Genomic DNA, 111,629 nt, shown 5'->3' on the forward strand with positions numbered 1-111,629 from the left:
TCCCCCCACCCCCTCCCCTCTAGAACCCTCAGTTTGTTTCTCAGAGTCCATAGTCTCTCATGGTTTGTCTCCCCCTCCGATTTCCCCCCCTTCAAATTACTTTTTTAAAGTCATTGCTAAAAGTCGGAAAGGAAGCAAAGGAAGCTGCCCATTAAACCCACCTCAAAGAGGTTAGTTATAACTCCCTCTTTTAATAGAATACCAGATTATAGGAAATAATCTTATTCTACCTCTAAAAATTAGGAAACCAGATTGGCTCAGTCACACGGAAAAAAAATTTTCATGTCTCCATGAGACAAGTAAGAGGTGAAAACCAACATGACAATCTATTAATATTGTGTATCAGTGTTTTGAGCAGAGATTAAGAGGTCAGTAGAAACCATTTTTTAAGTATTTTGATGTCCAGAAATTGTTGCAGTGCATATTTTAAAATAATGTAAATGGATTTAGTCTGAAGAACTAGAGTCCCCTAACATGGCACATGCAATAATGGGTCAGTTCCAGGTAACAATATTCTTTTATCTCCAGACAAATTGAACCATGGTTGTTTTTTTTTGTTTGTTTGTTTGTTTAAAGATTTTATTTATTTGACAGAGAGAGAGAGACAACGACAGAGGAAACACAAGCAGGGGGAGTGGGAGAAGCAGGCTTCCCTCGGAGCAGGGAGCCCGATGCAGGGCTCGATCCCAGGACCCTAGGATCATGACCTGAGCCAAAGGCAGACGCTTAACGACTGAACCACCCAGGCGCCCAAGAACCATGGATGTTTTTCTAAGCCAATGTAATATATGTATAAATAATGTCGTACAAAAGATCATCTTCAGTAAGACAACCTGGATAGAAGGAGAGAGCAGTCCTTTTGCTCTGAGGATAAAATGTTCTGTTCAAGTTTAGGGTCTAAAATGGATTCCAAAACTGTGATCTGAGGCTTAGTCTAGAGAGGGAAAGTGATTAGACATAAACTATTTATTATATATAAAATGCATATGTATGTGTAAATGGATTGAAAGATGTATAGACTTTACACAAAGAGACCAATGGAAAATTGATTAAACCCATTTTATTTCTTTGTGTTTTTTCAATCATTTATATACAATTAAAATCAAGCCAAAACACCAGCTATATTTTATCTTAAAGCATCACAGGATTTATGCCAAAGCTCTCATATTTTTTTAAAAGTAATTCAAGTTTACTAGAAGTTGTCATTTTTTAAAAACCATATATCTAAGTCATATAATCACATTTAAGTTAATTAGAGAAAATATATTTCAACTTCAGGGTACTGTAATAGTTTATTCTAGCCTTGATAGACCTTTATAAATTATAACATCCAGGAGAAAAATGCTGAGAATGTAATATTTGTTTAGACTTCACAGAGTAAAAATTGTTCTTCAGTCACATACAAAATCTTTGCATTTTCTCAATCAGTCCACAAACTAACTGAAACATAGGCATTATTATTCAACTATATACAGAAGCTAAGATTCCAAAGATATTAAATAACTTGTCCAAGGGTACTCATGAGAGAACATGGAAGTTACATGGATCACAATTGATCACAATTCTGACTCCAAAATGTTTGCTCTTTCCACTTCATCATATATGTATTTCTGACAAAAAGTATGAGGATCATAAAATATAACTTTAAAAATGCCCATGGCAATATTTTAAGTGGTCTGGATAATCTTTATTTTTAAACTCCATTAAGTTTTTCAGTAAAGGTGTCACTCAATTGTTCAAATGCTAAGACCACGTTGTCATCTTCATTTTCACATAGTTCACGCAAGGAAACACTGTTAATGGAAATAAACACACACAGAGCACACATTTTAGTGAGAGTCAGCATTATAAGAAGGACTTTCCCCAGGCAGGAAGAATTAAGTAAATCCCACTAAATGATGAAATGATGAAATGTTAGCAAAATATGAAGTATACTGATAAGAAATATATTTATCTTAAAAAAAGTGTATAAAAAAACAAAACAAAATAAAGATAACAAAAAAATTCCCATGCAGCTCCTCTTCATGTCAATTACCAAGAGGATTTTAAAGGCCACCAAATTCCATGTAACTTTATCCCTTCTCCCTTCAACAGCAGCAACACAAAGTCCCTTCCTTCTTGCCACACATCTCTTTGGAGGCTATTTTGTGGGTTTTTTTTTTTTTTTTTGGCTATTGTGTCCAGTATATACTGAAATCCACAAGCAAGTACCTCTATGAAGAGCAAAATATTACTTCCTTTACCTAGATATGTGAGAAATTTTTAAAAAAACAGGGTGTAATAAACAGAATAGTGGCCTTTGTGTTCTAATCCCCAGAAATCTAGGACTATGTTAGTTTATATAGCAAAGAGAATTAAGGTTGCAGATGGAATTGAAGTTGCTGATTAGCTGACTTTGTGATAGAAAAATTATCCTGGAATATCTGGGTGGACCCAATATAGTCTCAAAGACTTTTATGAGAGAGGAGGCAGGAGAGAGTTCATCACAGAGTAATGCAGTGTAAGACTCCCCCACCATTGCTGGCCTTAAAGATGAAAGGGAACCATAATCAAAATAATGCCAGCAACATCTAGAAGCTGGACAAGAGAATAAAGCAGATTGTCCTAAAGTCTCCAGAAAGAAATGAACTTTGCCAACATCTTGATTTTAACCCAGTTAGACCCGTTTTGGACTTCAGGCTTCCAGAACTGTAAGATAATAAATTTGTGTTGGTTTAAACCAGTAAGTTTGTGGTAATTTGTTACAGCAGCAACAAGAAATGAATATGCAAGTGAAAAGAAAGGACAGAGGAAATTCAAGAATGAACAGTGCAGCTGGGTTGATAAAGTACTGACCATGATCAGGATCTGACATTTTATCAGCCTTTTGTAATTCCTTATCTACTTTGGTTGCCCTAGAGTTCCAGAATTTTTCCTAGTGTCTTCATTGACCTACCACAAAGAATGACCAGATCCGTACCTATAACACTGAATATACTCCTAGTCATAGACCTATAATTATGACACTGACCCTTTCCTCTTGAATTATTTCCCACAGATATTATGTGACATGTATAAATTCTAACTCACTATTTTTGGTTCTTAGTCCTCCTCAAACTTCATCCTCCCTTCTAATGTATCATTAACTAAAACAGAAACCTCATTATCATCACCAACCACATGAACTTTATTGACAATTTCTCTGAATTCTATCCCGTAACTATTTCTTTAACCGCTCTTTTCCATCATTACTTCTATTTCAGACTCACACTCACTCTCACCTGCATGGCTCTTATAGCCTTTGAGTCTCTGTCACATATATAAACCATGCACATGTCTGTCACACATGTAAACCACAGACCCATATCATACTCATGCCTATACACTGTCTACATGTTATTCAGAATACTAAGCCCAACCTCCATAATATGAGAATTAAGGCTCCTTCCAATACATATCCAAATTGCTGTAAAGCTGCTTTAAGCAACTCAGTACCTTCCCCCATCCCTATCACAACTCCCATATTTCCAATGCCACTAGAGTGAGATTGAAGTCTACCCCTGACATATCAGACCCTTTCTCATTTCTCTACTTGGAAAACACTATTTCCTCTGCCCCAACCCTTAAGATCCTTTAAGATTTAGTGAAAAAATTACTTCATTTGAAAATCCTTCCCTAGTGCTCACTTCGGCAGCACATATACTGAAAATCCTTCTCTGAATCCAAGGTTGCCCCATTATCTGTCATCCTAGCACTTATTGCCTTTGTAATAGCTACAAGTCAGTTTCCTCACACTACACTGTAAGATTATGTTTAAAGCAATGATAGATTTACTGATTCTCTATATCTCAAATGCTTAGAAGTATGTCTCAAGCCAATAATATTTCAATACTTTTCAGATCAATGAATAATATTTCTAGGACCAGATTTTGAGACAGCTCCAAAGTCTCTGGGGTTTTCTGGTATACTCTTGAATAACTATGAGCCACTCAAGAAATACACTATCTAAAGATACTCAAGAAACTATCTAGAGCAGTTCCCTCTGTCCTAGCATCCCCATAGTTTCATTCTCTATATAAAACATCCAAACAGGTATGATTAATCTCAAATCAAAAAATTAAAAATCAATGACCTGATTAGCAAGAAATTCATGAAGAGATTCATGGCAATTGTATGCATGTATGTGAAGATATATAATTTTTAAAGTAAGTGTTAGAAAAGGGAAAACCCATAAAGTATTGAAGGGCATATGCAGACTGGAATTTAACCAGGCAACACTAGATGTGCCTAAGGATGGACCATGTAATAAAGCCTTAAGATGGGTTTATCTATATAAAGTTTAGAGTTGTTTGGGTCCCCACTGAACTCTGCTAAAGATGAAAACAGGAAGCCAGTATGAGAGACCAGAGTCAGATAAACCCTGGAAAAAAACATTATATAAAGCAAGAGAGTCCAGAATATGTAAGCTGATATAAACCTGATGGAGCCCTAAGGGGCCTTCTGAAGTATCACGTATCTGACAAACACTGGTTGTGAAAACTGAGAATACGAGGATTTAGGAATTCTTGAGGCTTTGGAATATTATCCTGTTATTATGCAGTGCCTGAGGCTGAGGCCCTGGTCTGAATAAAACCTTATGTCAAATGGGCTTTGGGATTAATTCTATTATAGAACCAGTGCAACAGGGTGTTGGAGAGAAGCTCTGCAAAGTGTTTGAGGAGTTGAAATATGTGACACCTAAGAAGCTCAATGGCATTTTTAAGTATCAGGTCAACATTTTTCAAATTACCATTAAATTTTTGGAAAATCTGAAATCAATGTTTAAAATATATAACATACCTGAGAGATTTAATGGTGAGTGCAAAATCTTTCAACAAGTCATAAGCAGCTCCTTCATTCATCCTAAACAAAATATCATTTTGAAAATTAATAGTATAAAAATAGTAAATTACTTCATACTGAAATGCTGGACTTGCCAATAATAAATTACTTTTGTCTGTCAAGACATATTTACTAAAACCTTTCACCACAAATCCTAGATGATGATTCAATCAAGAGGAATAATTATGAATTCAAAAGTCAGTTATCACAACCACACATAATCAACACACACAGGAGACTGACCATCTCAGGAGAAAAACAAAATAGGAAAGTTAAGCTCAGGAGAGTGAATGGGAGCTGGAGAATCAAAAGGGAAGAATCAAATGGATTATTTACTAATGTCACAACTTAATTCACAATAATGAGTCATATTTTAAAAAATGATCAGGAATACATCCAAGAGGGAAAATGATGGTGGAGTAGAAAGACCCTAGGCTTGCTTCATCCCATGAACACAACTGGATAACTATCAAAACATCCTAAATACCCCAAAAATCAACCTGAAGACTGACAGAACAAACTCCACAATTGAAGGTAGAAAAGAAATTACATTGAAGAAGGTAGGAAGTGCAGAGATGTGGTTTGGGAGAGAACTGGATCGTGCCCATCGCAGTGGGGTGGCAGCCATGGAGGTGGAGCAGGGCAAGAGACAGACTAGCACACAGTGGAGCATAAAGGGAAGATGATTCTCCATAGCAACTGGCTTGGAAAATCAGAGGGGCTGAATATCATGAGTTCTTGCAACCAATGAGGCTTAAAGCCTAGAATTTTAAAGGTCAGTGGGCTTGGCTCAGATATAGCCCAGGGGTATTGGGGCTGCTTTTGGAGAAAAGGCAGGGCAAACAACCCCCGGATGTATAGTGTGGAAACAGCAATTGAAGAGTGCCTGTGGCATACAGTGGGCGGGTTATTTGCTCTTCTCAGAGCATGTCCCAGAGAGGCAGTGTTCACAAGAGACCCCTCTGCGAAAAAAGAAACTGACCAGCACCACTTCCCTCCTCCACCCCTTGGAATAAGCACAGGGCTACCTGTAGGAACCAGTAGCATGCCAACACTCGCTACCTAACTTGCTTATGCCAAGCTCTGTACCTGCCATGCTCTGGTGGATCCACCCTTCCAAGTCATGCTTGCCTCAGTGCCAGCACTGTGTGCTCCTTTCCCCAGAAGACCAGCCCAAACCCCTGCCTACACTGCATCTTCCAACACAGAAGTTCTACATAAGGCCATTACCCTCAAAAACAGGAGAAGTAGCTGACTTTCCTAACACATGGTAGCTGACACAGAGACAGACGAAATGAGAAGACAGAGGAATTTGTCCCAAATGAAATAACAGGATAGGGCCATGGCCAGAGATCTAAGTGGAAACAGAGAATTTAAAGTAATGATCATAAAGATAGTCACTGGACTTAAGAATGGAAGACATAAGTGAAAACCTTAACACAGAAATAAGGAATAACATACCAGAACTAAGGGCTCAATAAATGAAATGACAAACACGCTTGATGGAATGAACAGCAGGATGGAAAAGCAGAGGAACAAATTAATGACCTAGAAAAACACAGTAACAGAAAGTAGTCAAGCTGAACAAAAGAGAAAAAGGAATTATGCAAAATAAGAAGAGATTTAGGGAACTCAGCAACTCTATCAAATGTAATAACATTTACATTATAGAAGCACCTCAGTGGGTCAGTCGGTTAAGTGTCTGCCTTCAGCTCAGGTCATGATCTCAGGGTCCTGGGATGGAGCCCCACATCAGGCTCCCTGCTCAGTGGGGAGTCTGCTTCTCCCTCTCCACCTAACCCTCCACTTGTGCACATTCTCTCTCTATCTCTCAAATAAATAAAATCTTTTTTAAAAATTTCACATTATAAAAGTCCCAGAAGAAGAGAAATAAAAGGGGACAGAAAGTTTATTTGAAGAATAATAGCTGAAAACTTCCCTAACAGGGGAAGGAAAAAGATATCCAGATCCAGGAGGCACAGAGAATTCCCAAAAAATCAACAAAAGCAGATCCACACCAAGACATAATTAAAATGGCAAAATATAGTAATAAAGAAAAAAATTAAAAGCAGCAAGACAAAATAAGGCAGTTACATACAAGGGAAACTCCATAAGACTAACATGGCCTTTTTCAGCAGAAACTCTCCAAGCAAGAGAAAGTGGCATGACATATTCAAAGTGCTGGATTGGAAAAATCTGCAGCCAAGAATACTCTATCCAGCAAGTTTATCATTCAGAATAGAAGAAGAGATAAAGAGTTTCCCAGACAAACAAAAATTAAAGCAGTTCATGACCAACACACCAGCCCTCCAAGAAATATTAAAGGGGACTCTTTCAGTGGAAATGAAAGACCAAAAGTGATAGTATGAAGGTGGGAAACACAAAAGCAGTAAAAATGAATCTTTCTGTAAAATACCAGCCAAGGAACTCACAAAATAAAAGTATGTAAAATAAGACACCATATATCTAAAACATAGGGAGGAGAGGAGTAAAGAATGGGTTCAGACCTAAATGACCATCAACTTAATATAGACTGCTCTATGTAGAAGATGTAACCTAATGGCAACCACAAATCAAAAACCACTAATAAATATGCAAAGAATAAAGAGAAAGAAATCCAAATATATCACTAAAGAAAACCAGCAAACTATGAAAGAAAGACAAGAAAGGATCAGAGAAAATCTTCAGAAACAACTACAAAATAAGTAATAAAATAGCAATAAATGCATATCCATCAATAATTACATTGTATGTAAATGGACTAAACACTTGAATCAAAGCACATGGGGTGAAAGAATGGATTAAAAAAAAAAGACTCATCTATATGCTGCTTATAAGAGCATTTTAGCCCTGAAGACACCTACAGATTGAAAGTGAGGGGATGGAGAAACATTTATCATGCAAATGGTTGTCAAAAGAAAGCCAAACTAGCAATACTTATAACGGACAAACTAAACTTTAAAGCAAAGACTGTCACAAGAGACAGAGAAGGGCACTATGTAATCATAAAGAGGATAATCCAACAAGAAGATATAACAGTTGTAAATATTTATATACCCAACATGGGAGCACCTAAATACATAAAACAGTTAATAACAAACATAAAGGAACTAACTGATAATAACACAATAATAGTAGGGGACTTTAACATCCCACTTACATCAATGGACAGATCATCTAAACAGAAAATCAACAAGGAAACAGTGGCTTTGAATGACACACTGGACCAAATGAACTTAACAGATATATTCAGAACATTCCAACTTAAAACAGCAGAATACACATTCTTTTCAAGCGCAGATGGAACACTCTCCAGAATAGATCACATGTTAGGCCACAAAACAAGCCTCAAAAATTCAAAAAGATCAAAATCATACCATACATCTTTTCTAACCACAACCCTAAGAAACTAGAAGTCAATCACAAGAAAAAATCTGGAAGAACCACAAATACATGAAAGTTAAATAACATGGTACAACACAATGAATGGGTCAACCAGGAAATCAAAGAATAAATAAAAAAGATACATGGAAACAAATGAAAATGAAAACACAATGGTCCAAAACCTTTGGGATGCAGCAAAAGTGGTTCTAAAAGGGACGTTTATAGCAATACAGTCCCACCTCAATAAGTAAGACAACTGTCAAATAAAAAACCTAACCTTACACCCAAAAAAGTTAGAAAAAGAACAAACAAAACCTAAAACCAGCAGAAGGAAGGAAACAATGAAGATTAGAGCAGAAATAAATGATACAGAAACTAAAACAAACAAACAAACAACAGAATAGATTAATGTAACAAGAAGGTGGCTCTTTGAAAAAATCAATAAAACTGATAAACCTCTAATCATAAATGAGAGGGAGAAATAACTATCAGCACCAACAGAAATACAAACAATTATAAGAGAATATTAGGAAAAACTATATGCCAACAAATTAAACCTGAAAGAAATGATTAAATTCCTAGAAACATAAAACCTACCAAAACTAAAACAGGAAGAAATAGAAAATTTGAACAGACTGAATACCAGTAAAGAAATTGAATTAGTAATCAAAAAACTCCCAACAAACAAAAGTCCAAGACCAGATGGCTTCACAGGTAAATTGTACCAAACATTTACAAAAGAGTTAATTCCTATTCTTCTCAAACTATTCCAAAACATAGAAGAGGAAGGAAAAGTTCCAAATTCATTCTGAGGCAAGCATTACCCTGATACCAAAACCAGATAAAGACACCACAAAAAAAGAGAACTACAGGCCAATATCTCTGATGAACATAGATGCAAGTATCTTCAACAAAATATTAGCAAACCACATTCAACAATACATTAAAAAAAAATCATTTACCATAATCAAGTGGGATTTATTCCTGAGTTGCAAGGGTGATTCAATATTCACAAAGCAACCAGCACGATACATCACATAAATAAAAGAAAGGGTAAGAACCATATGATCATTTTAATAAATGCAGAAAAAGGCATTTGATAAAGTACAACACCCATTCATGATAAAAACCCTCAACAAAGCAGGTTTAAAGGGAACAAACTTCAACATAATAAAGGCCATACATAAAAAACCCACAACTAACATCATCCTCAGTGGTGACAGAGAGCTTTCCCCTAAGGTCAGGAAAAGATAAGGATGTCCATTCTCACCACTCTTTTTCAACATAGTACTGGAAGTCCTAGCCTTAGCAATCAGACAACAAAAACAAATAAAAGGCATCTAAATTGGTAAGGAAGAAGTAAAACTCACTATTTACAGATGATATGATACTATATATAGAAAACCAGAAAGACTCCACTAAAAATCTGCTAGAACTAATAAATGAATTCAGTATAGTCACAGGATACAAAATCAATGTACAGAAATCTGTTGCATTTCTATACACCAATAATGAAGCAGCAGAAAGAGAAATTAAGGAATCAATCCCATTTACAATTGCACCAAAAACAAAAGATACCTAGGAATAAACCTAACCAAAGAGGTGAAAGACCTGTAACCTGAAAACTATAAAATGCTGATGAAAGAAATGAAAGATGACACAAAGAAACAGAAAGACATTCCATGCTCATGGATTAGTAGAACAAATATTGTTAAAATGTTTATACTACACAAAGCAATCTACAGATTCAGTGCAATCCCTATCAAAATACCACCAGCATTTTTCACAGAACTACAGCAATCCGAAAATTTGTATGGAACCCCAAGAGACCCTGAATAGCGAAAGCAACCTTGAAAAAGAAAAGCAAAGCTGGAGGCATCGCAATTCCAGACTTCAAGTTATATTACAAAGCTATAATGATCAAGACAGTATGGTACTGACATAAAATAAATACATAGATCAATAGAACAGAACAGAAAACCCAGCAATAAACCCACAATTATATGATCAATTAATCTTTGACAAAACAGGAAAGAATATCCAATAGAAAAAAGACAGTCTCTTCAACAAATGATGTTGGCAAAACTGGACAGCAACATGCAGAAGAATGAAACTGGAAAGGGCACCTGGGTGACTGGGTCAGGTAAGTGTCTGCCTCTGCCTTTGGCTCCGGCCATGATCCCAGAGTCCTGAGATTGAGCCCCACATCAGGTTCCCTGCTAAGTGGGGAGTCTGCTTCTCCTTCTTCCTTTGCCCTTCCCCCTCTTCTCTCTCTCTCTCTCACGCTCCCTCTCTCAAAATAAATAAATAAAATCTTAAAAAAAAAGAGTGAAACTGGAAAACTTTCTTACACCATATATAAAAGTAAATTAAAAATGGATTAAAGACCTAAATGTGAGACCTGAAACCATAAAAATGCTAGAAGAGAACACAGCAATGATTTCTTTGACATTGAATATAGCAACTTTTTTGTAGATAGGTCCCCTGAGGCAAGGGAAACAAAAGCAAACATAAACTATTAGGACTAGAAATAAGTAGCTTCAGGGGCACTTGGCTGGCTCAGTTGGTAGAATGTAGGACTCTTAATCTCAGGGTTGTGAGTTCAAGCCTCATGTTGGGCATGGAGCCTACTTAAAAAAAAAAAAAAAAAGTAGGGGCGCCTGGGTGGCTCCATCGTTAAGCATCTGCCTTCGGCTCAGGTCATGATCCCAGGGTCCTGGGATACAGCCCTGCAACAGGATCCCTGCTCAGCGGGAAGCCTGCTTCTCCCTCTCCAACACCCCCTGCTTTTGTTCCCTCTCTCACTGTGTCTCTCTCTGTCAAATAAATAAATAAAATCTTTAAAAAAAAAAGGTAGCTTCTGCAGTGAAGGAAACAATCAACAAAACTAAAAGACAACCTAGGGAATAGAAGAAGGTATTTGCAAATGACATACCTGATAAAGGATTATATCCACAATATATAAAGAATTTATAAAACTCAACATCCAAATACAGATAATCCAATTAAAAAATGGCAGAAGACCCAAATGGACATTTCTTCGAGGAGGACATACAGATGGCCCACAGACACATGAGGAGGTGCTCATCATTATTTGCCATCGGGGAAATGCAAATCAAAACTACAATAAGATATGACCCTCACACCTGTCAGAATGGCTAAAAAAAAAAACAACCACAAGAACCAATAGGTGTTGGGGAGGACATGGATAAAGGGTAACCCTCTTGCAGTGCTGGTGGAGTGCAGACTGGACCGGCCACTATGAAAAACTGTACGGAGTTTCCTCAAAAAGTTAAAATTAAAACTGCCCTACTATCCATCAATCACATTACTGGGTATTTATCCAAAGAATACAAAAACACTAATTCAAAGGGATACATGCACCCTTATGTTATAGCAGCATTATTTACAAAAGCCAAGATATGGAAGCAGCCCATTATCAAGTGTCCATCAATTGACAGATGGAATATTATTCAGCCATTAAAAAGAATGAAATCTTGCCATTTGCAATGAAATGGATGGAGCAGGACAGTATAATGCTAAGTGAAATAAGTCAGCCAGAGAAAGACAAATACTAAAGGATTTCACTCATCTGTGTAATTTAAGAACAAAACAAATAAGCAAAGAGAAAGAGAGAGAGAGGTGAACCAAGAAATGGACTCTTACCTATAGAGAACAAGCAGATGGTGACCAGAGGGGAGGTGGGTGGGGGATGGGTGAAATAGGTGATGGGGATGAAGGAGCACACTTGTCATAATGAACACAAGGTGATTAAAATTAAAACTTTTTAAAAAGAATAAAATACATTTGCATGAGTGAGCTATGAAATACAAAAAAAAAAAAATCAACATTTCTCTAGTGTCCCAAGTTTTAAATCCTTTAATTCAATAAAAATTGTTCAAAATTTTATGTAAATTGTCTACTGAATTACTGATTAGTGTGACAGAACGCCCCTCCCACATCTATGTGCTCAGTGCCTGGGCCAATTTCTCTATTCTCAGGTAAATCCAAGAGGGTTTACCCTTCCTTACTGTTTTTGAAAATGATTTCCCTGCCAAAGATCTAAAACAATTGTCTTATGCTCAGTCCTCAGATGTGTGAGTTATATACCTTTTTATATACTTCTCTCAGATAATGGTGGGTATGGCATTGTTATTGTTTTTCAGTTTTAAAATATCTTATAATGAATAGCTAGTATGGTAATAAAAACATATCTGTGAGTGTACATAAATATATCTGTAGGGTACACCTTTAGGTCAAGTGAGTCAGCCTAAGTCCCAAGATTTTGCCAGTAAACCACAAACAAAAATAACACAAAGTTTGTTATTCTCTCTCACCATTAATCTGCAGGAAAAAATTCCAGTATATTTAGCATGATTCACCTACACTTAAAATTGTAAAAAGCTGTGGGGCACCTGGGTGGTTCAGTCGTTGGGCGTCTGCCTTCAGCTTAGGTCATGATCCCAGGATGCTGGGATCGAGTCCCGCATCGGGCTCCCTGCTCATGGGGGACCTGCTTCTCCCTCTCCCACTCCCCCTGCTTGTGTTCCTGCTCTCACTATCTCTCTGTCAAATAAATAAATAAAATCTTTAAAAAATTGTAAAAAGCTTTGCCTTAGAATTCATTAGGTTCATCCCTTAGATATAGATGTAGGTAGATACAGAAATAGGACTAGAGGTAGAGGTAGAAATGAAAGAGAAAGATGGAGACACAGACATGAATGCAGACATGGACACAGAAAGGTAGAAGTAGGAAGATTAGAGGGGGCCAGATAGGTGAAGATGGATAAAACATACCTGTTGTCCTGGACTAGTCCTGTCAAGGAACCATGTTTATAGAAATCAAGTGCATAAGCATTAAGCGGCATTCTTCTTCCTTGGTTATCAAATATCTGTGACCACAGCACAGGAGCCTGAGTGTGATTGATACCAACTGTGTGTAGAAGGACCTGAAGAAATACAACTCTTTTTGTTATTTATGTGTAAAGAAAGTTTATGGTTTCTTACATTGTGCTTTGTAGTTCCTTTATTCAACTTTTTTGAAGCACACTCTTCGTGATGAAGGAAGAGGGTGTCTTTCATACACACTGGGTTGGTGCTGTCCTAAGCAAGTCTGGAAAATGACTTGGTACCACCTATGAACATTTTTGCCTCTTAGCATACTCTTGGCAATTTCAACAGTCCAGCCATGAGAATAATAACAAGAGTCACTAGGAAAGAAAAGCTAATTTTAATTATTTTTCATTATCCTAATTGGTACAGGAGATACCTTGTAAACAGAGTATCAGAGAGCTTAGGCCTTGTATATCTCAAGAGAAGAGTTCAACTGAGCAACTCTAACAATTGCAAGAACCCAATCACCAGAATAAAAAGGGAAGGGAGAGAGATATAGGGGGAAAGAGAAGGAAAGTAAGAATACGAAGTTAACAAGTCAATAGGTTTTGATGTCTGCTCATTTTATGAAAACTATATGGGATCAATAGGAACTACTCTAATACACTAATTGGTACAACTACCTTCTCAAATGATTTGATAGTAGTGTGGAAAGCTCTTTTATTACTATAAGTTCTTGGAATATTCTTATTCCATTATGATCCGGAAAACTGTTTTGACCTCAAAAATCCAGAAGGTTTACATTCAAGGAAAACTGTTGCACATGTGCACTAGACATTTGTAGCAGCCCTGTTTGTAACAGTAAAGACTAAAAACAAACACAAACAGTTTAAGAGGAAACTAGATCAATGGCTTGTTTTATATCCACATTCTGAAATATTATGAAGTAGTAAAAATAAAATAGAGCTTCATGTGACAACATGAATGAATCTTGGGAGCAGAGTGTTGAGTGCAAAAAACAAAACAAAACAAAAGCAAAAAACAACATCCAGGAGACTACAGTAAGTATTCTTTTACTTTTTATAAAAATCAAAAGCAGCAAATATAAGAAGTGACTTTGGAATATGATGTTTTTTAAAGGTGAATTAAAAACACAAAATTCAGGGTAATTGATATCCTGGGGAAAGAGGAGAGACAAGGGAATAAAATAGAGGAGGGTCCTGAGTCCATGGGTGTTCATTTCAGCTTTATGCTTTATAGCTTATCTGTATGTTATTTAAAGATAATATGAATGCTTATTTAGCATTACATTAAAATGTAACAATAAAAGCAAAATAAGTTTTGAGAGGTTATAACTTACACTAGTAAAGTAAAATTGTATAAAGTGATTTGGGTAAGACAACGGGCATATTGCCATCAAGGCATACTTTAGAAATATTCGTCAGTGCAGGATGCTTCAAAATAAATGAAATAGAACCAGCCTCTTCTCTCTAGCACACCAGCAGGAACAATGAAAAGCCTGTATTAGGTCATGCCCTGTACCTAAAGATTTCTTCTAATTGATGGTGACTGTAGGGCAATAAGACGCAGACATTATATCCTATTATATCAGTGTCCCTCAAAAACCCCATGGAAAACTTTGCATGTGGAAAGGAAACAAAAGTTAATGGTACCTACTAACCATAAGTTGAATTAATTGTAAAATAGAGAAAAAGGGAAATTATAATAATTAATATGTCTTGTCTTCAATGTGATTACCTACAAACTTCTTACATAAGTAATTAACTGCAATTATAGAAATAAAATACAGGAAAAAAGCTTCATAAAATTATTGATCTTATAAGCTAAAGTTCAGTCCTCTATTATTTCTATGCCAGAATTCCACATTCTTCCACATTCTGTAAGACACCACTCACATGAGGGTAAGGAACTAGACTTAGAGAGCTTTGCGTAAGACCTGGAGCAGTGGTCTATAAGTAATTTTTAAGCCATGTACATTATCAGTAAAAAAAAAAATTCCTTTCTCATCTCTTCTTTCATGAATGCTTTTGTCTCATTTTATAAAACAAAAAGCTTCCTCAAACTTGGGGTTTGAAAATGTACAGAGTAGCAACAAAGAGCTATTGCTTTCCTATTAAGAAAGTGGATGACTTTAAAGACTACGTAAAAAATAATTTTTTTTCCTTTTAAATTAGGTTGTTTCCAATTACTTGAATTCAACAAAATTAAAGTGCATCTAATTAAGTTGCTAATTAAGAGAACATTAAAAATATATTTGTGGTAATAGTCTGGTAGGTGATTTGGGGCAAACAGCTCAGAAGGAATTAGAAGAATTGTGTATCACTGTTAGAAAAGTTGTTCAATTCTGAGCTACTTATCTATTTGAATAAAGTTTCTCAACATTCAAATTAAAATTTGAAGCTGGAACTCTGTCTCATTCTAAAAATAAGTAAATATTCATTCTTAGTTATATGGACTAATTTAAAAATCAATAGCTTCATCCATCCCATTAATGTATATATTTCTAATATAATATTAATTTTATTTTAGTCATTACTTCTCAAAATTTGTATTATATTTAAGGTTTTGTAATTAACAGGAAATAACCTGTTGCATACTATTGAAATTGCATACTATTTAAATTGAAATTGCATACTATCTAATAAGCTAAGAAATGTGATAAATAGGGTGGCTTCATGTTTAAAAATATATTACATTGAGGTCAAATTATGTGGGGGAGTGTATAATCTAAATGCAAGAGAAAAGAACAGTGCCAAATTTTAAAATCATTGGAAATTTTATTCTTGACTGTTTTAACTTCATAATTATGGGTATTCAAATGCTTCAGTATTCATATCCCATTTTATACATTAAAAATGATATGATGGCTTTAACATATCAACATTTATCTGAAGCTGGAAATTATATCATCAGAAATTATTTGAATTTGTGATAAAAATGTATGTGCCCATTTAAAATGCATAAGGGTCTAATATTTAGTTTTTTAAAACTCTTTTAGGTGATACTGGACTATTTTGTGTAATAGAGGACTGTCTGATTTTGGACTAGAATAGAGTTGAAACTCTAGCGTCAAACCATAATATCAAATATAACAAAACTTATTTTCTTTCTCAAACTTTGTGTTAAAATCTAAATTAAATTTCTATAAGTTTATTACAACATTCAGTGAATTATCCAGCATATTCCCAATGTGTCTAGGTCTTTGTACTCCATTTTGGACATCAGTGATCCAGAACATATATGGGATTTACAGCATTTATAGCAATACCGGGAAAGCCTGAAGATATGTGCTCTTTCCATAGCAAACTTGCATCAACCTACAAAGATGGAAGAAAAGTGGTGGTACTTGGGAATTCTTTGGAGCAGAATGGAGCAGGGTCCCTCAGGGCAACACTGAAAAACTGAAACCATACTGGCCTCAAGAGTACCATTTCCTGGATATTTCTGTTCATACACCTGGAATTTTTTTTTCAATTTGAGAAATTTGAAATCCTTTCTAAACAGCCTAGAAGCATAAATCCAATTCTTTCTTAAAGATCTTTTATTTATAAACCCCATTTCCACTTACATTGTTCGGAGTATTTGGTAGAAGCAAATCACCATCAGAGTTTCCAGAGAGACAAACAAATGGAGAAATAGCTGCTCTTCCTTCTTTGCAGTTCATCAAATGAGAAACCAGTTCAGAGCCCTCACATTCTTTTCCTGTGAAATCTGTCCATAATAGGTTGGGATAGATTATTTAAAAATCAGCCAAATTGTTCTGCTTTATGCACAGACTCTAGACCATGCTACAAATGGAGTCTTTCAAATTTCCAGGACCTATATCAGACCAGATGAGATACATCAGATAAAGTGCATAGCATGGGACACCTTGGTGGCTCGGTGGGTTAAGCATCTGCCTTCAGCTCAGGTCATGATCTCAGGGTCCTGGGATCGAGTCCTGCATCGGGCTCCCTGTTCAGTGGGAAGCCTGCTTCTCCCTCTGCCTGTAGCTCCCCCTGCTTGCACTCTCTCTCTCTCTGACAAATAAATAAATAAAATCTTAAAAAAAAAAAAGTGAGTAACACATCTTGGCACAGAATACATTCAATAAATGTTAGCTATTAATATTATCCATATTATAAAATTTTGTATTATGTTTTAGTTCCTTGATCAACAGGTAATAAAAGACTACATCTAAATTGCATGCTCTTTTAACAGAATTATTGTTATTACCTTGGTGCTTTTTCCCACTGACTTCAGATCTGGCCTCACAATCCTTCCAGACAGGGTATTCCAAGAGGCCACTATCAGTAGTTTTGGAAATGGCATACAAGAAGAAATATTTTTTTCCATTCCTACTTTTTTTTAAAGATTTTATTTATTTGAGAGAGAAAGAGAGAGAGCACAAGCAGGGGGAGGGGCAGAGGGAGAAGCAGGCTTCCCGCGGAGCAGGGAGCCCAAACTGGGGCGCCATCCCTGGACTCCGGGATCATGACCTGAGCCAAAGGCAGACACTTAACCGACTGAGCCACCCAGGTGCCCCCTCCATTCCTACTCTTAAAAAGCACCAGATTGTGCATTCAAAGGTGGCTCTAATTTGTAATGAAGGCACTCTTATTTTGCCTCCTCTGGGATGTTCACAATGCTCCACTGTTACTGTTTGCTTTTGTTCATGCTGCTTCCCACTTTAATAGGGCCCAGGAAGTAAGAGGCTCTGCTTCCTTAACGTTTTCCAGTTGAGGATGTTGGGGTAAAATGAAATTAGGAAATTACTACCCATGGCTCAATCCTTTCCTTCTACCCCCGTCAGCTTTTCCTGTTTACTTTTCCCTAGAAGATTTCTTTCCAATACCTTATGAAAAATAAGAGCAAAGTTAATGTTTACTATGTGCTAGGTACTGTTTTAAGATATTCACATATATTAACTGAATTATTTAAAGCTCACCCAAACTAGGTTTGTAATGCTATTCTCTTTTTTATACCTCTTTTGAGAAAATTGAGGCATGAATAAGGAATATTGCCCAAGATCTCACTTCTAAGAATAGCAGAACCAGAGTTTGGGCCCAGGTAATCTTCCAAGAGTCTATACATATTTCCTCTCAAGGAAATGAGTGATAGAATGGTTTCTCATTTATCTTCACTTCATAAATGTCCTTCCTGCCCTTGCCAGGCTTGCCCCAAAAGCAACCTTTAATCAAGATGGTTTATAAATGACTCTATTTAGTTTTATTCTCCATTGTCCTTTTGACTTCTAAAAACCAAGAGTTTCTTCTTTGAAAGCAGAAGGAATTCCCCTTTTTTAAGGCAGACTGATCTTTCCCAGGCTCTACTCTTCCTCTGGGAAAAATATTCTTAGAAAGATTATTTTTTCTTTAAATCGTTCCACAGTGGAGTTAAGATATACTTACTTATTTTTGACAATGGGAGTTGATATTCCTGTTTCATATCAGCCAATTTGGCAACATTTAGTAGGAAGGAGGCAAAGTCCTTTGTAACATCCATGTTATACTCATGTAAAGCATCATTAAAATCCTCAGGGAGATCGTCAAGGAACACCTAAATCATCAGAGAGATCACTAAGAACTCCGGAAAGCCAAATATTTTTTTTAGAGACATCTATATGCCTTCTTTGAAAACTGAAACTTTGGAAGAATGGCAAAGAACACTGCACTATAATTCTGTAGTCACCTATTTATTCAATAATGTAATTGTTTCATTCTTTCATCCGTGAAATTGAAGTAAAGTTCATTTTTTGTTTCTATGTGCATTTATAAAAACTAGTATCTTCACTCCTAAAAATTTGCTTTCACATTACTTAACCAACACCATCTTTTTTCTTTTTTTAATGTTTTTATTTAAATTCCAGTATAGTTAACATCCTGTGTAATATTAGTGTCAAGTGTACAGTATAGTGATTCAACAGTTCCATACAACACCGAGTGCTCATCATAAGTGCACTTTTTCCTTTTTTGTGGGAAAGTTTTTAAAATAACTGACCACAATTCTTTAATAGATACCAGACACAGGACTTTTTATATCTTCCTTGGTTAGTTTGGAAGGTTGCATTTTCTAAGAATTTTCCCATTTTGTCAAAATAACCAAGTGTATTGGCATAAATCATTCATAATATCCTCTTTTGTTCTTTTCAATGTCCAAAGTAAGATCTGTAGTAATGTCCCATTTTATTTCCTGATATTTGTAAAATGTACCTTAAGTTAGATTTTCTTTTTTTTTTTTAAGATTTTTATTTATTTCTTTGACAGAGAGAGAGACAGTGAGAGAGGGAACACAAGCAGGGGGAGTGGGAGAGGGAGAAGCAAGCTTCCCACAGAGCAGGGAGCCTGATGCAGGGCTCGATCCCAGGACCCTGGCATCATGACCTGAGCCGAAGGTAGACAATTAACGACTGAGCCACCCAGGTGCCCCTTATGTTAGATTTTTTATTTGTTTTGTTTTCCTAGCTTCTTAAGCTGAAAAGTTAAATCATTGATTTTTTTTCAGCCTTTATTCTCTTCTAAGATATGATTATAAGGCTATAAATTTTGCTCTAATCATTGTATGAATTACATCTTGTATTTGTATATTTATTATTGTTTAATTAAAATATTTTATAATTCCATTTTATTTTCATCCTATATGTATTTTTCCTAATTTTTCAATTTTCTTTTTTAAGAATTCTATTTATATTCAAAAGGTATTTTATCACAGTAAGCACTACAAGTACAAAAAATTTTTTTTTTAAATCAGTGTTACAAGGCGTACAATGACTAATCAGGGCTCTGTCTTACCACCGATGCCCTTAGTCCCAGAACCATGTTAAACTCTTTTGCTATTTCTTCTGGTGACCTATATGTACTTAGAAATGAATCTATCTAATTTTCAGGCAAGTATTTCTGGTAAGTATTTACCTGGCATATCTCTTTTTCTATCATTTTACTTTCAACCTTTCTGGGACCTTATGGCTAAGATGTGATTTGTACAAACAGCATATAATTGTGGGTTTTTTTTAATATCTAAAAATGTTAGTATTTTACCTGAAGTATTTAGTACATATATATTCAATGCAGTTACTTATACAGTTGAGTTTATTTATACTATTTTAGTATTCAGTTTCTAACCGGACCATATATTATATATTATTTTCTATGTTCTTGTCTTTTATCAGTTTTTCTTCTATTAACACTTATTTGTGCACTATTTTGCTAGTCTTTAGCCCAGAGATTACAAAATACATCTTTAATTTTTACAGTGTAAAAATTTTTAATAGTGTAAGAACCTTAAAATATTCAAATATATTTACCCTTCCCAACATTGCATTATGACTGTCATGCATTTTAGTTATGTATATATACTATAGATTTCATAATACACTCTAATTATTTTTAGATACAGTAGATATTTATTTATATCTACCCACACATTATCCTTTCTAGTATACTTCATGCCCTGTTACATTTTCAAGTCTCCCAAGTTTAGATATTTTTGTCTGCCTACAGTATATGATATTTCCTTTAGCACATACACAAGAAACTGTCAGAACAATATCAGCAAAGTTGGAGGATACAAAATCAACATAAAAAAATAGTTGTGTTTCTATACATCAAATAAATATCTGAAAAGAAAATTAAGACAATCTCATTTGTAAAAGCATCAAAAAGAATAAAATATTTAGGTGTAAACTTAACCAAGGAGGGGAAAGATCTCTATATTAAAAAGTATAAAACACTCATGAATGAAATTATAGCAGACACAAATAATGCAAAGGCATGCCATGTTCATAGATTGAAAGAATAATTACTATTAAGATGTCAAAACTATCCAAATGGATCTACACGTTCATTGCAATTCCTATCAAAATCTCATGGCATTTTTTACAGAAACATAAAAATCAATCCCAAAATTCATAGGGAATCACAAAAGACCCTGAATAGTCAAAATAATCTTGAGGGGGGAAAAAGAAACAAATCCAGAGGCATTACATTTCTTAATTTTAAAATATATTACAAAGTTACACTAATTAAAACAGTATTGGACCAGTATCATGAAAGACATATAGACTAATGGAACAAGATAGAGTCCAGAAATAAATCCAAGTATATATGGTCAAAAGATCTTTGACAAGGGTGCCAAGAACACACAGTAGGGAAAGGATAATCTCTTCAACAAATGGTGTTGGCAAAATTTGATATACACATGTAAAAAAATGAAATTGACCCTTACCACACACTCTACATAAAAATAAACTCAAATGCATTAAAGACTTATGTGTAAGACCTGAAACTGTAAAATTCATAAAAGAAAATATAAAGACATAGATCTTGGAAATGATTTTTTTATATGACACCAGAAGCACAGGCAACAAAAATGAAAATAAACAAGTAGGACTAAATCAAACTAAAAAGCTTCTGCATAGCAAAGGAAATAATAAAGTGAAAAGGCATTTCTAGAATGGGAGAAAATATTTCTAAGCCAACTATCTGGTAAGGGGATAATATCCAAATATATATAAGAATCTTCTATAACTCAATAGCAAAAAATCAAAAAAATAGGCAAAGGACTTGATTAGACATTTCTCCAAAGAAGTCATGCAAATGGCCACCATGTGTATTAAAAGTTGCTCAACTGCACTAATCATTAGGGAAATGCAGATGAAGGCCACATGAGATATTGTCCCCTACCTGTTAGTATGGGTATTATCAAAAAATCAAAAAGGTAAGTGTTGAGGAGAATATAGAAAAATTAGAATCCCTATGCACTTTTGGTGGAAACGTACACTGGTGTAGCCACTATGGAAAACATTTGGAGTTTTTTCAAAAAATTAAAAATAGAACTACTATATGATCCAGCAATCCCATTCTTATGCATATATCCAAAAGAACTGAAATAAGGATCTTGAAGAGATATCTGTACCCCCATGTTCACTGCAAAATTGTTCACAATAAGCAAGATATGGAAACAAACCAAATGTCCATCAACAGATGAATGGATAAGGTAATGTGGTATATACATACAACAGAATATTATTCCATTTTTAAAAGGAAGAAAATCTTTCCATTTGCAACAACATGGATGAACCTAGAGGATATTATGCTAACTAAGTAAAATAAGCCAGTCACAGAAGGACAAGTAATTCATGATTTCATGTAATGGAATTTATATATTATAAATTCTACTTATATTCCACTCATATTTTAAATAGTCAAACTCATAGAAGCAGAGAATAGAATGATGACTGCCAGGGCCTGGGTGGAGGAAGAAATGGGGAATTGTTTTTCATTGGATATAAAGTTTCTGTTATGCAAGATAAATAAATTCTAGAGACCTACTGTACAACAAAGTACCTATAGTTAACAATACAATATTGTAAACTTTAAAATACATAAAGAGGATAAATCTCATGTTAAGTGTTCCTACCAAAAAAAAAAAAAAAAAAGGAAAAAGCCACCTCACACACAAGGAATATGGGATGTGATGAATATGTTTAGTACCTTGGTTGTAGTGATGATATCATGGGTATATGCATACGTCCAAACTCATTAAGACATATACATTAAATGTGTGCAATTCCTTGTATATCAATTACACCTCAATAACAATAAAGCTAAAAAAGTAAGGTAGATATATGCATACCCTCCTGATATGTTATTAAATCAATCACAATATATTTATCCTATTTTAAATTATGTTTAAAACATACACAAAATGTATGTATTTATGTATGTATGAAATTAGAGTAGGATGTATGTATTTATGTATGAAAATAGAGTAGGATGAAATTATTGCCCATTTTTTTCTAGCTTCAGTTATTTTGGTTAAAAAGTCAGCTATCAATATTATTGCTTTTTTTTCAAGGAAATGCCTGTTTCAGCTCTAGCTGGTTTATGATTTTCTCTTTGTTTTTGACTTTCAGTAGTTTTAGTTTAATGTTCATATTTATCCATTTATTTATGTTATATTTGGGGTTTTTTTCACCATAAATTGTTTACAAAAGGACCTTGATGAGCTTCAAATGATGTTATCTTCCACCAGAGTGAGTTCTCCCATTTTTGTGTTTGGTTACATGATTGAAGATGTGATCACTTCAGTCCAAGTAGAGATTAAAGTGGTATTGTTGGTATCGCTGGTATTGTTTTCCAGTTTTATTAAGTTTCAGTCTATACTTGATATAACTCTATTCCTGGGTCATGACCCTCTTGGGACTTTGAGTATGAGGCTGCTGGGTCTCGTTTTCTCAGTCCTAAAAGACTTCCAAAGACCTACCTTTTTCCTACAGAGCTTCCTAACCTTCTACATCTTCCAGCTCTAAAGCTTTCAAAAATGTCTTGAGGGGCATACAAGCCTATGAATAAATGCAGAACCTTCCTTCTAGTGGCTTTTTACTTAATAATTGCCACAAGACTGCAAAAAATTTGGTGTAGTATTCCAACATTTCATGCAGATCTGGTACTCAGTAAACATCCTCAGTAAACTCATTGAAACACTATGTCTCCCAAGTTTCTGTCACTTCAGTCCCATGTGGTCACTAAAAGCTTTAATAATTTTTTTAATCTCATAGAAGATGCTCTCTGTATATGCTAAGTACAGCTTTCAAACCATGTCCAGAATCAACAAATTCTTTATGAGGAAACCATGATTAAAGATTCCCATTACACCATTAGTAAGTTCTTGCCATTTTACGATTTTAGCCAGGCAAATCCCCATTGTTTCCACAGCTTTCTGTTGCAATACGAATGATAACCACTTACTATATCCATCTGGAAGCACACAAATTTCCAATAACCTTTAAAAAAGAGAGAGAGAGAGAGAGAGACTGACAGAGAGTGAGAAAGACAGGAGGTCCCCACACAAAACCTTCCTTTACTGTATATTTTTATGATGTCTTTCTTTGTGAGAATTTAGATATTGACTTTTCTAAGTTAAATATAAATTATTTAAACAAAACAAATAATACTTCAAGAATTTATATGTGATGAAAAAATGTGAAGATGATAGGTCAATGACTAAAGTTGTGTTCGCTGGTCAAGAGAACATTCTGTGAGGGCTAAGATTTGTAATTTGACATTGTGGAGTTAGACAATATAGATTAACTCATCTCTTTTTGTTCCTTGTCACATTTTACTAAGGTTATTTAGTATAACTTGCCTATCCCACTTTCTCAGATTCTAGTGCGGTATATTAGTAACAGTATTTGATGTTGATTTAATAATAGCAAATCCTGATCAAAGAATATGTTGCAAATAAAATTGGAAAAGAGTTTTCCTGCTTTTATTCTATGTGGGTCAGGAATTATTTCTTCAATGACTATTCTAATATTTTTTAAGTGAGGACATTATAGTTCACAACATATACTTCTTGCCTGTAGCCCTACCTTGAGGTAAAAAGACCCTAAGGGAACTACAGATTCAATGATAGGAACTATTAGTTAATTTATTGTATAAATATCTACATGTTTTTCTCTAGCCACTGAATACTATAATTTGATAGAGTCATACAATCAAATGGAAAACATGAGCAAAATTCTTTATCTTATTTTTCCTCAAGAAATCTATTTATTTTTTTTAAAGATTTTTTATTTATTTATTTGACAGAGAGAGACACAGCGAGAGAGGGAACACAAGCAGGGGGAGTGGGAGAGGGAGAAGCAGGCTTCCCGCTGAGCAGGGAGCCCGATGCGGGACTCGATCCCAGGACCGTGGGATCATGACCTGAGCTGAAGGCAGACGCTTAATGACTGAGCCACCCAGGCACCCTTTTCCTCAAGAAATTTAATCTTTTGATATATTTATATGGAGAGGCTTATGAATTAGAGGTTAAATATAACAGTGATTACAGAAAGAACAAACTATTATTCTATAAAACAAATGAACCCTATATTGATAAAATCCTACTGCCACTGAATCATTTATGGTAGGATCTACTTAATTACATTGATTATTTAATGTTATTAGAAACATAAATTTTACCTTTGATTGGTAAAACTTGACAGTAGTCTCCTGGAACTTTGCTGGAAGAGGTCTTCTTCCAAACAGATTTGCCAAGACTAACACTAGCTTTTCCATAACATCTTGAGAAAAATGTCTTGAGCCTATACAAAAAAGAAGTGCCTTGTTTATGCGTAAAAAAGTGTATCAATCCCATTTTCAACATTTAAATTGAATGTTATACTGCATTTCATTTCATGGAAACCGAAAATATGTCACAAATACAGTAACCAAGGAATGACTATATCTGCTGATAGTTTACATCTGTGCCTTCTTTTTCGTTCTTGCTACTCCCACGCTAGTTCGGACAAAAATCATTCCAACCACAAATTGCCTCATCTCCTTACTGGATTCTACCCACCCCACGCCCCTCCAACTTCAGGCTATGATCAGTTTTCCTAAAGCATTTTATGATCATATCTTTCACCCATTCAAAAATCTCTTACTGCGTCTCAATGCCTCATAAACAAAATCCAATCTCCCCAGCCTAGCATTTAAGGCTTTCCAAAAGTCAGCCCACAAATAACCTCCCAGCCTTATCTCCCTGTCTTACCTTCTTGCCACTAATATTAAGATACCATCAGTTGATTTACTTTCTGTCCTTCACAACATATGAGCATTACACTGCAGTGATTAAAAAGGTCACACCTTTTATAACTTGGGCTCTAGAGTCAGACTACTTGTATTTGAATCTTGGCTCTGACACTTATTAAAATTGTGTGACCATGGCAATTTACTTAACTTCTCTGTGTCTGAGTTTCCTTACTTACAAAAGAGTGATAGTCCATATTATGTGCCTCATAAAGTTGTCAAATTTTCTATATCCATGATTATAATAGCATACACCCTCCCACCCCACCCACACCCATACAGCAATGAACACAACTGTACTTCCTGTTGCAGGAAATTATTTCTCCTCTTACAGAGTTTTTAGGTGGACAGAACTTCCTGAGTATTCTTGTTTTACAGAACGCATGTTCAGAGCATAGTGACTAGACCTATTGCACAAAGTAAAGTGTTGCTGCTATCAGTTCATGACAGAAGATAAAGAAATGTGGTAAAAGGCACTGTATTTGCCAGGCATTAGGAAATATAACAAATTTAAGCACCAAAAGGAAAACATTTCTTATAGGGACACTGTTTAAGGGTCTATGGTTTAATTATAAAAATCAAAGGTTTTTAATTTTAAAAAATGTATTAAATGGAATATTAGGCGGGCAGTAAAATGTAATTCACAAAAAGTTTACATGATATTGGCAAAACTGTATTTCAGGGAAAACAAGATTCTACATTATGCAATTAATATATCAGTTATTTAAATATATTATAGAGTTATAGTCTAAGAAAATATGATTGGAAGAAAATATTCACAAACACTAATGGTGAACATTATATTTAAAATAATGCCTTCCTATATCCCTTTTCTATGATGAGCACATATTACATTTAATTAGGAAAAAAATATTTATTAAAAAATCATATATTTTTTAATATGTTCTGAGTCCTGGAGTCCATAAATCACTAAAGTTCATAAGAAACTGACATTTTAAAATAGGTGTCACAAAATATGGCTGTCTCCCATATGATCTATATTAATAGGTATACAAAACTTTATTTTATCCAGTTTCATATCTCTAAATTATCTAAATATTAACTTGTGTTTTCTTTGTAGAAAAAATTTTCCTAAGTGCTAGCTTCACTATAGTCTCTGTTACTATTTTAAGATTATACACACAAACATCAAGCTTACCTTTCCCAGTTGGCTGACAGAGATTATGGAAAAGGCCTTTTACAAGAAAACTGACAAAAACAAGATTAGAAGGCTCATGATAATGCAAATGTGATACAAGTCCAGCAAACCCCATTGGTTTACCTTCTTGATCTAAATAGCCCTAAAGAACAAAAATAATTTATTAGTTTGACTCAATACATCCATTAATTAATAACTAACTTATTAAGTACTAGTTTAAAACAGTATTTAATGCCAGTATAAGAGAGATTGGTAATCGTTACCTGGCCCAATAGTGGTAATTATATCAAGTAAAGAAATATTCATCATTGAATATAACCTTCTAAAGACCACAATTAATTCAGCACGATAAAAAATAAAGATAGTACCATTCCCATTTCACAAAAAGACAAAGGACAATCATACCTGTTTCATAAGGAATTGCAAAGAAAACAAGAAATAAAGTTTTAACATCTTAATGACTCTGGGTTTTTTGAAGGACAGCAATGAATGCTTTAGCATTGACAGCACCTTTAAAGAAGAATAATTCACACCATGTTAGTTTTATGAAATATATTTGTAAATAATAATACAAGTATATTATAATTTTAAATTTTTTCTTATAATGTTTTGACATCTAAAAAAACCTTTCTGAAAAAAACAAACAAACAAACAAACCCTTTTCTGGTTGGGAAGAGACTCTCCCTTCCCGGGCTAGCTAACTCCTAAAGATAACAACTTGCCTAAAAGCATGCCTATCATATACAAACCAACCAATCCCAAGTTTATACCCCCAACTACTTCCTTCCCTAATTCTCACACATCTAGCCAATACTTCTTGTGTCCTAAATCATCCCAGAGCCAGTTCCCAGGCAACAAGAGGCCACCTGCACAGCCCAAAACCCAGCAGAATTTTTCAAACTAGCCCGTCCGGGGTGCCTGGGTGGCTCAGTCGTTAAGTGTCTGCCTTCAGCTCAGGTCATGATCTCAGGGTCCTGGGATGGAGCCCCGCATCGGACTCCCTGCTCCGCGGGAAGCCTCCTTCTCCTCTCCCACTCCCCCTGCTTGTGTTCCCTCTCTCGCTGTGTCTCTCTCTGTCAAATAAATAAATAAATAATCTTTTAAAAAAATATTCCTTGGTTTTTGGGGTAAAACAGCACTGAGATAGCAGTTCAGATAACCTTTGAGCTGCCCACTAAAACATCTATGAGGTTCCAATAAAAGGAAAATTTCCTGACATCACCAAATTTAAGCCTGGCTACCATTAGGCCTGAGAGTTTACAGAACCTGGGAAGAGTCTGTACTCATTGTAAGGCCAGTGGACAATGTAAAAAGAAGGTGAGAGGATACAGATGAGAAAAAGAAGGGAGATGGGAAGGGGGATATGGCGCACCTCACCTTTACTTTAGGATGATTCTTTTTGAGAGTGCCAAAAATGCCCTTTCCTACTACCTCTCTCTCTCTCTCTCTCTGTTGCTCTACATTTAGTCACAGATGGCAACAGCAAGAAAACAGCTGAGTAGTAAGAGGGTGAGCCACTCATGGTGGTTCACTGTATTTTTAGAGATGTAGACACATAACTAAAGTCATATTAAGACAGTAAGGACCCTGATAGCGATGCATACCATAGTTTTTAGTGATGAATGACGTCCACATGATCAATGTGGCAGTGAGACTGGCAAAAGTGGATCAATAAACTTTCAGTCCAGAAAATCTACATAAGTTTAAAATCTACTAAACACTAACATTTGGGCCAAAAGCTATTCATCTAGCCTCACATTTAATAGGGTATTTGAATAGCACTTAGGTAGCCAGAGAGAAGCCAGAGTGAAATCATACATCCTTTCCTTTGGCAATCCATCAGACTTAGGAAAATGTAGCTATATTCAAAAGTGAGAAAATAGAAAAACCCACAATAGATCAACTCTTTATAAGAAAATTGATCACCTTCCTAAAATACTAAAATATGCTAAAAATATTTATTAAATGTCTATGCCAGGAACTAAAACAAGCATCTTTGGCCACAGAGTGCTTATATTCCAGTGGAAAATATAGAGAAAATAAATAAAAACATTGATAGATGGATAGATAGATAGATGATAGATATTTGATGTTATGTAAGGAGTGATACATGCTATATATAAATGAATATGATCATAGTGCAGCAGACAGGAGATACATTTACAATTTAGAAAGTGCAGTGGACAGTAGGCTTCACTGAGAGTAATGTTAGAGCAAAGACTGAAATGAGATAAAGGAGTGAGGTTATGCAATGTGCCTGAAATATCCATGGAGCAGGTATTGGGCTCATGTGGGAGAGCAGGAACAGGTTAGTTCAACAAGATAATCAGGGATCAGGTTCTGCAGAACCATCATAAGACCATTGGCTTTTACTCTTAAACAAAAAAAGGGGGGTGGGGCACCTGGGTGGCTCAGTCGGTTAAGCGTCTGCCTTCGGCTCAGGTCATGATCCCAGGGTCCTGGGATCGAGCCCCACATCGGGCTCCCTGCTTGGCGGGAAGCCTGCTTCTCCCTCTCCCGCTCCCCCTGCTTGTGTTCCCTCTCTCACTGTCTCTCTCTCTGTCAAATAAATAAATAAAATCTTTAAAAAAAAAGGGGGGGAGCTGACCTATAAAAATTGTTTTCTTTATGCAGCAAAAAGTTTTTTGAAAAATTATTTGGCATCTTCAATGGATACCATAAGATATAACCTCTACAAGACGAGGTAAAACAGCATAAGGTAAATGGACAATTATAAATTGACATTAAAAATACTTTATTAATATGTAAAAGAGTGATATAAGAAAAAGTGAAGAATTTCAGGAAAATTAAAATTCCACATGTGTATTACTAAAGAGCAGAACTGAAACTCTGGAGAGCAGCATCGGCAATGTGAAAGATAAACTTCACATGTTCTCTCATAATGAATGAAGAAAAATATAGCAATGGAGTACAGAAAAATAATTTTTGATTTAAAAATTATAACACTTCCTGAAAAGAAATTGAACAAATTAAAACAGAAGCAAATATCAAAGATTTAATTTAAGATATCTCTTCTTAGTTCCAAAACTGCTTGAGCATTGTTCAATGCAAATGTATTTAACATTATTGAATCGTACACTTAAAAATGGTTAAGATGGTAAATTTCATGTTATTTTTATTTTACCACAATTTTAAAAACTGAGCATGAAGCTTCCTATGAGCATGCTTCATGTAAGCATGAAAATTCAAAGTTCTTAGCATATAACTAAAACATCAATTTAAAAAATGACCCACAAAACAGGAAATCCTGGGGAAAAGAATTTTAAATATAAGGATTTTTTTAAAAGATTCATATAAATACATAGGCAGGAAAAAAATCAAATTAATTACAAGAAAGCAGGAATTACATGGTTCCATAGGGGAGACTAAAAGAGTCTACTCCACTGTAACAGTACATGCCGGAGGAAATGAAACTGTCTTAGTTTGATGTGATGAGTAAAGAGAATATTCTAAGAATTTTAAGTCCATATTTGAGCCTTTTATGTGTGAAGATTGCAAACAGATCTTCTCAAACATGCCATCAAACATGCCAAGGCAAAGAAAATGAACCACTCCAATAAACTTTCTTTAAAAATCTTTAAAAGCTTGCTAAAAGATGTATTCTTCTCTCCAACACAGAAGTAAAACTTAAGTATGCAGAAATGGGGAAGTTTTGATCTAAAATGATATGTGCCTGCTCTGTAGGACCATCAGTAACACAAGAGCCAACTCATCACGAAAGTCCTGAAAGAGTCTTCACATCAACAAACAGTATCTGATTTAATTGGGCATACTAATCAGTATACAAAAACAATGCATCTTCATAAGGATGAAAACCAAATTGTTTCATTATGAATTTTTAATCTTTCATTGTGAGATTAGACACAAAATATTTATCTCAGGAAAAACTTCAGGAAAAGTTTACAGTCATACCAATCAATGTCTAATCAAATATATCAGTGTTTGAAAACCAAATGTACACCTATGCCAAAATACCAAAATGATAATATGACTGTCTTTGGATGATGAAACCTGGTATGGTTTTTGCTTTCTTTCAACCTTTTGCACTATGGTGAATTTGGGTTACTTTGTTTTTTACAAAAAATAAACTCTTTTTTTACAAAATGATCACAACAAATCGTGTTCCTTTTGAAAATGGAATCTGACCCAGATCTTTTAAAATCTATAGCCAGGGGTGCCTAGGTGGCTCAGTGGGTTGAACATCTGACTCTTGATTTCACCTCAGGTCATGATCTCAGGGTCATGAGATCGAGCCCCGCATCAGGCTCTGTGCTCATCAGGAAGTCTGCTTAAGACTTCCTTTCCCTCTCCCTCTGCCCCTTCTCCCACTCATGCTCTCTGTCTCTCTCTCTCTGAGTAAATAAATAAAATCTTTAAAATATAAAATAAAATACAATCGATAGCCAGCACCCTTAACTACTATAGGACAATACCAATCACACATGAAAAAAGTAATCTTTAATTCCAAATGCCCATCCAGCACAAATTCTATGACTGATAGAGGAGACAAACAGAACTAATTATTACTCTCCCACTCTGCCCCAACCCTATACTATGCAAGACATTGCAAAGCATAAAAAACTGATGAAACTGAGAAGTTATCACTACAGACTTCTAAAGAAGAGCAAACCTAACCACAGCCACACCAGTAGTGAAGACTCTACCTCGGAAAATGTCAAGCACAGTACCTTTGCTTTAGCATCCTCTGGGTCATCTCCCTTGGAAGCCAGCAGCATGAGTCGCAGGACCAGGGTAATGCCGAGAGGGAACTGTCCTCTCAGTTCAGGAACATTGGATTTAATGAGTTTTTCTATTTTGGGCAATGGAATATTAAAGAAATATACATCTCCCAGCAGGTCTTGACCTCGTCTTCCAGCACGTCCAGACATCTGGAAACAGAAGAGAATCACAAAGTAAAACTTCCCTAAATACTTTCTCCTTCACAGTAATAAGAATTGAGCTTTTTACATGAGGTTGTAGCAAGTAAATTGTGCATATGTCCAACCATTATATAAACTGAAACTAAAATCCAATGGTGTAGCACTTAGGAAATTTACCATGGCTAAGACAGAGCTGAGAATGAGACACTTATCATTATTATATACTTATTTCATGCCAAATATTTATATCATGATATATAGATGAAACAGAGCACAAGAAGACTAGACCCTAATTTCAAATTCACTTATCGCTGAACTAATTACACCAATTCTCTCCTTTCCCACTTCTTCTCCCTTGTTCCTTTCTCACACACCAGTGTGTTGCATTACAAATCACCATAAAAACTGTGCACAAATTGAGGAATACATGAGTACGATAAAATTCTGAAATTCTACTTGTAGCAAACAAACTCTTTATAGAAGTTGTATCAGTTCTCATATATTAAGTGCTTAGAAGGTGTTAAATCCTTTGAACTGTTTTTATACAGACCTCACAACAACAACCATATAAGGTAAATACAATCATTATCTCCATTTTATAATGTAGAAATAGGGTCATGAGGGATAGAAGAAATTTGTTTGTTGTAGTCAAACACCAGAAAGTGGAAGATCCAACTCACACTCTGGCATTTTGACTCCCAAGTTTATCATCTGAAACATCAGAACACATAGGGTTCTGGAGAACCCTACTATGTGATTCCCAAAGATGATATGGGAGAGGAGAGCTCATGCAGAATACAGCCCCAGGAGGAGAGAGCAGAAGGACAGGGGTTGGTAAAATGGTGGGAAATAAGAGGGGTGTTATATTGCATAAGAACAAGGCCTACAAGAATAAGAAGTAAGTGTTTAGAGAGAAAGAGAGGGGGGCATTTCGATAAAAACTTGAATATTGGCTGATACTTAAAAATGATGCTGCTAGCAGAAATATTCATCAAATATTCCTGAGCAGGGAAGCCATATGAAGACAAACTATACTGTGTACAGGACATAGCAAAGTAAGGAGAATTGAAAATCAAGAGAACCGTTTTAATAATACAAGGCCAAGAATGTATGATGAGAGATAGTGAAGACAGAAATTGCAAGGCAAAAATCAAATACATGTAAGAGAATAATGAAGTGGGCTTCAATAATAGATTGTGTATTGGGAGCAAAGAAGAGAGAAGTATTAACTCCAGAGTGCAAAATCATGTGCACAGGAAATGAATGAGTAAATGTCCATCTAGCACCTTTGATATGTATCTTTCTTACAGATAACTTCATTTAATTCTTGCAAATGTTGTGGGATAGTAATTGTCACCCCTATTCTGGAGATAGGAAAAAAAGGATCAGGCAGTTCAGATGTGTCACCCAAAGTCACATATCTGGTTAGTGATGGCCACATAATTCTGCGCTCATATGCCTACCACTATACTACAGCTAATCAAGAGAGTCAGGCACGAATGAATGCCAAGGTGTGCTAGCACATGAATTGCAATATACTCGTAAACTAACAGCTCACATTTTTTTTACCATTTTATGGCCATACTTTCATGATGCAATAGTGAGTGTATGCATATTGCAATACCTGTCTGTAATTTAAAGCATCCAGATAGATTGAGTTTTGAGCAAAAACCACAGATTTACAAGGCATGTTGATTCCTAAAGCAAGTGTCCCAGTAGCTGTCACCACCTAGAAAGAGAATAAATCAATTCTTCATGAAAGAGCATTTCAATAGAATGCCATATAGTTACTGAAACTCTCTGCACTTCAATTGAACCCCAGTGGGAAAGCCAAAGATGCCCTATTTGATATTGGACCTCCACACTGACATGAGTACCTGGCACATGACAGGTGTTCAGTAACTATTTCTTAATGAATGACTAAAAAAGGGAATTTCTTCATGGCAGGGTAACGATACTTTTACAAACCACCTTCTGGGATATTGCCTAGTTAATCCGCTACAATTTATTTGTGAAGGTTATTTCTATGGGGATAACATATCTTGTAATAAGGGCAAAACAAAGTTTCATTTCTCCCCCCTGAATTGCCTTGACAACTGACCAAAAGGGGAGTAGGGCAAACTTTAAGTTTCTTAAATGATCCAACTTTTGCTCATTTTCTCATATAATGTTGGGTATTTCTAATGGCCCTCTCTTTCTCTTTACATTGATTGTCATATATGCCATGGCTTAACGTTAATGTTTAAGTATATGGAATAATTCTCTCTAATTATTCTGTAACTGAGACCTATACATCTGTGAAAATGAAACACACCATTTATTCACTATTTTTCTAAAGTTCTTTAATAAAAACAAAAATGGGAAAAGAACATTAAATTTATACTATAAGTAAAATAAATACCTTTTTTAAAAAAGTGCTCTCTATAACAAAGCTATCACTATTTCCATATTGCCTTCTCTAGAGTGATCTAATTATTCATTCATTAAATCAATAGTAATTAAGCCACTACTATTTAACATATACTATTTTAGACACAAGATATACCGATCAAAATAGGTGTGCCTTTTTTCCTCAATTTATAAGCATGCAGAAAATTTTGTCTCTAGTTATTGACCTTTTTTTAGAAGATTGTATTTATTCATTTGAGAGATAGCGAGCTTGAGCGGGAACAGGGGCAGAAGGCGAGGGAGAAGCAGACTCCCTGCCAAGCAGGGAGCACGACTCAGGGCTCAATTCCAGGACCCCGGCATCAGGACCTGAGCTGAAGGCAAAATATTGAGGTAAATTAAAAGGTAATTTTTTAATCTGGATAAAAACCAAAATACATTATTAACAACTTTGCTTAACTAATAACAAGTTTTTTATTTACTTTAGAAGTCAATAATCACAGGGGCGCCTGGGTGGCTCAGTCGTTAAGCGTCTGTCTTCGGCTCAAGTCATGATCCCAGGGTCCTGGGATCCAGCCCCACATCGGGCTCCCTGCTCAGTGGGGAGTCTTCTTCCCCCACTCCCTCTCCCTCTGTGCTCTCTTTCTCTCAAATAAATAAAATCTTTAAAAAATACTACCTAGAGTATTATCATCTCACCCTCTCCTCTCTCCATCCCCCTGCTTTTGAGCTCTCTCTCACTCTCTCTCTCTCTCACATACACAAATATACATCATACAAAAAATTTGATATGGATAATTTAAAAAATGCAGAGACTATTCTTAAATATTACTCAAGATCTAAACTAAGAAATTATGTTAATCCTCCATGTAGATTTACCCAGACTATCCCCATGCATCCTCATGTAACATACTAAATAAAACATAATAAGGGTTGGTTTTCAAGCTATTTAAGGCAATCTTCCTCTTGTCCACTATCAGTGATGGGGGAGAGAGCATCTAGGAATGACTCATCTAAAAACTGCCAAAATACACAGTGGGCCCTGAGGAAGTGATACATTCTTGCTCTTACTTCAGCTATTATATTGAGAAAAGATTTGACCAAAACCTATTATAAGTGTCCTCTAAGCCCTTGAAAGAATGTTTGTAGCCAAAATTATATGAACAGCTGACAAAATTCCCTAGATATTATAAATGAAAAAGCAAGGGATTGTTATTCCAAGATCGTAATAGGTATACTTCATTACAGAAATATCTGTATCTGTTTAGGGAATATTTTAATTCTTGAAAAAGACATAAACTATATGATAAACTTCAAACCCCCTCCCTCAATTAATGAGATGGAAGGATATGCAGTGATATCATGAGTTGTAAAAAAAAATACATAAAAGATAAAATGATAAAATAATGAATAAAAATATAATTATATGAGAAAAAAAGTTACTATTTTCTCCTTTCATGGACATTCACTTTCATACAGACACAGCTTCAACTTTTAGAATGAAAAAATTTACCTACCCTAATAAAACCTTTCCTAAAAAGAATCTCAACTAACTGCTTTTCTTTGGAGCTTAAAGCGCTGTGATGATATCCAATACCCCTTCTTGCCAAAGCCTTCAACTCTGCACCCTTTCTTGTGAATTTTACTCGATCAAACACCACCTGCAAAGTCTGAAAGAAACAACAGTATTAGGGATTTTGATCATTTATCTAAATTTAATTTAAATCAGAATAAAATATTTAAAGAAAGTAGCAGTCATACTGTGTAATAGTTTGACTAAATGAAGCAACTACTTGAAATTGACTCTACATGAGTACAAAGACAATTTTATGGCAGCAACAGTTAACTATAGGAAATATTCCCAAATCTTTGAACAGACTGTGTCTCACTGTTTCACCCTACTTCAGGGGTGAAAAATACTGACAAAACAATAGACAAAACACCCAGAGGAGGTGTGAGTGTATGACCTGCTCCTGCCTGAGGGAAGTCAGTTCTCTACTGGAGCCTTACAAGTTCTCCCCAGGGACAGAGAGAGAGAGAGAGAGAGAGAGAGAGACTTCTCCAGGAAGGCAGAGTGGGCTCCTTACCCCATATCGTCTGAGAGTGCTTACTTCTCACTGTAAAGTCACAAATGGCCTAAAAAATAACCATTCCCTAGGGGGGGAAATCCACTTGTGTAGAGAGTTATATGTACAAAAACAAACACTGCTAATGAGAGGGAGAAAAAAAAGAAAGAAAAAAAAATAACCCTAAGCATCCAAAAGCAAAAGACACCTCAGCTGTGTAGTCATCCACACAATGGAATACTGAGGAGCTATTCAAATGATGATATAAATTCATGGTTATTAAAAAGGAAGAAACTATGAAGTTTACCAAAAAAAAAAGTATACAATAGAACTGTGTGTGTGAGTGTGTGTGTGTGTGTGTGTGTGTAGTCACAAATGAAAAAGATATAAAGGGTTCATCCAGAAGGGCAGTGTTTACTTCTGATTAAAGATACTGTTTTTATTGTTACTAATTTGTATTTTCAAATTCATCTACCATAAGCATGAATTGTTTGCAATAAAAAAAATTTTACGGAAAAAATGGCATAGCACTTTTATATTTCAATGTCTTTTGGTAGAATGTTTTAACTATAATATAGACAGCTTCTGATTTTGACAAATTCTGTGTACATTATTGAAACAGTATTGAACTACATGTACCCAAATATTCGAATGAGTACCCAAATACTCAAATCAAATATGGGATTTAAGTCTAGAATTCAGGCTGTGAAAAAGCCTTTCTGTAAAAAAAAATAATAAAAGGACAGGCCCTCTCAGGAGTTAATTGTTAACAAGCAAGAAATAACCTATAAAACCTTCCTGTCCTTTTTAGACATGCTCTGCAGAGCCCTCAAGAGTTATGTGTAACTAGAAGGTCACATAGAGAGAATTCTATTCTATTAGAGATTGCATTTAGTTATTACATTCAACACTGTCTATAACTGAGAAATAATGGTTGATGAGTGAAGTCATTTCCTGGAGGAGTATTTCATTCCAAGCACTGACCTCAGTGTCTATCGCTTTTTGATTAGCATATGTGCACTCCTGAGGCATTTCCAGGTTCTTCTCTAAAGTCTTGAGTAGATTATTATGTTCAGTTTCATATATTAGCCTTTGATCCACTCTTCTGGGATTTTTCTGGCTTTTTTCATCTCTGTAAAAATAAATGTTAAGCAATGAATAGTCAGATTTGGCTATCATCATGAGCCCAAGACTTCCTAGATCCCCTCATCACCCAGACATTCATTCCTATACACAACTGTACTATTTTGACTCAGACTTCCTCTTCTAATGCTCTTCCTCATTAGCCTCTGGGACTTGGGGTCCTTCTGTAAACATTTCCCTATGTACCCATATTTTCCCTGAATGTTCCCTCCCCTCCTTGCTGCAAGTAGCCCTCTTACCAAATCCAGTTCTCCCCAGATGACCTCGTTTCCCCTTGCTAAAGTGGTAATCATTTTCTCCTTTTCAGCCTTTAGGACACCAGGCTTGGCGGTAAGGTAAGTGTCCCCCCCTTGCTCCACATTGCCAATCTCAGGCCATTGTCCTCTCCTTGTGGTAGAGGTTATAACAGCTCTGAGTTTGGTTGCTAAGGAAGGGATCTCAGCTACACTGTTACCCTGGAGAATTGTCCGCAACCTACAAGAGCTTCCTAGAAATGCCTGTGAGGTTACAACCTCTCTTAGGAGAGAGGAAGAAGCCTAAGGCCAGTAACTAATATGGGGTACAAAAATCAGCCACGTGGACCCAAGCTGGGACAATTCTGTGATGCTCCCAGATCTCTCCATTGGACGAGGCTTAGGCATGCACATCCATGCATATTTTCTTTACTTTCTCCCCCTCCCCTTTTATTTTTGCTTCCTTCACTTTCCCACAGGTCCCTGATAAGCACGACCTCTCAATAAATCACCGACACAGATATCCCCCATCTCAGAGTGTGCTAGTAAGGAATCTTGCCTCAGACATGGTTGCATAAACCCTGGCTATGTCATCAGACCGTCTTATCCATTATCCCTCAATGTAACGGCCTTTTATAGATACACAGATCACTTACCCTTTCTTTAATTTTTTTCACTTTGTCTCTTAGCTGTGAATTTAAGACAACTCCAAATATGAGAAGTATCTCATCACTAAGAGTTCCCGCCTCCAACTAACATTACCCTTAATTCAAGGGAGAATGATATGACCGGAAAGGCTTGGCCCTAATGTTTGCAAAGCATGGGGCAGGCTACTAATGGAGGCCCACATATTGTTTATAAGTTTTGAATCAAGGTAACAAACTGCCAAATAAAATATATTCTCTCCTTCTACCTTAACAAATATAGCTCCACAATAATGTGGAATTTAAAAGGGTGAGAATGAGCTCCGGGTGGCCACGCCTCCTAATATCCACTGACTCCTAACATTATAGGAATAGATGCAGATAGAAGAGGGTCAGAGTGGTACTCTCCAAAACACAGGGCCCCCTCTTACTCTCCATATAATGATGGTACTGAACAAGGTACTAAAACATCTTTTATATTTTTATAGTTTGAATTGTTGGTCACTAATCCAATTTGAAGTGATGCCCTGAAGAAAAGTTGTCTAAAGATCAGTTACTGAAAAGGTTCATCCTTCCTATGCTGTCCCTGTCTGGGTTCTTCAGTTCCCACTACTTCCAAGGAAACAGCACAACAGGCAGAGGGAAGATAAGAAGAAAGGTCAGCAGCAAATTATAGCTTGCTCTAAAATGTGAGAAATCTGAATCAGAGAAGCTCTAAAAACTGTGTATACTTTGAAGAAATATCTGAGTTTGATTGCTCAGATTCATTTAAAATATTTATGAAATGACTATTACCTGCCAAACAAGGTGCTGAGCACTGCGGATAAAAAAGAGAAAATACTAATAATGTAGAAAAAAGAAAGACAAATGAAAAATAACAGTAATGCATTATAATAACCGATCTACTAAATACGGAAAGTGTAACAAGGACACAGAAAAAAAAAAGAGTACTAAATTTAACTGGGAATTACAGCAAGATTCAGAGAAGAGATAGCAAAATTATGAGTGTAAGCTTTGGGGGCAATCAGAAAGGAGTGTACCTAAGGCAGATGGATCAAATCATGGAAAAACAAGAGGTAGAAGAACAGGTCATGGAAGGAGAACCATAAATGTTGAGTATTACTAGAAGGGAGTGGTAGGAAGTAAAACTGGAAAAGTTAGGGCAAAGCCCAAAACCTGCTGACATACCAACAACATCCAAAAAATTTAGACTTTATCATGAAAGCAAGGAAGAAGGAAGAAAGAATGTTGAACATTGAATAATTTAATTAATTTGAATGTTAGCAAGAGCAATTGTTAGCTACGCTGGAGAGTAGGGAACCCTAAGGCTCTGCAGTCTAAAAAAAAGACCCTTGCAATCATTCAAGGAAGACATAATAAGCATCTACACCAGGCAGCAAATAAGATAGAATAATAGGGAGACAATAAACATCTTGAAGTAGAGTTGTCAGGATTAGACATGAGAACAAGGAAGAGTGAAAAGCAAAGTTCTATCAAGCATAAAACTGGCATTTCAATCAAATCTCAAATTCATTCGATGTTCACTTATGTGATCGTGATGATAAATCAGTGACACCTCCATATTGTGACCCAAGACAACGTGTTTTGACTTTGTTCTGAGGACTGACTGAGAGTTGGAGTCACATATGCTTATTTTGAGGGATGATTATGTCAGGTACATAATCCACCAATGCTCATAGGCTGTGGTCCTGCCTCTCTGAAGTCCTAAATGAGACTCATCTATGCAACTAAAGAATATGTATATAAATATTATGACCACTAATCTTTATCCCATTCTCCCACCCAAATTTACACAATTTGCAAATAAGTTCAAGCAATAACTAGAACTTCTTTGTAGCACAATCAATCTGTTTCCAATTCGACTTGTGGAATATTTTAACCATTTAACCACTAATTTGTTTCATTAAATACTTACATTGTCTTTAGTTTCTCAATGGATTTTTTAACTTTTTGAAGTTTGTTAGTTATGTCATAGGCTTCTTTATCAGCTTTAGGAGGTCTTTGTCTCTCTTGCTTTCGCTCCAGGAAACGTCTCACACATAGAGCTGTTTGTTCTACATCTCCTAAGCTGAATCTACAAGCAAATAAAAAGACCACTTGCCTTGAAAACAGTATCATAAATAAAATTCAAATCATATTTCCATCTACTGTTAACATTCTGACACATACCTGTTGAGATTTTAATATGCATCTTTATGAGTTTTATCCTGAATAGGCACACAAGGTATTCTGGGTCAGCAGACTCCTTATTAACTACATTATAGCAAACAATAAGTTCCTCTCCTTGTATAGACCTTACCCCTGAGGCAACAACGACAGCCCATGAAAATTTTTCCTGTAAGAGTAGGTAAAATACTCCACAGGTAATGGACAGAGAACAATGGATTTTCTCTATTTATATACAGAAAAGGGATTGCCCCCCCCAAAACAAGATGAGAAAAAGAAGTTTAAAAACAAAAAAGAGGGAGCCTGGGTGGCTCAGATGGCTAAGCATCTGCCTTCAGTTCAGGTCATGATCGGGTCCCGCATCGGGCTCCGTGCTCCTTGGGAGCCTGCTTCTCTCTCTGCTTCTCTCTCTCTCTCTCTCTCTCTCTGTCTTTCATGAATAAATAAATAAAATCTTTAAAAAAAAGAATTATGCTTTTTTTATTTGTATTGTTGTTGTAGTTGCTCTTGTATTTAATTCCACTCAAATTTAGGCCTTTCTCCTAATAGAATCAAAGGCCCTTAGCATTATATAAATATGTGTAAGTTCAGATTACACAAATCTTTTGTGAATTTTAGAGACTCCTTTGCTTTTTTTCCATTTTTTTGAATTATAATTGACATGTAACATTGTGTAAGTTTAAGTTGTACAACATGATGATATGATACATCTGCATATCACAAAGTGATTACCATAATAAGGTCAGTTAACACATCTATCACCTCCAGTGGCTACCTTTTGTGTTTTCTGAAAAGATTTAAGATCTACTCTCTTAGCAACATTGAAATATACAATACAGTATTATTAGCTATAGTCAACATGCTATACATTATATCCCCAAAATTATTCATCTTATAACAGGAAGTTTGTACCCTTTGACCAACATCTCTCCATTTCTCTCACTCCTACCCCCCTGAGACCCTGGCAACCACCAGGGTCTACTCTCTGTTTCTATGAGTTCAGCTTTTTTAGATTCTATATATAAGTAATATCATACAGTAAAATTTTGCTCTTAGACAGGAATGGAATACTGATGAAGTAAGGATTAAATAAATGGCAGTCTATGTCACATGGCAAGAAATTTTATATAGTAGACAACAAAATAATAAAGTTAGTAAACACTTAAGCATGCTATTTTTCAGACACTAAGTATCATAAATATATTAACCCATTTTGTACTCACAATCACCTATGAGGAAAGCACCATTATTTTCCCTATTTTATAGATGAGAAAATGGATATATAAAGAGATTAAGTGATCTGTCCAGGATTCCACAGCTTGTATGTGGAGAGTCTGGCCTCCAAAGCCCATGTTCTTAGTCATGAAATCATATTACTTCTTTTATATTTTAAGGCAATTTACTTCATCTAGGTGTACATTCTGTATGAAATGGCATCATTTTCATCATAGAACTTCATGTTTTAAAATCTAGATCACTTGGGGGAGGGAGGAGCAAGCTGGAAGAGGAGTAGGAGGCCTAAATTTCCTCTGGTCCCAGGAATTCAGCTAGATAGGGATCAGACCATTCTGAATACCTATGAACTCAACAGGAGATGGAAGAAAAGAACAGCAACAGCTCTGAACAGAAAAGCGACTACTTTCTGGAAGGTAGGATGTGTGGAGAAGTGAATCCGAGGCGATATTCAGGAGGATAGACGGTGGGGGAGGGGGCCTCCCGCACGCCGCTTCTGGCAAGTGATAGAGCTGCGGAGCACAAATTGGGAACTTTCAGAAGTCTGCTACACTGAGGAACGTCGCTCCAGTGCCTAAGCGGGGGGGTGGAGCCCTTGCGGGACAGTGTGCTCTCAGGACCCTCAGGGTCACAGAAAGACCGGGGGTGCCTGAGTGCGGCAGAGCTCCCAGGTATCAGAGCGGGGAAGCCGGCTGCCCAGGCGCGGGCTCTCAGCTTGGGGTTGCCATAAACTGTGATCCGCGGCCCAGTCGGGCCACTGCTCCTCCAGCAGGGACCCAACAAGCGGCAGAGCTGGGGAGACCCCCCATCCTCTCCCGGAAGGAGTGGCTCAGGAGCTGGGAATCTTCTGGGTTTGAGACTCCACATGGGGTCGGGTGCCAGAGATAGAAACACTTGGTCACAGCCCGGGTGAGCACGGACTGCGGCCGGAGACCGGGGAGACGGGAGTGATTGACTGCTTTTCTCAGGGGGCTCACTGAGGAGTGGGGCCCCGAGGTCTCGGTTCTTCACAGGCGGAGATTGGGAAGCCACCATTTCACTCTCATCCTCCAAAGCTGTAGGGAAAGCTTGCAGGGAACAAAAGCTATGGAGACCAAACCGAGCTGATTGCTTAGCGCGGACCCAGCATGGGCAGGGCAATTCTGCCTCCGGGAAAGACATCTGGGAACCACAGCAACAGGACCCTCCCCCAGAAGATCAGCAAGAACAGCCAGCCAAGACTAAGTTTGCCCATCAATGAAAACAGCAGAACTCCACTGCTAAGGGAATACTGCACATAGAATTCATGGCATTTTTCCCATGATCCTTTAGTATTTCAAAGTTCATTTTTTTAACTTTCTTTGTCTTTTTTATTTTCTTTTTTCCTTTTTAAACCAACATCTTATCAATCCTTTTTTAAAAATCTTTTTTATTTTTCATTTTTAGAGTCATATTCTATCCCTTCATAGTAGTTAACCTTATTTTTGGTATATAAGTGGTTCTCTCTTTAAAATTTTGGGATACAGTTTCTTCTAACAGACCAAAATATACCCTAAATCTCTAGTGTATGGCTTTGTTCTAGTCACTTGCCTGACCACATTCTCTCCATTTCAGGTCTCTTCTGATTTGCTTAGTGCATATTTTTCTGGGGTTGTTGTTACTCTGTTAGCATTTTGATCTCTCATTCATCTATTCTCCTCTGGACAAAATGACAGATGGAAAAAATCACCTCAACCAAAAGAACAAGAGGCAGTAATGACTGTCAGGGACCTAATCAGTCCGGACATTAGTAAGATGTCAGAACTAGAGTTCAAAATGATAATTGTAAAAGATACTAGCTGGGCTTGGAAAAAGCATGGAAGATATTAGAGAAACCCTTTCTGGAGAAATAAAAGAACTAAAATCTACCAAGTCGAAATCAAAAAGGCTATTAATGAGGTGCAATCAAAAATGGAAGCTCTAACTGCTAGGATAAATAAGGCAGAAGAGAGAATTAGTAATACAGAAGACCAAATGAAGGAAAATAAAGAAGCTGAGAAGAAGAGATAAACAACTACTGGATCATGAGGGCAGAATTTGAGAGATAAATGATACCATAAGATGAAACAATATTAGAATAATTGGGATCCCAGAAGAAGAAGAAAGAGAGAGAGGGACAGAAGGTATCTTGGAGTAAATTATAGCAGAGAACTTCCCTAATTTGGGAAAGGAAACAGGCATCAAAATCCAGAAGCCACAGAGAAACCCCCTCAAAATCAATAAAAATAGGTCAACATCCCAACGTCTAATAGTAAAACTTAAAAATCTCAGAGACAAAGAGAAAATCGTGAAAGAAGCTCGGGACAAGAGATCTTTAACCTACAATGGTAGAAATATTAGATCGGCAACAGACCTATCCACAGAGACCTGGCAGGCCAGAAAGGACTGGCATGATATATTCAGAGCACTAAATGAGAAAAATATGCAGCAAGAATACTATATCCAGCTAGGCTGCCATTGAAAATAGAAAGAGAGATAAAAAGCTTCCAGGACAAACAAAAACTAAAGGAATTTGCAAATATGAACCAGCCCTAAAGAAATATTGAAAGGGGTCCTTTAAGGAACGAGAGAGCCTAAAAGTAACATAGACCAGAAAGGAACATAGACAATATACAGTAACAGTCACCTTACAGGCAATACAATGGCACTAAATTCATATCTTTCCATAGTTATCCTGAATGTAAATGGGCTAAATGCCCCAATCAAAAGACACAGGGTATCAGATTGGATAAAAAAACAAGACCCATCAATATGCTGTCTGCAAGAGACTCATTTTAGACCCAAAGACACCCCCAGATTGAAAGTGAGGGGGTGGAAAACCATTTCCCATGCTAATGGACACCAAAAGAAAGCTGGGGTGGCAATCCTTATATCAGACAACATAGATTTTAAGCCAAAGACTGTAATAAGAGATGAGGAAAGACACTATGTCCTACTTAAAGGGTCTATCCAACAAAAAGATCTAACAATTGTAAATATCTATGCCCCTAACATGGGAGCAGCCAAGAATATAAGCCAATTAATAACAAAAGCAAAGAAACACATTGACAACAATACAGTAATAGTGGGGGACTTTAACACCCCCCTCACTGAAATGGACAGATCATCTAAGCAAAAGATCAACAAGGAAATAAAGACTTTAAATGACACACTGGACCAAATGGACTCCACAGATATATTCAGAACATTCGATCCCAAAGCAACAGAATACACATTCTTCTCTAGTGCCCATGGAACATTCTCCAGAATTGATCACATCCTAGGTCTCAAATCAGGTCTCAACCAGTACCAAAAGATTGAGATCATTCCCTGAATATTTTCAGATCACAGTGCTTTGAAACTAGAACTCAATCACAAGAGGAAAGTCAGAAAAAACTCAAATACATGGAGGCTAAAGAGCATCCTACTAACAAATGAATGGGCCAACCAGGAAATTAAAGAAGAATTAAAAGTATTCATGAAACAAATGAAAATGAAAACACGACTGTTCAAAATCTTTGGTATGCAGCAAAGGCAATCCTAAGAGGAAGTATATAGCAATACAAGCCTTTCTCAAGAAACAAGAAACGTCTCAAATACACAACCTAACCCTACACCTAAAGGAGAAAGAACAGCAAATAAAGCCTAAACGCAGCAGGAGAAGAGAAATAATAAGGATCAGAGCAGAAATCAGTGAAATAGAAACCAAAAGAACAGTAGAACAAATCAACGAAACTAGGACATGGTTCTTTGAAAGAATTAATAAACGGATAAACCCCTGGCCAGACTTATCAAAAAGAAAAGAGAAAGGACCCAAATAAATAAAATCATGAATGAAAGAGGAGAGATCACAACCAACACCAAAGAAATACAAACAATTAGAGAACACATTATAAGCAACTCTATGCCAGTAAATTAGATAACCTGGAAAATGGATGCATTCCTAAAGATGTATCAACTACCAAAACTGAACCAGGAAGAAATAGAAAACCTGAACAGACCTATAACCACTAAAGAAAGTGATGCAGTCATCAAAAATCTCCCAACAAACAAAAGCCCAGGGCCAGATGGCTTCCCAGGGGAATTCTACGAAACATTTAAAGAAAAATTAATACCTATTCTTCTGAAACTGTCCCAAAAAATAGAAATGGAAGGAAAACTTCCAAACTCGTTTTTGAGGCCACCATTACCTTGATCCCAAAACCAGACAAAGGCCCCATCAAAAAGGAGAATTACAGACCAATATCCTTGATGAACATGGATGCAAAAATTCTCACCAAAATACGAGCCAATAGGATCCAACAGTACATTAAAAGGATTATTCACCACGACCAAGGGGGATTTATCCCTGGGCTGCAAGGAAATCAATCAATGTGATCCAATACATTAATAAAATAAAGAACAAGAACCATGTGATCCTCTCAACAGATGCAGAAAAAGCTTTTGACAAAGTACAGCATTCTTTATGATCAAAAGTCTTCAAAGTATAGTGATAGAGGGTACATACCTCAATATCATAAAAGCCATCTATGAAAAACCTACAGAGAATATCATTCTCAATGGGAAAAACTGAGAGCTTACTCCCTAAGGTCAGGAACACGGCAGGGATGTCCACTATCACCACTGCTATTCAACACAGTATTAGAAGTCCTAGCCACAGCAAGCAGACAACAACAAGAAATAAAAGGCATCTGAATCGGCAAAGAAGAAGTCAAACTCTCACTGTTTGCAGATGATATGATACTTTATGTGGAAAACCCAAACGACTCCACCCCAAAACTGCTAGAACTCATACAGGAATTCAAAACGTGGCAGGATATAAAATCAATGCACAGAAATCAGTGGCATTCTTATACACCAACAACAAGACAGAAGAAGGAGAAATTATGGAGTTGATCCCATTTACAATTGCACCCAAAACGGTAAGATACCTAGGAATAAATCTAACCAAAGAGGCAAAGGATCTGTACTCAGAAAACTCTAAAATACTCATGAAAGAAATTGAGGAAGACACAAAGAAATGGAAAAATGTTCCATGCTTATGGATTGGAAGAACAAATATTGTGAAGATGTCAATGCTACCTAGAGCAATATATATATATATATATATATATTTAATGCAATCCCTATCAAAATATCATCCACTTTTTTCAAAGAAATGGAACAAATAATCCTAAAATTTGTATGGAACAAGAAAAGACCCCGAATAGCCAGAGGAATATTGAAAAAGAAAAGCAAAGCTGGTTGGCATCACAATTCCAGACTTCCAGCTCTATTACAAAACTGTCATCATCAAGACAGTATGGTACTGGCACAAAAACAGACACATAGATCAATGGAACAGAATAGAGAGCCCAGAAATGGACCCTCAACTCTAGGGTCAACTAATCTTCGACAAAGCAGGAAAGAATGTCCAGTAGAAAAAAGACACTCTCTTCAACAAATGGTGTTGGAAAATAGGACAGCCACATGCAGAATGAAACTGGACCATTCCCTTACACCACACACAAAAGTAGACTCAAAATGGTTGAAAGACCTCAATGTGAGACAGGAGTCCATCAAAATCCTAAAGGAGAACACAGGCAACAACCTCTTCGACCTCAGCCTCAGCAACTTCTTCCTAGAAACATTGCCAAAGGCAAGGGAAGCAAGGGCAAAAATGAACTCTTGGGACTTCATCAAGATAAAAAGCTTTTGCACAGCAAAAGAAACAGTCAACAAAACCACAAGACAACCGACAGAATGGGAGAAGATATTTGCAAATAATATATCAGATAAAGGGCTAGTATCCAAAATCTATAAAGAATTTATTAAACTCAACACCCAAAGAACTACTAATCCAATCAAGAAATGGGCAGAAGACATGAACAGACATTTTTCCAAAGAAGACATCCAAATGGCCAACAGACACATGAAAAAGTGCTCAACATCGCCTGGCACCAGGAAATCCAAATCCAAACCTCAATGAGATACCACCTCACACCAGTCAGAATGGCTAAAATTAACAAGTCAGGAAACGACAGATGTTGGTGGGGATGCGGAGAAAAGGGAACCCTCCTACACTGTTGGTGGGAATGCAGCTGGTGCAGCCACTCTGGAAAACAGTATGGAGGTTCCTCAAACAGTTGAAAATAGGCCGCCTGGTTGGCTCAGTTGGTTAAGCGACTGCCTTCAGTTCAGGTCATGATCCTGGAGTCCCGGGATCGAGTCCCCCATCGGGCTTCCTGCTCAGCGGGGAGTCTGCTTCTCCCTCTGACCCCCTCTCATGCTCTCTCTATCTCATTCTCTCACTCAAATAAATAAATAAAATCTTTAAAAAAAAAAGTTGAAAATAGAGCCACCATACAATCCAGCAATTGCACTACTGGGTATTTACCCCAAAGATACAAATGTAGGGATCCGAAGGGATACGTGCACCCCGATGTTTATAGGAGCAATGTCCACAGTGTCCAAACTATGGAAAGAGCCAAAATGTCCACCGACAGATGAATGGATAAAGAAGATGTGGTGTGTGTATGTATATGTGTATACACACACACACACACACACACACACACACACACACACACACACACACACAGGAATATAATGCAGCCATCAAAAGGAATGAAATCTTGCCATTTGCAAGAACGTGGATGGAACTGGAGGGTATTATGCTGAGCAAAATAAGTCAATCAGAGAAAGACATGTATCATATGACCTCACAGATTTGAGGAATTCTTAATATCAGGAAACAAACTGAGGGTTGCTGGAGTGGTGGGGTGTGGGAGGGATGGGGTGGCTGGGTGATAGACATTGGGGAGGGTATGTGCTATGGTGAACGCTGTGAATTGTGTAAGACTGTTGAATCACAGACCTGTACCTCTGAAACAAATAATACATCAAATGTTAAAAAAAAAAAAAGATAACAGGAAGGGAAAAATGAAAGGGGGTAAATCGGAGGGGGAGACAAACCATGAGAGACTATGTACTCTGAGAAACAAACTGAGGGCTCTAGAACAAGAGGGGTGGGTGACTGCATTAGCCAGGTGATGGATATTAAAGAGGGCATGTACTGCATGGAGCACTGGGTATTATACGCAAACAATGAATCATGGAACACTACATCAAAAACTAATGATGTAATGTATGGTGATTAATATAACATAATAAAAAAATTGTGGAAAAAATCTACATCACTTGTAAACAATTATTTCTCTTAAATCCTTTGATAACCTATTTAGAATGAATGTGATCAAGATTGGGCTTCTGTCAATATCATTTATGCAATACTGCACTAAGGGCTTTCATTATTTGTATTTAATTCTCACCCAGCCCTATGCATTACTATTTTTATCACCTCATTTTGCAAATAAGGAAACTTATTTTGACTCAAAGCCATTAATTAGCTGTCTAGAAGTGCCATACTAATTGAGAGCAGAGGTAGGATCCAAACTTGGGCTTGACCATGAAATGTGTGTTCTTAAGCACACACTGATACTGTCACTAAACATTAAACATGCTCCTCACATTTTTTTCTAGAGACCTAACTGGAGAAGGCTGAGAGGGACAACTATTATTTGATAAGCCCTCAGATGTGCAGATTGAACCCTAAAAAATCCTGATTTATTGATGATCTGGGGCTACTTAGGATTAAATCAAACTTCATAAGACCAAGGATTTTCACAGTATGTTCTGCACAGAACCCAAAACTCCATAGACATGCCAAGATTCAATTCCTCAAGCAAAATTAAATCTATGATGCTTTTGTGAAACATTTTCCTTTTTTAAGTGTTGATGAATTTTAATGCATCAAAATTAAATATAACTGTTTAACAAAAGATAGTGTAGACAAACTTAAAGGACAGGTGCTTGCCTCAGAGAAGATAATTGCCAAATTAATAACTGACAAAGAATTAAAATTCCTGAAAAACAGCAAAAAAAAAAAGCTGTGAAACCCAAAAGAAAAATTATTTGAATAGCATATGAGGAAAAAGTTAAAAGACTACTTACTTGAAAGAAATGCTCAACTGATCAGAGTAATGCAAAGTACAACAGTAGCGAGACATGATTTTACACAATCAGAATGACAACATTTAGATAAACCAATCCCACAAGCTTGTGATGATAGGTCAAAATGGGAACCTCATGAACTACTGATGGGACATAAGTTAAGCCACGTTAGAAAAATTCATGTTCCATTTATCCCATTAGTTTGCCCATGCTACAAAAATATAGTGATTGTACTCCTAGGTATAGTTTCCAAAGAAACTTATACAGGTGCACAAAACACTATGTATTCTATTGTACTCCACCCTTTATTTTTTTAATTGCAATACAATTAACAAACAACATTATATTATTTTTAGGCATACAACATAATGATTCAATGTTTGCATATGTTGTGAAATGATCACAACAATCAGTCTAATAAACATCTGTTACCACACACAGTTACAGAATTTTTCTTGTGATAAGAACTTTTAAGAACTAATCTCTTAGCAACCTTCAAATATGCAATATAGTATTATTAACTATAGTAGCCATGCTGTACATTACATCCCCATGATGTAATGTTATTTATTAAATAACATTAAATAAATTAAATAAATAAATGTTATTTATTAAAAAATAAATATATTTTTTACCTGGAAGTTTGTAACTCTTGACTTCCTTCACACATTGGGTGAAAATGTTTTAAGAGTGTATGTGTGCAAGAACAATAAATACAGTTATTTTTGGATTTCTATTTTGCAGTTAAGCTTTCAGGAATATCTCAGACGCACAAAATTGTGTTTGTTTCTAACTAAAATCTGTGCCATGCTCTAAAGTAAAGTAGGTGAGCTGTGTTACTTCTTGGTAGTTCAGAAATTTATTTTCCTTGTCCCAACAACACAAGTAAAAGGAACAGTTGTATTGCAATCTCCAAAAGTTCCAAACACAACCATACATTTAATTATCATCATTATTTTAAATATATATGACCAATAATGATTCATTATTATATGTCTACTTATGTGTAAACAAATTTCATCAAATTTTGCCAGCTGAACAAGATTATGTAGGTTTATTTCTTTATGTGTTTGTTTATATCTGTGCCCTACTTAAACCTCCATGGCTAAGAGTTGTTTGAAATTGTCTAAAGTAAAGAAAGCATTTTACTCTAATCCCAAACTATGTGATCAATGTTAATCCAGATAAAGAGTATTATCCATTGAATGAATATATTTTGGTACCAAAACTGGATGATTATATTCAATTTTAAGCTATTTTCATTTTATAGCATATAAACTTTAGCAAGATAGCAGTGTCTCTAAGTTACAGTTCTCATAACTGTAAATTAAAAACAATAAAATACCCCACCAAAAAATATGCTAACATGTTGTGAGGATACTTTAATTTTATGTGGGATACTTGTGTATGTAAGCATTCAATTTATTTTGCAAAGAACCTCGGTATTTACTGGAAATTTATAAGACCTAAATAAAAATATAATAGTTTACAGTAAAAAGATAACAAAAAATGGAGGAGGAAACTATTCAAAGATGGTAATTTGTAATAGCACAAGTAAAAATATTTTTTAAGAAGTAAATTTTTTTTAACTAGAAAGGTGTATTTTTTAAATATATTCTGATAATGAGCACCAAAAATAGTTACGAATACTTTATTACAACAGTGAAGTTTGTGTAATTTTCCTCAACTTAAAAGAATAAGCCTGAGACAAATTACAAACAAAAACTAATTAAATTAAATGACTTACAAAAAAAATAATGCTGGTAACTTTTCCATTTTCCTCAGCTTTTCAACGAGAAGTGGAAACATTCTTAGCATGTTCTCTGAACTAAAACCTGAATCAGGACTAAGATTCCTCAGAACCATTTTGGCCTGTGGCAATGAATAAAAAATTATTAGTTTTAAATTCTGCATAATAAAGGAAGGAATTACTACTTTTGGCTAAAAATTTTCATAGTTGTCTAATCTATATTTCTGTGCTTCTTTAAAATAAAATAAAATAAATATGAAAATATAACATTTTGTAAAGAACATCAAAGACACATACAAATCAATGCACCAAAGAACGACAACAACAAAAAGACTAATATATACACATGCATACATACATGCAATTTAACATGCAATTATGTAAGGCAACACAAATCAGTCAGAAAGAGGTTGTTCTGTAAATGATGCTGGTACCACCATGGCAGAAGGTGGGGTAAATCAGTTCCTCTCCATGTCATGTATAAAAACCACTTTCAAATACCTTTTGAATGTTTTTAAATGACAAAATAAATGGAAGAAAATGTAAATTAATTGTGTGTCTGAATGGGAGGAGATTACCTAAATTAAAATGTAATGGAGGGGTGCCTGGGTGGCTCAGTCATTAAGTGTCTGCCTTCAGCTCAGGTCATGATCTCAGGGTCCTGGGATCGAGCCCCGCATCGGGCTCCCTGCTCCACGGGAAGCCTGCTTCTCCCTCTCCCACTCCCCCTGCCTGTGTTCTCTCCCTCGCTGTCTCTCTTTCTCTCTCTCTGTCAAATAAATAAATAAAATCTTTTAAAAATTTTTTCTGGGTGCCTGGGTGGCTCAGTTGGTTAAGCGACTGCCTTCAGCTCAGGTCATGATCCCAGGCTCCTGGGATCGAGTCCCGCATCGGGCTCCCTGCTCAGCAGGGAGTCTGCTTCTCCCTCTGAGCCTACCCCCTCTCATGCTCTCTCTATCTCATTCTCTCTCTCAAATAAATAAATAAAATCTTTAAAAAAAATTTTAAAAAAAATTTTTTTAAATAATGTAATGGAAAAAACTCAAATGGGTAAAGTCTAACATATGTCACTCACCAAAAATGAGAAACCTCGATGTGTGACAATGAAACAAACTTCAAAATATAAAGACCATCATCAACTTATTTAATGTAAATATGCAAAACTTACATGACCCCAGGTGAAGGTTTTAATACACAAATAGTCCCTAAAAACTGAAATAAAAAACATAAAAGAAAAAAATCCCAAGATAAAAATGATAAAGGAGTAAAGAATTCTTCTGAGCTACTGTTACTATGATTTCAATCTCTCTGCTGCCACGGAATCAAGAACACTGACTGTGGATACTGACAACTCTGTTCTTGTATATTGTAACACTGAACAGGAACTGGTGGGCTTCTGGGATATGTTTTAGGAAGCACAAAGGATTAAAAAAAGAGCAATATCCTTTTCCTCTTTCTATTCTACCTCAGAATCACTAGACTTCCAGTTCAGCCTAAAATCCTAAAATGAAAATTGAAGACTAAAATAATAAACTCATAATAATAATAATAATAATGACAACAATGTAACTCAAGAAAACAAGGAACATAGGGTTTTGCCAAAAACATGTGAAAATTACCTCCTCGGCATGGCCATTTTGGATCCAACTTGTTAGTTCTGCCTTTAAGCTCTCTTCATATTTTCTAGCATCCAACTTTTTAATGACTATTTTATTCTTAAAATGAATGAATTTCTCTGGATCGAACTCCTTGAAAAGAAATGTCACAAAATTAAATAAAATCATGCAACAAAATCAAAGATGTTTCTCAATTATGCATTTCATTTAACAGAATTACAAGCTTCTTGAGAGTACAGATTATTGAATGTCTTTTTATCCCCCCAAAGTTTCCAGTACATAAACCTAATAGGATGGATGGAACTCTTCAAAGAAAGAATGCAGGGCAAAACCACATGGAAGACGAAAACAGACAGCAATTAGGGTGCAAAGAGAAAAGGGGAGTACAATGAGAAAATGAAGGAGTATGAATCCAAGATGTAAAAGGAGACTACAATATCCTAGCATCCCAGAAATTGAAAGAAGAGATACCTTCCAGAATTCAATGGCATTACACACCATTACAGTAAAACACAATATGTTAGCAAGAAGAATGTCTTAGAAGGGATGATTTTATTTTGGAAACAGTCTATAATTTTAAAAGATTAGATGCACATGATCAGAAAAGGTGAGACTTTGTCTTTCTGAACAGCAATGTTACCATCCACTATAATAAAATTAATTCAAGTTAAATGTGTAATTATTTCTTACCTGGGCCCTGGGCCAGCTTTCCCAGAACTGAAACATGGTATCATAAAGCTGGATGGTTTCTCGAGGGGAAAGGGTAAGATCAGAAGGAAATCCATACTTTTCAATCTACATTTAAGATAAAATTAAAAATTTTAATATTCTTTCATTTTATCTTATGGTCTGCCCTTTGCCCTGTGAACCTGTGTAAAATCTCTGAACATGAGACTGCATTATGTCAACAGAGTCCAAGTCAACATAGTAACTGAATACGTTATTTTTGGAAGGTAAGCATTGTGTGCTCTTATTAATACTACTTGAAAGTGGTAAATTATTTTGCCTCACTAAAAAACATATATGTAAGATAAATCCAAAAATTATCACAATTTTTAAGATATAAATCTTATTTCTGTCACTAGAATGCTTGTGATTTCTTAAAAAATCTCAGAAGAGAGCCTGAGTTTCTTCATTTCTAAAATGGACAATTCTGCCTGCGCCATAGATTTGTTGCAAGAATTAAGTTAGATAATGTATGTAATAAGTCTAGTGAAGTACCTGGCATGTGGTTGATGCCTCAACTGTCAATGATCAACTCACAAGTCTTAATTTTTCTTGTATTTTCTCTTAAGATTTTTTTTAAGATTTTATTTATTTATTTGAGAAAGAGACAGAGATAGCGACAGAGAACATGAGTGGGGAGGAGAGGGAAAAGCAAGCTCCCCGCTGAGCAGGGAGCCCAATGTGGGGCTCGATCCCAGGACCCTGGGATCATGACCTGAGCCAAAGGCAGACACTTAACCAGCTGAGCCACCCAGGCGCCCCTTCTCTTATGATTTTTTCTTTTTTTATTAACATATGAAGTATTATTTGTTTCAGGGGTACAGGTCTGTGATTCAACAGTCTTGCACAATTCACAGCACTCACCATAGCACATACCCTCCCCAATGTCCATCACCCAGCCACCCCATCCCTCCTACCCCCCACCACTCCAGCAACCCTCAGTTTGTTTCCTGCGATTAAGAGTCTCTTATGGTTTGTCTCCCTCTCGGATTTCATCTTGTTTCATTTTTCCCTCCCTTCCCTTATGATCCTCTGTCTTGTTTCTCAAATTCCTCATACCAGCGAGATCATATGATAACTGTCTCTCTCTGATTGACAAGTCTTAATTTTTAAAATTGGTTTAATAACTCTGTGGCTAGAAGCTGGGAGTCCAACTCAGTTGTTCTCCACTACACAGCAACTAATGAACTGGCATAACCTGAGCCAGCCTAGGTAAAGAAGGAAGAGAAATAAAAGGTCATAAATGTGTACCATCCTTCATTTGTAAACACAATAGTACTATATTACGATGCTGTTTTATGAACCACATTGTCCCTAATGCCCCAAGTGATGGTGAGAATTCATCACTGCTGAGCAGGAAGAGGCAACAGTTCTTTCAAGGACTTCCTGGGGCTGACAGCTCCAGGAGTGAGCGGCTGCTCCTTTGTGGCATGGTTATTGGTCGCCAAGCCCAAGCTCGGCTTTTTTTTTTTTTTTGCCAGAAATAAGCCTCATATGGATTGAAGGGCAATCCTTCACCTCAGTTGGATGAAGGCCAGCTTACTCATCCTGTTCCCTTCCCTTCTCAAACTATTTCTATGACGAAGCTGTAGGGGCAATGATCAGGGAGGATGGTTTTCCTCTTTCGGTTGCCACAATTTATTATGCTTTTTCTTGCCACTGAGGTCTTTCATATTAATCTGAAGTATACTACACAACATCAGGAATAATTTACTCATTCAGAAAGGTCTGCTTGCTTTGTATTGCTGCTATGATAGGAAACACACTGTATCAACACATGTTACACACACAGCTATCAAAACACATTTAATAATGCCCAAGCCTTTGAGTTTATCCTCCATTCCTGGGGCAAAAGTCCAGAAGTCTTAAGAAGATTCATACAACAGCATGACCTTTGCAGAAGTCATACCGGGTCAGAGCATACTGTAGCAGTTCTGTTGCTTTCCAGTTACTCCATTAATAGCTACTGAAAATAGAGGAAAGGCACTTGGACCAAAATGCCAATCTTGCTAGGTACTCCAAATCACTGCACTCATTGCTACTTAAAGATAACCTGCCTGGAACCGTCCTACACAAAATAAGTAATTTTTTAAATACTATGTTGTTTTAAAAATGCCAGGTGACAATGGGGGAAAAAAGGAGACAGAGAGAAAGACAGAGACAGAAAAAGAAGTCTATTATTTATTTTACTATATATTCTAAGTCTGGAGTGTGAGGTCACAGGAATTTTGTCCGTATTTTAGTTTTATTTAGGGTTCAGATTGGGCCACTGCCACACAAAAGAGAAACTTCTGTGATAAAATCTTATTAGAAAATTACCATGATTAGGATTCATTCAGTTGCTTTTAGAAGCCATTGTATCATAGCCCAAAGGCTATAAAGTGATTCTCATTCATTCACTCATTCGGTATTTGTTCAATAGATCATTCAGAATACTGTGATGATAGGGCGAGCTCTGGAGTCTATCTTGGTTGCATCCTGGCCCCACCACTTACTTGCGGTGCAATAATGAGTTAGTTAAAGGCTCTATGCCTCACCGTGCTCATTTGTAAAATGGGAATATTAACAAGACATCCATCCGATGGACTCTGAGAAAGAAACTGAGGGTTCTAGAGGGGAGGGGGGCGGGGGGATGGGTTAGCCTGGTGATGGGTATTAAAGAGGGCACGTTCTGCGTGGAGCACTGGGTGTTATGCACAAACAATGAATCATGGAACACTACATCAAAAACTAATGATGCAATGTATGGTGATTAACATAACAATAAAAAATTATTTAAAAAAAGATACATGGTGGGAGAAAAGAAAAAAAAAAAGACATCCATCCTAAAACTGTTGTGATAGTTGAAAGGGACAAAATAACATAAAATTCTTAGAACACAAAGTAAACGCTCAATTTAAGTTGTCTATCTTTACTTAACATACATTTATTAAGCATATTTTATATACACAGTTTTTTTAGGAACTCATAAGGACATAAAATTTGTCTTCAAGGAGTTATTCTAGTAAGATAAAGGAGACACGCATATAAGCAACTTTAGCAGTAAGCTGATCGTGATTGGTGTCATACAGGAAGGTGCTATGGAGCGAAGATTACGTCCAGCTAAGGAAGTCACAGGACTCTGAAGATGTTTCGCGTTAGAAGAGTCATAAAAGATGAACAGGATCTGAATAACTGGCATTTGGCATCTCCTGAAATACTCCAGGAACAATATAAATCAAGAGGACCTCCAGGTAAGATACATCAGATTTTGGGGCCAGGTCAGAGAAGACCTAGGAAACCAAGCCAAGGAGCTGTGGATTTAATCACTTCCAAAGGAAAACCATTAAAGCTTGGCAAGATCATAATTATGTTTTAGGAGTTTTACCTGACAACAGAACTTGGACTATATTCTACTTGCTAGGTTTTGAAAGGAAGGCAAACTAATGACTAATTATCACTTTGAGAGGCAATAAGAGTTTGAATGGGCTGTTCCTAAGAATAGGACGAGAAAGGAAGAGAATTGTGCAAGGAAAATTAAGAAGTCTTCCTCCACAGACACCTCGATGTCCCAAATGATATCCTAAGACCTCCACTTTATTGATTCACCACCAAAAAAATCATGTTATGATTGTTACATTAGTGAAAGGTCTTTTCCTTATTTAACCTAACTCGCAGTGATCAGATGCTCACATGTTCTAGGAGCTGTCCACATATAGTTGTGCACTAAGTGTTAGTGTCACAAAGGTGGACAGAGAGACATGGGTACTGAGAATAAGGAAGGTGGGCAAAGATAATGTCCAAGAATAAATAAAATTAACCAAAAAAAACTTCAGGTTAATATTCTTAGTCATTTTCAAGCTTTGTGGATCCAGACACCACTGAGGGTTCATTGAAGATTACAAAGTTATTTTTGTTACTTTTAAAAAACTAATGTTGATAAATATTCTTCAACCCTGAGAAAGGAAGCTATCCTGCCATTTGAAACAGCATGAATGCACCCTGAGCACATTATGCTAAGTTACACAGAGATAAGTCAGACAGAGAAAGAAAAGTAACAGCATGATATCACTTATATGTGGAATCTAAAAAAGTCAAACTCATAAAAAACACAGTAAAATGATGGGGATGTGAGGTGGGGGAGTAAAGATCAGTGTTATTTAAGGGTACAAATTTGTGATGAGTAAATACGACATAGAGATTTAATGCACAGTATAATAAATATGGACAATAATATTGTATTATAATTATATAACATGATAGAGGTGCTAAATATTGCTATCACAATTATTTTACAATATATAAATATACCAAATTAACATGTTATACACCTTAAATTTATATTATGTTATATGTCAAATATATTCAATAAACAAAATAAAAAATAAAACTAAGGTTAAATATCTGTTATAAAGTATCTATTCTACAATTCTCATAAGAATCAACTAGGCAGCTTTTCAATTATAACATACATACAAGTAATTTATATTACTCAGAACAAATATGGCTAAAGTATTACTTACATGATCCGTTGTTAGTGCGGCACATGGGTGAAAATGATCAAAATAAATGTCATGATGCTTTATTGAACATATATGCTTCTCTAAATCATTGTATCTCTCTCCATAGAGCACTAACAATGAAGAGCAAGAATTTCCAAATCAGTGGCCACATAAGGACTGCAATGATTTTAAAGTAAAAGAAAAATTCCAAACATACCAAGTCTAACTTTATACGATTCCTTTATTTGGAAGTAATCTTTGGGAGAATTGGCACAACAGCCAGCATTTCTTTTAAAAGCAGTATTTTTTCCCATTGTACTGTCTTCTTGTTTCCAGTAGTGTTTTACTGATTGTAGCCACCTTAAAAAATAAATTTACAAATAAATTTACTGTAGGCAGTAATAGAGTACTACTTCCTGTGACATTAAATAATTTAAATAAAGAAAATTTCACATGCCTTAAAAATTGTAATTAAAGGAATAGGCCCTGGAGGCAGACTACCTGAGACTGAATCCCAGCCTCCTTACTGCTGCTGTCTGTGGCTCTTGGTCAAATCACTTATATTCTTTGTGCTTCATTTTCCACATTCGACATTCCATAAAAATGGAAACAATAATAGTAGTAGTAGAAATATGATTTAATAGTAGTAACTGAAGTAGTAAATCATAAGAGTCGTTGGGTATTTAAAATAAATTGATATTTGCAAAACACTTAGAATAGTGCCTGGCACATAGTAGCCTTTGCTATAATTGTTATAACAATGAGGCAAAAATCTAGCCCAATGACAAAATGATATGGGCCTTTCAATTAGTAAGGTTTTGCTATCTTTCTGAGCATCTACAAAGTGGGACAATAGAAAAAATCTCAAGGTCTGTGGCAGGGGATGTCATTATATTATTTCATTTTTTATTTCTTGCTAAAAGAAAAAAAAAGGAACATAGATCTCTCGCTGCTGGTGGACTTTTTTTGACATATGGAAGAAATTTTCTACTCAATAGCAGATCTGGCTGGGACAGTCCTTGATTTTCCTTTATTGAGTGTGGCCTTTCTCAGCACCTGCCAGGAGGTGCTCTAAGTGCTCTGTTGCTTGAATAGCCAGAGGTAAGTTAATAAACCCACCAGAAAGTTATGAAACTCTTCAGAACCTATATAGAAAGTATAAAATTTAAAATAGAAAAGCATTTATCCAAATTGGAACATAATGCCTACTCAGTGAGATGCTGAGGGTTACTTATGGTAGCTGAAAGAGCCAAAAAGGGACATCGGATCATGACAAGGAGATGCTCCCAGATTTCTGCTCCAATTTCTCCGCCAAGACAATGGACCTATTAAAGAAAAAAATTTCTCCTTTAAAAAGATGATTTAAAAATAGCAAATGAAAATAAGACACAGAAGCTCAAATCACTATACATAGTTTCATGTTACCTTTAATTGACCATGCCAAGTTTATATAAATGTCCACAAATCAGGTAATAGAAAATCTTGACACAGATTTTCTTCAATCTCCATAACCAATCCATCAATAATTCCTCTTTCTCTTACTTTCAAAAACTTCTTTCAAATCTATGCATTTCTTTCCATGTTTAATGCCACCCAAGCCACTATCTCATCTCAGCTGCACTGCTGCAATATCCTCCTGACTACCACCTAGCTTCCCTCGGTGCCCCCTGGGTTCTTCCAATCACAGCCAAAATGATATATCTAAAAGACAAATTAGATCAGTCCATGTCCCTAATTAAATTCCTTCAATATCTTCCTTTGCACATGGAACAGAATGTTAACTCCTTAACAGGGTGTACATTATACCTGGCATACTTTGGCCCCCTCCTGCCTCTCTAGCTTTGTCTCAAGCCATTCTGTCCCATACTGCTCCCCCTCTGCTTAAGACATACTGGACTTTTCTGTGTTCCTTAAACACACCTTTCCTACCTCAGAGCTTTCACATGTATCATTCCCTCTGCTTAACATGCTTTTCAGCTTACAGAGTTCAGGCTAATGTCACTCCATTAGAAGGACTTTGCTGACTGCCCATGCCAGAGTTTCCCTCCTACCGCCTTCCTGCCATTATCAGTCATGCCAGCCTGCTCTTTCTCTTTACAGTATGTACCAGTGTGGGCGGGCATAGTCACAGGTGTACTTGCTCATATGCTTACTTGTTTAATTCTCTCTTTTTCAATTACTCTGTGACCTTAGACCTGAGCATTCCTAGCACCAACACTGCCTGGCATGGCAGAGGCACCCCTTAAATATTTGCTGAATTAATGAATGAATGTCTTTTAATCAAATAAGGCAAATTGAACTTGATTCAGAGAAGATTCTCAAATGTAGTCTTCTCTAAACAGATTAAATTATGAAGCCTGGCAATTAGCTGGAAAGGACTATCTGAGCCAGAGGATTAAAATTATCTTTTCCACAGCCCCTTTGGTTTTGGCCTGGTCAGATAGTATACAACTCTCCTGAATGCTTCATAAAAGCAGATAGTTCTTTTCTCTGACCCTGCCAGAATAGGCATTAGCCTTCAAAATCCTTCAGCTTTATCTTATATAAAAGTGGGGAAATTAAGGTACCCAATGTCATACCAGTCAGAGTTTTTGAAATTAGAGTACAACTCAAGTTCTTGATTACAGAGAATTGTTGAATTTTTATTTTGAACAGGAATATTCAAGACCTTCAAGATGCAATATATACAAAGTAACCAAAAATAAACACAAAAAATCAATATCAAGGGCGCCTGGGTGGCTCAGTTGGTTAAGGGACTGCCTTCGGCTCAGGTCATGATCCTGGAGTCCCAGGATCGAGTCCCGCATCGGGCTCCCTGCTCAGCAGGGAGTCTGCTTCTCCCTCTGACCCTCCCCTGTCTCATGCTCTCTCTCTCTGTCTCATTCTCTCTCTCAAATAAATAAATAAAATCTTTAAAAAAATCAGTATCAAACAAATAAAATATATAGCCTGCTTAGTAGCTCCAAGTTTACAACAGGAATAATTAAGTTAAATACAAGCTTATCATCTTCTTCCACTTTAGGCTGAAAATTCTTTGGAGCAAAGGAATATATCCTTTTATAATACTTTAAATATCTTTCAATAAATATCTTTGATAAAATATAATGATAAAATGTTTTAAATATCATTTATAAATACTACAAAATAAAATATAATATATAAATATGTATATTTTATATATCATACATAAAATTATATTACATATAACATAAATGAATATATAAGTATACTAAATATTTGATAAATATATATTTTATATGCATTATATAACTATATAAATTTAATATATATAATTATGTGTTATATAAATACATGCTATATATAAATTACATATTATATAAATATATATTATATAAATAAACTATATAATATATAATATACTATATAATACAAAATAAAATATATATAATAAATGTTTAATGGATATACATATAATATTTAATATATTTATATATTCAATATATAATATATTAAACATATTTCATATTATATATTTTTAAGTATATATTCAAATATATTTATAGGGGCGCCTGGGTGGCTCAGTCATTAAGCGTCTGCCTTCGGCTCAAGTCATGGTCCCAGGGTCCTGGGATGGAGCCCACATCAGACTCCCTGCTCAGTGGGAAGCCTGCTTCTCCCTCTCCCACTCCCCCTGCTTGTGTTCCCTCTCTCTCTCTGTTTCTATCTCTCAAATAAATAAATAAAATCTTAAAAAAATAAAAAATAAAATATATTTATAAAAATACAAAATAAAAGGATAAAATGTTATAACTATCATTTATAAATATTATAAAATTTTATAACATTTATAAGTACAACAAAAATGTTATAAATATCTTCCATTTGTCCCTATAAATCTCTATTATTTTCCATCCTGCTCTCTTTGGCCAGGGAAACGGACTTACAGAGATTACTTTTAAAGGGACTCCAGTGCTCTCTGGTTCCCCTGGACTTAGCCAATGGAGAGCCTTGTCAAGGGATCAGGAGAAGGGAGGAGAATGAGAATGAGGTCTTTATTTCACTGGATCCCCCTTCCTGAAAGGTTACCTTGAGCTCGTTATGTCCCTTAACTAAGATAAGTACTCACAATGTGGCTACCTTAATCAGAATCTCCTTTTGCGTCTCAGTAACTGCTTCTCTGCCTTGTCCCTTTAAGCATAAGGGTAAGTTACTAGCTCTGGATTACGTACTAACCTTCATAGTTTCCCTCACACAGATTTGGAAAACTCTCCTTTTTTTTTTTTTAAAGATTTTATTTATTTATTTATTTGAGAGAGAAAGCACAAGAGGGGGTAGGGTCCGAGGGAGAAGCAGACTTCCTGCTGAGCAGGGAGCCCGATGCGGGGCTCGCTCCAGGGACTCCAGGATCATGACCTGAGCCAAAGGCGGTCGCTTAACCAACTGAGTCACCCAGGCGCCCTGGAAGACTCTCTTCTTAAATTGTTTTGACTGCGTCATTTGTTTTCTGTTCTGTCGATGACTGATAAAATAACTCACATAACTGCTATCATTGTTAGACACCAAAAAGCTTTGCTTTAGAGGTCAAAGACTGGATTTTGAAATCTCTACCAGGAAAATGTACGCCCTGGTGGTTAACTCTGCCTTGCTACACAAGGTCCGTGTAGCAAGACCGACAGCATATACCGACATCCCCTACTGAGTCACAACAGGAAAACAGAGCCAAAAGACTGGGTACGATTCACTGAGGAAACCATTCAGAAGGAAGTATCCTCCACAACCTGAACTCTATACAAAGGGACAAATGTCTTGAAGCACCAAATATCTTCATTATAGCACTTACATACACTAGGAAATCAACCTAGAGAAATAATACCAAACCTACCTCATCAAATATAACATATCTGATCCTTTTCACCCATGTTTGGCGATGAGGAGCTAATAGCAGAATTTCAAAGCAGGCAGGCACTGTAATAAGTACCTAAAAATAACATTGTATAAACAAAAATTTTGAGTACTTTACTATGTACAGACTTTGTTATAAGAATATGAAAGAGTTATAACTCCTGAATGTACTGCTAATAATTATGATATAATATCACTTCTGAGAATATTTCATTAAAATTATGATATATTAGGTTAAACCTTATGAAACTGTAATTCTTATGAGTCAAAATGGTAAAATATCAGATTTGAAGTTCAAATTCTTATTTATAAACATCCAAAGTAATACAAATAGAAGAGTTAATCATCACAAGTTTATTTCTTCAATCTGACCCTGAGATAGTTTTGTTTAAAAATGTCTATTTAGGGTCAACAACTATGGATGTGGGGAGAAGCAGAATTGTGTTGAGGGAGAAGCTATATTTCAAAAGAGGCCTGATGAAACCTTGGCCAACCTGGCTCAGAATTCTGGAGTGAATACCGGCTGTCAGAGCTATTCCACAACAGGCGTTTATACCCCTGTGTTTATGTCCCAGCATTTATACCCCTGCCTAACTCAACCACAGGACATGGACTGTGGAGGCAGACCTGGAAGAACTGACAGTTGGCATTTGTCTTGACCCCTCTCCCCACATCTGGGCAGCAAGTCCATCCCTGAAAGGCAATCTGGGTAACACATCTTCATGTCTGCTCTGCAATGTTCTAGAATCATCTTTTCACTTTTTGTTCAGTCTTAATTATGTATTTATGAATTTGTTAAGGAGGAAAACTATCTATGGCTTACTTAGCATCAAGTATTCTATCAATAATACATTTTTTAAATTATGATGAGTATCCTACTCATCAAGAAAAGTGACAGTATCTTAATTATCGAGAAAAAGTCATTCTGATTAGAAATTGGTGTTTGTTAATTTTTTATAGCTTTGGGTTCTTCAGATCATTTTGAATCCATTTATAAACCAAAAGGATGCAATAAACTATAACTGAAACCTGAAGTCAAAACGTAAGTGTCCTTAGAGAAAGATGAGTGCTATTTCTCAACTCTTTGGAATATTAACAATATTAAACTTTCTGTAAAGCCATTTCATCTTTTGTAAATTCAAAAAAATTATTTCTGTGAGGCTTTGTGAAGATGTTGAATTTCTATCGAAAGAGACATATATTAGTACTATTATATAATTTGGTAAAAAATGCATTAATTAATATATCCTACCTGACAGTTTAGGGCATCGTGACGATAGTCCCTTGTAAAAACACCACATAGAGCTTCACCATTTGGCAGGCTCTTGGTAAAACGGTTCTGAACAGTTGCTGCCACTTGATTAACAAGGGCCTGATTGACAAGGGAAGAAATTCAATAATCACATAATAAAACACAGATGAAACCTCAGAGAATGACAAGAACTGTCTAAAAATATGTACGGTTATAAGTGCAGAAAGCTTAAGTTCAACATTAAGCAGTAATAGACATAAAAGAAACATGGCAAAACAACCTAGCTTGAGAAACAGGCCAGTCACGAATGCCCAGCAGCAGATCAGATAAATCCCATAAACTCTGTAAAAGCAGTATTAGATTCCTAAGTGACCCAGTATGGCTGAGCAAAGTATGAATGCTTCTCTCAATGCAAGCATAATGCTGAATGACAAAATCACAAGACCAGGCTTTTTCCTCACAGTGGTTCTCAGAAAAGTGTTATGTTGGCCTCTGAAACTGGAAGGAGAAAATACAGGTCACAAAATAAAGTGAAAGCTATGGAAACAGAGAACAGATTGATGGGTGCCAGAGGTAGGGGTTGGAGGCAGTGGGTGAAATAGGTGAAGGTGGACAAAAGACACAAACTTCCAGTTATAATATAAATAAGTAGTAGATATGTAATGTACAGCATGGCAACTATAGTTAACAATACTGCACTGCGTATTTGAAAGTTGTGGCTATATGAGGTGATGGATGTCAACTAAACTTATTATGGCAATAATTTCACAATATATACATATATCAAATTATGTGTGGTACACCTTAATTAATTCAATGTTATATGCCAATTATAGATCAATAAAACTGGAAAATAAATAATAAAAAGTGAAATAGATTCACTTGCATGACTACATGTATTATTTTAAAAGAGGAGGTTTAGGAATGAAAGAGAAAGTTTGAGTCACTTGAGGGCTACCTTTGTTGGTGCAACATAAACAACCACCCCTTCATTGCTCTCCTTCAGCACCTTCTCCATGCAATAGTAGGAAGCATAGGTTTTGCCTGAGGATGTTGGGGCGACAATCACTGCTGACTCATTATTATCCACAACATCAAGGAGCTCTCGCTGCAGGGTTCAGAGCACCATTTGAGTTAATAATATGAACAGCATGTTATCAAAACCAATCTATTAATACACTTCTAATATAATTTTCTGAACTTCAAATGGAATGATGGGAAGTTAAAAACACATGAAGAAACACATAGGAAAATCTGAAGAACTCGTGGCATTCTCTCAGAAGACAGAATTGCTATGCTTTTGACCATCTGGAGGTGAGTTTGTGTGTGAAAAATGGAAAATGAGCCTGAATAAAATATCTTGTCATTGGGAAGATTTCTTTTTTTCTAAGTATTTGTCATTGATTAAGCCCAGCCCTTCTCTAAAATGGAAAGTGAGCCTGAATAAAATATCTTGTCATTGGGAAGATTTCTTTTTTTCTAAGTATTTGTCATTAAATACAGTGCTTCTCCAAAGGCTTTGAGAAATTAAGTTCTAAGAAGTAGCCAATGGTGAAATGGTAGCTAAGGAGAAAAAATCAATCATTCATAATTTTACTACCTACCTCTTACTTTATATACAGAAGAATGTCAGGTACCTACTTTGAAGGGCATGAAAAACTTCATCCCCTCAGTTTATGCTTTTAATCATCAAAATGATGACTAATCAAAGAATCATAAATTTCTATGATGGGCAGAAGATGGAAAAACATCCCCAAACCTCAGTCTGCACACTCTTAATCTAGGTCCACTCTGAGCCACACCTCAAAATAAAGTGGACGTCAGAAGAATTGAAATGTGTGTAGAATTAATAGAGAGCACTTGGCTGCTTTGTGTCCTGCACTTAAGTAAGGAACTGATTCTCCCATTCCTGAAAAGGAGGCAGGAATTTTTAAAGATATTCCACTACCATCAATATAAGAAAGATAAAGTCATATTCTGAATTGGAAGTCTAGTAGATTGAACCTATGAAATTGTACTTTTGTAGGTAAACATATTCAATTTATCAGCGATTTTATATGGTTCAATCTACACAGAAACACACCATTTTATTCCAAATTTTATATCCATCAATTTTACATTTATTTATAGAAGAATGGCTATGATGGTGACAGGTGTAGCATGTAAATATCTAAACAATTGCTATATTTTTTAGACTACCAAAATTGCTCTGTGCACATTTACATATAAAATCCTATTGACACAGGGAAAACGTGGAGGTTGCTCCACAATGATACAACTAGATGACCCAAACAGAACTTTAAAAATATATATATGTGAATTCATCAAAGTACTTCCAAAGAGATGGTCTATTTATAAAAAATGAACAAAATGAAAATTTCACTTTCTTTAAATGGAAAAGAATTTCCATTTTGTCATTTCCAATGATAAAATAATTTTATTTTATTTTTTTAAAGATTTTATTTATTTATTTGAGAGAGAGAGAATGAGAGATAGAGAGCACAAGAGGGACTAGGGTCAGAGGGAGAAGCAGACGCCCTGCTGAGCAGGGAGCCCGATGTGGGACTCGATCCCGGGACTCCAGGATCATGACCTGAGCCAAAGGCAGTCGCTTAACCAACTGAGCCATCCAGGCGCCCGATAAAATAATTTTAAATGACATGACTCACTATTAAGTTCATGCCAAATATAATATGTAAAGCCACAATAATGAGAAGCTCCTGAGATCACATTTAATCATAAAATACAATTTTGTTTCATTCAATTATTACCTGCCATGTGTCAGGAATAAAATCCTGAACCCTGGGATCTGGATCTTTTCTCTCATCTCGTATCAAATAATGGCCCATGTATTGTAGTTGAAACCGAACTGGCCCAATGCCAATTGAGTATTTATCTGTTTTCTTCATGTCATCTCTTGCAACCTACATTATTTGAAAAGTCCATTTGGAAAGTGATTTCAAACTACAACATTATTTAAATAATTAAAATATATATTACTGAGTATTTTTTATGAGAAAAGGATTTTACCACCCTTTCAATTTTGTAATATTTATTGAAGAAGTTCTTTACCATCTAAATCATTATCTTAACTGTGAGTATATTGATAGACATCAAGATTTTCAAATATCCACTATGGTACTTGTAGCTACAATCTAATACATTTAAAAACAACTGAACAATCACAATATAGCTTTTCAATTGTTTGCTAGAATTTAACACAGTATTAATTTTAAGGGTCTGCAGAAATTATCTGGCATTTAACCTGTTTGTTCAGACAAGCATTTGTATCAGTTTTCTAATTCTAGATTATTTCAAGTTTGGGCAGCTGAATTACTAGTAATGACTTTGAACGTAGGAGTAAATATTGTCAGTTGAAAAAAAGAAAAATCTAGAAGAGGTGACTGTATTTGCAAGACACTTTATGTACACCCCATAATTATTCTATTAAAATAGAGCTATTCTGAAAATTACCTGGGTTGGATATAAAGAACTTGCCAATTCATCAAATCCTAAATACTTGAGGCATCTGGCTATGAGTTGCTGATCTGCCTCCTGCAAAAGTTCTGGGTATTTTTCCATCAAGGAATGGATCCTTTTCATCATTTGAACAGCTATATTTAAATCTTTTGTGGTTTCACCTTGGCAAATAATAAACAACATAATATAAACAATAAAGACCATCAAAAATAATGTTAGATTACCCAAGATTAATCATCCAGACTATCAATCTGACCTAATTAAATTCACTATCTTATTTAACATCGATAAAGGTTTCGGAATACAGAGGACTAGGTAAAATATAATTAAAGTGCAACTATACCCACTTCATCATTTCCATGGATAACTGGAAAGTAGCTGTGCAAATAATGGAAACAAGGAAAAGCCTTATAGTTCATGAAAGAAATAAGACTGTTAGAGTTCAAGGTTGTGTAAGTGTTCTGGGGAACAACAAATATTTTCTCCACCTATTATTTTCATGCCTCCTCTACTATGGTCAAAGAAAAATATTTAGATGACTTTAAATATCTGGTTAAAATCTTTGCAAAATTTATTGAGTCCTACTGTTGACTATAGATAACTATTTGGTGTACTCATTGGAGGTTGCCAATTCAATCAGTCTATTACAACTGCCAAATACAGACTTTGATAATTCTTCTTCATTTCTGTATAGTTATATACATTCTTTTTATTCCTCCTCCCTGCTAATCTTTCCACACTTGCCATGTTAGAGCTGTTTTTAATTCCAACTTTCTTTCAATAAACCTACATTTTAGCTATCTAAAAAATATCACCAAATACCCACTGAATGCTATAAGAGGCGACAAAAAAAAATTTAATGTAGAATTCTTCCCCTCAGGAGAGTAAGTCACTTAATTCTGATCTTTCTTAGTAGCAGTCAGCTGCAAATTCTGATACAACATCTTGTTTGGGCAGAAACATATAAGCCAAATCTTATGCTTCTCACTGTGACAGAATCCACAGTGAAAGGCTGACTGCTTTAGAGCAGATTGAAGTAAACAGAATTAGAGTGGGGAGAGGGGAGAAAATAAGAACCCGGTGACCATGTGTTAAATGTATTTCAAGTGTGGGGATGCGCGAGACAGACAGATCAACTAGGTTTACTAGGAAGAATTGTCAGTTTGGAGCTCTTAAGGCACATGATCATTTCACCTGTTATCAATTTGCATATCTCTACCCAGGTTTATTTCCCTTTATCTTTCTCTTCCTGTCTTCTTTTTTATCCTACTCTGTGTTATAGAAATTGCAAAGTAGAGCACATGGGAGCCACAGCAATATTTAGAAGAACTCAACATGGTGAACGAACATAATCTTTAGTTTTACCCAGAAAGAAAATGTTTGCACTTCAGATCTCAAACATGAGTGACAGATTCTCCCAGAGTGCCTCACCGTCTTTGCTGTTCCCTTGACTATGCCCACAATTTTATAAGTAGTTATCTTTAAGCCGATCTTTGACTGATTTGAGTTTGCTTAAGAATGTGCTATATATTTGCTATTTTGAGATTTCATTGCTCTCCGTTAAAAGAAGTAATCCTTAGAGGAATTTTGTAAGGATAAAATCACATAATGCATCTAAGGCTTCTAACGCAAACTTCCAGTTAATAAATGACAGCTATCATCATTACATCCTTTTATTAATTCTCCAATTCATCAAAAGAAAAAGTACAGAATCACACAACTTTACCTCGGCAATGTTCTTTCCATGCTTTCAAGCAGGCAGTTAAGGCTACCATTTCAACTCGAAATTTCACTGAGTTACTTTTACATGATTTCAGAAACTCTTCCAGGTTCTTTATTCCAGAGTTTAAGTTTTCTTTCATTTCCTCCTCAATAGAGAATGACAGAACACTCCATTTTTTCTCCTCTTTCTGTTCTTCCTTAGCAATTAACCTCTTTTTATTCTCTCTAGTAATTATTTCAGCCTTGGTCTCCTGCCAAAAAAAAGGGGGGGAAGCATATCATAAAACAAGCTGGAAATATTCCAAGATTAAATTTCATATATGAGACAATATTTTTAAGTGTATATTGGTTATTTTGACCACCATCCCATTCTTGAATAGGAACAATTTTAGGTTCAGTATTTATTTCTTAAAATTAAAGCCTCTGTTAATTGAAAATTTATGACAATTAAATTTAATCACTATAAAGCCTCTGCAGATAATTTTGTAGATTTCTGAGTTGTATAGATTATAAATCAAAGAGTAAATTAGTAAAATTGGAAACATCAGGCCACTGTTTTCTCATGTCTCCTGCATTGGTTCTTTTTTTTTTCATTTTTTTATTATTATGTTAATCACCATACATTACATCATTAGTTTTTGATGTAGTGTTCCATGATTCATTGTTTGTGCATAACACCCAGTGCTCCACACAGAACGTGCCCTCTTTAATACCCATCACCAGGCTAACCCATCCCCCCACCCCCCTTCCTGCATTGGTTCTTGCTGCTCTCTCTAGAATGGATTTTCCTCTTCCATTCTTCCATGGTCACCTCCCTGTCTCCTACTTGTCCTTCAAAATATTTCTTCCATGAAGCCTTTCCTAACTCCCAAGCCTAACTCATATATTCCTTCTCTGCCAGGGCATCTCTCTATCAAAGTACTCATTACACATACTGTAGTTATGATTTTACTTGTCATACCTCCTATCTATATTAACTTCCTTGAAACAGGAATATGCTATAGTTGTATGTCTCAAGCACAAAACATTTAGCTTATAATATTTGATAAGTGAATGAGGAAAAGTGAAAGCAGATGAAGGAAAGGAGTGGATATAAAGGAACAACATAAATACAACTGATTTGCTGTATCTAGATAAGCTTTTCCAATTGACTTAAACTCAATATGGATCCTCTTTACTATACTTTTACCAATCTGATTTATTAATCTGCAGAAACAAATTAAAGAATTGTATTCCTAAGAGAATTCTATAAACCTTCCACTATTCGGGTTAGTCATGAATTAATATGTAAATTTTGTCTACAATGAAGTCAATATTAGTTGTCTGCACTTTCTCAGTACTTAATTCTACTCAACATTATTTGACGTTTCCCAATGTTTTAATCTGCCAAATGTACTGTTCTAGGTTAACTCAGCATGGTTCTTTCTCAATAAGACAAGGGTGACCTTGGCACTTTGTCATGCGCCAATGCTTATTATATCCTGAATATGCAGACTTATTAAACGGTTGCTAGAAGAGCACATTTATATAGTGCTGAGAGCGTTTAACTCTAATGAGATTATTTATTTAATTTCTAATAATGTAAAAGAAAAAATGGGATTTTTTTTCAGTCTTCATACCTTATACTATGTAATGAGAATTTTTGCTACAAACTTTCTATTTTATAACATCCCTCTTGAAAAAAAAAATAGAAACTTCTTTGTAGCCCTAAATGAAAAAGGAAAAGTTGTAATTGGATGATTTTACCAACAATAAAATTGACTATGAAAATTAAAAGGAGGTTGTCACTACAAGGAGAAAAACAATGACCACCTACCTGGGTCAGAAAGGCTGCTTTTTAGCTATTAAAGCAAAAGTCTCCATTTCTGCTTGGACTTTTTAAAAAATGTCAGCTTTACTGAGTTTTTATGGAAAATATAATTGTAAAATATTTAAAGTGCACATCATGGTGATTTGATATATGAATACATGTAGTTGAATTTCCCCCATTGGGTTAAGTAACCCATCCATTACCTCACACATTTATCTTTTTGGGGGGTGAAAACAATTAAAATCTACTCTATTAGCAAATTTCAATGATGCATTAGAGTGTTATCAACTACAGTCATATATTTTACATTAGCTTCTCAGACATTATTCATAGCTGAAAGTTTGTACCTTTTTACCAACCTCTACCTATTGCCACCACCCACCCAGTCTGTGGCAACCATTTTTCTACCCTCTGCTTCTATGAATTTGACTTTTTTTAATTCCACATATAAGTGATAACATGCAGTATTTATCTTTGTTTGGTTTACTTCACTCAGCATTGCCAGGTTATCATGTTGTCACAAATGGCAGGAATTCCTTCCTATGGATAAATAATATTCCATTGTATATGTATATATCACATCATCTTTATTCATTCATCCATTGATAAATGTTCACACTGTTTCCCTATCTTGGCTATTATAAATAATGCTGCCATGAACATGGGAGTGCAGATATTTCTTCCATAGCCTATTTTCATTTCCTTTGATAAATACCCAGAAGGGGATTGCTAGCTCCTATGGTAGTTCTATTTTTAATTTTTTGAGTAATCTCCATATTGTTTTCATAGTAGCTGCACATTTACATTTCCACACACAGTACATAAGGGTTCCCTTTTCTCCAAAACTTTGCCAACACTTGTTACGTCCTGTCTTTTTCATGACAGCCATTCTGACAGGTCTGAGATAATATCTCATTGTGGTTTTGACTTGTATTTCCCTGATGACTGATGATGTTGAGTACCTTTCCATGTACCTGTTGGCCATTCATATATCTTCTTTAAAAAAAAATTCTATTCAGTACGCAGTCCATTTTTAGAAATCAGATTGTTTGGTTTTGGGGTTTTTTTTGCTATTAAGTAATATGACTTCTTTATATATTTTATTTTTTTTTTAAGATTTTATTTTTTTGACAGAGAGAGGCACAGCGAGAGAGGGAACACAAGCAGGGAGAATGGGAGAGGGAGAAGCAGGCCTCCCGTGGAGCAGGGAGCCCGATGCGGGGCTCGATCCCAGGACCCTGGGATCATGACCTGAGCCGAAGGCAGACGCTTAACGACTGAGCCACCCAGGTGCCCCTATTTTAGATATTAATCCCTTATCAGGTGTACAATTTGCAAATATCTTCTCCCATAGAGTAGACTGCTTTTTCATTTCATTGATGGTTTCCTTTGCTGTATGGAAGCTTTTTAGTTTGACATAGTCTCACTTATTTTTGCTTTTGTTAGCTTCGCTTTTGATGTCAAATCCAAAAAAAAAAAAAAAAATTCATAGCTAAGACCAATGCCAAGGTATTTACCCCTGTTTTCTTCTAGGAGTTCTGTGGTTTCAGGTCTTTTATTCAAGTCTTTATTTTGAGTTGATTTTTGTGTATGCTGTAAGGTAGGGTCTAGTTTCATTCTTTTGCAGATGGCTGTCCAATTTTCCCAACACCATTTATTAAACTGTCTTTCCCCGCCCATTGCATATTCTTGACTTTTTCTTGAATTAAGCATATATGTGTGTTTCTGGGCTCTTTATTCTGTTCCATTGATCTGTATGTTTTTGTGCCAGTACCATACTGTTTTGATTACTACAGCTTTGTAGTATATCTTGAAATCTGAGATTATGATACTTCCAGTTTTGTTCATCTTTTTCAAGATAGCTTTGGCTATTCAGGGTATTTTGTGGTTCCATACAAATTTTAGGATTATTTGTTCTGGTTCTATGAAAAATGTTGTTGGTAGTTTAATAGGGATTTCATTAGGTTTGTAGATTGCTTTGGGTAGCATGGACATTTTGAGAATAATAATTCTTCCAATCCATGAGCACAGAATATCTTTCCATTTTTTTGTGTCACCTTCAATTTCTTTCACTCATTGGTAAAATTTATTTCTAGGTATTTTGATGCAATTGTAAATAGAATTGTTATCTTAATTTCTCTTTCTGCTAGTGTGTTATTTGTGGATAGAAGCACAACAGATTTCTGTACATTAATTTTGTATCCTGCAACTTTACTGAATTCATTTATTAGTTCTAACATTTTTTCGTGAAGTCTTTAGAGATTTTTTATATATATAATGTCGTGTCATCAGCGAATAGTGAAAGTTTTACTACTTCCTTACCAATTTGGAGGCCTTGTATTTCTTTTTCTTGCCTAATTGCTCTGACTAGGGTTTCCAGTACCATTTTGAATATAAGTGGTGAGAGTGGACATCCTTGTCTTATTCCTGATCTTAGAGAAAATGCTTTCAGATTTTCATCTTTATCATTATATAATAACTTTCCTTATCTCTTAATATAGTCTTTGCCTTAAAGTCTATTTTCTCTAATATAAATATAGCTACCCCTGCATTTTTTGGCTTCCATTTGCATGGGATATCTTTTTCCATCCCTTTACTTTCAGTCTGTGTGTGTCCTTAAAGCTGAATAAAGCTGAAGTGAGTCTCTTAGACAGCATATAGTAGGGTATTTTATTATTATTTTATTATTATTATTATTTTATTATTATTCACTCATCCCCTCTATGTCTTTTGATTGGAGAATTTAGTCCATTTACATTTAAAGTAATTATTAATAGGTATTGACTTACTATGGCCATTAATTTTTTTTCTGACTGATTTACAATTCCTTTGTTCTTCTCTTTTTCTCCTCCTTTGTGATTTGATAGCTTTCTGTAGTGGTATGCTTAGATTCCTTTTGCTGCTTTTAAAGTACGCAAATCAGTCTCTTTTAGGGAAAGACTGGGAATAAGCATTTCAGTCTGCTGCCTCCGTGCCCTGGGGGGATAGTCAGGCTATAGTCTTGTGGGTCCTGTGGATGCAAGCTTTGATGGCATTCAAAGCTAGATGTTTTGAGGGGCCCTTTCTTCAGGTGGAACTCAAAAGATGGGGTGCCAAACCAAAAATTTGGTCCCAATCCTTTCCTCCTGAGGGAAAAACTGGGACTTGTGAGTTTTCTCCCAATTGTGTCTCTGCACCAGGGATGGGGTTTATAGGGAGTGTATGTCTCAGCCTCTTCTATCTGTTTCATTGTGGGATTTTTCTCATTTGTCCAATGTATAGGAGTTATTTCTCTAGTTTCTGGATTGCTTTCAGAGAGAATTTTTCTGTATTTATCTGTAAATTCTGGATGTCTATGGGAGAAGATGAGTTCAGGAACCTCCTATATTGCCATCTTAGACCAGAATTCAAAAGAACTATATTTTTAATTTTATTTCAACATTTCTAAATCCAAGCCTTTAGTAACCTATTGTCTCATATTCTTTTTCAAATACATATACATTTTATTATGTATAGAGGACCATATATAACCTTGTATATGGAGGTTAGACTTTCTTACCAAGTAAATAAAATAAGTGATCACATATAAAAAGAAAAAGCATAAAATGGAAAGAAACCACCAGAGGAATTGAACAAATAGCAACTTAAGAAAAGTCAATAAACAGTTTTAAAATTTGATAGATTAATAGAACCTACATGTGCCTTTTTGTTCTTGGGTGCAATGAAATTATTCTTTGGCTTGACAGCTTGAGTTACAACAATTTTTGGAGAGACTGATTCTAATGAATTCCCATAAAATCGTTGAAAACGATGATACTTCTGCAAAGACCTAAGATGATGAGGATCTCTAGATTTTTCTGAAAAAGAGAAGACTTAAAATGTAAAACTACTATATTTTTTTCAATAGCATTCTCATTAATTCTTCATGCCATCCCACCCACACATGTACTTTTTAGTTTGAAATAGTAATTTAGTAATTTAGATTTACCTTTGTTAAAGAGGGAATCAAGTCAGGCAAATTCTTGTCTATGGAGCAATTCCTTCCCTTATTTAAAAGATGGAAGTGACAAAACACTCTTTCACTGTCTACCTCCTAAAGCAAATATCAGGATGCCACAAAGAATAACAGATTCTGCGTATTACCTCTGTTATTTGCCCTATGAATGAGTTTAAGAAGAAGACAGAGGCAAAATCAAGAAGATATCCATCTTGGATATCCTGGCTTCTGGCACTGCTTGACAGAAAAATTCTTACTCTAAACCGTAACCACAGAGCCAAGAGCTTGGCAGTTGAGAAACACTCACTATGGAAAAATCCAAAGACATAGGAAATCCCAACAATAAAGGTATGATTTACTTCCATACCCAAAGAAAACTACAATTAAGGGGATAATTAAGCTGGTTGATTTTTCTATGTCTGTATCTACATATATCAAATTAAGCCATTTTGAGGAATAGTAATGGTTAATCTAAAAGATCCCCTCACATCTTGCAGGATCTTAGTAGCTGTTTATGTAAGCAGGCTGATAAGTATGAGCGAGCTTACTATGCACACCCCTAGATTCTTCTGAAAGTAAGTTTTGTCAACTTGAAGAAAGGTGGAGGTGAGATAGGGGTAGACAAATATGGATGAAGACAAAGGATTAACCAAGGAGACAAGATCCCTTAATCAATCTCTGTTGATCTACTTTTAGTGGTTTTATGGGCCTCCTTTTGCAGTTCCAACCATCCTGAGAATGAAGGTATATAAAATACTGGCACTTGTTACACGTAATCAACTGGGTAGTGCGAAAGTAGCTGAAATTACTTGAAAGACTATTGCCTCAGTATTATGAACTTCAAGGAATACACAAATATCTTCAACTACACACCATATTTATTTAAAACAGTTTCATATTTTGTGGCGACAAATGCAGTATTGGCACACTTCCTAGGACATCAGCATTCTTGTGTTCCTATGACTCAGTAAACAGAGTGGGACTTTTTCATTACCATCTTTACTGACATACATCTAAATATCTTGTAGACTATTATTATTCAAGAAATATAACTTGTGGCTCATGATACGATAATTTTTTATTACAAAATAAAAAGAGTGAAATTGATTTTAATTTATTTCACCAGAGTCACATAACTCACCATCAAATTGACACTTTGTCCTGTCATAATCATCACTAAGGGGTCTGTGAGAATGCCAATGCACAAGTTCATCAAATTCCTTATGTTTAACTAGTGAAGTTACAATAGGATCATCACTATGAGACAAAAAGAAACATGCATATTTTAAATTTCATGGCTCTAAATAGAACACAGCACAGATTTCATTTTTTTAATATTTTAAATAATAGCCACCTTTCCTCTTTCTATAATATGATGTGGGTGTTAGAATCCAAAAAGTAGTTTATTAGGTGCTTAAGAACCCAGAATCTACCCCACATCTCTAACAATCCCATCAACATCAACAAATATTCATTAATTAAGCCACTAATTAACAACATCCAGCTGGAGTAATTTTACTCTAAGATTAAAACCATGTTGATTTTAACCTAGTTAAGATCAAAGACATTGATAAATTTGTTATTAAACTCATTATTTGTTACAAACACATATTGCATCTAATATACTCCATTTAATTTGTTGGATTTCATAGAATCTTTAATGAGTAAGTCATCCATTCCACCCATTTACTGAGACATTTTTGGTCTTATACCTCTTTAAGAAAGGCAAATCTGTCAAAAGGTCACCAACAAACTTATCAACCACTTCACATGACATTGAAATAAATCCCAAATTAGGAATGTTTTCCTTGGCAGTATCTGTGAACAAGTAAAAAAAAAATTAAGACAGTGTCAAATGTGAAACTTTCATATAGGAACAGTACACATCATATTCTAAAACCTTACATTAAAAAACATTTTTCATTGATTTTAATTACATTTATCAATTCCAGACCTTCCCATAAAGCTACTGCCCACATAAAAACATTTTGGAACATAGTAGAATATGAAGAAATAGGCAGCATTTAGGGATGTAAATAGGTAGGTAGAAAAATAACTGTTTCCTATTTTTAAATGTTTATTTCCTTCATTGTCCCTTATTATAAGGAATTTGAATATGGAACTCTCACTCAGAGATCTCTTCCATAAATACTTTTATGGAACTGAAATTTTAAAAAAGTAGGGGAAAATATATGGATAATAATGAAATAATTTGATATCATTACAGTATTTTCTTATATCCTCTTTGATATTATATCTATGTATACATATATATGTATCTGAACATATACACATACATGTGATAGATACCATACATATGACACATATATCCTATATATAATAGTTGGCTAATAAATGCCTTTTTATTTATATATGGTTCATAATTCTAGGTAAGCTGCCATTGCTCTGCCCATTATCCCCTTGGTGTTCACTGTTCCTGTGTTTGCCTGACACCTTCTTATAGCCATGTGAAGAAGGCCAGAAGTGGTAAGGATTCAATGCCCCAGAGATAGCCCTCAGCCAAAAGTGTGACAGGAGTTGCAGGTTAAATGCCCCATCTATCTTGCTCTTCAGGTAAGACATCTCGGAGGTGGTTTGTACAACATTCTAAGATTCCCAGTAAGATCTACCTGTAGTTGCCCACAGTGGAAACCTACTCATTAACATGTCCTACATTGGTTTTATTCTCTTCCTGATCTTACCTAACCCCTCCCTTATTTGTTCTTCCTGGGATCAATAAACCCCTTATTTGATCTTCCTCCAGAGTCTTTGTCTGGTAGAACTTATCTGGACATAAGAGTATATATATTCTTCCCCATATTCTGAAAAATATATTTATATTGATACATCCCAAATTCCCACTAGATTTCCTTCTCACGTTCCTTAGGGGGATATTTTATTCTTCCTGAAATTCATCAAATGGAAATATCTTCCATGATACTATGATGATGGATAAATCAGTTTTTGTATTTCTTTTTTTAAGATTTTATTTTTATTTATTTGTTTGTCAGAGAGAGAGAGAGAGAGCACAAGCAGGGGGGAGCAGCAGGCAGGGGAAGAAGCAGACTCCCTGCTGAGCAAGGAGCCTGATGTGGGACTCAGTCCCAGGACCCTGGGATCATGACCTAGCTGAAGGCAGACGCTTAACCAACTGGACCACCCAGGAGCCCCAGTTTTTTGTATTTCTAAAAATGTTTATATTACTTCTTCATTCTTAAATATTTTAAGAAACATATAATTTCACTATATTGATTTCTACCATTGTTACAGAGGAAGTCTATTATAGACTAATTTTTGTTCCTTTCTAGGTAACTAAGATATTCATTTTCTATATTCTATAATCATACTATATTGTATCCAGCGTGTGTATTTATCTGTGAGTGTGTATGTGCATATGTTTCATTTATCCCACTTGGGATTCATCATATATCCTAAATGTGCAAATTCTTGCCTTTCCTCAATCCAGGCAAATACCCAGCTGTGATCTCTTCAAATATTGTCCAACCCACCTTGGCTCATTCTTTCCTTCTGAATCTCCAAATGAATAAAAGGCTAGACTTCTTCATTATATCTTGTTTTTTGACATATCTTTCCTATTGCTTCAGCTCTTATTTCTTTTGTTTGGTTTTTTTTAGGTTTTTTTTTGCAGATTTATTGAGATGTAATTGACACATAAGCTTAAGGTATATAACATGGCTATACACCTCATCTCTACCTTTAAGTGTAATTCTTTTGATGAATTTCTAATTCACACATTCTCTTTAGCAATATCCAATCAGCTTTTTAACCTATCCAGACAATATTTTCATTGTTACAACTTTGATTACTTTAAAATATGAATGGTGTTTTATAGAATTTTGTAATTTTCTCATGTTTCAAATTTCATATTTTATTTCTTTGAGCATTTTAAATACACATATAGTATATTCTACTTTTGATATTATAAAATATGAAGTTCTAGCTCTATAGCTTACAGTTTTTCTTAGCTTATTTCCTCTATTGCTTTATAAATTCATATTTGTACTCATATTTGGCAGAATATGAGTAAAACCTGTATCTTGTAAAACCAGGGTTTATGATATTTTTAATTTTTTTTATTTATTTGTCAGAGAGAAAAAGAGAGAGCACAAGCAGGGGGAGTGGCAGGCAGTGGGAGAGGCAGGTTCCCCTCTGAGCAAGAAGCCCAATGTGGGACTCAATCCCAGGACCCTGGGATCATGTCCTGAGCTGAAGGCAGATGCTTAACCGACTGAGCCACCCAGGCGTTCCCAGGGTTTATGATGTTTTTCCTCTACAAAGAATGTACTAGATTCTTCTGATCACTTTAAGCTAATGTTCTTGCTTAGATTTGTCTTGACACTACTAAGAATAACTGAAACCCCAGCTTCTTGGGAGGATAGGCCTATAATTGGAAATCATCAAAGTAATTCATTTTGTATTAGCCAGAGATCCATCTCTCCCTTTATTTTTGGCTCCTGGAATTGCACTTCTATTGTTTTGAGCTTAGCTATGATAATACAAAAAGATGTTTGGTGTGTCTTACCAGCATTTCAATTGTTTCCCAAAAGAGATTTTTCCCCTAACCTATACTGCCATATTGATAGAAATTGATAGAAACAGAAGTCACATATATCTGGCTTTTTTTTAAATTGGCAACAACATTAGCTACAAGCGAAACATATAACTCTTCAAAATTATAGTCATAGCATATCATGCCAATGATAAAGCAAAAGGTAATCTTATTTTTATTTATTATTTATTATTTATTATTCAAATGCATAGTGCCAGAAAATTATTTAGATATACAGCACTTAATTAGTAGTGTTTTCAAAAAAATTTCCAGAGATCTGAACTGTTATTTCAAATTAATTTAGAGATTTATTACCTTTGATTGGTGATGGATTCTTTTCAAGAAAAGAAAGTTTTGTTGTTCTCAGAGGAAATGGCTTTCCAACAGCAAACTTTCTGACCAACTTTGACACAGTATTCCAGAGATGTTCATAATCTTTCATAATGACATCTCCCAAATTCAAATGTAGGCCTATATAATAGTTAAAAGTACTAAATATTAAAAGTCATTCCTATATATACAGAAGCATGCGCTTTGACTAAATTCATAGAGTTCTGAAATATTTGTCAGAGTGAAATTTTCACTGAGTTCCACACTGCACCTAAATGAATAAATTACAGCTATCATAACAGTAATAGATTATGAATATCTATTTTATAAAGTAAAAAAAAGGTTATGACACATATAACTTTACAACCAATAAAACTGAATGTAACTTATTTTTCAAAGATAAGAAAATTTGTAGAGAGTTGTTAAATTTATATGTAGCTAACTCATTCCAATGTTTGCAATGTGTAGGAACCAAATTCTAGAGGTCAAGGGAGCTTCAGGAACACTCAATGAGTTATAGCTCTCTTAAAACATGTGTTTTTTTCCTTTGACTATTAAGAAACAGCAGAAAATTTATCCTAACAAAATAATTCAAAGAAAGAAAAACAAATTACATATAACATATAAATCAGCTTTGTCTTTGGAAAAAAATTAAAATTTCCTAAATATCTCAAGGTAGGATGATTACCTTGATTAGAGTAAATATTTTTTAAAATGTAATGCATATATTTAAATGAAAATTTCAACTATTAAAATTATCTAGAAATGCCAAGTACCCAAACACATATTTTTCGAGAATACTTGAGTGTATTAAGTTAAAAATGTTTTAAAATACAACACTCACTCTGACTGCAACTAAATAAAACTTATATATGTGTATAAACAAAGATTGAAAGGAAAATAATTGCTATGTTATATGTTGGACATAGGAAAATGATTTTGAAGTTTTAAAAACTGTATAATGTTTATCTCTGATTAAAGTACAATTATTATAATATTCTAGGGTGGTACCTTCAACATTTTCATTTTCATAGTAAAAAGCAATATTCTTCAACAAAAGTTCATCACTTAAGTCCGAAAGGTGAATTAAATTCAGATTCCAAAATTCACAAATGTTTATATTACTTAGGATGAAATATTCACACCACTTTTTCTGAAAATTAGATATAAAACCCAGTCATTGACAATTGTTATATTAGCAATAAACTATAATACAACTTCAAATGCATCAATAAACCAATGAAAGGCAAATTGGCAAGGCTATTCCAATTCTAATTAATGTAAGTCCTTTCAGGCTGGATAATGATGAATGCTTTATATCGTAAAAGGTTAGATCATAAAATAAAACCAAACTGGCCAAGAAATTAATTCAGCATCGTTCTTTATTCTGAATCATAGAAATCTGTGTTTGACTCAATACAATTTTTTTCTCACACAAATTCACAGATGCGGTCCCAATGCTACAGAAATACTTCTGTTTTCAAATGTGCCTCTGTTTTTTACTGAGGTTTTAATGTTTTCTGAGTCTGCTTTCAGGTCAAAAGAGGATTTAAGAAATAGTATTTGTTTAGGGGTCTAGAAGATGCTGAATCCTTCAAACTTAAAGATTCCCTTCCACCTACATTGGTGTGCACCTGCTGAGTTCATAATAGTGAGGTTATGTTCATGCCTAACATAGACAGAATGTCTTCATGCCTAACATAGACAGAATGTCTTCACTGGCCACACTTATTTCAGAGTTGAGTAGACATGAGTAAACAACCTTAGCAAGTGAGAGCTTAGTCATCTTTTCAGTCAATGATAGTGTTTGGGGAATTAAGTTCAGTGGGGGAAAACCGAGGCTTCTCTGCTCCACACTCCCTCAGTGATAAAACCAAATGCTTTCCAAATGTGAACAATTTATTTAATCTATATTGAGGTGGAAATAGAACCCAGAATTATCCAGCACAAATATAACACGGGCAAGCTGCATATTTTATTCTAAACTTCCAGAAGTCACATTAAAAAAAAAAAGCAAAATTTTATCTTATTTAACTCAACATATCCAAAGAATTATCATTTCAATGTGCAATCAATATAAAAATTTTAACAGAGTAGTTTACATGTTTTTCATACTAGTTTTTTTTTAATCTGGTGTTTCTTTTAAGTTTAGAACATATCTCATTTCAGACTACTACATTCCACTTGTGGCTATGGGCCACTGCTTTGGACAACCTAGCTCTAAACAGATGTTAGGGAGATTGCCCAAGGTACATGAAAAGCCGTAAATATCAAGGTAGGATCCTCCTACCTACAGTGTAGTTTTAACTACAATAAAATACTAAAGAGCTCTCCACAGAGACATAGAACAGTGGTTCTCCAACTTCAGCAGGAGCCTCACCTGGAAAGATTGTCAAATAAAACACAGATTGCTAGGCATCATCCCAAGATTGATTCAGTAGCTATGCGATGGAGCCTAAGAATTTGCATTTCTAACAAGCTCCCAGGTGATGCTGATGCTGTTGGTCAAGAGAACGATACTTGGAGAACCACTGCCATGTAAGGTTCTCCTCACCCAATCCTTTCCCATAATACCACTGAGTAAACAAATGGTAATATGTGAATATAGTACAGCAAACATTCTTCATTTTATTAACTTCAATTAAGAAATGCCTCCATATGGTCTCCAAGTGTCACGATTTGAGTAAACATGAAACTCTCCTCTCAAAGTTGCTTTCTCCAGAGACCTCAGAATATGCTTTTTATTGTAAAAATTTCAGAGGCTACCTGAATTTACACTTCCAGCTACTGGGTGCTACCAAAATGAAGCATGGAGGATAGAAAAGACCAGAGGGGTGCTTGACTATGGGATAATCAGCTGTTTCCCCTTATCAAGGGAGCAGAGGATGGTGGGAAGGGCACAGATTTGGAAGCTGGACAGTTATGAAGTTATCTCCCACCTTGATCATTTATTAGTTGTGCTAATGGGCCACTTAGCCTCTCTGAACCCGTTTTTCAACTGTAAAATGAGGACATAAGAGGAGTATTGTTATGTCTTTATGAGGTAATATAGGTAAAGTACACACATAAAACTGGTGCAAAATAACTAACAGCTATTTCTATCATGTCTGCAATCCATGCCATCCTAACTGAAGAATGATGTTTTCTATCAGCTAAAACCACAATGTCTTGCACAACCATCTTAGAACATTCCATAATTTAGAAAAACTTTGTAATATCCTTTCACCTAATTATACTGTCCATAAAAATTATTTCTAAAACTCTTTATAAATGAAAACTATACATACAGAGCATTCATCTAAATCTGTAAATCAATACCACAATTATTACATTCATACCATTCAGTAACTGAGTATATGTAATATGTAATTCAACCTATGAAAAGTTGACAAAAAATCAAATATTATCTGAGAAATAACTTTACAACAAAACTCGCAGCACAATAATATTGATGCTATAATGCTTTATTTCAATATCTGATATGTCATATCAATAGGTTTAATGTATTAGCCTGACATGACTTTTATTGAAATGTCTCAAGTAAATTAGGGGTGCCTATGTGGCTTAGTCGGTTAAGCTCCTGCCTTTGGCTCAGGTCATGATCTCAGGGTCCTGGGATCAAACCTTGTCTCCAGGTACCCTGCTCAGCAGGGAGTCTGTGTCTCCCTCTCCCCTCTCTCATTGTCCCTCTCCCCGCTCCTGCATGCACTCTCTCTCTTTCTTTCTCTCTCAAATAAATAAATAAAATCTTTAAAATTAAATAAATAAACTAAAAGGAGCTGGAAATACAGTCTTCCTATTCCTTTATTTAACCATAGTCAGCTTCTTTCTAACAGACTATCAAAATGCCTAGAGGAGAGTTCCCCAATGGGATTTGGGATATAGGAAAATATTTTCTCCCCCAAGCATCAGCAGAACCACATAGTATTTTGTATACCATATAATAAACCCTTTTACACTTCTGTTAGAGAAGTTGTAAATGCTCACAAATATAAACCTAAACCTAGATACACAATCAATGTATTTTTCTGTTTCTGAACTTTGTTGATCCTACATACACATTATGCTATTTCAGTAAATATAATGTAAGCACTACAAAGTAAAATCAGTCCAATTCAATTACTTCCTAGTCACACTCAGATCAAGTCTCTTCATGAGTCCCCCATGCCAGGCTTTGACAAGAGTGTTTATACACTTGTGGTAAAAAAAAAAAAAAAAAAAAAAAAAAAACAGAAAAAACGTGTGTATAAAAAAATTTATACATTTTGGTAAAAAATGGTGCCCACCACTCAGTATGGCTGTCTCCAGTTATACCTCACTCTTCAGTATTCTATACAGGCAATAAACCCAGGTCCCTTGAATAGAGATTTAATGGTCAATGGCTGTGGAGTGGCTTCCATTTGGTTCCATGGAGCTCATAGTCTACTGAAATACAGTCCTCAGATTTAAAGGGGTCTTTTCCATGTCATTTCCCACTTATCCCCTCATTTGGCTTCTGAGAATTCTGTAAAGACTAGCAGCTTCCCCTTGCCTCTCAATCAACTAGCATGACTCCTTTAGAGCCTACAAGAACTTTCAGACCCTCCTTCAGGAAGTACAGGGACCGATTCCCACATTTTCATAGATAGACACAATATTGCATTTTTCCAGTCCAATTCCCTGGCACATATAGCCACAGGTATCCTACATGAGACTAGCTATCTCCCAGTCTGTGTCCTGAAAACTAAGTCACAGGTTCTCTCTATGCACAGACCTCAGAAACTTTAGGGGGATTCTATCATGCCCTTCCCACCCCACTCATGGTGACTTCATTTATTCTCCAACTCTCTCCCCTCCTCAATTCATGGACACTTTATGAGGGAGGTGCAATGTGGGCAGAAGAAGGTGACTGTCTTTTTCAATAATATTTGTTATATATAGATCAATATTATTCTTTCAAAGGGCAGGAAATTTGACTTTTTTTTTTCCCAATCCCTAAAGTAAGGGCACATGCCAGTCCAACCAGAAGTTGGGGTTGTAAGGAGGGAGATCATGCAGAAAAGATCTTATCACAGGATTTTTTACCCGACAGAATTTAGGGAGTTCATGGACTAGATCAGAAAATTGTATTTTTATTTTTGCTAACTTGTAGCAAAAATGTGTATTTTCAATAAAAAGCCCAGATGACATGTCATATTCCTATGCCAGCGCTGGGATTTGGCACCAGTAGAAATAACATATTTTCACATTACATTGCAAGTGCTACAAACATCTAGAGATACTGTTTATACTTATCATACATTGAAAATATGGTAGTTATTTGATTGTCTAATGTAGTAATGAGGTCATACATATATTACCACATCACAAATGTATGTTTTAATATTTTAATAACTATTTCAATATAACTGATACCCTTGTAATCCTAAGTATCTTATTTTATGCATTTATATTATCCTGAGGAAGGGAGAATTCCCTTCATAGAATTCATCAGACAGCCATAGGGGACCCTAGGGAAAAAAAAGGGTAAGAAACCCTAAATGATTCTTCTCAGGTCGTTCTGACACACTTATTTGCTGAAAATGGGAAAGTGAGCAAATAGAGACATGGATGCAATTTCTGATTCTTCCCCGATAACATTACTTCCTTGCAATTTTAACAGCTAAAAGTTGCTCATCCTTCCACACACAATTTTACCTCAGGATTATGAAGTAGAGGTGGTAGCCTCATCACTCACCAACTCATCCTTCCAAACTATTTTTTACACTATTCTATAAAATTCAGCCTTCCATCTGTTTGTACTATTCAAAAGTCCTCCCTATCATGTTCAGTTAGCAAATTCCTTGCTCACTTCCCCTCACTTAATGATTTTTTTCACGCCTGGCTCACATTCTTCCTCTGCCTCTGTCTTAACAACACCATGTATAGCTTTAACCTCCAAGCAGACAATTACTGCAACATTTCTTGAATTTCTTATATCCAGTGACTCCCTCACCACTCTATCCATTTCACATTCTCATGGACACACCCATGACCTTGTCATCACCCAAACTTCCCCTCCCTCTCTGTCCTGGTTTGCACTCCTCCTAGAAGCAGACCTTGACACTCAACTTCAAGTAATAGAGTTTATTTGGGAATGATCACAAGAAACACCAGCCAGGGAATGCAGAAGTAAGACAGGAGAGAAAAGAAACCAATAAAGGATACATTATCCAATCCATGACCAATGGGGACAACTAGAACTTAATTCCACTGGGGAATTCTAGGAGACAGTGTAGAATACATTTCAGTATTTATTTCAACTTATGTACAAGGAAGCTGGGGGTCTTCATTCACCAATTCCTCATCTGTCATTGGTGGAGGGCATGAGAATTAACACCCAGCATTTCAGATCAAGCAAATAAATCCTTCAGGTGGAGAGTTGCAGACATTTATAGTAAGATGGAAAAATAAGCGAATGGGAGACATAGACAAGGAAATAATAAGTGTATGCCACCCTCTCTGATGAATAATTCCTTACTCCCACCTGTTGACCCATCCCTCTGACTTTGTATAATGATCATTCACACCTCTTTATTGATTGTATCAGGACCTCAGTTCTGGATAGGACCTATCCAGTGGAGTCCACTTGGTTTATCTCCATGAAACTTTGTTTTCTAGTCTATCATTTTTACAATCTTCTTGCAAGGATACTAAAATCTCTTTTCCATTTTTCCTTTTTTCTTTTCCATAAAACTATATAGATCCACTAATAGCTTTTCTGTGCCTAAATTATCTTGTCCCTTTTTTTCATACCATCCAGTCAGTTGCTTTTCGTGCTTATGGCCATGTTGCTGAGACCTACTAGAAAAAGAAAATCATACAATAACACATATTGATGCCACTATAACTGTTTTGTCAAAAACTTCAAATTAGCCTTCAAAAGTGCTGGGCGGGACAGCATTATTGTTTCTCAATATAGTTTACTCCCCTAAGATCCCCAATAAATATTTCCAAAATATTTCATTGTTCTTAAACTTCTGGGCTTGTTTCCTCGCCACAACATTCAGCATATGACTTTGTCTCCTACTTCACAAAGAAAATTAAACTAGCACATAGGAACAAAGTTATCTTACAACTTCCATAACAGCTAATGTTGCACCATTCTTTCTTTATTCTTTCCTGTGAAAATGGCACTATAACTCCCTCTATATAAGAACATACTCTAGACCCCATCCCTCTCACCTTACTTTCCCTGTATTTTCATCCTATCCTCTCCCTTAATTTAAACATGCTCAGTCTTTGCCATTTTAAAAATATTCCTAATTGACCCACTTTCCTATCCCATTTTATCCTGAGTCACTTCCCTTATTCTCAACTCCTTACATATAAATCCTCTTCACCTTTATTTTCTCTCTTCTACTCACTACTGAATCCACTCTACCATAGATTTTTGCTTCTAGCCTCTCCATTAATATTTCTTTTTTAAAAAATATTTTTTAAATATTTATCTCAATTACAACCAACAGTGAGTCCTATGCCATTAAACCCAAAGTACTATTTTCAGTCCTCAACCTCCTACAGTTCTCCATGGCATTTGGTACTATTAACCCACCTTTTGAAAAGCCCAGTTCCTTTGACCTTCACAATAATCCATTCTCTTAGCTTTACAACTCTATTCATCTAAGTAGCTCCTTCTCAGTGTCCTTTGCCAGTGTTTCAATCTATTCCTAACCATTTAATATTGGAGGATCTCAGGTCTCTGTCCTAGGCCCTCTTGTCTTTCCCAAAATAATTTTATCCACTGCCATGGCATCAATTAACATCCATAGGCTAGTGATTCCCAAATCTTGATCCCCAATTCATTCTACTCTGCTAAGCTCCAAACCAGTATTTCAAATTGCTTACTAGAAATCTCCATTTGCATATTTCATTGGCATCTCAAACTCAGTATTTCCAAAACTGAACTTGTGATCTTCCTCCGCAATTATAGTTCATACAATGACATCAACCCCACAAATGCTCCAGCCAGAGATCTAGAGTCAGTTGACTCCTCCCTTTCCCTCATGCCCACACTTAACTTGTTAAATGATTGTTGATATTGCCTATTGCCATTCATCCTTACTTACCATTTCCTTAGTCCCTAAATAATTAACACTTACATGAACTGAGGTAACAGTCACCTAACTGGTTTCCCTAAATCCAGTTTTGCCCCTACAGTGCACTCTCTGCATTGCAAGACAAAGAAAAAAAAATTTAATGAAAGTGCCATTCATCAGCATGAAATTATTCAGTTGGTTCTCATTGTACTTATGATCAACTTAAATCTCCATTCTCTTTACAGGATTTATACAGTCCTATATGATTTGTCTCTTATCCATCTCTTCAGCTTTATCACTTTCCCATATTCTTTCTATTCCAGTTACATAAGTTGTATTCCAGTTCCTTGATCATGTTCTTCTCATGGTGACCCCACATGCTGTTTCATCTCCTAGCATCCAGTGTTCATCCTCTCTCCAACTTGCAAATCCATCAAGATTTACATTACTTCACTTCTCTTCATCTCTTAAAAGAAGCCACCCTTTTCTAACTGAATTGGATCTTTTTATTATCAGACTCTAAAGTATCCTGTAGTTCCTCCTTAATATTAATTTTAAAAATTCAATACCTATCTTCCTGCAAAATGTAGCTCTATGAATGTGGTGGGGTGAGATGGGTAAATATATTTTCTCACTGTATCCCCAGTGACTCATACAATGCTTATACATTAGATAAATATTTGTGGACTAGCTTACTAATTGATTGGTTCTAAAATACTTTCCTTGAACATTTTGACTGCAGATATCAAGATTTTTAAAAATTTTCCATTTAAATTGATCCACTAATCCCACTTCTGGGCATGAAGTCTAAGTCAATATCCCCAAATTAAAGGAAAAGGCTTCCTTTAAAAAAAAAAAAAAAGGAAAAGGCTTACACTCAAAGAACCTGGAAAATAACAGCATTTATAATACAACAATTAAAACCTCTTAATATCCTATAATAGAAGAATGGGTGAGTAAACCATGGTACATCCATTAAAAAATAGTAGCCATTAAAAAATGAGGTTAACCAAGAGTATGAAAGAAAATTTTAAAATACATGAAAAGAAAAATATTTATATATATTCATACATGAATATATATTCATTCCAATGTAATATATGAATTTATTTGAATAGTGTGGTCGCTTGGTGTTTCTTTTGTTTTTGCTACTTTCCTAAAGTCTACAAATTTTCTCTAACATCTATAATGGACAAAAATAACCATTACATTTATATCTTCAATTCCTCTCAAAAGCAGAACACAATGGTCACCAATCTCTTGTAATTAATGACACAAAAACCTGATCTTGACAGAAATTAGAAGGAAAATAGAGAGGCTTTTTTTTTATCCTTAGATTGGGTATATATCATGCTGTTTGTTATTATTACCAGAGTTGTTGAAATTAGGAAGAGATTGACTTAGGCCACTAAATCTTTAAGGTTCCCAAAGGGCTGACAATATTCCCTTATAAATCTTTTTTTTTTTTTAATTAGGCTCCGTGCCCAGAGTGGAGCCCAACATGAGGCTTGAACTCACAACCCTGAAGTCATGACCTAAACCGAAACCAAGAGTCAGACACCTAACCAATTGAGCTACCCAGGCACACCCTTATAAATCTACTTTTGAAGGTGACTGTGGTTTCTTTATATCAAACAATGGAAACAAAAAAATAAATAAACTAACAAAGATCATATTTACCATTTCTAAGAAAGTGTGAATGTTCTTAGTCCAATGGGAAGTGATGACTCTAGTGCAGGCTCTTTGAGAAAGAGGTAAGTGGAGTAGGAAAACCACACTGAGACAATGCAGTTTACACAAATCTTCCATCTCTTGCAGGGCTAAGCAATTACTTTCCCCCTGAGTAAAATAAAGAAGGTAAAATAGAGATCAGCAGGCTATGAAATTGCATAATACACATGCAGCACCACAAAGGTCAGCAGCCACATTCTGCTTTATTACACTCTTCATTCTATAGGTTTTTGAGTTTTTTTCTTCGTGTATAAATTTGGCTGCATATAAAAAACAGATGTCAGGCAAGGGGGCAGGGAACTGCCAGCTCAATAACAGTTTACATAAAGCATTTTCTAAGTATTTTTAGTTAAGCTTAACTTTACATGAGCTGTCCCAGCAGCTAATGAAGTCATGATCCCACAGGACCTTGCAAGGATGGAGCCATCCTTTAAATGCCCTATTCTGTCCAAGGAATCATATTTTAAAAGTTACACTGAACAGTATCAGAGTAAAGAAACCAGGACACATCAAAAAAAAAACTTACCCAATTAGAAAAAGGGTAAAGAAATGGGCATATTTAACATGACGGGACAAGGACCTCTTCACCATCCTCAAATGTTTCCAGGGTTGTCACTGGAACAAAACTAAGACTTATTTTGGAGTGCCTCAAAATAGGGCCAAATCGGGTCTAATGACTAGAAATTCCAAAGAGATATACTTCGTTCGATATCATTTTTGTGATAATAATGTAAAATGTCACGCCTAATGACACAAAAGATATTTTACTAAGAATATATTCAAGTAGATATTGGAAAACCAAATATAAAGAGATGCTAGGTAAAAAGTAGTAAGTCTTGTTCATTTCAGTGTGTATAAAAGTTACAAAAAGTTGTGTGTATAAAAGTTACAAAAAGCTTCATTTACTTTAATAAAAATTCAGGCAAGAATCCCCAGCAGTCAGATTGTATACAAAACAATATGTGTTCACATGTGTGTGTGAGTGTGTGTACATGTGCATATGTATACATATCTATAGGGAAGACTATTTAGCTGGACAACAAACCATACTGGTCAACAGATTCTTAATGAACTCTATCAATCATAAAGAAGGTTAAGAGCTTTAGTATTTTTCCAGCTAGGATGGCACTACAGCAAGCATGTTTCAGGGAAAATCGGAGGGGGAGACAAACCATGAGAGACTATGGACTCTGAGAAACAAACTGAGGGTTCTAGAGGGCAGGGGTGGGTAGGAGGATGGGTTAGCCTAGTGATGGATTTTAAAGAGGGCATGTACTGCATGGAGCACTGGGTCTTATACGCAAACAATGAATCATGGAACACTACATCAAAACTAATGATGTAATGTATGGTGATTAACATAAGAAAATAAAAAAATAAAAAAACTAATAATGTAATTTATGGTGATTAACCTAACACAATAAAATTTAAAAAAAAAGAATTTCCCTTCTAAAGACAGCTTGGTATTATGGAATTTGAACAAGACAGATACAGGTTCAATCCTCATTCCACACTGCTCTTTAATTAAGGAATGTTACGCGGACTATCTGAACCTCAGGGATTTCCATATGTGAAATGGGAATAAATACCTCCTTTAAAATGCTGTTGTGAGGATATAAAGACACAAGGCATATAAAGAACCCGCAACATTATAATGTAAGCTCTCACCAAGCACTAATTTCCTTTCTTATTACCCCTTCTTCTAGATAATTGGACAAATGTGACTAAATGTGTACTAAGGGGAAACGTCTGTATAGTAAAATACTAAATCATATAACAGCATCATAGATATTTCTGATAAACGAATTCCAGTTTTTTCCTCTTTTGGGAGAAATTTATATAATTAAATTGGGGAAATAAATAAAATACCAAATGGAAGAAAAGGTAGATGAAAATCAGTAAAATTTCAGAAGTGGAAAGCAATGATGTTTCACAGTAAAGTTATAACAGTCACACCTCTTGGATGTTAGTTTTCTCAATAGAGGTAGTCTTTCTATTTTCTAAAAAGTGATGGTACATTCTCAAAGACAACGAGCATGAAGTAACACAAAGAACACGCCGAATGTCAGATCCTTCTGGCCAGAGTTGCTTAAGCTGAGAAATAGTTTCACATGCCTGTCACAGGAGAAAACTGTAAATGTCATGATATTTAAAAAACATTTTTATTCATAAGTAATCTTACTAGAAGAAATCATACAAAGATATGACTATATAAAACTATAAATATTTCTGTTAAAAATGATAAAATTTTAAGATGGGAAATACATATTTTTGTAAAATCATTAAAATTTAACTATGTAAAGAGCTCCTATAAATCAATAACAAAACATCTCAGCCTTTAATAAGACAAGATAATTTACAAAAGAAATACAAATATTAACAAAATGGAAAAAATGTTCAACCTCTCTAGTAATAAATGAACAATTAAATAGATATTTTATTTATAAAATATATATAATATACATATAAATAAAATATAAATAAATATAATATAAATTAAAATACAAATATAAATAAAAATATATAATAATAGCATATTATTTACAAATTAACAAATATTAGAATATTCTAATGATAAAAGACAGCACTGTAAATCATGTGATGTGTCATTTCTCTTATGCTTTGCTAATGAGAGTACAGATAGGTACATAATTACTGCAAAGCTATTTAGCAATACATATGATTACCATTAAATATATTGATACTTTGTGACTGGCCATTCAAGTTCTAGGTGTCCAGGCTAGGTAAATAACACAAAATGTGTACCAAGATTTATGCACCAAGATGTTCATACAGAATTATTTGTGGAAACCAATTCTCAAATAATTTAGGTGTTTAGCATTAGGGAAATATTATGCATCCAGTAAAAATAAAATATGTGAAGAATTTTTAATAACTCAAATACATGTGGTATGCAAGAAACACAACTTAAAAAAGTGACACAGAAGGACTAAAAATGTACCAGGCAAATGGCGGGAAAAAAAAGGAGAGAAGAGAGGCTAGCAATTTTTACAGCAGTCTAGGGAGAATTCAAGCGCAAAAGCATTAAATGTGGGGGAAAAAAGCATTAAATGTGAAAAAGAAAAGCATTCTTCTATTCTAAAAGCCACAATTTATAATGGAGATGTAACCTTTATTAATGATTCATCTCATATGAATAATTATGAATCATTATGCAACGTATAATGTCACAACCAAATTTACGATGCAAAAATTACAGGAGATTAAAGGAACTATATTCAGAAACACACTAATAATAACAGAATTTAATATATTACTTTCAGTACAAGAGAAATCAAGTGGACAAAAAACAAGCAAGAAGATAGATGACTTAAACAGCATAATCAATAGTGTAGATCCTATGAATTAAACTCTGGTGATAGAGATGTATTCCTTTTAAGTGCCCCAGCACATCCATAAAAATTGGTCATATGTTAAGTCACAAAGAAAACATCAGTAACTTCCATAGTGTAGAAACACTACAAACTGCGCTCTGATCAAAATGCACTACAGGTAGAATTTAGTTTTAAAAATAATAAGGCACAAAGACCCTTCAATCTAAGCTTAAAAACATTTTCTATAAAGCTACTCCTGGTGAAAGGGAAATACAAACAGAATTTATAAAAATGATAATAAAAACACTACATATCATAATTTATGGGATAAATTTAAAGCAGTGACCAAAGGAAAATTCACTGCATTAAACATATTTAACAATAAAAATGAAAGAATAAAAAAATGGATTAAATTCTTAGCTCCAAAAAGAAAATCTAAAAAGGAACAACAAACTGAACTAAAGGAAAGCAAAAAGAGGTGAAAAATAAAAATAAAAGTATGCAAAAATTAAGAGAAAATTGGTAGACAGATCTAATTAATAAATCAAAATTCTAGGGATTTTTGAAAAACTTTAAAAAACAGACAAGCCACTAGCAAATTTGATCATTAAGTGGGAGAAATAAAAAATGTACAGAATAAAAATGTAAAGGTAAAATTACTGAAACAAACAATTTTTAAAAAGTCATATAGCTTACTTTGCAAACTTCTATGCAAATAAATATGAAATGTAAATGAATGGATAATTTCCTCATAAGGATTAATTATAAAAATTGACCCCATTGGAGTTACTAAGCTTAAATAAACCAATTTCCATAGGACAAATAGAGAAGGTTAAGAAATTACCCCACAAAAAGTACCAGTCCCATATGGCTTTATAGGGAAATTCTATTTTAATCCTCAAAAACCAGATAATCCCAGTGATCCATAAATTATTTTGGAATACTGAAAAGAAAAAGAAAATATTCTAATCTTTTTTTTATGGAGCATGCATGACACTGATACCCAACCAAATAATTAAAGTGTGCAGAAAGAAAACTACAGAAAAGTATCACTCATGCATACTGATGCAAAAATTCTAAACAAAATATTAGCAAGCAGAACCCAACACCATATTAAGAAAATAATACCATGATCCAATAGGATTTATTCCAGAAATAGAGTTGCTTCAATATTTAAAAATCCATTTATATCAAAATACCATATTAATGAAACTATTTAAAAATCATAATTGTATCCACAATTTCAATACACATTCACAATAAAAACCCTCAAAAAAATATAAGTTGAGGGATACAGTCTTAACATCAGAATGAATATATATATATACGTGTGTGTGTGTATAACAGGGAAACACTAGAGACATTTCTACTAAGATTAGGAACAAGGCAAAAATGCCCACTATATCTACTTATCCACCATTGTACCAGGTTTGTTACCTAATGCATCTAGACAAGAAAAGGTAATTTCAGGCATAAGAATGGGTAAAGAAGATACAAAATTATCACTGTTCACAGATGATATGATAGTATATATGGATAACCCCAAAGAATAATTAAACTGATTCAAAAATTAAAATGTCAATGAGACATCAGCACAAAGAATTGCAAAAAAATCAACAGGTTTCATATGTATAAACAACAAAGAGCCAAAGAACACAATGGTAGATAAAATCTTGGAATAACAGCAAAATTTACTTAATAACAACAAAACATTAAATACTTAGGAAAAAATTTAACAAGAAATATACAAAACATATATAAGGAATTTTTTTAACTCACAAAAATAGACTAGAACAGATGCACCCCCTCTTCTTGCATGGAATAATTCAACATTATAAAGATGCCAATTCTTTCCAGTTTAATTTATAAATTCAATATACTCCAACAAAAATAACAAGATTTTTTTTAACTTAGACAAGTTGATAACAAAATTTCATATGGAAAAATAAAAATGCAAAATGGCTGTAAGAGAAAAACTATACATGGAAAACCTAGCTAAACAACACATTAAAAATACTATTAAGTCTCTATACTTGGGCGCCTGGTGGCTCAGTTGGTTAAGCGACTGCTTTTGGCTCAGGTCATAATCCTGGAGTCTCAGGATCGAGTCCCGCATCAGGCTCCCTGCTCAGCAGGGAGTCTGCTTCTCCCTCTGACCCTTCCCCCTCTCATGTGCTCTCTCTCTCTCATTCTCTCTCTCTCAAATAAATAAATAAATAAAATTTTAAAAAAAAGTCTCTATAATCAAGAGTGTAAAATTTGCAAATAAACCAGAGGAACAGAGTAGAAAGTCCAGATTTATTTCCAAATACATATAGAAATCTAATAAATGATGTGGCATCTAAAAATCACTGGGATAAAAATGGACTTTTTAATAAATGCCACTGAACATCCCTTTGAAAAAATAAAAATTATATCCATATCTCACACTATCTACAAGAATGAATTGCAAATCGATTAGGAATCTAAATTTTAAAAAATTGTAAGTATAAGAGGAAACCACAGGCAAATCTTCTTTTTAACCTTGATGTATGTAGGGAAAGGCTTTCTAACTGTGACTCAAAATCTAGAGGCAACAACACTTAACAAAAAGATTAATAAATTTGACAGTAAAAATTTTACATTGGGAGGGTATGTGCTATAGTGAGCTCTGTGAATTGTGTAAGACTGATGAATCAGAGATCTGTACCCCTGAAACAAATAATACACTATATGTTAATTAATGAATAAATAAATAAAAAGGAAAAAAATTTTAAATGTACACAAAAAAATCATAAACAAAGTCAAAAGACAACTGACAAGTTGGAAGAAAATATTCATAAAATATATCACAAAGTGCTAATATCTGTAATATAGAGAAAACACTTAAAATTGAAAGAAAATAATGATATAATCCTTCTAAAAAGAAAATTGACAAAACCTAAGTAAGCAACATATACACTTATCTTTTGACTCAATTCCATTTTTAAAATCTACTCTGGGGCTATACCTCCAATAATACAAAATTGCATATACTACAGATGATTATTATAGCATTGATTATAAGTGCAAAATGTTGAAAACAAATATAAATTCTGTAGTAAGAAATTGGTTAAAGAAGTTATAGTACATCTACATGAGGGAGTGCTATGCAGCTATATAACATAAAGAGGAAGATATCTATAAATTGCTTTAAAATGATTTCTAAACATGCTGTTAAGTGTAAAAAGAAAGGCACTGAAAAATACCTATAATATATGATCTTTTACACACATCTGCTTTTTTGTGCAAAAAATAATAACAATAATAATGCAAGAAGGATAACTCTGAAACTAAAGAGAAAAATTACCTACAGAAAATATTTGGGAAAGGGGTAACTGTAGAGGAGAATGGGATCAGAGTAGCAGGGATAAGAACAAAGCGTCACTTCTTTGAGCATATCATTTTTTATATCTCTGATTCTTAGAATCCTAAGTATGCTTCCTATACATTTCATATACCCTCCAAAATAAATAGCTATTTAAAAACAATATGGAAATGGCTTGCAGGAACCCAAAGTGAAATACAAATACTAACCAATGAACCTAACTATATTAGTAATGAATAACAGCCAAACTAAATGGGGTATGCAAGAAAAGAACTAACCTAAATAACTTTGGAAAGCAGTGTTTTACATATACTATGACTAAAGATAAAAAGAAGTGCACATAAATCCTGTAATCCAATTAGTAAATGTGTTTCTCACAAGATATGGTTAGCAATTCTAAAACCACTTCATGTATATACTAGAATTGAAAAAATAAGTAAATATATTGTATGTAATGAGAGCTGACTTTCTCATAATTGGAGAAGGAAATTACAAATAAAGAAAGGGAAGGCATAAAATGAAGGATATGAAGTTGGACTGGAGTATAAGTTATTGGTATAAATGCATGATATTTCAGATAGATGATAGATTAAAAAATAGACAGGTGTACATGCATGGCTTAGCATACATACATGTATTTCTTAGCTGTGTCTGCTGAAAAGTCCCCAGGAGAATGACACCCCAGTAGAAATGAACAAACATAATTCCTAGATCTTGGCTTCTAAATGCTGTTTTCCAACAAAAGCAACCAGAACTCCTTGGAGAAGTGGTAGATTTCAAGGTTGAGGCAGAGAAAATACAAGATGAGAATGGAACATCTTGTGGTTTCAAAAAGTAAAACAGTGCTCAAAAAGATGGGGCCTGATGAATTTGAAGATAAATATACATCTGTGTAACCATCACCACAAGGTATGTCATCAAACCTCAATGAAGGGTTTTAGAAGAGAAAAAAAAATGGGGAGGGGGGTTGGGCATGCAAAAGAACACAAGTGCAAACCTGAAGGAGTCTCTAATGTTCAAGCCTAGAACAATGTGAGCACCAAAACAATTGTAATATTGGACTTTAATCTATAATATAAAATATCCACTAGTCCATGCTGATATAAATAAATAAACAAGTAAAGGTCAGAGATACAAGGGCTCTCTCTTATAGGAGAACTCCAAGTAAGAAAAGTAGAAGGAAAAAGTGAAATAGAAAACAACCATTACTCAAACAGATCTAGCAATAACTGTCACAGACAAGATCCATGGATGGGCTCTAAAATTAATTGGCAAAAGTGTGAGAAAAAGCAGGATTTGCAGAGTCAGGAAAGATAGTAACTTTATGGTGGAGAAGGCCAGAAGGCACCACCTTAATCAGTGTTAAGACATCAACATCATGGACCCTTTGGTATATTGTAAACACCAACTCACTGGCATTCTTGCCAAAACTACATAATAACCTCATTCCAATCATTAGAAAACATGAGACAAACCCCAAAAAATAAATAACTGATCATTACCTTTCAAAAACGTCAAGGTCACAAAAGACAAGGAAACATTGAGAAACTACTACAGATTGGAGGAAACTAGAGAAAAATAACTAAATGGATGTGGGACCCTGGACAGAATCCTGGAACAGAAAAAGGACATTCGTGGAAAAGTAAGTGAAACTCAAATAATGTCTGAAGCTTGGTTAATAGTATTATACTGATGTTCATTTCCTGGTTTTGAACAATGTATCATGGTTACATCAGATGCTAATATTAGGGGAACCTGGGTGAGAAATCTATGGGAAATCAGTACTATTTTTGCAACTTTTTTATAATCAAAAAATTAGTTCAAATAAAAGTGCTTTTTTTAAAGTTTCAGTACCTCTTCCATCATATTCTTCCATTTTAAATTTCCAAAAAGTGATTCTAGTGCTGAAAATCTACATTCTTCCAATTGTTTAATCAGGGTTTTATAAGCCATCTCAATCTTCTTTTTATTCTGTAAAAAGATGGCAAGTCACATAAATTGTCACAAATAAAATAGCTAATCACTTTCCAACTACAGAAAATCATATATTGAAGATATAATTGTTAAACTATATTTCCCAGTTAAAAAAATTACACTAATGTAATTACAGATCATCAACAATGCTTTTAAAGCCTGCCAAGCAGCACTATTTTGTTCTTGCTGAATTAATATTTGTTTGGGAATTTAGTGCATTTTATTTTTTTAACAACTTTATAAAAAGTATAATTAACATAATATAAAATTCACTCACTTTTTAAGGGGACAATTCAATGGCTTTTGGTAAAGTTACAGAGTTGTGCAGCCACCACTATAATTTAATTTTAGAACATTTCCAACATCTCAAAAAGAAAGAGTGTGCCATTTAATACATTATATTTTATTATGAAAAATTTCAAACACACACAAAAATAAAGAATAGCATAATCTCCCCCAGGTACCTATCATCCTGCAAAAACCATTATCAACATACACTACATTTTTATTTTCATCTCATATAGTCCTCAAGGAGATAAATGAAATAACCTCTTTAAAATGAGTGTCCAATAAACTAGGAAATATATTATTATACTAGAAATAAAATCTAACACTTAAAAAAAAATCTTCTTAAGGAGAGATTGAGAAAGATGTTTGTAACACTCCCTTCAAACTCAGATTCAGAAATTGCTTTAACAGAAAAAAATGAGATCAAGTGATTACAGTACCTCTTCCCAATATAAAAATCAATCCCAGCGCTGTTCCTACTCACAGTAGGCAACTAGAGTTGGAAATAGTTTAATGACTGGAGTTCTAACTAAAGCAAAATAAATTATCTTATCAGATTTCATGACAACCATCTGGATGTCTCCAAATACTATGAGGGTATTACTATTCTCAGAGTAAAGAATGTTAACTGACTCAAAAATCATTTTGATGAAATACAGCATTATCTTCATATTTAGAATTCACTATAAGTAGTGAAATGTGAACAGAAACTAGATTTATTTATAAGAGCAGTATGCATTTTTAACTCCCAAAAGTTCAATAGAGTAATTGACAAATATATCAATCCAGTAAAAGAGAAAGACCAAGCAAGGAATTAAATTCTAAATACTCTGAAAGTTCTATTAATGATTTAATATTATGAAATAAACATTTCACTTATTTTCCTTCCTCATCACCCTTCTCCATTGTTTTATTAGAACTACCGTATTAAAGATCATTTCAGTAATATGTCTCAGCAAAAGAGGCATAAGTTTTTCCCTCCAATTTAATGCATTTCTGGCCTTCATTAACTTGGAGGCAGTATACCGTATTGTAGTTAGTCAAGTAAGGGCTGGAGTCAGACTACTTCTTTTCAAATCCACGCTCTATTATTCATTTAGTGTTGATGATGAGCAAATTGCTTATTCAAGTACCTATTTCCTCACCTGCAAAACACAGGTGATACTAACACCTAACTTAAAGGGCTGCTATAAAGGTTTTAAAAAATGACTCATGAGAAGTACCAATCACTGTTGTTATTACAACAAGTTCTGAACTATTGACTGCATTTGTATTATCCTTATTATCAATTTTCTAGATTTCTCTGTTAAGCCTATGATAATTTCCATAGAAGTGGCAGAACTAAAACTAAGCCAAGTAACATGGAAAATTTTGTAAAATTTTAAAAGAAATTTATCTTTAGATATCAATTACCTCTTTGAAAAATTTTTGGTTTTTATACATGCTTGGCATAAGGTATGCATAAAGTCGAAGAATATCAGATGTTTGCCCTGAGGAAAGCACAACGTTGACCTTCATTGCCCAAGACTGAGTAATTAAAAAGTTGAAAAGGTGTGTTTGTAGATGGTTCAAGCCTTCATCGGCAACTATCAGGTAATATGGGTAACTGTCTTCCAAGAAAATTTCCCACTCCTGTGACAGGCATCCAGAAAATTTTGTTCGAACATCAATGGTGGTATTATGCTGAAGATGAAGAATTAAAGCAGTTCTCAAAGGAAGAAGTTCAGGGAAGTTGAAATATGCATACTCAGCATCCTGTGGGGATGGGATAAAGTAGATTCTTTTGAAATTATCATTTAATTGGTTTACATATATCATTAGTCATTAAAGGAATATGTCCCAACACAGTTTTGTTCTGCTTTATAGTCAGGGAATAGACGCTTAAGCCTTGACTGTCATTTCACAAATACATGCCATAAATCACAATTTGGATTTAAATACATACATCCCCTTTAAGCAGGCACATAATAGTCAAGGCGTATCATACTTTCCCTTCCTATTCTTTTCCGCTCCAATGTCACCTCAAAAAGAAGAAGGACAGAAAAATATGCAAAAGCAAATGGTGGCTATAAATTATCCACAACAGGAAACCACAGTGAATCACTTTGAGAGGATTGTTCCAATTTGGTATGATCCTCCTGAATTGGCAGAGGTTGTTCTCAACAGATCAGAATTAGTGCAGTAAACTAGACTATAAACATTAGAATCATGGCTCTTTATTCAAAACATTACTGGCAAGAAGTTAGCAATGTTTAAAAATCTAGCAATATTATAGATTGCAAAGTGACTGAACAGACACACGCCAAAATCCTTAAGAGTAACACACTGGTTACCTTTAGGACAGGATAAGGAAGGAGTGGTAGTGGTTATACCTATTTGTATTTGAAACTCTCAATATTTTACTAATTATATTCATAATTGGAAAAGGAAGACAAAATATATTCCCTCAGAAGTATTTACTATAGAGCAAATAATAAACAAAGCAGTATTAATGAGTCTGACATTTTTCTGGGTTCAAATAAATTGACTGCTGAGTTCTGAAGACAGAAGCAGTCCTCAGAGTTGGAAAAGCAAAATCCAGAGATCAACTGAACTTCCGTTGAGGGGATTTCTCATCCTCCTTCGTGACCCTGTGTGTCTTTATATGAAGTTTAATTATTGAGAATAAAATATACTTTTTTTAAAGATTTTATTTATTTATTTGTCAGAGAGAAAGAGAGTACAAGCAGGGGGAGCCACAGGCAGAGGGAGCGGGAGAAGCAGGCTCCCCGCTGAGCAGGGAGCCGGATGCGGGATTTGATCCCAGGACCCTGGGATCATGACCAGAGCCGAAGGCAGACGCTTAACCAACTGAGCCACCCAGGCGTCCCTAAAATATAATCTCAAATATGGTAATTTCTGAATACTGGGATTATGAGTAATTTTTTCTGTTCTTCCCTTTAAACTTTCTGAATTCTTATATTTAACTTGGTAATAAGGAAAAAAAATATAAAATAGTAAGGAATTTTAGTTTTAGTTCTTAAATCATAGGAAAGAACTCTGCTGTCACCTTACCTTGAAGAAAACTATGGCAAATTGTCCTCCTTTACTGATAAGATCCGTAAGATAGCATTCAACCAGATAAAAGAAGTGGAGCTCCTGCCCTGGCTTTAATGATTTCTCACATACGCATGTAGCAAGTAATGAATCTCCATCAATCAGAAAAAATTCAGATTCAACAAAATCATTGAATAAACTGGAATATCTAAAATGAAAGCAGTTAAAACAAAAATTACATATCGACTCAATAAGGCCCAAAAAAGGCAGTAGCGTTGTTATTATTATCCATTATCACTATCACCAGCAAGTAATTTGTTGAGTAATTATTTTATGTCAGACTCTATGATAAGACTTTTCAAGTATATCCATATGCATGACTGCCCTTCGTAGGAAGAAGGCAGGATCATTCCTATTCTATAGATACAGAAACCGAGGCTCAAAGAGATAGAGCAAATTATGTAAGACCATGTGTCAGAATCTGGATTGGAATCAGGAATTTAACACCTCTATTCTGCATATAGACCTGTATTAAATGCTTCCCACTTAATCAATCTTATTTCTTTATAAAACAATAGGTTCATTGACAGCCATGTACAAATAAAGAGAAAACTGTGTCCATTCACCATCAAAGAGCTTGAAAAGTTCTGTTAAAAATCATACATATATATATATATAATTACAGATATAACATACTATAATATATACTGAGATAATAGACTTTACTTCTTTTAGACAGACATTACTTTAATGTCAAATAGATATACAGGAAAAATGATATTGAATTGTACCTCTCTTTATTTCTGACTATAATACTCACTCAGCTTTTGGCACTGCACTCAAAATTAGCTGTGACATTCTCTCTAAAAACATCACGTGTTCTTCTAAATCTGTAAAAAAAGATTGTTTACTTATTATTTGAAAAAGAAATAACAATAAAGTTATTTTAATTCTATTAAATTGTGTAGCTTAAAGAATCATTATTTTATAATTTATAAAAAGTTTAAATTGAAAATTACCCATTCTTGCTGCTACCTGGGCCTCAAAACTGAACTGGAAAATATTAAATATAGCAAATATCCTTTACTTTGGTACCTCTAAGCAGCAGTTATTAATGAAAATGACAGACCTACAAATAAAGAAGAAAAATTAGAAATTCATTTATTCCATCAACAAATAGTATTGAATAACTACTGTATATTAAGCAAAACATCAGGCAGTGAGAATACAAGAATGAACAAAAGACAACATGCGGATCAGTTCTCATGGAGCTTAACCTCCATCAGGAAAGACAAATATTAATTGGATAATTATATAAACAATGGAAAATTACAAATATGACAAAGTCCAAGAGAACAGAGCAAGCTTCCCTAACGAAGTAAAGCTTGAGTTGATTTCTGAAGAATGAAACAAGAATTAATTAAACGAAGGAGTAGGGGAGAGTAGCATTCCAAGCAGAGGGAATATCAAAATACCGGGTACAAAAGTCTTATGGCGGGCGCCTGGGTGGCTCAGTTGGTTAAGCGCCTGCCTTCAGCTCAGGTCATGATCCTGGAGTCCCAGGATCGAGTCCCGCATCGGGCTCCCTGCTCAGCGGGGAGTCTGCTTCTCCCTCTGACCTTCCCCCCTCTCATGTGCTCTCTCTCTCTCTCTCTCTCTCTCTCTCATTCTCTCTCTCTCAAATAAGTAAATAAGATCTTTAAAAAAAAAAGATTAAAAAATTTTTTTAAAAAAAGTCTTATGGCATGAAGGAATGTGGGTGGTACTAGATCCAAAATAGAAGCCAGCAAAGCTGGAACGGAGAGAGTGAGGAAAGAGCTAGCTGTGCTAGAGAGTTCCAGAAATATCAGAGCGTGCAGAGCCTTTGAGGGCATGTTTTCATCCTAGAAGCCACTGATGGATTTTAAGTAGGTAGTGTCAGAAGTGGCTTGACAATTTCAAAGATGACTCTGGCTACAGTAGAGAGAACAGATAGGATGGGAGCAAAGTTCCTGTTCCTGGAGCAGAGAGGAAAATCCACTGTCCAGAAGGGTAATGATCATAGTTTGATGTAATATAGTTTGTTGATAGTTTGGGGAACTTATGGATATTAAATATGTAGAAGGTAAGTTTGACATAATTTGGTAATGGATCTGATATGGATGGAGAAGAGGGGGGACTGAGTGAGGATCATCAAGGATGATTCTTAGGATTCTACCTGATGCAACAGGATGGAGGACTAGGCCATTCCCTGGGCAGGAAAACTCGGAACAAGCCCACATTTCAGGGAAAGATCATGAATGCAAATTTGTGGTCAGTCTGAGTTTGACCTGATTTCAAGACCTATTATAGGATATGTGACAGGAGTAATGAAATATACAGGTCGATGGGACACCTGGGTGGCTCAGTCCTTAAGTGTCTGCCTTCGGCTCAGGTCATGATCCCAGGGTCCTGGGATCGAGTCCCACATCAGGCTCCTTGCTCAGCAGGGAACCTGCTTCTCCCTCTGCCTGCTGTCCCCCCTGCTTGTGCTCTCTCTCTCTCTCTCTCTCTCTCTGACATAATAAATAAATAAAATCTTTTAAAAATATACAGGTCTAAGGTCAAACGCAAGGTCTGGGCTAGACCTGAATATGTGAGTAATTTTAATATTATTGCAAACAAAGCCATTGATATAAATGAGCTTGCTTGGACAGAGAGACACAGTATCATGGAAGAAGAAAAAGGGACTGAAAATCCAGTTTTGCAGATCACTAATATATAATAAATGTCAACAGAGAAGAGGAAACATCTGCAAAGGTAACTGAGAAAGAACTGTCAAAGTGGCAGAAGAGAATGCACTTGAGCATTCTGTCAGAAAAACCAAATATTGAGACATTCCTCAAATATGCCATACAGTGTGTTAGGGCAGTGAAACTTGATAGATGGATAGATAGATAGATAGATAGATATTCATATTATATGACATTAAGGAAAATATAATGGTGAGGCACACATGCCAGGAAGTTTATGACTGTAAAAATGAGTAAGCTTAAAGAAAGAAGAAATTACTGTGGGCTGGAATGGAATGTTTAGGAAACACTTAATGGAGACAGGGGTAAAAGCATGGTCTCTCACTTACCTAGTTATTCTGCCTTTTTTCAGATATATAGAACATCTACTCCTCACCAAGCACTGTACTTGCTGCAACATATGCAAATACGCATAAAACACGGCCCTTACAATCTGGTAATGGTTTAAAGAGAATTAAATCAAGTATAATGTGCTGAGGGATCCAGCAGAAATGGTACAGGAAGCTATTAGAGAATTGAAAGAGTTCTTCAATCAACTGGAGTGGTCCTCTGTTCTGAGGTTTTAAGGACACATTGAAAAAATGTGGAAGAATTATGGAAGCATTTTGGAGAAGGTAAGAGATATAGAGGATCCCATTTCAGACGGCAAAATAGCACTGGTTTAATGCACAGAGATATGAAACCACATAACAAGTTTGATGCCACAGACTGTTCCACATGGTATAAAACAGAATGACTTGATTGGAAATGAGACAGGAAAAGTAAGTGTAGCCCAGGTTATATGGGGCTTTTGCTCGGGGAAGAAGTTTAGAGAATTTCCTGAAAACCCTCTGCCATCCAATTCATGCAATCCTCAACCTCACTAATTGCACATTAGCCATATTGTCTTCCTTCAGCTCTCCAAATTGTACCAAGCTCAAACAGAAAAGATGAGTCAGTGAGAACTGAGTAAACAGGAGAAAATTAACCCAAGTATCTTACAGAACGAAGAGTTCCAGAAAAGGTAGGGCCAGACTGAATGAAATAAGATGAAACAAGGTAATTCATAGATTCCCAGATGTTCACAGTTCCCTTAATGTCTCAGAAAAATTTTTGTGGTACTCCTAGGACAAAATAAATACCTAATAGTTTATGTATTAAGTAGTTAGCTCCAAACAAATTCATAAGTCCTAACAAAATCATTTGAAAAAAGAATACACATAAATTGAAAGAAATAACACCATTTTTAAATTAAATAACAACAATTACTAATGAGGACGCCTGGGTGGCTCAGTCGTTAATTGTCTACCTTCGACTCAGCTCATGATCCCAGGGTCCTGGAATCGAGCCCCGCATCGGGCTCCCTGCTCAGTGGGAAGCCTGCTTCTCCCTCTCCCACTCCCTCTGCTTGTGTTCCCTTTCTCGCTGTCTCTCTCTGTCAAATAAATAAATAAAATCTTTAAAAAAAAACAATTACTAATGAGACATATGTGCCTATTATTGGACACTACAACTTTTCAACAAGAGCCATGGTGGCAGAATAAAACCCTTCCCAATTTGACAACTAAGGGGTTCCACAGCCTGCCTATCTCCTCTCACATATCCTACAGGAAACTCCTTATGAAATTTCACCCTGAATTCATGCCCCACTTAACATTTACACAGAATTTATATCACTATGCCCAGTTCTTTCTTATTTAAGGGAGAGGCACATTAGAGAAAATAAAACCAACCTCCGATCATAATAACCACTGAATAAATGTAAATGAAAAAATTAGAATCATTAGATATTGGGGGGGCTATTAAGAAGAAGCCAGATGAATAAACATGATTCAAGGACAGAATAGTCCTTTAAAAAGTTCAAATTAGCATCCCAATAATTACAATATTATCTAATTCAACAATAACAGACTGCTACAGAAAAAAAAGTAAATGCTCATAAAAATTTTAAATATAGTTTCAGGAAAAAATCATGTGCAGAACAATAAAATGGACATGCTGAAATCTTAAATTGGAGATCTAAAAGCTAGGAAATTTCTTTTTTTTTTTAAGATTTATTTATATATTTATTTGAGAGACAGAGAGAGCACAAGTGGGGGAGGGGCAGAGGGAGAGGGACAAGCAGACTCCCCTCTGATTGGGGAGCCTGATGCGGGGCTCGATCCCATGACCCTGAGATCATGACCTAAGCCAAAGTCAGACACTTAACCAACTGAGTCACTGAGGCAACCCCAGGAAATTTATAAGACAGAAGAAAAAAACAAAGAGATGGAAAATAGAAAAAAATATTAAGAAATACAGAGGATAGATTTAAAAGTTTTAAATTCATCCCACAGTAATTCCAGAGGGAAAAAACTGAGATTCGAAAATGAGTGGAGATATAAATAACCAAAGATATAATATTTAAAGTCATACAATAATATTGGAGCACAGTTAAATTACACATTTTTAGACTGAAAAGTTATTCCAAGTACTAAGAAAAAATAATGACAAAAAAGAAACACACACTTAGAAATAGCACCTTCAAATTGCAGAGCTCCAAGAGCAAAGAGAAAGATGGAGATATGCTACAAAGAAATGTAAGTCAAGCAGTTAAAGGCATAAGCATTATTGGCAGAATGCCTAGGTTTTAATCCTAGTTCTGAAACATACCATAGTTTTATAATCTTAGGCATATAAAACTTAGTTTTATAATCTTACTTTCTCTATAGCTCAGTCTACTCATCTATGAAATTGGGACGGACAATAATGTTACTTTCCTCTGGTTGTGTTTTCTAGCTATTTAAATGTATGAGCTGATATATACAAATTGATGAAAATAGTACCTGGCACACAGAACTGAATAAAATGAGGAGCATCGTTGGATGTTTTGATAAAAGAAAACAATGTCTGCAAATTTCCCAGGGGAAAATATTTTGAACTTAGAATTCCATATCTAGTCATTCAATCCATTAAGAGGGCAGAAAGACCTTATCACCAGACATTAAAGAAGTCAGAAATTTCACCAACCACCTATCCAAAATGATAATTTTATTTAAAGAGATGATACAGAAAATTAGCGGGGGGGGGGGGGCGGACCAAGCATATGACAATCAAGAAACAGTGAAACTACATATGATCCAGAAAAATTAAAGGAAGCTATAAAGAAAAATAGGAGAATCCATGATACTTTGAATTTAGAAAAGTATCAATTTCAAACAGAAGTCTAAATGATAACTACATTTCCAAGCCAAACATACAGATTGCTTCTACAATGAATAACATAATAAATAATTTTGTAACTTGTTTACTTGGCTTTCCATTTTTGATTCAGCTAGAAACAAATCATAAGAATTAAAGTTTTAAAATACTGTAAACTATGATAAACCTTGACAATATAAAAATAATATAATAACCAAATTGGGAGGTTCAGAAAGGGATGAATAGTAGAAAAAGAAGAGTGTATATTAAGTCCCTTGTTTTTCATAGAAGAAAGCCCCAGAGACAGTATCTAAAGATAATACATCAAAAATTAAGGGTTTCTGCAATCAAGAAGTTAAATTGCCTTTCTTATATAGGTACTGAACCAATGGGGTACCAAATAATATAAATGGGGAAATTTTATTTATATTTATATCACAACTTCTAATGAATTAATAGATCTTGCAATTTTTAGATGATAGCACAATAAAAATACAGGCAAATATCTACTTCCATGTAGAACTACACCATTGTTGAAATACTCCAATCAAAAAAAAATTTTTAACCTTAATTTGATCAAAACTCTAGTAGCAACAATTAATTAACAAGACATTTATAAGCTAGAGGAACCTGTTAAGTGATACCAGGAAGACTAAGAGAATTTCTACAAGATGGAAAAAGAGGAAGGGAAAAGGAAGGGAAGGGACCCCAATTTATTAATAAATAAATTACAAGAGGATAAAAGAGATTAAAACGAACTTAAAGACATATCATCCAATCATAGTAGTGCCAGAACCCTATTTGGATTCTGATTTAAACAATCTTTAAAAGGAAGAAGAGAAGGGTAAAAAAGAGAAATCATAGATTATTGGAGTAGATACAGTCCAATCCAGAGAATAAGGCCCAGGGAATGACGGAACCACTTGATGGAAAGACTCAAGTTCCTGAAACACTGTCTGGAGAAGAGCTGACCAGCAATGGACAGAATTCTAGACGGCCTTCATAACTCCAGCCACCCAGGTTGCACTGCCCTATACAATATCCTCCCCTTGAGTGTGGGCAGGATCGGTGAATTGAATGGGATAGTCTCTCCCATGATTAGGTCACATTATGTAAGACTCTAACATAGCAGGAGACAGATTCTCCTTCTAGCTTTGAAGACAAAAGCCACCACAGCCAAGAGCCAACAAGAAAACAGGGAACCTCAATGTCATAGCTGCGAGGAATTGGATTCTTCCAACAACCTGAATGAGCACCCAGAGCCTGGACAAGATGGCAGCCTCAGCAGACACCTTCATTTCATTCGGGTGAGATGCTAAATAAAAGGATTCCTTTCATCGGTGCCTGGACTTCTGATTCGTGGAAACTTAAAAATAATAAATTTTTATTGACTTATGCCACTAAATTTGCAATAATAGGTTATGCAGCACTAGAAAACTAATGCATGCCCCTTCACCATGAATACATTATTTTAACTGTTTTTAAGAAATAAATTATTATTGTATGAAGCCACTAAAATGTAGGGGTACGTAGGAATCACCTGCGAGATATTAAAATGCAGATTCCGGTTCTGCAAGTTTGTAGCTGGGCATCGGATTCTGCGTGGAGTAGGAAGCTGCTTGCTGCTGTCAACGTCTAGATTTTATTGTCCGCGCTCAGATCTGATCTCTCTTAGTTTCTCCTCAAGGCCCCAGATCCCCAGCACCCTTTCTTTCAAGAGGACCCCTTAAATGCTTGAACACTCGGCCCTCTCCAGACTTTAGACCCCGGCGCTCCTCCCCAGCATCTCTTTCCTCTGCCTCTCCCCAAGCCTTGCCTCCCAGGGCCAACGAAGAGACCCGTCCACCGCCACCGTTTCCCGGGGGGCGTAGTGGCGCCCGCAGCAACCCGCACCAGGAGCCCCGCGCGCCCGGAGAGGCTCCCGGGCCGCCCCCCGCTCCGACCAGAGAGCTTGAACCCGCGCGGGACATCTCCACTCCAAGTCTCTCCCTTAGTTATACCTCTCCTCTTGGAGCCCGCTCCGCACACTCAGCCCCCGCTCCCCGCTCCCTGCCCCCAGCTGGGGTCCAGCGTCGGAGCACCTCCCACTCCCCCCCCAGAGTCGGGCCCCGACGTGCTGCGCCTGAGGAGCCGCTGACAGGGGTCGGCCCCCCGCCGGGAAGAAGAGACCAAGACGGGACGAACCTGGAGTCCGAGAGAAAGCTGGGCGAAGGGTCTGAACCTGGACTTCTGACTAGCGGAGCCGCCCCAGTCAGTCTTCTATACCCTGGAAGGGAGTTTCGGTTTCGTTTCTCCTCTCAGGGACGTCTAAGTTTCATTTTCCTTCTGGAAGTAGATAAGACAGTTTTCCAGAAAAGTGAGTTTTAGCCTCCTTCTCTTCAATCCGAACCTTAAGAGACAGCAAAAGCAATAATATGGACTTTGGAATTTGGAAATAAAATAGAGGAAAGTGAGGCAGAGACATCTGGGACCTCTAAACATAAAATCAAGAAGAGCTGTTTAGAAATAGATGAAATATAAGAGTGTGGAACCCGAAGTTCTACCATGAGAGGTGGAGTCTTGCAGTTCCATCTTAAAGCAAAAAGAAAAACAAAAACAGTATAGAAGAATACATGAACTCGGAGTTTCCATTATGAGAAGCTAATGATTACTGTTCTGTGTGAACTGTATTTGGAGCTTTCCTGGGCCAAGAAATACCATTAAAAATTAAATTGAAAATGGAACATGTTCACGTTTATTTCTGCCTGAATGTTATTTTCACTAAATATCTGCCTGTTGATATCTGCAGTTTGGGTTTTGACACTAGCCTCTCTTTCTTTTTAGTCTCTTAATGGGCTTAATTTCATGTGCAAATATATTGGAATTCTAGGAGGAGGCAAGAGGAGGTGGCAGTGGATTTGGGTAATCTTAGCAACAACAGGAAGCCACAACTGCTTTGTCTTCAAGGAGAGTAAAGAACAGATGTGCAGACACTGTTCCACAGAAAACAGAACAGACAGAGCAGTGAATGACATATTTTCTGGTCATAAATTGGAGAGTCAAATTGTTAAAGAAAAAGGTAGGGATGGAGAGGGTGAGCATTTCTCACATACATAAGGTGTCCATTCACTCATTCACTTCAATGCAAATTTGTGATGGTGTTCGTTGATGATGAAACAGAAAATTAAAAAGCTTGGAACTTGACACGTGACTGGTCTAAAGTTATACTATATTCATATCTGTCCTTCACTAACATCTCTAATAATAGTAATACCCTTCCTTCCTCCTGCCAAGAAGTCATTGTTCTAATTCCTGTAACCTGTGAACATGTTAAATCCTCTAGCAAAAGGTACTTTGCAGAAGAAACTAAATAAAGGATTGTGAGTTGAGGAATTAGGCAGAATAACCCTGTTGGGCTCAAAGGGTCCTTAAAAGAGGGAGTCAGGAGCAAAGTGTCAGAGAAGGCAAAGTGATAGCTCTACACTGCTGGCTTTGAAGATGAAAGAAGGGCCCACAGTTTAAGAAGTTGGGTGATCTCTAGAAACTGGGTAAAGGCAAGGAAATAGATTCTCCTATTGAGTCTCTAGAAGGAACCAGTGCTGCTGACACCTTGACTTTAAATTCGTGAGACTGATTCTGGACTTCTGACCTTCAGAACTGTAAGAGACTAAATTGTGTTGTGTCAAGCCACTGAGTTTGTTCTAATCTGTTACAGCACCAATAGGAAACTGATACACTATTGTAAACTCATATAATAAGAAACTGATAGCAAAAAAAAAAAA

General features: G+C 35.4%; 1 protein-coding gene across 6 annotated transcripts; it reads right to left on the reverse strand.

Moving 5' to 3' along the window:
- Positions 1-1,040: 1,040 nt before the first annotated feature.
- DDX60 (DExD/H-box helicase 60) lies at positions 1,041-110,204 on the reverse strand. 6 transcript variants are annotated; one of them, XM_025874427.2, is made up of 39 exons: positions 110,053-110,130; positions 109,072-109,183; positions 102,958-103,067; positions 102,759-102,828; positions 101,957-102,146; positions 100,316-100,657; positions 98,495-98,611; positions 91,916-92,074; positions 89,909-90,067; positions 81,183-81,324; positions 80,157-80,312; positions 76,984-77,089; positions 76,413-76,528; positions 74,971-75,131; positions 69,490-69,736; positions 67,758-67,924; positions 67,055-67,207; positions 65,242-65,391; positions 64,284-64,403; positions 63,012-63,107; positions 59,378-59,493; positions 58,386-58,528; positions 58,190-58,299; positions 53,652-53,756; positions 52,965-53,093; positions 51,343-51,467; positions 40,123-40,281; positions 37,151-37,298; positions 35,618-35,770; positions 33,337-33,441; positions 31,521-31,721; positions 27,217-27,321; positions 26,812-26,953; positions 25,044-25,165; positions 18,489-18,636; positions 16,667-16,809; positions 13,042-13,193; positions 4,819-4,881; positions 1,041-1,793 (listed from the first exon to the last, which is right to left on the reverse strand). In XM_025874427.2, exons 3-39 carry the CDS (start codon positions 102,959-102,961, stop codon positions 1,694-1,696), a joined length of 5,124 nt encoding a protein of 1,707 aa, XP_025730212.1. In that variant the 5' UTR covers positions 102,962-103,067; positions 109,072-109,183; positions 110,053-110,130; the 3' UTR covers positions 1,041-1,693. The 6 variants fall into 6 exon arrangements, with proteins under 6 accessions (XP_025730212.1, XP_025730211.1, XP_073748568.1 ...); XM_025874426.2 differs by lacking the exon at positions 109,072-109,183 and having other exon boundaries at positions 110,053-110,204; XM_073892467.1 differs by lacking the exons at positions 109,072-109,183; positions 110,053-110,130 and adding an exon at positions 105,039-105,142.
- Positions 110,205-111,629: the final 1,425 nt, after the last annotated feature.

The sequence above is a fragment of the Callorhinus ursinus genome, unplaced genomic scaffold, assembly GCF_003265705.2.
Source record: "Callorhinus ursinus isolate GAN/ISIS: 27379988/994484 unplaced genomic scaffold, GSC_fseal_2.0 scaffold4, whole genome shotgun sequence".
NCBI lineage: Eukaryota > Metazoa > Chordata > Mammalia > Carnivora > Otariidae > Callorhinus > Callorhinus ursinus.

What these genes read in the sequence shown, in the direction of transcription:
- DDX60 (XM_025874426.2), bottom strand. An exon ending in GATATGTTATATTTGATGAG is followed by an intron (nt 59,494 to 63,011) that starts GTAGGTTTGGTA and finishes TTTCTTTAATAG; the next exon opens with GTCCATTGTCTTGGCGGAGA. An exon ending in GGACTAGTCCAGGACAACAG is followed by an intron (nt 4,882 to 13,041) that starts GTATGTTTTATC and finishes TATTTTGTTTAG; the next exon opens with GATGAATGAAGGAGCTGCTT.